The sequence below is a fragment of the Leptopilina heterotoma genome, unplaced genomic scaffold (genome assembly GCF_015476425.1).
Source record: "Leptopilina heterotoma isolate Lh14 unplaced genomic scaffold, ASM1547642v1 Lhet_7, whole genome shotgun sequence".
NCBI lineage: Eukaryota > Metazoa > Arthropoda > Insecta > Hymenoptera > Figitidae > Leptopilina > Leptopilina heterotoma.
This window is the reverse complement of record NW_025111161.1, coordinates 109,814-218,503: the sequence shown is the minus strand read 5'-3', so window position 1 is coordinate 218,503 and position 108,690 is coordinate 109,814. Positions and strand designations below refer to the sequence as shown.

At 22.7% G+C, this 108,690-nt stretch overlaps 4 protein-coding genes across 6 annotated transcripts; 2 read left to right on the top strand and 2 right to left on the bottom strand.

Annotated features, from left to right (window-relative positions):
* Positions 1-1,712: 1,712 nt before the first annotated feature.
* Positions 1,713-11,723, bottom strand: LOC122510511 (dynein axonemal intermediate chain 7-like). 3 transcript variants are annotated; one of them, XM_043625218.1, is made up of 16 exons: positions 11,669-11,723; positions 11,271-11,304; positions 10,889-11,004; positions 10,020-10,206; positions 9,774-9,914; positions 9,565-9,639; positions 9,121-9,320; positions 8,840-9,012; positions 8,465-8,740; positions 7,615-7,776; positions 4,406-4,559; positions 3,852-4,137; positions 3,542-3,637; positions 2,699-2,920; positions 1,973-2,080; positions 1,713-1,892 (listed from the first exon to the last, which is right to left on the bottom strand). In XM_043625218.1, the coding sequence occupies exons 3-16, from the start codon at positions 10,960-10,962 to the stop codon at positions 1,752-1,754; spliced, it is 2,295 nt and encodes a 764-aa protein (XP_043481153.1). In that variant the 5' UTR covers positions 10,963-11,004; positions 11,271-11,304; positions 11,669-11,723; the 3' UTR covers positions 1,713-1,751. The 3 variants fall into 3 exon arrangements, with proteins under 3 accessions (XP_043481153.1, XP_043481152.1, XP_043481151.1); XM_043625217.1 differs by lacking the exons at positions 11,271-11,304; positions 11,669-11,723 and having other exon boundaries at positions 10,889-11,036; XM_043625216.1 differs by lacking the exons at positions 10,889-11,004; positions 11,271-11,304; positions 11,669-11,723 and adding an exon at positions 10,398-10,537.
* Positions 11,724-16,956: 5,233 nt separating this feature from the next.
* LOC122510499 (afadin- and alpha-actinin-binding protein-like) lies at positions 16,957-84,975 on the bottom strand. Its single transcript, XM_043625190.1, has 7 exons — positions 84,783-84,975; positions 83,788-83,927; positions 82,932-83,132; positions 82,637-82,768; positions 82,435-82,546; positions 82,036-82,258; positions 16,957-17,882 (listed from the first exon to the last, which is right to left on the bottom strand). The coding sequence occupies exons 2-7, from the start codon at positions 83,923-83,925 to the stop codon at positions 17,837-17,839; spliced, it is 852 nt and encodes a 283-aa protein (XP_043481125.1). The 5' UTR covers positions 83,926-83,927; positions 84,783-84,975; the 3' UTR covers positions 16,957-17,836.
* On the top strand, positions 18,911-34,617 carry LOC122510498 (putative fatty acyl-CoA reductase CG5065). Its single transcript, XM_043625188.1, has 10 exons — positions 18,911-19,043; positions 19,206-19,418; positions 19,721-19,969; positions 21,018-21,163; positions 21,685-21,794; positions 24,205-24,397; positions 24,627-24,875; positions 24,967-25,143; positions 25,274-25,354; positions 34,203-34,617. Exons 2-10 carry the CDS (start codon positions 19,206-19,208, stop codon positions 34,330-34,332), a joined length of 1,548 nt encoding a protein of 515 aa, XP_043481123.1. The 5' UTR covers positions 18,911-19,043; the 3' UTR covers positions 34,333-34,617.
* Positions 42,453-72,495, top strand: LOC122510497. Its single transcript, XM_043625187.1, has 10 exons — positions 42,453-43,028; positions 56,377-56,462; positions 58,020-58,851; positions 59,163-59,456; positions 62,731-63,623; positions 63,929-64,096; positions 67,763-68,003; positions 68,590-68,716; positions 68,878-69,059; positions 72,017-72,495. Exons 2-10 carry the CDS (start codon positions 56,386-56,388, stop codon positions 72,263-72,265), a joined length of 3,063 nt encoding a protein of 1,020 aa, XP_043481122.1. The 5' UTR covers positions 42,453-43,028; positions 56,377-56,385; the 3' UTR covers positions 72,266-72,495.
* Positions 84,976-108,690: the final 23,715 nt, after the last annotated feature.

The window sequence follows — 108,690 nt, the reverse complement described above, 5'->3', positions numbered from 1 at the left end:
GAAACTTTGAAGATAATTTTTAAAAAATTTTGGAAAGTAAATTAATTTCAGGGAAGAATTTTATTATTTTTGAAAATAATTGGATTTTGCAATGAATTTTATTCAAATTCCTAAAAAGAATTGAATTTCCGAGAAGAATTATGACGTTTATCAAGATAATTGAATTCATTAAAAAAATTGATTTAAAATTTTTGAATTCAAAAATTCGACTAATTTCAACAGAATTGGAGTTAAAATTTAAAAAAAAAATTGTTTTGCAGAATAATTATTAATTAAAAAAATGAAAATTTCAGAATTTCCAAAGATTGTTATTGCGAAAAAATTTATAAATAATTGAATTCCTGTAAAAATTTATTTTATTTATGAAAATAATTGAATGTTTGCATAAAATTTTATCGGGATTTTTTTAATAATGGAATTCTTTTGGAAAATTTGATTGAAACAGTAGATATTAAAAATCATTGAATTTTAGAAAACTTTTGAAAATAATTGAAATTTTGAGAAGAATTTGATTAAAATTTTGTAAAATAATTGAATATCAGAGAAGAATTTTATTGTTTATAAAGAGAATTGGAATTTTGACGAGAATTTTTTTAAATTCTTGAACACAATTGAATTTAGTAACTATGTTACTAAGTTAGTTAGTTAGTTAGTTAGTTTAGTTGTTTCATGATTTTTCTATAAATTGTATAATTTTATATTTTACAAAAACTTGTATTTTCTAAATTTCAAATGAAATTTAATTTATTTCTAGAATTTTAATTAGAGAGAGAGAGAGAGAGAGAGAGAGAGAGAAAATTTATTATTATTTAAAAAATTATATAATTGAAGCATTATTTCTCAAGTGGGCCTCTCCTTTTCTTCATTTTTTAAATCTAAAAACATTTTATAAGACAAAAATTTAAACTTTTTAATACCATGGGGCTTTTTTAAAATATTAATTTCTTTAAACGAAATGTGTATCAAGAAAATGCAAAAAAAAACTCATTTTCAAAATTTTATAAGGCCTCCAACGATCAAATTTGAAATGGAGAAAGGGGATAACCCACTAAATAAGGAATGCCTCAATTTTAGTTTTTATAATTTTAAATTGTTATAAAATTTGAATTATGTACATTTTAAAAATTGTAATTACCTTCAATAAATTATTCTAATTATTTTAAGAAGTTTTATCAAAATTAATTTAATTGCAGGGTTTTTCTAATTTAACTTTGAAATTTTTACTTCAACATTTAAATGAAATATAGTTTTGTTAACTTAGTAAAACCGAATTTTTTCAATCAAAGTAGGTATAATACTACAACTGAAATCATACTCTGATATTTGTTATAAGAAAATTTCATCACTAAAAAATGATTTGAATCAAATAAAGTTAGCTTGTTTATGTTAATCATTAATTTTTGCTTTACATACACTGCAAAAAAGTTCTGGTTGGAATTACCAGAAAATCTGTTTTCAACTAGAATTTCGTGTTAAATATGCTCTTACTAGATTTTTTCGGTAAAGTTAACCAGAATTCTGGTTAATTTAACCTGAATCATGGTTGTTTTAACTAAAATATCGTGTTAAATATACCCTTACCAGAATTTTTTTTCATAGGTTACTTAATCGAAACGGATTTAGTTTTTTGAATTAATTTATTTTTTTAAAATTGTTTCAGAAAAATATTGAATTCTTATTTTCTATTTCAGAGTTAATAAATAAACAAGTAATTTATTATTTGATTCAAATAAATAGTCGATTTTCATGTGTCAAGAAGACATACTAATAACATTAGTCTTTTGTAATAGTTTAGTGACCGTTCTAGCGAGTATGAAAGATGTATTCTTCATTAGAATGCGACTTTTGATTCCAGCATTGTGTAAGGCCATATGATAAAGATCAGAGTAGAACTGAAATTAAATAATTGAGCATTATTGAAATGAGTTCAGTGGAATAATCTTCAGAAATACTAGATGCTTAAATGGTTAACCTTTGCATCATCACCTTCCACTGGCTTATCAGTGAACTCTGGACTGACTTCCGTACATTCAACTGCCACTGTTTGAACTGGAGTTACTAACAAGGTCATATTTGTTTGCTGAAAAAAAAATAATATGCATGTATATCAAATGTAGTCATGAATCTTATAAATGCTCGAGAGTCATTCGGGGCAAGTGTACAGACTTAAGCACTTAAAGACTTTTGTTACACATAAAAATAAAAAATAAAGATTATGAGGAATTAAAGTCTGGTGGCTTTCAGTTGAAACACCCACAAGACAATTCGCGAATTAAATATGTTAAAAAATTCCAAGTAAGCTCATTGCACTGCAAACTTTAATGCGATGCTCGGGAAATGTTTGTATAACTATGAAAATGGGAGTACTTGAGGAATTATGTATCACTGAATTTTAACATAGGTATCTCTTTGTCGAATAAATCGATTTTTTTACAAGCATTTACTTTACGTCCTCGTTTTATAGATTCTAGTCGTAAATGGCTAATTAAAAAATATTAACATCTAAATGCAAAAATATTTAAGAATACGACAACCTAAGATTTAAAGGATCTGTTCCTTAAGGTAGGGAACCAAAAGTGAAACATTGGAAATGTATGTAATTTTTATAATCTTCATAAATCTATTCATAATCCAAATAGAAGATTTTAGACAATAAGGGTCACATGAGGAGGCAGAGGACTACTGATGGATTTGTTACCTGCTTAGCAATACATCCATGTAGTTCCTTGATCTGAATGACAATTTGGCGAGGGACGCGAGTTACGTTCCATCGAGACCATGCGAATGTATATGCGGTACACAATAAACCCATGCATGCTTGCAAATGTTTTTCAGTAACTGGATGTTTTATAGGCAGTCCTTTGACGTAGCTATATGCGTCATCTTCTGGAAAGAGGTCACACCCTCCATCCCGCATTTTCTAGAATAGAACGATTCTTTACTTTATTAATTATAATATTTTAATTACATATATAAATTAGAAACCGCACTTTTTCTAACTACACTGGAGCATCAATCGAGAGCAGAGCTTTGTTCTGTGCTGTTCTCAATTCAAGGGATCTTTATCTCTCAAAAATGTAAACATCCAGGACAGTAAGGATTTAATTGTGAATGGATTTTTAGTGTCCAAGAGATTTTTAGTTTTAAAAAAGTACAATAAAAACAGAGTTGTAAACTGTGCCGACTAGGTCGACAGAAATTCCCTGGTTTATGAAGGACTATACTCCCGATGTTAAAAGCAAATTATCTACCTTCTAGAAATACTACACCACATAGAGAAATGGCATTGATTTGGCAAGCCATTTTACCTAACAGTCACATGATATTAAGGTGCGTAATTAAAGCACTGCGTGCAGTGACTACAGATAGACTCGATCACAAGCTAATGTCATTCAAGTAGCAGTAAGTGGTTCAGAGGCTCGACTGCAATCAGGGCATGTAACCGAGCTTATGGATTGTTAATTTTATGCGCACTGAATAAATTATTTTGTACTTAAATTTAAATTAAATGAAGTACAAAAATTAATAAATAATAACATACTTTTATAAGCAAATGAAGTTTCATGTACTGGTTAACAATATTTTGTAAAGCATTAGTTGTTCCTCCGACCAGAGAGTGTAAGCAAACCAAGTCTTCCTGAAACAGGTGCAATAATTGATTTACCAAAATCATACCTAGCATGAAGCAAAGAATTAAAAGGATTTCAAAAGAAACATGAAACATTAAGATATGTTCGACTATTCATAAAAATTAAATCAATATGCAGTCGTTTGGAAGCTAATTTTCTGAAAAATTAATTATTCTTTATTCCCCGAGTCCTACCGGGTTAATATTAACATGAAACACTAACCCTTACTATGAACTCAGCTTGGATAATAGCTGCAGTAATACTTAAAATTACACCACCCCCTGTACTTCTACCAGATTCAGGTTTCATCTCCCAACTTTGAAATGGTATATTAACATATCGAAAAGCCGCCAGTCCATGAATTCCAAGTCTACCACTTCTAAAAGTTATTATTTGTTTCTCCTCATTATATTTTATATCGTGAACATCATTAGTGGACCAAATTCTTTTTTCCGGAATCCAATGTGCAACTAATGGTGGTTCGAACCAAAGGACTGAATCCGGCAGTCTATAATATATACCATATTATTTCCAAAGTATTCATAATTATTAATTAGGCATTTAAGTATATTACTATAACAAACTTTTTGTAAAAGAAATTCATCTTCCCTTTAAATTAATTATTAAATTCGTCCCTTTAATTCGTCCCTTTGCTTTCAAAAATGTTACATTAATAACAAGTATAGTATTATTTATATAATAAAAGGATGAGTTGACATTAAAAAAATTTGAAGTAAATAAATCCGTAAGTGTGTTAATCCAAGTTGTATACGTACTTTAATGTTACTAGTGCAAGAGCTTCCATCGCTGCTTCCAAAGCTTTCATTTCCGCTTCTATTACTTCCGGAGTTCTTTCCGATTCTGGAGCTGATGGAGGAGCTATATAAGGCTTTGAGAATGGCACAAATCTTAATTTCTTGGGAATTTGCACTGGAGAGGAAATATTAAAAAATTAATTTCAATCATATTCCATAAATTTTCATAAAATAAATATTTTATTAAATGCTTATTTTCTAACGTGTAAATAAAAATTCTAGTTTAGCAAATGTCATATAAAGATATTTGTAGACGTTATAATGAAGATAAATGATGAAATAAAGGATAAAATTATTAAATAATTTTATCTTACATTTCTTCTTTTATTCATCAAATACACAGTAAAACGTGAAGTGTTAAAACAACACCAGAATGGATTAAAATAATCTGCAACAGTTTAGTCCCTCTAGGATTAAATTAACACCAGAAAGGATTAAAATAATCTATTTTGGTGATATTTTTAACTATGAATGAAATTTTACTTTAAATGAAACACCAAAGTCAACGATTTGTAAAAATTCAACGAAGTTAGCTTCTCCAGGGAGAATAGTAAGTTAGTAAGTTAGTTACTAACTTACTAACTAACTTAGTAACATAGTTACTAAATTCAATTGTGTTCAAAAATTTTTAAAAATTCTCGTCAAAATTTCAATTCTCTTTATAAATAATAAAATTCTTCTCTGATATTCAATTATTTTACAAAATTTTAATAAAATTCTTGTCAAAATTTCAATTCTCAAAAGTTTTCTAGAATTCAATGATTTTCAATATCTACTATTTCAATAGTATTCAATTATTTTCAAAAATAATAAAAATTTTTTACAGGAATTCAATTATTTACAAAAATTTTTTTATAAATTTCTTCGCAATAATTCAATTATTTTCATAAATAATAACATTTTTACAATAATTCAATTATTTTTATAAATAATAAAATTCTTTTAGGAATTCAATTATTTTCATAAATAATAAAACTCATTGCAGAATTTCAATTATTTTTAATTCAATTTTAATCCAATTCCTCAAAATTTTGATAAAATTCGACACAAACATTAAATTATTTTCCAAAAAATGAAGATTTCACAAAAATTCAATTATTTAAAAAATAATGTGCAAAATTTTCTTCTAAAAAATCAAATGTTTTAAAATTTGGCATTAAATAAATTTTTCGCAGTAATTCAATTATTTTCAAAAAAATCGAAAAAAAATTTTGGTCAACATATTTCAATTATTTTTAAAAATGAATAACAAAATTAAATTATTTTCAGGACTTTTAATGAAATTCATTGCAACATTCAATTACTTTTATAAATAATATTAATCATCACAAGAATTTAATTTTTTATAAATTAAATAAAATTCATAGCAAAATTTCAATTATTTTTAAGAATTTTAATACAATTCATTGCAAAATTCAATTATTTTCATAAATAATATTGTTCATCACAAAAATTTAAATCTTCACAAACGTAATAAAATTCAATTATTTCAAAAATTTTAATAAAATTCATAGCAAAATTTCAATTATTTTCCAAAATTTTTCTTAATTTAATAATTTGTGGGTATATCTATTATTTTTACAAAATTTTCCAAAACAATTCAATTATTTAAAAACAATTTTGCCAAAATTCTATTCGAATATTCAATTATTTTCTAAAATAATGAAAATTCCACAGGAATTTAATTATTAAAAAATAAAAATAGAATTTGCATGAATTATTTTGAAAAAAAGTCAATTTTTTAAAACTTTTTTTACAATATAAATAATGTATAATTCAATTATTTTTAATGCAATTTTAATCGAATTCCACGAAAAATATGTAATTATTCTTAAAATTTTTATTAAAATTCGTCCAAAAAATTTAATGATTTAAAAAATTTGTTGATAACATTTTTTATGAGAATTTAATTTCAAGAAACATAAAATTAATAAATTATTAATTTTTGTATTTAAATAATTGAATTCTCGTAGAATTTACTAATAAAAATGGGTTTGAAAAATGAATTACAGTTAAAATTTTAGATTATAATTAAATATTAAAAGCATTATAACGTGGATTTTTAGAAATAATTAAATTTTCAAAAAGTTTCAAACTAAAATCATTGAAATTCTTAATTTTTCATATTTTTGACAAAAAATTCTGTAGAATTAATTTTTTTTTTAACGTTTAATAGGATTTTTATTGAAATTACTACAACTTTTTTTCCATTTATATATTTAATTGCAGAATTTCCGAATAATTGAAATTTTGTAAAATTGAATTGTAAACAAATGAATTTGAAAATTCTCATAAAACTCATCGCAGCGTTTCAATTATTTTTCATACATTATAATTCAATTCCTTGAAAAAAGTAATTATGTTCATGCAAGTTTTAATAAAATTCGTCAAAAAAATTCAATTATTTAAAAACTTGTTACTAAAATTTTTTATGAGAATTGAATTTTGAGAAACATTCAATTATTCAATAAATTATTTACTTTTGCATTTAATTAATTAAATGCTTGTAGAATTTTCTAATAAAAATTGATTTTTATTTCATAAAAATGAATTTCAGTTAGAATTTTAGATTATAATTGAATATTAAAAGCAATATAGCGTGAATTTTTAGAAATAATTGAATTTTGCAATTAATTTTTATGTAAAAGTTTAATTGAATTTTCTTTTATATTATTTGATGTTTTTATTTTCTAATATGCATTTAATTAAAGAATTTAGGAAAAATTGAAATTTCGTGAAATTGAATATTGTAAACAAATGGATTTGAAAATTGCCAAAGAACTTTTTCGAAAATGATTAAAAATAATAGGTATAAAGTAAAATTGAAAATTGTAGTTAAAAATTTTTGAAAATAATAGTTGAATTGAAATAATGAAAATAATAATAATGAAATTTTGAAGAAGTATAATATTCTTATAATATTAAATAATGATTTTATTACTTGGTCATCTTTAATTATTATAAAATATAAAGAAATCGATGACTTCTAGTCGAAGACTCGGAGTTATCGATATCTTCATGTTTTATAGTTATAAAAAAATTTAATGAACTAAAATTTCATTAATTGTAAAAAATAATACCAAAATTGATTATTTTAATCTTTTTTGGCGTTAATTTAATCTGCAACACTTTTTAATACCTCACGATTAACTGTGATAAATTAAACTTACAAGTTGTAAGAAACATATCCCGTCTCATGTCTTTTGGTTGTGGTGGTTGATAAATTAAATCAATATGGTATATTCCGCCTAGTATGAGGTATTTTCGAAGATTTATCTGAGTTTTCTCACATCTGGTAAACAAAGCTTGTCGCAATTCTTTCCTATTGTCAACTATTGTCAAAACATAGAAAAATGCACACTGTTTAATTTGAAGAATAAATTTTATTAAGCAAAATAATTATGGATTTTATTCAATTATTAAATTCATACGTCACAATATGCAGACGATCTTCTTTTACACTATAAGGAGAAATCGCGAAAAAGATAAAATGAAGAAAAGTGGAGTTAACATAGTAAAACGGACGATTATAATTGATCCAATGGAAGCAATAAAGAGAGACAAGATAAATTTGGGGAAGGATCTATTTTAGTGTACAAAGTACGAGCTTAACAACAGCAGGTATCGGAAGAGCCAGTGACATATGTACCGGTGATAAGCAACAACATGCCATTACAGTTTACGTGCAACAAGCAATTAATAAGGCTTAAGGAGCATCATGGTCCGAGGACTGTTCATCTCAGCGCCTGAATACTATTCAAGTAAAAATTATCAACTACCCATTTTCAAAATAAAAATTATTTCAGAACAAAATAAAATAATATTTTACGAAAGTATAAAATTCACAAAACATCTTTAGATTTAATTCTTGAAAAGTATGCTCTAAGTCTGAATAGAGAAATTACACATAATTATAAATGGATTGCATACAATCAAACACTGTATCCTAACCATCAGAATCTCCTAAATGGCAACGACATATGAAGTAAATATATAGAAATTATTATTTAATTAAAATACCTTCAGACTGAATTATAATTTCATCAGGAGTTGGTAAGTAGGGTAGAGGTTCTGGATCAGGTTCCGGTTCTTGTTTCTTGTGAGATTTTTGAAAATCCGTCTTCTTTCCAGTTTTGTTCTTTTTCTCCGATTTTACTATTTGCGGTGGTGGTGGTGGATTAGTTAGTTTTTCAAGCAACAGTTTCTTCTCTTCTAATCTCAACTGTCTACCATCTTTCTGCTCTTCTCGAATTTCATTCTTTGTATTAAATTCACATTCACAGTAGGCAAGTAGATCTAGTGTGACAATTTTTCTATTAATGATTTTTACCAATACAAGAAACTAAAAATTGTCATGTAAAAATTTAAAACATTAACAAGAAAAGCAAAAAATACCCATATTCATTTGACACTTTTCAGGAATATTGGGAATTGTGTAAGATATGCCCAAATCAGAATAATGATCATAATTTAACCAAAGTCCTCTAATAGCCATTGAATAGCAATCGATGTCTGGCGGCATTTTTACAGTTAAGTTGATTTCATCAAAATTTACCTCTATTGATTTTCTATACATGGGCAATAAATAAAAAATTAAATAAGCTGGAATAAATTTGTTTACACTAAATACTAAATACATTAAACTTCGATTTCCAGTGAATAATAAAAATTGTCACCTGTCCTTTTCAGCGATTTGTTTAATGCTTATTGGCAAACGAATTAGAGCCCAGATACAGCAGACAAGATGAATTGATTTCTGAATAAATCGAGTATTTCGCAAGTCTACTCTCAACATGTCTTGCTCTATATGTCGCAGAAGTTTGTAAGTAGCTGCGTCAATCCAAAATTGAAGTTTATTTCGAAGTTCTTGACGAATCTAAATTCGTTTACTATCTTTTGTAAATGACCATATTTATGAAAAACTAAATTTACAATATTTTTGGAAAAGCTATTTGTTACTTTAAATTCGATTAAAAATCATTTTTACATTCAATTAAAACAAAAATTATTGAAATTGGAAGTTTTTATTTTAATTATTTATACTATTAATTCATTTTTAATATTTTATTTTCTATTATTATTTATTTAAACTTTTTAATAATGAAATATAGAAAACTTACAGTTTTACAGTCAGCTACATAAATTTCAGGTTTCTCTGTTGAGAATTTTATTTTATCCTCTAGTTTAGACAGAAGCTGTTAAAAAATAGGAAAATGTTTTTTTTTAACAATTTCCAAAACAATCAGATAAATAATTAAAAGTAAATTAAACAGAGCAATTATTCAAAGAAAGAAGATTTATAAAAAGATTGAAAATCGAATGCACTTACATATATAATTATTTCACAGTGCTTGGAAATCGTTTCCATACTCGCATTCTCATCATCCAGTGACCATAAATACAGAAATGTGTTTAATTCAGACAAAATTCCCGGATCAGGTAATCCATCACATGTCATATATTGCTGCCACTTAAATTATTTTGTAAATATTAAAAAAATTAATTTATCAGGAGCAAACGTAAACTGTAAATATCTATTTAATAATCTTAAATATTTTCTCTTTTTGAAACTCACGTTTTCTATGTCTTTTTCTTCCAACACATAATCGTCGAAAGATTTTTTATTTTGAGCAATAAGAAGCAAAGTTTCCTCCAATTGAATCCTTCTAATTGTATTTTGTTTTTCTTCTAATTCAACTTGATTTTCACTGTTTAATTTTTCTAATCGAATTTCTTCGATCATATCCTTTATCATTTGATTCCTAATCAAAAAAATTTATCTTAAAATACTTCCGAAAATTAGGAAATCATTCGAATTGAAAATAATTTACATATTTAAATGAAAGAGAAATAAGTTATGGGTAATTTATAATGAATTAATTTTTGTAGTTAATGAATGACTTTTGTAAAGAAACGAATTTTCAGTTTTTGGTAATAAAATAAGTGAACCAACCGCTCCTCCTGGCGTTTAATTTTTTCCCGATCAGTTTCGGCATAACTTTTAAAAAAAGTTATTTCCTCTAAGGGAAATCCGTTCATGATTGATTTAATGGAAAAATTTAACACTTTTTCTCACGTTCTTTAACGTTCGGGAATAGAAACTGGCTTGTAACTAACCGATCATGAAATTAACACCTCCAAGGTACGTAGTAAGTAGCTTCGTGAGTGGGGAGAAAGTAGGGTAAATAGGGATGAGAACCGTAGGTTAAATAAAACTTTTCAGAAATCGAAGAAAATCAACATGAATCCTTTAATACTAATTGTTCCCCCCTGTGATAATTGTTGTAAATTTAAAAAATATTCAGAATTTGAAAATAAATTTAAAAAAAAAATTTGATCCTTAATACTTGTTTTCTTATATCTAAAGGTACTTTTGAACGTTATTTTCGACCTAAATTAATTTCAACGTAAAAATTGGTGTTTTTTAAAAAAATGGTTAAGTACTTGAGTCTTTCCGCTTCGGCTGCAGGAGATCCCTCTTCTTCCTTTGCTGCTGCTTTCTTTTTTTTCTTTGTCATTTTCGCCTTTTTTTTCTTTTTCTTCGCTGCTCTAAGCGCTGGCTAAATCGATGCAATAAAGAGAACTTTGTATATCTTTTTTTCATTCTCTAAGCGAAAAATCAGTACCTAAGATTGAAAAGCACCGATGATAATTTCTTTCTGCTTTACTTTAGTATAAATAATACATTATTGTGAAATTTGTTAATTAAATTCTTACATTTATTAATTAAATTAATTAAATTAAATTCTTTAAGTTTTGTAAATATTTTAGTTCTTTGATTTTCTGTTAATTATATTAAAATAAAATTTCTAAAATAGTTATTAACCTTTTATTACCTGTATTTCTCTCCATAATTTCAACTGGAAAAAACAAGTAGTTTTTAAAATTGGGTAATAAATTAAAAATTCGTTAAAAATGTTTGTAAAATAAGTTACAAACATACAAATCAATTTTAAATTCTTAGAAACAATTTTTTTTCGGAAAAAATTTCTCACATTTATTGGCACAAAAAAAAGTTCATATTTGGAACACTCTCGAGCAATTTCCGAGGATTATATCGATCTCCTTGCATGAAGGAGAAATTCACGGAAATTGCTTTTGTGTACCGCATGTAGCCAAGAAGTTAAAAATTGCTGTTCTGATGATATCGTAATAGCTCGAGTAATTTTTATGTCATTTAGAACCAGAAATCATAAATATAAACGAAAAGAATTAAAGCTACACTATTTCTGCCATGTGATTTCTATTTTTCATGAAGTCGGTCCATTTTTCAGTCTCTGAATCATCCTCGTATTCATCATAAAGAATTTCTTCTACTTTAGTTACTTCAATCGTCGTATCTTTTAAACTCCCTACTGTAACGTATTTCTTCTTTTTCTTATTTTTTTTCACCCTGAAACTAAAATTCTCAAAAACGTGAATAAAAAAAAATTTCCTCTTTGGAAAAAAATGAAAAAAATGTATAAATAACAACTTTTGGATTTTATTTCTTGATGGCTGATGCTTTAAACTTTCTAGAGTATCAGATTGAGAATCTTCTATCTCTCCAGAAGTGACACTAAGGACATTTAAATTTGATTCTTCTTTCTCTAGATTCTGTTTGACCTCCATCTAATTATTAATGAAATTATTTGATTAAAACTAGTCAACTTTATACACAGTAAAACGTGAGGTGTTCAAATAACACCAGAATGGATTAAAATAATCTGCTACAGTTTAATCCCTCTAGGATTAAATTAACACCAGAAAGGATTAAAATAATCTATTTTGGTGTTATTTTTAACTATGAATGAAATTTTACTTTCAATAAAACACCAAAGTCAACGATTTGTAAACCATTATTAAAAAATATTTAAATAAAATTCTACGCAAACATTCCAATTCTTTTCATAAATAATAACAATTTTTACAAGTAGAATTCAATTATTTACACATTTTTTTTATAAATTTATTAGCAACTAATTAATTATTTTTATAAATAATAAAACTCATTGCAGAATTTCAATTATTTTTAATGCAATTTTAATTAAACTCATCGAAAAATGTAATTATTCTTAAAAATTTTATTAAAATTCGCCCAAAGAATTGAATGATTTAAAAAATTTGTTGATAACATTTTTTATGAAAATTTAGTTTCAAGAAACATGAAATTCATAAATTATTTATTTTTGTATTTAAATAATTGAATTCTCGTAGAATTTACTAATAAAATCATTCAAATTCTTAATTTTTTATATTTTTCACAAAACAAATTTTATAGAATGAATTCTTTTTTAAAGTTTAATCCGATTTTCATTGAAATTATATTTGAAGTTTTTATTTCTCTATATAATATATTTAATTGCACAATTTCCGAATAATTGAAATTTTGTAAAATTAAATTCTAAACGAATGAATTTGATAATTCTCATAAATTCATTTAGTATTTTCATAAAATTTCGAAAAAATTCAATTATTTAAAGAAAATTTATAAAATTCATGCAAAATTCAATTATTTTCATAAACAATAAATTCCCACAGGAATTCAATTAATTCAGAATAGCATTTTCAAAATTTTTTTAAAATTCTCGTCAAAATTTTAATTTTCTTTCTAAATAGTAAAATTCTTCTCTGATATTCAATTATTTTACAAAATTTTAAACAAATTCTTTTCAAAATTTCAATTATTTTCAAAAGTTTTCTAAAATTCAATGATTTTCAATATCTACTGTTTTAATAAAATTTTCCAAAAAAATTTGAATAAAATTCTACGCAAACATTTTATTATTTTCATAAATAATAAAAATTTTTACAGGAATTCAATTATTTACAAATTTTTTATAAATTTCTTCGCAATAATTCAAATATTTTCATAAATAATAACATTTTTACAGGGATTTAATTATTCTTATAAAATAATAAAATTCTTTTAGGAATACAATTAATTATTTTCATAAATAATAAAACTCATTGCAGAATTCCAATTATTTTTAATGCAATTTTAATCGAATTCCTCGAAAAATGCAATTATTCTTAAAAATTTTATTATAATTCGTCCAAAGAATTTAATGATTTAAAAAATTTGTTGATAACATTTCTTATGAGAATTTAATTTCAAGAAACATGAAATTAATAAATTATTTATTTTTGTATTTAAATAGTTAAATTCTCGTAGAATTTACTAATAAAAATAGTTTTGAAAAATTAATTTCAGTTAAAATTTTAGATTATAATTAAATATTTAAAGCATTATAACGATGATTTTTTAGAAATAATTAAATTTTCAAAAAGTTTTAAACTAAAATCATTGAAATTCTTAATTTTTCATATTTTTGACAAAAAATTCTGTAGAATTAATTTTTTTTTTTAAAGTTTAATAGGATTTTTATTGAAATTATTTCAAGTTTTTATTTTTCAATATAATATTTAATTGCAGAATTTCCGAATAATTGAAATTTTGTAAAATTGAATTGTAAACGAATGAATTTGAAAATTCTCATAAAACTCATCGCAGCGTTTCAATTATTTTTCATACATTATAATTGAATTCCTTGAAAAAAGTAATTATGTTCATGCAAGTTTTAACAAAAATTCGACAAAAGAATTCAATTATTTAAAAATTTGTTACTAAAATTCTTTATGAGGATTGAATTTTGAGAAACATTCAATTATTCAATAAATTATTTACTTTTGCATTTAAATAATTAAATTCTTGTAAAATTTTCTAATAAAAATTTATTTTCATTTCTAATATGCATTTAATTAAAGAATTTAGGAATAATTGAAATTTCGTGAAATTGAATATTGTAAAGAAATGGATTTGAAAATTGCCAAAGAACTTTTTTGAAAATTATTAAAAATAATAGATATAAATTAAAATTGTAGGTAGTTAAAAAAATTTTTGAAAATAATAATTGAATTGAAATAATGAAAATAATGTTGAAGAAGTATAATATTCTTATAATATAAAATATTGATTTTATTACTTGGTCAGCTTTAATTATTATAAAATATGAAGAAATCGATGACTCCGAGTCGAAGACTCGGAGTTATCGATATCTTCATGTTTTATACTTATAACAAAATTTAATGAACTAAAATTCTATTCATTGTAAAAAATAACACCAAAATTGATTATTTAAATTTTAAATCTTTTTTGCTGTTAATTTAATCTGTAACACTTTTTAATACCTCACGATTTACTGTGATGTTACAATAGAAATTTTTTTTTTTTTTTAATGTTAAAACAAAGGAAACCAAATAAGAAAACTATTTTATAAATTAAGACATTTCCATAATATTTCAGCTTAATTTTGAAACTTCAACAGGGATTATAGAAGAAATAAATTTAAGATAAAGCACAAATATTTATTGATTTACAGCAGTGACCTAAACTATGCAATGTTTATTACAATTGTATAAATAATTCACAATAATAAGGCTAATAGTAAAAGAAAATTAAATGAGAATTTTATTGAGCATTTTTATTTAACAACTATCCAAGTGGAAAATATTTGTGACACAATTTTCTTTAATTTTTACAATAGAAGAGTTTTTTTTATAGAATATGTTTAAGATTCGTATGTACATCAATGTGTATTTCTAGAAGTTTTGACATATAAAAATATCAAGTTTTCACCTGAGTAAATATTTTCTTTCATTAATCTATCTACATAATTACAAATTATGCAAAAAAAATCTTTGGTGCGTAGTGTACCAGACTTCAATTATTTTACAAAATTTTAAACAAATTCTTTTCAAAATTTCAATTATTTTCAAAAGTTTTCTAAAATTCAATGATTTTCAATATCTACTGTTTTAATAAAATTTTCCAAAAAAATTTGAATAAAATTCTACGCAAACATTTTATTATTTTCATAAATAATAAAAATTTTTACAGGAATTCAATTATTTACAAATTTTTTATAAATTTCTTCGCAATAATTCAAATATTTTCATAAATAATAACATTTTTACAGGGATTTAATTATTCTTATAAAATAATAAAATTCTTTTAGGAATACAATTAATTATTTTCATAAATAATAAAACTCATTGCAGAATTCCAATTATTTTTAATGCAATTTTAATCGAATTCCTCGAAAAATGCAATTATTCTTAAAAATTTTATTATAATTCGTCCAAAGAATTTAATGATTTAAAAAATTTGTTGATAACATTTCTTATGAGAATTTAATTTCAAGAAACATGAAATTAATAAATTATTTATTTTTGTATTTAAATAGTTAAATTCTCGTAGAATTTACTAATAAAAATAGTTTTGAAAAATTAATTTCAGTTAAAATTTTAGATTATAATTAAATATTTAAAGCATTATAACGATGATTTTTTAGAAATAATTAAATTTTCAAAAAGTTTTAAACTAAAATCATTGAAATTCTTAATTTTTCATATTTTTGACAAAAAATTCTGTAGAATTAATTTTTTTTTTTAAAGTTTAATAGGATTTTTATTGAAATTATTTCAAGTTTTTATTTTTCAATATAATATTTAATTGCAGAATTTCCGAATAATTGAAATTTTGTAAAATTGAATTGTAAACGAATGAATTTGAAAATTCTCATAAAACTCATCGCAGCGTTTCAATTATTTTTCATACATTATAATTGAATTCCTTGAAAAAAGTAATTATGTTCATGCAAGTTTTAACAAAAATTCGACAAAAGAATTCAATTATTTAAAAATTTGTTACTAAAATTCTTTATGAGGATTGAATTTTGAGAAACATTCAATTATTCAATAAATTATTTACTTTTGCATTTAAATAATTAAATTCTTGTAAAATTTTCTAATAAAAATTTATTTTCATTTCTAATATGCATTTAATTAAAGAATTTAGGAATAATTGAAATTTCGTGAAATTGAATATTGTAAAGAAATGGATTTGAAAATTGCCAAAGAACTTTTTTGAAAATTATTAAAAATAATAGATATAAATTAAAATTGTAGGTAGTTAAAAAAATTTTTGAAAATAATAATTGAATTGAAATAATGAAAATAATGTTGAAGAAGTATAATATTCTTATAATATAAAATATTGATTTTATTACTTGGTCAGCTTTAATTATTATAAAATATGAAGAAATCGATGACTCCGAGTCGAAGACTCGGAGTTATCGATATCTTCATGTTTTATACTTATAACAAAATTTAATGAACTAAAATTCTATTCATTGTAAAAAATAACACCAAAATTGATTATTTAAATTTTAAATCTTTTTTGCTGTTAATTTAATCTGTAACACTTTTTAATACCTCACGATTTACTGTGATGTTACAATAGAAATTTTTTTTTTTTTTTAATGTTAAAACAAAGGAAACCAAATAAGAAAACTATTTTATAAATTAAGACATTTCCATAATATTTCAGCTTAATTTTGAAACTTCAACAGGGATTATAGAAGAAATAAATTTAAGATAAAGCACAAATATTTATTGATTTACAGCAGTGACCTAAACTATGCAATGTTTATTACAATTGTATAAATAATTCACAATAATAAGGCTAATAGTAAAAGAAAATTAAATGAGAATTTTATTGAGCATTTTTATTTAACAACTATCCAAGTGGAAAATATTTGTGACACAATTTTCTTTAATTTTTACAATAGAAGAGTTTTTTTTATAGAATATGTTTAAGATTCGTATGTACATCAATGTGTATTTCTAGAAGTTTTGACATATAAAAATATCAAGTTTTCACCTGAGTAAATATTTTCTTTCATTAATCTATCTACATAATTACAAATTATGCAAAAAAAATCTTTGGTGCGTAGTGTACCAGACTTATTTATAAATCTACACTTTGAAAAAGAGGAACAAAAATTCTATTATTATTATTATTAAAAACTAATTTTAAGGCACATCTGTTCTTTATGGCTGACAATAAAAATCACGAAATTCAGTCAAATAGAAAAACTACTGTTTTAAACGATATTTTAACTTTTTATAATTAATTTTACCCTTTATCTTTAAAAAAGATTTCACCTTTTATATTTTTTGTTCCAAAACCGATTTCTATAATCAGTTTTACGACTAATTTCTCTGTTGAATATTTTCATAAACAGGTTTCCGAATCAATATTTCAATCATAATTCATATTTAATTTTTAACTAATTTTTGCGTGAAAGATTAAATGAATTTAATTTCAAATTAAATAATATTAATAATTATCTTCATCGTGATGAGGTTGTAAAATAAACGAACAAAATTCAAATATTTTTTCTAATTTGCATGGCAATTAACCACAAAATAAAGAGACTAAATTTTTAGTGTTTCAGCTACTCGAAAATTCGCTAATTGTGAAATTATTCATTTTCGAAAATAAAGCTCGCAAAATTCTAGTTCTTTAAATATTTACCCTTTTTTGGCTTCGATAATAAATAATAACAATCAAATTTCCTTGTTGAAGTGATGACGTTTTTCGGATAATTTTTCACTGCAACAAAAAACAATAGAAAGGGTTAAATATTATGTGCGAAATAAACATTAAAAGTAATATAAAATGTACTTAAATAAAAAAATTTTTAAATTTAAATTTTGTCAATAATTTTTTTTATGTAATTAGATTTTTTTTGTAATTTTAATTTCTATGAAACTTTTTGAAAAATTGTAGAAAGCTTATTTTAAATCATATTTGTACAATTATACGTAAAATTAATTTTCAAAAATATTCCCAAACAAAACAGGAATTGTTATATAATCTGACCTTGTATAATTTTTTAGTGTATTCTGTGATGTAAAAGGAATCATAAGAGTATATATTTGGGAATGATTAAAGGCTTTTTATTAATCGTAACACAAAGCATTTTATCAAGAAACATACTCAAAAAAAGAGTCAACAATTTGTACATTAAATCTGGACCATTAAGAATGACGGACTTCCCAGTAAATGTTGTTATGCAACTGTTACAAAACAATTTCATTTTTTTTAAGGTATATTCGGATTCGGGAGCAAATTTTACATAAAAAATTACTCTGAAATGCCACGGATCAGAAAATTATTTTATTTTTGTAAACTAGTGTAATGATTAATTATATAATTTTTTAAAAACTATTTTTCACATGCAATTATAAAAATATTCAGAAAAAATTTTTATTTAACTTATTTGATGTAATAAATGTCAAATAAATTATCTGTAATTTCTGTTATTGTAAATAAACTAAAAATCACTGATGTTTTTTTTGATTAAAATAGTAAAATAATTATTAAGGTTTAGTACATTTTATATTATAAATAAATTAAAAAAATATGTAGATATGTAAGACCTAGATGTGTAAGTTGTAGATATAAATGTAGATATGTACATAAAGTCGATTCAAATAAAAATTTTTATACATTATTGAAGAATTTTAAATACATAAGGCAATTTACATGTAAATATATATTTATAAATATGGACAAGTTTGGCCGTTAACCTAGAAGCTAATTCTATTTAAATGAAAATCAAACGTCATATCCTGCATTTGAAAAATTAAAAGTTCATTTCATGATGTGCCTTCGTTAAGATCACGTGTGTAGTTTTTAAGTGCAGTGATTTTCTATGTTGTGGATTTAAGTTTTTTTTTTTTGTAAAATATTGTACTCAATTAATACAAGGTAAAGCATTTTATCGTAAAATATTAAATTGATGAGTTTTAAACATAAAAATTGAAAATTTTAAACGATCCGATGGTTACTCGATCCGTATATTGAATTCTCCGTATCGTATGTTGTGGTAAATTACAAGTTGAGAAATAATAAAGATACTTGTTTCAATAGATGAGTGTCGCTACGTTAAAACCCGAAAACTCAATTCCGACGTTCTATGTCGGAAGGAGTATTTTTATTACGGGAGCAACAGGATTTATGGGTAAGGTGCTCATCGAAAAGTTATTAAGATCCTGTCCTGACATAGAAAACATTTTCTTGCTAATGAGACCGAAGAAAGGAATTTCAATTGACGATCGTCTTCGAATAATGCTTTCAATACCTGTAAGAACCTCTTCGATATTAATAAATATAACATTATTTTTAAGAAACTTATATAAGATGAGGCTTCTAATGACTATTAATAATTTTTAAATCAGTTTACGATTTAAAAAAAAAAATTCTAATGATGCACCCAGGAAAAGTAATGTTTTATTAGGAGAAAAAGTCCTCTTCTCTCTCAAAAAAAAAAAAAAGTTTCTCAAGAAGAGTCCTCTGAAAACAAAAGTATTCTACTCTAATGTAAAATATTCCGTTAACTAGTCGAATAAAAACTAATATTTGAATTTATTTAAATTGCCTTTTAGCTTTTTGATAGAATACGAAAGGAAAGGCCAAACTTTGCAGACAAATTAATTCCAATAACAGGAGATGTAGCAGCTGAGTCATTGGGACTTCCTCCTTTGGAAAGAAAAGTTCTTGTCGAAAAAGTGTCAGTTATATTTCATGTCGCTGCAAATGTAAGATTTGATGACAGTCTAAAAAATGCAACCTTTGTAAATACAAGATCAGCCAGAGATGTTTGTATTTTAGGATCTCAAATGAAAAAACTCGTGGTACGTTTCAGCATAAAAATTTTTTAATTTTCTGCATTACTTGCCAATAGAATTTTAATTTTTGTTCCTATAACCGTATAACCACTTTACCAATTAATATTAACATGTTGATCAATAATATAAAAGTAGAGTTAAGTTTCCTTGCAAATGGTTTTAGTCCTTTAATTTCTTTAATGTATTTCACTTTTATTGAAATAACCATATTTAAGTTAATGATAATAAACTAATACAATTCCTTAATGACCTAATTCGAACTAAATTTGTTATAAATAACACTAATTAAACGTAAAAAAGAATATAAATAAATAAATAAATTCTATAAGGAAAAATAAATTCTAATATACTCATGACATCAATTTTCACGTTCTCCACAGTTTGTAGAACAAGTGAACACTGAACAGTAAATAAATATTGCCATATTATTAGGTCAACTGCTCAATTAATAATATATTGGAAGTGTAATTTATGAATTCTCACTTCCAGACATAAAAAGTTGAATACATGTAAAACCTTCTTGCGTAAAAAATATCTGTCTTCAAAGATACTAAATGTACAGAGTGTACCAGAAGTTTAGATGCGAATAAAAATTTCTCTAAAATTTAATGAATCATTATTGAATTCATTAAAATATAAAAATAAAGCTGAATCAACTAGACTTTGATACGATACCAACAACTTTTGTTCTATTAATTTCTCTATCACTTTTATTTCTCTTGATGTTTATCTATGACAGGGCATTTAGTTTTCAAAACATTTTGAGTTCAACGATCACCTCAAACTAATATTCAAATAAATAATTCATATTTCATTGTAATTAGATAAAGTATTAACAAATCATTGTTTACAAGCCATTGACAATAACTGGAAATCGTACTGAAACATGATTCACACATTAATTAAAGCTTTTTTTTCAACTGCAGTGTAATTGTTTGTTTGATGTGGAAATAAATTTTTATTTTCCTCAAAATTTATAGATTGAAAATAATTGATTTTTTGAAAGAAATTTTAAAAAGTATTAAAAGTGTATTAAAAGTGATTTTTATTACAGGCTCTTGTACACGTCAGTACAAGTTACTCGCAAGCAGATAAACCATGTGTGGAAGAGAAAATTTATCCCATTAACGTGGATTGGAAGAAGACAATAAGAATAGCTGAAAATGTTGACGATCATGTGTTACGAACCCTGACACCAAAGTAAATAATTTAATTCAGACAATTTAACATTAAATTAAATTAAACTATTTTTTAAAAGTCACTAAATTAAGTTACTTTAAGAAACGATATTTAATTAGATTAAAATAATTTTTATGCAACTCAGGCGTATTATGGTCACTTTATCTACTTATACAGGCGCATACTAAGTTCCCCCTTATAACCCAGGAGTCAATAAAGTGCCCATTATTGCCCTAGGGCTATAAAGAACCCATTATTACCCTAGGTCATTAAAATGCCCTTTATTGCCCTAGATAAGCACCCATTATTACGCTAGGTCAATAAAGTGCCCATTATTGCCCTAGGGCTATAAAGTACCCATTATTACCCTAGGCCAATAAAGTACCCATTATAACCCTAGGGCACAGGTAGCATAGAGTGGCCATAATACGCCTTTGTTGCATAATATGAAAGGTAACCAAATAATTCAAATACTGTCTGATTTTTGAATAATATTCATTGTCAGGTGACATACTATTTTAACTCTGCAAATACTTATTTAGATACATGGATAGTTTTCCAAATACTTATACTTTTACAAAAAGACTCGCTGAACAAGTGATAAGTGACTATTCGTCAACCATACCATCTGTTATATTTAGACCATCAATAGGTGAGGTTAATTTAATCTTAAATTAATACCTGGTACCTTAATTATTTAATGAATTTTGTTATTCAAATGTTACAAATTACAGGGTTGCCACAAATATTTAATTTTATTTTTCCCTGACTTTTCCCTGATTTTAAGAAAAAAATTTCACTTTTTCCCTGACCCTAAAGAATATTCTGATTCACTCTAAAAATTATTAGATACCCAAAAAAAAATGTTCTATTACATTTATTTACAAACTTCTTTAATTGTAAAATTATTTAAAAATATCAATAACTTCTTTCTTAAATAAATATTTAATCATTATTCTTTTTCTGTAGGGATTAAAATTCTTCAAAATATTCAAATTTAAACCTTTTTGAAATTCAACAACTTATAAGAATATTATTGCAAAACATGAAGAAGACGATCACTCCGAGTCTTCGACTCGGAGTAAATTGAAAAATAAATCAATTAAATTAAAAATAAAAAATAAATTAAATAAAATTAAAAAATTAAATTGACATAAAATTTTAAAAATTAAAAATAAAAAAAAAAAATAAATGAAAAAAAAGTTAAAATAAAATAAATTGACATAAAAATTGACATAAAAATAAAAATTGACATAAAATTGAAAAAAAAAATAAAATTAAAAATTTACATAAAATTAAATAAAAAAATAAATTAAATTGACATAAAATTTTTTAAAATAAGTTAATTATTTACAAAAATCCTTCGCAAGAATTCAATTATTTTTACAAGAAGTACAATTTCACAAAAAAATTCAATTATTTAAAAAAAAATTAATAAAATTCGTTGCAATAATTCAATTATTTTTATAAATAATAATAAATCGATTATTCGTTTATTCATTTTTAAATCAACTTTTTTTTAGAAAATTTTAAAAAAAATTCAATTATTTAAATTAAAAAATAAATAATTTATTGAATATTTGAATGTTTGTTAAAATTGAATTCTCATAAAGAATTTTATCAATAAAATTTTAAATAATTGAATTCGTTTGACAAATTTTAATAAAATTTTTAAAAATAATTACATTTATCGAGGAATTTGATTAAAATATTCTATAAAAAGTAATTCATAAAAATAATAATTAATTAAATAATTAAAATTTTCATAAAATAATTGAATGTCAGAGAAAAATTTTATTATTTATATAAATAATTGAATTCTTACAACGAATTTTATTCAAGTTTATAAAAATAATTGAATTTTGGCGAATAAATTTTATTATTTATAAAAATAATTGAATTCTTAAAAAGAACTATGCTACATTTTTTTTAAATAATTAAATTCTTGCGACGAATTTTATAAAAATATTTTTAAATAATTGATAACTTTCGAAAAATTTTATGAAATTTTTTATTTTAACTAATTGAATTCCTGTGAAAATTTTATTACTTATGAAAATAATGGAATTATTTTGAATTGATTTATTAAAAATTGAATAATTGAATTCCTACGAAATTTTGATAAGAATTTTATTAAAATTCTTAAATATAATTGAATTTCTGCGAAGAATTTTATTATTTATAAAGATAATTGAAATTTTGACGAGGATTTTTTTTTTAATTTTTGAACATAATTGAATTTCTGCGAAGAATTTTATTATTTTGAAAATAATTTAATTCTTCCAACGAATTTTATTCAAGTTTATATAAATAATTGAATTCTTACAACGAATTTTATTCAAGTTTATAAAAGCAATTGAATTTCGGTGAAGAATTTTATTATTTATAAAAATAATTGAATTCATGAAAATATTTTATAAAAATCTTTTTATGAAATTGATATTTTTCGAAAAATTTTATTAAATTTTGTATTTTAAATAATTGAATTCCTGTGAAAATTTTATTACTTATGAAAATAATTGAATTATTTCAAAGAAATTTATTAAATATTGAATAATTGAATTCTTGTGGAATTTTGACAAGAATTTTATTCAAAATTTTTAAAAATAATTGAATTTCGATGATGAATTTTATTATTTATAAAGATAATTGAAATTTTGACGAGAATTTTTTTTTAATTTTCTGAACATAATTGAAATTTTGCGAAGAATTTTTGTAACTTTTGAAAATAATTGAATTTCTGTAATTATTTGTAACTTTTCCAAAATCCAATTTTTTTTTTAGTATTTTTAACTGAAATTCTTCTATCAATCTGGTATTTATGAAAATTATTAATAAAAAATAAATTAATTATTAATTAATTATTAAAATTATTTATAAAATAATTTGTAAGTCATAATTTTATGATAGTTTTTGAAAAATTAAAAAAAATTTTACTTTCCCTGACTTTTCCCTGATTTCCCTGTCTTCCCTGACCTGTGGCAACTCTGAATTATTAACAAGATTCTTTTTAAGTAAAGTAGTTTGTAATACATTAATTGCTCTCTAATTATTACTTTCAGTTATATCATCACTTGTCGAACCTGTCGAAGGGTGGATTGATAATTTTAATGGCCCAGTAGGAATGCTGGTTGGAGGTGGAAAAGGAGTATTAAGAGTTATTCGTTTAGACAGTAAAATTATCTCAGATTTTATTCCTGTTGACGTTGCAATAAAAGCAATGATAATTGCTTCTTGGAAGAGAGGTCTTCAGACGTAAGATTGATTTTTCTATTTTTATATTATTATATCACTAACAATCGAATTTATTATTAAAAACAGATAATAAGTTTCAAGCTGGCCACTAAAATCTTTCTTTTACTAGTGAAAGCCAGAAAAGTAAATTTGTACCAAAAAATTAGTTCTGACCTGAGTAAATTCGTCAGTTAGCTAACTGACTAGGAATTATTATTATTAATATTAATATTAATATTAATTATTTCAGGATAACAAGGGACTCCAGCATCCATGTCTACAATTGTTGTTCAGCTGACGTTAAGGCCGTAAGTACAAGCGAAGTGATTGAAATGGGTCTTAAAGTTAATAAGGAAATACCTCTGGATGGAGTTCTATGGTTTCCTAGTGTCACCATTGTTAAAGATAAAACACTATTTTATCTTATGATGTTAATTTATCATTTATTACCTGCTTATTTTATTGACGGTCTATTAAAAGCAGCAGGAAAGAAGCCTATGTAAGAATTTATTTTTAATCTCTTACGCAGAGTATATTACTTCTCATATTTATCTATATATATGACAATTTTATTAAAATTTCTTTTCCAGGTTGGTGCGAATTCAAAGAAAAGTATATAACGCCATTAGCTCTTTGGAATATTTCCTAATGAATGTGTGGAAATTCAAGAATAAAAATTTTTTGGATCTTTTAGAAAATTTACCACCTAATGATGTAGCTGATTTTGGATATGCATATTTTTCCTTAGACATTAGTGAATACTTTAGGCAAGACAATAAATTATTTAATTTTTCATTCGAAATTGTTTTATCTATAATTTAACTTGGTTAAAACAAAAATTTTAAAATTTTAAAAACAGAAAAATTTGTATTGATTGTAAATATTGAATATTTACAGGAATTGTATAATAGGAGCAAAAAAGTATTTGCTGAAGGAAAAAATGGAAAATTTAAAGGCATCGAAAATTCATTATGAAAGGTGAGGATTTAAAATTACTTATAAACTTCTGACTAATAAGCATTAATTTCAGCTTTTTGATAATTCCCTCATTCCATTTACTTAACGAACACTTTTCCAATAAATTATTAAATTGGTATTTAAGCTAAAATTCTGATCTTTAATTTAAAACCAAAAAAAGTTAAAAAATCTTATTCGGTTCGGGAGATATTATAAACGTCCGAGCATTTTTAGTCACAAACCGTGCAAAATTGAATAATTCAGTGCAATTGTCCAAAATCTGATTACCGATTTCAAAATTGGTCGTTAGATAATAAAAAATATTTTTTCAAATATTTTTTCAAATATTTTATAGATAATGCACTTAATTATATTGATATTGGACTATAATTTTCCATATTAATGTTAATGTGTATGCGATTATTAAATAGAAGATAACATTGCCATTTCCTTAATAAAAATCTGATTGCTCATACTTTGTAAGCAAAACGGAATTTCCCTTTTGACTGTAAACTTAATAATATTGCTACACTTTAAAGATTTCTTAAATAAAAAGAGTCTTTAAACACAACAATAAAGTAAAAAATTAAAATTTTTTTAAACCTATGACTGATGAACTCAATAAAGTTGTCCTCAATGCTAAACATCAAACATTCCGGTAATGCGAAAAAAATCAAATCTTTTTCAAAGTGTAAAGTATTAGTCCACATATTATTTCTATAAAAAGCATTATTTATACTTATTTATAAAAAAATAAATTATCTTTAATTGCATTTTTTACAATATTATTCTAATATTGAATACATGCTTTGAGAAGAAAGCTTAAGTCAACATCAAAACGTAAAAGAATAAAATTTGTAATAACATTTTATTAATTTACTTTTTTATTGATTGCTTTTCAAAAATTAATTCGCTATTAATTATTTTTTTACCACTCTGTAAGAAAATGATAAATTTTTAAATTAAAAAAAAGTTGGTGAAAAATAATTAAAATCTTAGTAATTTATTTTACTAGCGCATGATCTAATTTTTCTTTTCATCACTCACTTTTTGAAATTTCTTTATTTCGTGGTCGATAAACGATTCTTAATCGCTTATCGAAGTTCATTTGAATCGAGACACTAATCAACGAAAAAAAGTGCGCGCTAATCGAATTTCTTATGATTTAAACAAGATGCCATGCATTACTGAATACGTCTTAGAAGAAAGACAATGACAATGCGGTGTTCAAAATTTGTCCGCAAGTCTTGTTTGATCGATGGTAAACTCGTTAGTGATAAACTGGGTCACATAACTTTAAAGAACTTAAGAGTCTTTGCCAATCAAAAATTAAAAGCAACCATAGAATCACTACCGTCGTTGATAACTCAGTCACCATTTATCTACCACTAAAATTCACTTCTTTTCCAAATTTAATAAAATGTAACAAAACTTATAATAATTAGTATTATTAATTATCAAATATTACTTATTATTAATTAACTATTTAAATTTTATGAAACAATTTTTTAAACAATTTTATTTAGTAAATTACTCTAATTACTATAATTTAGAATTTACATATTTATATAATATGAAAAAATTGTTAAAAACGGATAAAATGCAAAAAAGAACAAAATTATTTTTGAAAAAAAATATTTGTAACATGTTTTATACATAGGAAAGGCATAGTCACAAGATTGTGTATAAATTGGTATAAATAATTATAAACAAGAACTTTATATGTGAATACGTGACAGAAACGTAAAGTGTGATTAAATTGTGGCCTCGATCATTATGTGGGATCCCCAGGCACTGGAGAATAATTCATATGAATTTCTATGCGGGCATAGTAGCATCAGATATTTTAGAAGAACGCGTCATGCATTTTTCAAACTTTTATTTCATAAAGGGTTTTAACTTTTTTCAATACTTTCAAATTATTTAAAAGCGCGTTATAAAAATGTAAACAATATATTTTTTTTTTTTTAAGTAAAAATACCCCATAAATAATATTTTTGAGAAAAAAGTAACACTATATAGTATATACATTAGATATATATAGAGTTGAGTCTCTGAAATGATAAGTTTTAGAAAGTTTTTTTTAGAAATAGACCACTTTAGAAAAACAAACTTTTTCAATTAACTAGAAATTAGACGTTATTTTCATTTAGAACGTTATTTAAAATTAGTTTATTTTAGTACCTGCCAACTTTTGTCTTTAAAGTTTATATTGATTGAAACTTGTTTAAAATTGATAAAATTTATAAATGATTTATAAATTTATACATACAGATATTTTAAATATTAATATTTTGAAATATTATTTCCAATATGTGCCATGTGATAATAATCAATCAAACATCTAAAAAATAGTTTAAAAATATAATTTTCAATTTTCTACTCCAGAGGTAAAAAAAAAATACATAGCGTCCTCAATATTGGTTCCGCTATCTTAAATTTTTTAAAAGTGATTTCATATTCACTATTTCAATAAAATTTTCCAAAAGAATTTCATTATTGAACAAAATTGAAATAAAATTCTACGCAAACATTCAATTATTTTCAAAAATAACAAAATTTTTTACAGGAATTCAATTATTTACAAATTTTTTCATAAATTTCTTTGCAATAATTCAATTATTTTTCACAAATTTTAAAACATTCTCGTCAAAATTTCAATTCTCTTTATAAATAATAAAATTTTTCTCTGATATTCGCAATTATTTTACAAAATTTTAATCAAATTCTTGTCAAAATTTCAATTATTTTCAGAAGTTTTCTAAAATTCAATGATTTTCAATATCTACTATTTTAATAAAATTCTCCAAAAGAATTCCGTAATTAAGAAAAATTTGAATAAAATTCTACACAAATATTTAATTATTATTTTCATAAATAATACAAATTTTTACAGGAATTCAATTATTTACAAATTTTTTTATAAATTTCTTCGCAATAATTCAATTATCTATATTAATAAAATCAGACTTCTGTCTGTACATTGCTCCAAGCTTGAGAATTTTTATATATTTTTTCGTTTTGAGACATTAGAATTCGAGAAATGTAAAGAAAAAAAAATTTCTGTCTGTCTGTCTGTTTGCAAAACTTTGTTCGCGCATCAATCGAAAACGGTTTAACCAATTAAAGTTAAACTTGGCAGTCTATTAGGTATTAACGTAACTTAAAATCATAGCCTTATCCGATTAAAAAATATTAACTTGAACGAAAGTTATGACATTTTTCCAAAAAAATTCGAAAAATAAAAAAAATGCAAATTTTTTATTTTTTGTAAAATGAATGCAAAACTGTCCTTAGCTAACTTTTTCAGATAAATACAACCCATTTCTACAATAAAATTTTTAAAAAGACGTATTTTGAAATTTTTTTTCATTTTTTTAGATCAACTTTTTTCTAAAAAAATAGTGATTTTTAATCTTTAAGCAAGCTGTTCAGGAAAAGTTATTAAAGTTTTTTATTTAAAGATCAGTATGTAAAGTAAGAAATTTTTTACATTAGACAAAAATAATGAAGCTAAATGCCATAAAAGAGAAGAAAAAATGTCAAATTTTAAGAAATTCGGTTTTTCGAAATTTTGACAATTTTTGATAATTTTTGATTTTTTACCAAAGGGTGGAGACTAATAACTAAGTAAAGTATTTTTGAAGAGCACAAAAATAGTGAAGCTAAATGCCATAAAAGAGAAGAAAAAATGTTGAATTTTAAAATATTCGGTTTTTCGAAATTTTGATAATTTTGGATAATTTTTTATTTTTTACCAAAGGGTGGAGACTAATAACTAAGTAAAGTACTTTTAAAGAGCACAAAAATAGTGAAGCTAAATGCCATAAAAGAGAAGAAAAAATGTTGAATTTTAAGAAATTCGGTTTTTCGAAATTTTGACAATTTTTGATCATTTTTAATTTTTTACCAAAGGGTGGAGACTAATAACTAAGTAAAGTATTTTTGAAGAGCACAAAAATAGTGAAGCTAAATGCCATAAAAGAGAAGAAAAAATGTTGAATTTTAAAATATTCGGTTTTTCGAAATTTTGATAATTTTGGATAATTTTTTATTTTTTACCAAAGGGTGGAGACTAATAACTAAGTAAAGTACTTTTAAAGAGCACAAAAATAGTGAAGCTAAATGCCATAAAAGAGAAGAAAAAATGTTGAATTTTAAGAAATTCGGTTTTTCGAAATTTTGACAATTTTTGATAAAAGAAGTGCCTTCGACACATTTTTTATACAAATATATTTAAGAGTATAACTTTTATTTGTATGATAAAAAGAAACTCTACCGTGAGTTGCATCGTTTTACATTTTTTATTAATTCTTTTTAAAAGTTTAATATGATTTTTATTGAAATTATTTTAAGTTTTTAGTTTTCAATATAATATTTAATTGCAGAATTCCCGAATAATTGAAATTTTGTAAAATTGAATTGTAAACGAATGAATTTGAAAATTCTCATAAAACTCGTCGCAGCGTTTCAATTATTTTTCATACAATTATAATTGAATTCCTTGAAAAAAGTAATTATGTTCATGCAAGTTTTAATAAAATTCGACAAAAGAATTCAAGTATTTAAAATACTAAAATTTTTCATGAAAATTGAATTTTGAAAAATATTCAATTATTCAATAAATTATTTACTTTTGCATTTAAATAATTAATTTCTTGTAGAATATCTTATGTTTTATAGTTATAAAAAAAATTTAAAGAACCAAAATTTCATTCATTGTAAAAAATAACAATTGATTTTTTGAATCTTTTTTGGTGTTAATTTAATCTGCAACACTTTTTAATACCTCACGATTAACCAATAACTTTGTGTTTTGAAAAAGCTCTTCTTTAATAAAGAAAGCTCAAAATTGATGAAAACGCCTAAATTTTTGAATTTAGAAAAATTCATAAACCTTCCTTAGGTCAATACCTAATTCTCTTCCAAATTTGACTGAAATCTGTTAACTTGTTTTTATGTGATTTGAGTAAAGTTTTACAACAGACATAAATTTATGCATAATTGCATACATGAAATTTTCTATCGTCACTTTTAGAATCTTTAATGTTCATAACTACTATTTATGTTAGGATTTCGAAGATTTAAACAATTGAGAGACAGAAGTGCGTTATTTTATTTATATGGATATTTTCTGAAATTGTAGTATAATAAAGCATTTTCAATTATCTAAATAAAAATTTACATTGTTTCAACAATAACTTTTCCTTGTGATAAGAGAATTTGCAAACTGCTTGGTAAAGCTTCCAATAACAAAGAAGAGAACAAAATTGTAGGATTTATTTTATTACAGTCAAGATGAAGTGCAAATCGTTTATGCAAAAATGTATATACTGAGGTTAATTTACCAACTTACTTGACGACTTTCGTCAAGATTGCAAATGTCACGTGTATAATAATTTAGAAAAGAAAAGAATTGTTTATATAAAATCAAGGTTTTAAAATCATATCTGATGACATTATATGACGTCTTTAAAAAAATAAAAACGCAGGCAAAATAAATTAAACAGTTACAAATTTAGATATTTTTTAGGATATCCTTGTTGATAAATACAATTTATATTTGGAAAAGATTAAATTGTAATCACCCCCACGAGATAAGTTTAATTTATTCTCAGCTTTTGCAGCTGTAAACAATTTTTTTTTATTCAAGTTTTGCAGTCAGGTCCATATAAAGTAAAGGAAATTTTTTTTATTCATTCTTATAAAAACATAATATTTTTTTTTAATTTTCAATGCACTGGAGAAACATCGAAAAACAATTTTTACATCTGACTCGAATGTCGGGAGGTGAATGACTTTACATGTTCTGTTTAGATTAGAGGATTAAAAGTCTTTGCTTTTGCTTGATGATAATTTTACTATGTAATACCTGAATTGGAACGATAGTGTACAAACACAGTCTCGTTATAAATAAATCGTCATTGCAGGATTTATGAAATAATAAAAATGATTTTTAAATGACATCATTGGATGCACTGAATGGCAACGACCTTCTCTTACTCCATTCACTTAAATTGTAACGTAATATTTTACGAGACTTGTAAATAGTAGAGAAAAAAATTAATCCTCTTTATTTGACTAAGTTCCAATTAGAATGCTAACAATTTTTTTTTCTAAATATTCTATAAAATACTTAACATATAATTAGTGACCGCTTCAGTGACGTAATGGGAAAAACTGTTTGTCACCACTATCTTTACTATACTTTCTTAATAAATAATTATCAACGTCTAGTTTCCTGCTTTAAAAATAGAATTCCTAATCTACCTCAACATTTTTTTTATGTTTTGAATAACAATAATATTTATCCTTATGTAATGTTTATTCTTTTATAAATATAATTACTAATTTACACATTATTTGGTTTTTATGTTTTTATTATATTTAAAAATGATAGACTTATTTATTTCTCAATCTTTATTTTTTTCAAATGCGTTCACGTAACTTTTACTCAAATAATTTTTACCTTCAAATACACCCAAAAAATTTTTAATTTCATCAAAGAAATTTTCACTTTTAAATGATTCTTAATTTCAATTTTGCCAACGAATTTTTATTTTCAAATTTCACCCAAAAAATTTTCACTTTCAATTTCATCAAAGAAATTTTCACTTTCACGCAAAAATTTCTACTTTCACTCAGAAAATTTTTACTTTAAAGCAAAAAATTTTTACATCCACTCAAAAATTCTCATTATCAATCAAAACGTTTTCAATTTCCCCCAATAAAATATTTCCACTTTCACCAAAAAAAATTTCCACTTTTACTTTCAATTAAAAAAATTCTCTTTCAATTTCACCCAAAATACTTTCACTTTCTGTGAAAAAATTTCCATTTAGAATTTCACCCAAAGAATTTTCACTTAGATTCTTAATTTGATTTTTGCCAACAAATTTTCAATTTCACCCAAAATATATTCACTTTCAATTTCATCAAAGAAATTTTCAATTTCAAGCAAAAATTTCAGTTTAATGCAAAAAATATTCACCTCCACTCAAAAAATTCTTACTTTTAATCAAAACATTTTCAATTTCACCCAAAAAAATATTTTCACATTCACCAAAAAATTTTCACTTTTATTGTCAATTAAAAAATTTTCAATTTCACCCAAAAAACTTTCACTTTCTGTGAAAAAATTTCCACTCAGAATTTCACCCAAAGAATTTTCAGTTTTAAAAGATTTTTTATTTCAATTTTGTCAACAAATTTTCATTTTCAATTTCACTTATACTGGTTTTGACTTTCAATTTCATCAAAGAAATTTTCACTTTCACGCAAAAATTTTCACCTTGAATTTAATGAAAAATATTTTCGCCTTAACTAAAAATTTTTTAACTTTCACTTTCTATAAAAACAATTCCACTTGCAATTTCACACGAAAATTTTTTTATTGAAAGTGAAATGTTTTTTGGCGAAATTGTAGGTGAGAATTTTTTTTTTTTTTTTTGAGTGGAAGTGAAAATTTTTTGTGTGAAAGTGAAAATATTTTAGATGTAATTTAAAGTGAAAGTTTTTTGCATGAAAGTGAACATTTTTTTTTGTGAAATTAAAAGTAAAAATTTTTTTTGGTTAAATTGAGAGTAAAAATTTTTTGAATGAAATTGAAAGCGAAAATTTTTTGAGTGAAAGTGAATGTTTTTACATTGAATGTCATTCAAATGATTTTTACTTTTACTCAAAATATTCTCACTTTGACTTTAACTGAAAAATGTACACCTTCAATTTCACCCAAAAAATTTTCACTTTCACACAAAAATTTTTCATATTCACTAAAAAAATTCTCATTTTCATTGAAAAAATTTTAACTTTCTTTATTAAAAAATTTTTCACTTACACTCAAAGAATTCTCATTTTCACTCATAAGAGTTTCACTCTTAATTTCACCTGAAAAGTTTTCACTTTCACTAAAAATAAATTGTCACTTTTATTTTCATTAAAAAAATTTTTTAATTTCACCTAAAGAATTCTTTGGGTGAAATTAAAAATGAAAATTCTTTGAATTAAAGTGAAAGTGAAGTTTACTTTTTAATTCACTTTTTGAATGAAAGAGAGAAAAGTGTAAAATTAAAAGTAAGAAGTTTTTGGACGAGATTTAAAAATTTTTGAAGTGTAAGTGAAAGTGAAAATTTTTTGAGTGAAAGTGAACATTTTTGGGTGAAATTGAAACTTGTGAAGGCAGTGAAAGTGAAAATTTTTTGTGTGAAAGTGAAAATTGCATAAGTGAAATTAAAAGTGAAGATTTTTTGAAAAGTAAAAGTTAGTATTTTTTCAGTGAATGTGAAAATTTTACGAGTGAATGAAAAAATTTTTTTTTGTTTAAATTAAAAATCTGTTGAGTGAAAGAAAAAAGTTTTAGTGTGAAATTGAAAGTGAGAATTTTTCGGTCAAAGTTGAACCTTTTTTAAGTGTAAATGAAAGTGAGAATTGTTTGAGTGAAAGTTAACATTTATAGATGAAAGTGAAATTTGTAAAGGCAGTGAAAGTGAGAATTTTTTCAGTGAAAGTGAAAATGTTTTAGGTGAAATTAAAAGTAAAGATTTTTTGAAAAGTAAAAGTTAGCATTTTTTCAGTGAATGTGAAAATTTGATGAGTGAAGGTAAAAATTATTTGTCTTTAAATTGAAAATTTTTTGAGTGAATGAAACATTTTTAGTGTGAAATTGAAAGTGAGAATTCTTTGGTCGAAATTGAAAATTTTTGAAGTGTAAGTGAAAGTGAAAAATTTTTTGTGCGAAAGTGGACAATTTTTGTTAAAATTGAAATTTTTTCGAGAGAATGAAAAAATTTTAGTTTGAAATTGAAAGTGTTTTTCTTTAGTTTCCTACATCTAATAAAAATTAAATATTTTCTACTATTTTTAATTTCAGAATGCGATGGGTTGCAAGAATTTTCAGAGGATGGTCTATAATTTTTATATCGTGGCTGCTTTTCAAGATAGGAGTCGTCAATTATTTCTTCAGAACAGTTCAAGACATAGTAGATATATTTCAAGCTTAACGACAAGAATTCATAATTTTTTAAATAGTTATTCAAACTAACGATCAGAAAGTTAAACATTGTATTCAATAGAATCAAGTTCTGATTCCTAAAAAAAGATTATAATATTTCATACATTATCCTATTCCATGAAATTTAAATTGAAAAATCACACTGTTCAGGAATGAAACAAATTGTACAAACGAAATTTTTTCACATCTGAATTGTATCCATTGAAAACTCATAAAAATTTCAAATTATAAATATTATAGATTTGTTTTAAGGTCTTATAAATAATAAATAATAATCCACTTTTATAAACAAATGCCTTATCTATTCCTAATTAAACTATTATCTTTCAGTTGATTTTTGCAATAGAAATGATAAATTATCTTTTTCTCTTTATTTAAATTGATCAACATTATTTTATTAAATTTTTCTATCAATTAAAATATTTTTTTTTAATATTTAAAATTTTTTTCAAAATATTAAATCAAAGAATCAAAAATTAATTAATTCTTTTTAAAAATTTTTCAAATGTAAAATTAATAACATAGTTTTTTATCATTTTTAATGTGAATAGTACAGAAATAAAGTATATGATTGTTATTAACAGTATTGTAAGCCTAGAATTTATATTACTTCGAAATACTGTTTCTCAGTATAAATCTATAAAATGAAAAAAATTAAAAATTTTCTTATTTATATTATAACTGTGTTAATGTTTCTTAAGAATTATTAAACAATTCTTTTGAACTTTAATTATTATCTCTTGAAAATTAACTTTCATTGTATTTATTCATGTATAAACAAAGTACTTAATTATCAGTACATGGAAACTGTTCCAGAAACCAGTATTCATTTGTCAAGATGAAGACTTATCTTATGAACATTCAGGTGATAATTTACATACCTGATAGACAAAAGAATTAATAAATTTTTAAAAAAAGTTCTTAAGATGTTTTACAAAATTTTAAATCTAATAAATTTTATTATTTTTATTAAAATTACAATTGTTACGAACGATTAAAATACCAATTGTTTTACTATTATTTAATATTTCGAATTTGTATATCAATTTCTATTTTATTTATTTTACTTTTTATTAACAAACTATAATGAAATAATAAAATGTAAAGTAAAAATAAAAATAGAAAAAAAATAAAAAATAAAAAATAAATAAAAATAAAAAAATAAATAAAAATAAAAGAACAAAAATTAAACTTTTTTAAAAGTTACTCTTGAATCATTTCTTATAGCCTTCGACATATTTTTTATACAAATATATTTAAGAGTATAACTTTTATTTGTATGATAAAAAGAAACTCTACCGTGAGTTGCATCGTTTTACATTTTTTATTAATTCTATGACGTGTTTAGTATATGCAAAAATAAAAAAAAATTCTCCGGACTAAACACACCTGACGAACAGAAAACTCGTTTTCTAATTCTAGAAACCGTATATAGTTTTAATTCGTCTTTCGTCTGAGTGTTTTAAAATAATAAAGTTTAAAAAATTGACGTACAATATTATAAAATCGTTAATAAAATTACATAACTCATGAGATTAGAATTTTTATAAATATCTTTTTCAGTGCGAAATAACAATAGAAATTAATTTCATAATATTTTTAAAGTCAAGAAAAACTGGTGCTAACAAATATAATTATAAATAAATTAATAAAAAACAGTATAATACATAAATAAATATATTTATGTACTGTTTTTTATTAATTAATTATTATAATAATAAAAAATAGAAAGAAAGACAAACATTAATTAAAAAAAAAAAATAAAAAAAATTGTTTAATTTAAAAAGTAATAAAGTCAAAAAGGAAAAACAGTTTAAGACAGAATTAAATCATTAATTTTTTAAATAAATCATCGGATGAGCAATAATGAAACTAATAAAATTAAGTAATAAAATACGATCAATATTTACATAAATTAAAGAAAGAAGAAAAATTGTAAAAGTAAAAATAAATCTCACATAATCTTATTGATAAAAAATGATATCTGAAAAATTTGAAGACGAATGATTTTTATAATTACGTTGTAACTTTAGATAATTATTAATTAAGAAATGTCATTGAAACGCAAGGTCATTAAAAAGCGTCATTTTATATTAGCGCGTGTTTAATTATTTCTTTTTTTTTTTTTTTTGAAAAAAAGGATAATAAATATCAATGCTCACGTGAAGCCGGCATGTAGAACAGATGTATTTACCACTTTAAATAATTATTTATTATTGTTTAATAGTGTAAAAATAGTTGCATGAAATTTTAATTTTTGTTTTACGTACGAAATCAGAAATTCATATAGGTAGGATTGGTAATTAAGAAATTGTGCGTCATCAGATGAAAAGTGTCTTCATAAATTTCTGCATTTCCTGGTGTGGTACAATTGTATTAAGATTATGGAAACTATTACACGACGATTTTATTGTTTGAGAAAAATAAACTACAAATCAGTTTGTAAACAATTACAAAATCTAAAAATAAATAAAATTGAAAAAAAATGATAAAAGTTAAATCAATCTGCAAATAAGTATAAAAAAGTCTATTAGAAATTTTAGTTTTCCTTATATACTTCGCAAGAGTGAAAATAGGATTTTCCAACAAATATATCACTTAAACTTGAGGATTTTTAAAACTGCGTAAAAAAAAATTTGACCCCCTTTGGAAGAAAGGAATTTTCTTTTGTAGAATTGTTTAGAGAAAACATAAATAAAAAAAAAAAAACCTGTGGAATTTTCAATTACAAATCATTAAAAACTCACTTGAGATGAAAATAAATGAAAATACTGAAAATAAACTACAATCACGAAAAATAAATAATAATTTCTATAGTAATATAAGTTTATAAGCTGGAATTTGACCCACTCTAAAAATGCGATAAGAAATTGTAAAAAATCTTCTTTTGCATCAGACATAAAGAAAGCATTTTCTGTTCTCATATGCCCCGTGCTTCACGTGATGCAGATTATCAATGCTGAAAAAATTGCAAAATATTGTTGTTTCATGTATGCTTCTCGATTAATGAGACACTTGTTGTCAGACGAATTTAATCTACTATTCAAACATAATAATTTTCATAAACTTTTTGTCTGTTATATCACCTTTGATAAGTTAAAAATTTTATTGAATAATCAGGTGTATTTGTGAAGAGAAAGATAAGTGTACATTAATTTAGCAAAACAAAAAAGGCAATTACTTTTCTTTTCAACATGCAATTAGTAAATTTGATAATTATTTATTAATTATATATATTAAAGAAAAAGAATTTATTTTATTTGATTATTATTCTTTTTCTATCTAATTTACATTGACACCTGGACTCCGGACCTTTTACTTTGGTGTTATTTTTTACAATGAATGAAATTTTAGTTATATATATATATATTATTTTCACTATTTCAATTCAATTATTATGAATTGAATTAAATTATCAATTAAATTATCAATTATTATGTCTATTATTTTTAATAATTTTCTCGAAAAAGTTCTTTGGCAATTTTCAAATCCATTTGTTTACAATATTCAATTTCACAAAATTTCAATTATTCCCAAATTCTTTAATTAAATGCATATTAGAAAATAAAAACTTCAAATAATATAAAAGAAAATTCAATTAAACTTTTTCAAAAAAATTAATTTCAAAATTCAATTATTTCTAAATATTCACGCTATATTGCTTTTTATATTCAATTATAATCTAAAATTTTAACTGAAATTCATTTTTATGAAACGAAAATCAATTTTTATTATAAAATTCTACAAGAATTTAATTATTTAATAGCAAAAGTAAATAATTTATTGAATAATTGAATGTTTCTCAAAATTCAATTCTCATAAAGAATTTTAGTAACAAATTTTTAAATAATTGAATTCTTTTGTGGAATTTTATTAAAACTTGCAAGAACATAATTACTTTTTTCAAGGAATTCAATTTTAATTGTATAAAAAATAATTGAAACCCTGCGATGAGTTTTATGAGAATTTTCAAATTCATTCGTTTACAATTCAATTTTACAAAATTTCAAATTATTCGGAAATTTTGCAATTAAATATATATTGAAAAATAAAAACTTAAAAAAATTTCAATAAAAATCCTATTAAACTTTTAAAAAGAATTAATTCGACAGAATTTTTTGTCAAAAATATGAAAAATTAAGAATATTTTAAAAATTTTGGTTTGAAACTTTTTCGAAATTTAATTATTTTTAAAAATCCACGTTATAATGCTTTTAATATTTAATTATAATCTAAAATTTTAACTGAAATTCATTTTTAAAACCATTTTTATTAGTAAATTCTACGATAAATTCTTTTATTTAAATACAAAAATAAATAATTTATTAATTTCTTGTTTCTTGAAATTAAATTCTCATTAAAAATGTTATCAACAAAATTTTTAAATCATTAAATTCTATGGGCGAGTTTTAAAAAAAAATTGTAAGAATTTTGCAAAGAATTTTATTAAAATGCATTAAAATAATTGAATTTTCAGGAATAATGTTTTATTTATCGACATAATTGAATTCTTTCACAAAATTTTATTAAAATCTAAAAGAATAATTAATTTATTTCAAAAAAAATTTAGTTTATATTGCATATAATTTAATCTATTTATTTTGATCAATTTTGTTATAATATTTGAAAATAATTAAATTTCTGTGCAAAATTCTAATATTTTTATAAATAACTGAACTCTTCTAAAAAATTTTAAATAACAATTTTTTTTAAATAATTGATTTTTCGAGGAATTGAAATTAAATTTTTAAGAATAATTACATTATTTAAGCAATTCTTGTAAAATTTGATTTAAAATATTTGAAATAGGTACTGTGAGGAATTTTATTATTTATGAAAATAATTAAATAGCTGCAAAGAATATAATTAAAATTTTCAAAAATAATTGAAATTCTGGGATGAATCTTTATTTTATAAAAATAATTGAATTATTGCGAAAAATTTTATTAAAATGTTTAAAAAGAATTGAATTTCTGTGAAAAATTTTGTTATTTTTGAAAATAATTGAATTCTTCCAAAGAATTTAAAAAAAATTTAGTAAATAATTAATTTTTTCGATGAATTGAATTTTTAACAATAATTACAATTTTTGAACAAATCCTGTAAAATTTTATTAAAAAAAATTGAAATCCTGCGATGAATTTTATTATTTATGAAAATAATTGAATTATTGCAAAAAATTTTATTAAAATGTTTAAAAAGAATTGAATTTCCGTTAAAGTTTTTATTATTTCTTGAAAATAATTGAATTATTGGAAAATTTTAATAAAAAGTTTACAAAGAATTTAATTTCTGTGAAAATTTGTTCCTGTTTTTGTAAATAAATGAATTTTTCCAGAATTAAAAAAAAAATTTTTTATTATTGATTTCTTTGAGGAATTCGATAAAAATTGCATTAAAAATAATTAAAATTTTGCAATGAGTTTTATTATTTATGAAAATAATTGAATTATTGCGAAGAAATTTATGAAAAAAATTTGTAAATAATTGAATTCCTGTAAAAATTTTTATTACTTTTGAAAATAATTGAATGTTTGCGTTTGCGTAGAATTTTATTCATATTTTTTTTAATAATGGAATTTTTTTGAAAAATTTTATTGAAATAGTAGATATTGAAAATCATTGAACTTTAGAAAACTTTTGAAAATAATTGAAATTTTGACAAGAATTTGATTAAAATTTTGTAAAATAATTGAATATCAGAGCAGAATTTTATTATTTATAAATTGAGAATTTAAATTTTTACGAGAATTTAAAAAAATTTTCGTTGAATTTTTACAAATCGTTGACTTTTTTTTTTATTTTTAATTTTAAAGTAAAATTTCATTCATAGTTAAAAATAACACCAAAATAGATTATTTTAATCCTTTCTGGTGGTTATTTAATCCTAGAGGGATTAAATTGTTGCAGATTATTTTACTCCATTCTGGTGTTATTTTAACACTTCATGTTTTACTGTGTAAACATTACTTAAAAGACATAAAACGTTTTAGGAACGTTTCTGGAATGTGAATAATTTTACGATTTATTAATAAAAAATTGTTCGAAACATTTGATAAAAAATATAGTAAACAGTTTATTATGTAAGCCTAATGATATTTGCATCTAAAAGATCGTAATATTTTATAGATTTTTTAAAAAACATTTGTTTAGAATTATAGATAATGTCTGATGAAATCCTAACATCTTAAGTCGCACTAGACACTCAATGTCTGAGATTATTTTCACCATGTGCATGTGTTTTATTATTTTATAATCATAATTACATGTCATTCCGGAAATTCCAAATGATTTTCCACTTTATATTATCAAAAAAAAATAATCAATTAATGTTTTATATTTTGAAAACATGACCTTGTATGTTATTAAAATCAAGGTCGACAATCAAGTATAGCTAATATTATTTATTATCACCAAACATTACTAACAATTTCTCTAAGAATAATTTCTAAAGAAATAAGAAGAATTTTAAAGTAAGCATTTGCAATGTGTCTCACCAAGGAACTGCAAGCGCTTACAAGGAGACTAGGTAAGATTGGCTGCCTGGTGTAAGAAAAATCATTTAACAATTAATGTTAATAAAAGTTATGTAGTTCCATACTCTAAAGGTATTGTGAAACTAAATTAATGATAAACTTTTCATGAAAGTCGAACACGCACTCTTTTTTGTTTGTATCATTAGTTTAAATTCGAGATTTCATTAAAATTAGCGTTAAATTTTTCTATTTTTTTAGTACACCTTTCCGATACAATTAATATTTTCGTTTTTTGCCTCCTCGGCGATACAAATGCAACAGAACAGCGATATACACTCGCTTTTAAGTTCTGTGCGCAACGCGTGCACAATTGCACGAAAAGTTTAAAAATTATTTTCATTTATCAATCTTATCAAGTCCACTCCAAATCCTTTAGCAAACTTTTCTTATTATTACAAGGTGTAGAAATAAGAAAAAAAATTAAAAACGACGCAAACATAACAAATTTAATTGGTTTATGAAAAACTGTTTTTGAATCAAAATTCATCAGAGTTTTTCTTATATTACAAATTACAATTATGTGTTTCAACTTTTGTCATGGTTTATTTTTTATTTTTAAACTTATGAAATGTATTATTTTATTTTAACAACGTTTCGATATACATAAGTATTCTCTTCAAGTCAAATATTGTCGGATATAATTTGTAGAAAATTGCGTTATTAAAAAATTTATTATTCGATGTACAAAAATTGTCTTCAAACCATGTCAAGAATTCACTGAAAAATTAGAATCACCCATTTCGTACCCTCGATGAACCCAGCGACTGGATTTTGTTGAAACTTGTTACTCAGGGGTCGCTGATTACAAATCTTAAGTCAGATTTTCAATATTTTGAAAATTCAAAATGGCGGATCCAATATGGCGGTCATTTTTTTCAAAATTACTCAAATTTACATAAAACTTGTTACTCGGGGGTTTTCGGGGTCGCTGATTACGAATCTGAAGTCAGATTTAAAAAATTCAAAATGGTGACCTCAAAAAACCCTTAATATAAATGAAATAAGAAGTATTTTATTTGTATTGTTATTTTTACTATTATTGCTACTGATCCTGTAAAATTTAAAGATTTCAAGAAGAGTATTAAAAAGGTGTTTAAAAATTGTTAAACAGTTATAATATTATTAGTCATAGATTAACATTTAATTAATGAACTAACAGTGATATTAGACCAACAAAATAATAAAATACGAAATGTTCCATAACATATATTTATTTTCTTTGAATTTAAAAATCCCTTAATGATACTCGTTGCAGAAAGGTCACTTATATTAACGTCATTCGAATGGAAACAAAACCTGTTTTCTCAGGTGGAATATAAAAATTCTTCCAGCGATGCCGCTCCATGCCGGTCTCCGCGTGTGTACAACCCATGCCGGCTTCTCACACTTGCATACGAAAATAATAAACGAAAACGATGGATGCATCGAATGCCACTCAATGCTGGAAATCACAGTGACGTCAGAACGATGTATGACGCATGCGTACTGGCATCAGGCGCGAAGGTGGCATATCACTTCAATTTCAATTCACTGGACTGACGAGTTTATTCTTCAAGTTTTGCAGTCGGTAAGGAGTTCATCGGACTAGTTCTCGTGTTGAAAGAGTCCGCGAAACATCAATACAAAAAACTTCGCTTCACAATTATCTCCGCAGTAATCTATTTTTTTTTCTTTTGCGCCAACAGTAAAGAAAACAAGTTCGCAATAGTGACAGTGCTTTCCCTAATCTGACACTTTATCTCGATTAATAACTATCGATTCCTCTATTGATTTGGGAATCCCACTAACAATTACCTTTAGAATCATTTATCGCAGGTAGTAGATAAAGATTTAAAAGTGTTAAATTTGAAAAACTGGTGATTAAAAGTTCGGATATTATCCTGAAAATGGAAAAATAATTTCCATTTTTTGGAAAAAAATAAACAAATTGAACTTTAAAAAAAAGTCAATGAAGTGCGTTGCTATTTATATTGACGTGACGTTAACAAGAAAAGTGTTTTCTTCCCAATTCAAAGACTGACAGCTTATCTGCAATCGAAACGAAACGCATGCAAACAAGTGAACATTGGAAGAATAATCGAAACTATGTTTAATTTATGATGACCTCCGTATTGGAATACCATCGAAACTTTGACAAAGTTGGCTCAAGGTAAACTAGCATTTGCTTTTTTTAAACTCACTAAATCGAATCTCCACCGATGCCAGATGTTAAGTTATGTAAATTATATTTTTAAAGTTGAATTTCACTTCATTCGGCTGAATCGCTTCGAAACTTTTTTACAATTTACAATTTTTTTTTTTTTTTTTGAATCACTCGGCTAAATGAATTATTTTAATTACTGTTCATTTTCCACTGGAAAAAATTTTAAATTAACATTTATTTCAAAAATTAACATTTTTATAATTCTGATTAAAATCATTATTTTGAAAATTAATGTACAATGAGAATTTTCGAGGCCAGAAAATAAATATTCTATAAACCTACACGTGACACTTGTTTAAAAAAACATGAAGCTCGCTTTAGGCCAGGGGTCAAAGTTCAAATGGTCTACAACGCATTTGAGCAATTTCAACTCACTTGAGATTGAAAAGATGGGAATCTTTTGTTTGAGTCACAAACGAAAATCAGTACAAATTTTTTTTTTTTTAATTACATAATAAGTCAATTCTGAGAATTGAGAGATGGAGCAAAAATTACTTTTAATGAAGAAAAATGTATTTTTATGACGCAAGATTTATTCTCAAGATTAGTTCAATGAATATACTGATTGACAAGAGTAATTAATTTATCATTTAATGAATTCACTTTTTTCTGATTATTATTAATCGCATAACCAAATAATAAATAAACTTCTAGTTAATAAACTAAGATAGAGTAAAAGTGCCGCTACTTTTTTTTAAAAAAAAAGAGAAATTAAAGGAATTAAAATGTTTATAAATGTTTACTCTGAATAAGTAATGGCATTAAGTGCCAATAAATAAAGCCAGTAAATTCTTTGTATATTAAAGGGAAAAAATATCGAAAAATCTTTTTCTATAAAAAAGTACTCTAGAGTGTGAAAAAATAATAATTAATTATAAAACATTTTTGAAATACTAAATTAGAATCCAAATGATGCTCCTGATTGACAAACATATTTTATTCAAGTAACCGATCACTTGTCTATTATCAAATAAATATTTACTTAAATCTAATAATTTTTATTGAAATCCAATAAATGATGTTTATTTATTTTATAATGTTTCTTTATCAACGAGCTCAAGGTCCTTTAGTACAACTAACAAAAATTATAATTATCAAGCTAAACAACAAATAAATACACAATGATACAAAGGAATTAAAATATCACTGAGGAGTCTTAGTGATATTCGAAGCCATAGAACAATTACTAAAAAGAACTCTTTACAGCATCAATCGTCAAAGCCAAAATGACATTTTAATTTTAAAAATACAAAAAACCGCTGCCAAGTTGTACATTTTTATAATTTTAATGTTCATTTCATGAACACTTTGCTTCCTCATAGAAATAATAATAATTGAAATATAAGAATTAATTTTTATAAAAAAGTTAAAAATCATTAAATCTTGGTCCAAAAAATATGTTTTATATATTCTATAAGATGGTTATAATAGTTTAATAATTTCTCAACATTCTTGTTCATTAACTTATTTTTAATTACACATAAGTGAATAAACAAGAATGTTGACAAAATTATATTTTCCACAATTTTTGATTTTTTAAATACCAATAATTTGATAATTTTTGACCGAATCAGGTTCAAAAATAGGTCAATCGAAGCCTTTTTTAATGCTCTACAAGTTAGTAATGAAAGTTTTAAAGTTTCTTTTATATTTTTCAACAAAATTTTCAAAAAAGTGTTATTTTCGAAAAATTTAAAATTTTAAAACTTTAATATCTCTGGCTAATATAGACGAAAAATGTTCAATGAAGGCTCAAAAGATGCGTCTGAAAAAATTCTACAAAACTAAAGAAAAACATTTATAGGTGCCCTAACATTTTTTTAAGTTATGGCCAAAAAAAAATTTTTTTACAAAATGAAAAATGCAAAAATAATATAGTTAAACTTTATGAATCGGGCTGAAAATACTCTCATTTTATGTCCCCCGGGGAGACCTACAATTTAAAAAAAATTGAGGCCTTTAGCTCTTTCTCGTTCTGAGATATTGAGGTAAATGTAATGTTAGTACACACACACACATCGGGACAAATGTTTAAAATCCGTTTTTTGGACTTCGGAGGTCAAAAAACGTCGAAATTTTTTTTTATTTATTTAGAACATTTATACGGACAGTGCCCGTTCGTACATAAAGTACTAAAAGATTAGGTATAATGAAAAAAAATTTATAAATATGTCAAAAAATCACAATCGAAAATTTTGCTAAATACAATCCTTCCTCTATGAGGAAGCAATAATTTTTTTCATACTCCAGGGGTTTTTGGGGTCACTGATTACGAATCTAAAGCCAGATTTTCAATATTTTGAAAATTCAAAATGGCGGATCCAATATGGCGGACATTTTTTTTTTCAAAATTGATCAAATTAACATAAAACTTGTTACTCGGGGGTTTTCGGGGTCGCTGATTACGAATCTGAAGTCAGATTTAAAAAATTCAAAATGGTGACCTCGAAAACCCCCAAATAATAAGTTGCAAGTGAATTTGAGTATGAGCCAGCTATGTTGTACTGTTCTAGGGTTAATATAGACCAAACAGTATAAAATAATCAATGTTTTTTCGATCTTTACAATTGTCAAATCCCATAAGGCGAAAATCAGTCTCGAGACATAAAAAAACATATTTACAAATGTAAATATTATTGTTTACAAGTTTATGACAGAAATAGGATTATAAATATACATAACAACATACTAAATAATAATAAACTGGTACTTTAACTTACATTTTACAAAAAGTAATCACTTAGATATTGACTAAGTACCTTCAACATAACTGTCATAATAAAACCAGAAAAATAAACCTTATGACGTAGCAACAAAAGTGCAAGGAAAATTTTTTTTTTCCACAGAACGGATAATAACAATAATAATAATAACAATAATAATAAAAATAAAAATAATAATAATAATAATAATAATAATAAAAATAATAATAATGAAAATAATAATAATAATAATTTAATAAAAATACAATTATAATAATAAAAATAATAATAATAATAATATTAATGATAATAATAACAATAATAATGATAACAATAGCAATAAAAATACAGTAATATAATTTGATGATTGCAATTTGATTACAGAGTTTTTTTCCTCTGAAAGATTTATCTGCATTCATTTGTTTGTTTTGAAAATTAACTTTTTTGGATTGTCATTTTTTTATTTTTTTTATACATAATATATGTTAATGATTATATCAAATTTATATGAAATTATTTATTTTTTTTTTTTGTTTTTAGGTTATGTTTATAATTTTTTTAATTGAAATAAACAAAGGCAATCAACTCTCTCAATATAAAGAGCCGATGTTTAAACCCTCATTGCTTCGAAAATTATTAATAAAAACTGATTTCAGTTCTCCACAATTAAACGAAAACTTTTTAACAATGTAAAAATAACACAATCATAACCTTGAACGATTTTCTTTTTTCTTTTTTAAATTTCTCTCGGGAGGACTTTTAAGACAAAATGCATCATTTAGCTCCAACCTTCCCAAAAAAACCCTTGTAACAAGTTTCAAGTGAATTTCGATCAATTTTAAAAAATTTGTCCTCCATATTGGAACCACCATTTTGAATTTTGAAAATCTGATTTCATATTCGTTATCGGCGACCCTAAAAAACCCCAAGTAACAAGTAACATTTAATTCTACGAGAAATCAATTATTTAAATAGAAAAATGAATAATATTGAATGTTTCTTAAAATTTAATTTTTACGAAGAATTGTATTAACAACTTTTGAAAATACTTAATTTCTTTTCAGGAATTTAATTCAAATTTTAATAAAATTTATTATATTAAAGAATTTTTATAAAAATTTTTGAAAATAATTGAAAACTTTTTGAAAAATTTTATTAAATTTTTAAAAATAATTGAATTCCTGAGAAGAGTTTAAATAATAATTTTTGAAAACAATTTCAAATTAAAGAATTTTATTAAAATTTTTGGAAATAATTGACTTCTTGAGAAGAATTTTAAACAAATTGTTAACAATAATTAAATTCTTGAGAAGAATTTCCCTATCTATTTATAAAGATAATTTAATTCTTGACGAGAATTTTTCAAAAATTTTGAAAATAATTTAAATTCTGCAAAATATTTTATTACTTTTCAAAAGAATTGAATTTTTGTGATGAATTTTGATGTTTATCAAAATAATTGAATTTTGGAAAAGAATTTTATTAAAATTCCTTGGAATAATTGATTTTATGGGAAGAATTTATGCGATTTTGTCAATTATCAAGATAATTGAATTCTTTTGCAAAATTAATTAAAAATTTTTGAAAATAATTGATTTTCTGCGTCGAATTAAATGTTATTTATGAATATATTGGAATTATTGTAACGAATTTCATTGTTTTATTCAATAATTGAATGTTTCTTAAAATTAAATTCTTTCCTCAAGTTTTAATAAAATTTTTAATAATAATTGCATTTTTCAAGGAATTTATTTAAAATTTTATTAAAAATATTTGAAATTCTGCGATGAAAATAATTGAATTCGTAAATGAAATTTTATTATTTATGAAAATAATTGAATCTTTTCTTTGAATTGTATCAACAAGTTTTTTCTATAATTAAACCTGTTGATAAAATTTATGAAACTAGTAAATATTTAAAAACATTGAATTGCGAAAAACTTTTTAAAATAATTCAAATTTTGCAAAGAATTTTATTTAAATTTTTGAAAATAATTGAATTTGTGGCAAAAAATTTTGCTATTTATAAAAATAATTGAATTCTTGACGAGATTTTCATTAAAATTTATAAAAATAATATTTTATTAAATTTGGTTTAAAGAATTGAAATTTTGCCAAGAATTTAATTAAAATTTTTGACAATAATTGAATTCTTGAAAATAATTTTGATATTTATCAAAATAATTGAATTTTGGAAAAGAATTTCATAAAAAATCTTTAAAATAATAATTGATTTTATGGAGAGAATTTTGTTGGTTATCAAGATAATTGAATTCTTTTGCAGAATTAGGTACTTAAAAATTATTGAAAATAATTGATTTCGTGCGTCGAAAAAAATAGGGTAAATTTTGAAAATAGGGTACGTTTAGGGGCCAAAATTAAAAAAAGGGGACTTTTAGGGAAATAGGGGACAGACTGTGAAGCTTGCCAATAATTTTACTTGTATAATAATAATTTAGAGATCGTAGAATGACATTTTTATTCTAATTTATTAATTCAATAATTAATTATTTAGATTGTACTACCAAAAAACATATTTTAGTCTACAAAATGTTAAATTTTAATTAAAATTATTACCATTCACATTGTGGGTATACATTTTGGACGAAATTTATATGTTTTAACTTTTTATTCATTGATGACTCAGAGAAGATATAAATAAACTTCATTCGCCCAAAAAGCTTATTTAAATAGAGTTTTAAATTCTAAATATTCAATAAATTCATTAATTTCCAAAACATTCGCTTAGATTTGATATTATTAATATTTTTACTTTATATTATTATTTATGTTTTTACATTTTTTGTTCTTAATATTTATTGCCAATATATTTCCATGATTATCGATTTGCAAATGATTTCCTAATCGATAACAAGAATGATATTAAGTGATAATAAAGCAATGTAATGATGCAAGTCTGGATAAAATTTAAATGCAAAAAAGTTGAAAAAAATATTCTTTCTTACTTTCATCGAAACAAATTCTTTTAATAAAAATATAAAATAAGAAAAAAATTATAAAAACTTAAGCAATTTTTATGTTTTTACTTATTTTAAAAAGTATCATATTTTAATATTGCACCAAAGTTGATAGACGCAGTGATCTCTTATCAAAATAATCTACCGGCATATTTGGTGCGATAATTTTCAGTTCATTTGTTTCGTTTTTATAAAAAAAATGGCCTCTTCATTTGCAATTAGCATAAACGTCTCATGTGGAAACACATTTTGTACTTTATCTATAATTCAAGACTGTAATAATGACAACTAATGAGGCAGAAAAAAAGACACCAGAAAACAAACTTAGATAACATTAAAATGTTTCCAACAACTGTATAATAGAGCTATTTGAATGACAACAAGCTGTTTTCAAATAAATTATTAAACAGATAAAGTACACTTGATATTTAAAAAAAAATACTTTATTTCTAAAACTGTCAATCTATTTTCTTTATTGTTCTATATTTTCACTTTATATAAAAAATATTTTTTATAATCAAATTTATATATCGAACCAGATGTGTTAACTCCAAAGGAATGTTTTCACGAGATTTCTGTTAGCATTCGAAATCCTATAATTAGCAAAATTGGACACAAGTGTGTGCAAGTTGACAGAAACAGTCGGAACACAAAAAAAACAGAAAGCAAGTTTTACAGGTTTTAAAATAATGATTGGACATACAAGAGGAGTCGAAATGGAAACCTTTTCTCTTAATCAGAAGCTCGAACCTCAATTAACGTTCTTATGGTTTTTTTCAGCTTTTTTTTATATATTTTTTCAGTCTTATTTATTTAGATTAATATAAATATTCATCAATTAAGTATTTAAAATCTTTTTTTCGATGTATAATAAACTGTCCTCTTATTTATCAATTAATAAACAATTCAAAGATTTTCAAAGAAAATTATTTGTTTCTTATAATCTTTTCTACAAATTTTTTTGTTCATTTCAAAAAACTTTTATCTGAAAATAAATGTTTGATTTCTTTTAATTAATTTTTGTAATATATTTAGATATGTAATTTTTATATATAATATCAATGTAGATAAAACTGTCGTGTAACTCTTTTAAAAGAAAAATTTATTCTGAAATAAATTATGAATATTGGAGCATAACGAACTGTGGAAATTTTTTATGTATTTATAACTAACTGATTTTATATATAATACATTTTAGAAATATTTTCAAAATTAAACTAATTTACTAGCAAATGTAACGCGCGCGGAACGTGATTTCTCCCATTTATTATTATTATGCAAATTAAAAAATTTTTTATTATCAAATATGAATTTTTGAATAATTTCAGATTCAAACTTTAAAAAAATTCAATTATTAACTAATTTACAAATTAATTATTCTTGTCTATTAATTTCAAAAATTTTAATAAAATTCTTCACTAGAATTCCAATTATTTTCATAGATTATAACATTCGTAGTAGGAAATAAAAATTATTTTTATAAATAAGTAAATTTTTTTGCAAAAATTCAATTATTTTTGAACAAAATTTTAATAAAATTTCACGAACGAATACAATTATTTTCTAAAATTTTAATAAATCTCTTGAAACAATTCAAATATTTTCATAAATAATAACATTCTTTCTAAGAATTCAATTATTTTTATAAATAGTAAAATTTTTTGTACAAAAATTCAAATATTTTTAAACAAAATTTTAATAAAATTTCACAAACGAATACAATTATTTTCTAAAATTTTAATAAGTCCTTGCAAACAATTCAATTATTTTCATAAATAGTAAAATCTTTGCAAAAATTCAATTATTTTCAAAAATGTTTCACTAAAGAATTCAATTTTTTTCTTAATTTGTTATAAAATCTTTGCAAAAATTCAATTATTTTCAAAAAAAATTTCACGAAAGAATTCAATTTTTTTTTAATTCGTTAAAAAAAATTTCAAAAAAATTCAATTATTTTCTAAAGTTTTTAAAAATCCTTCGAAACAATTTAATTTTATTACTAAATAGTAAAATTCTTTGCAAAAAATTCAATTATTTTTAATACAATTTTCATAACATTTCATTAAAGAATTCAATTTTTTTAAAAATTTTAATAATTTTTTTCGAGAAAAAATTAATTTATTTTCTAAAATTTCAATAAATCCTATAAATAATTCAATTATATTTATAAATTGTAAAATTCTTATAAAAACTTCAAATATATTCCAAACGATTTCACAAAAAAATTCAATTTTTTTCTTAATTCGTAAAAAAATATTTCAAAAAAATTCAATTATTTTCTAAAATCTTCATAAATCCTTCAAAAAATTCAATTATTTTTAATCCAATTTTAATAAAATTACATCAAATAATTCAAGTTTTTTTAAAAAAATTTTTAATAATATTTTTCGAGAAAAAAATCAATTATTTTCTAAAATTTTGATAAATCCTTTGAATAATTCATTTATATTTATAAATAGTAAAATTCTTATCAAAAATTCAAATATTATATTCAAAACAATATAACTAAAGAATTCAATTTTTTAAAAATTATTAATATCATTTTTAGAGAAAAAATTAAATTATTTTCTAAAATTTTAATAAATCCTTGGAAACAATTTAATTATTGTTTTAAATAGTAAAATTTTTGCAAAAATTAATTTATTTCCAAAAAAAATATCACAAAAGAATTCCATTTTTTTAAAACTATTAATAACATTTTTTGAAAAGATTCAATTATTTTCTAAAATTTTAATAAATCCTTTAAAACAATTTAATTGATTTTAAAAATAGTAAAATTCTTTGAAAAAATTCAATTATTTTCAAAAATTTTAATTAAATTCATTAAAGAAACTCCATTATTTAAAAAACATTCAAAGAAATTCTTCAAAAAGAATTTAATTAGGATCATTAGTATTTTCAAAAATTTTAACAAAATTCTTCGCGAGAATTCAATTTTTTCCTAAATAATAAAATTCTTTGAAGGAATTCCAATATTTATCAAATTTTCTGATAAAAATATTTGCAACAATTCGATGATTTTCAACACATTATTTTTAAAATTGAAAATATTTAAAAAGAAAAATTATTAAAAAAAGTTAAGAAACAAAAATATATCAATTATTATAGAAGATTTCTGACAGTTTATAATTTTTTATATTGATTGCTAATTAATTAAAACAGTTAATTTCTTATTTTTAATTAATAGTCTGATAGATCTAAATTTTTATTACTGATTAATGTTGAGAAAACCTTTTAATTATTATTTGAAAATTTAATTATTGTTGCATTTTTTAGAATATGAGAAATTTAAACCCTATTTAAAAAATGCTATTATAAAGTAATTATTTTATAATAAAGTGAATTATAAACTTGACAAAATTTGGATTCTCTTTCTAAAAATACATATTTACATATTAGGTTTTTGATAAACATTATTATTATTATTTGATAAATAAACAAAATTGTCATTATTCCAATTTCCGAACGATACAATTTCTTGGTCCTTCTAAAATTTAGAAAATTAATGCACTTTTCTAACCTAATAAAAGTCCAGAAAAATTTGTTTTACTTATTTGAAAAAAAATTTAAATTTAAATTTTTTAATTCAGTAAAAATGGCAATTAATTTTCTTTACAACTTAATATAGAAATTTTTTAAAAAACATTTATTTTATTTTCGCGCGAATTTCTGTCTAGCTTAATTTCAATGTCATTCCTTTAAGTTCTCATACATAATTAGGTGATTATATTTCTTTTAAATGCAAGTTGCCTATTTGTCTTACAAGGTTTCTTTTTAAACGATATGTATATACGTTTGTTTGTTAAATGTGTGTGGATTTGATAGCCTTCACAAAATATTCGAACCACACTTTCATTTGAAGAAAAAGAAGTAAAAAAAAAATGTTAAACAAACAACAGATTGTGCCAATGAACTCATCGCTTCTTGTTCACGTAAAAATTATTTTTTTTTCAAAAAGTAAAGAAAATATAAAGAAATGTTTGAAAAGCAATGATGTCAATTGGTTTACCAGATGTACCTTTAAAATCAATAAATAACATTTAATAAGTAATAATAAAAAAAAAAATTAAACTGCGTTATAATTTCAATAATTAATATAATTACTATAATTTTAATAATTAATATAATTACTTGTAATAAATAAGCAAAAATCATAAAGAATTAATTAGGTTTGAAAAAATTAAAAATATAAATCATTAACTAAATAAGAAAATAATAATTATGAAAAATGTTTAAGAATCCGTTACCTTGACAGTAAATAAATAAAGAAAGAGGTACATTAATATGAATAAAATAAATATTACAATAATTAAACATTTAATTAAACATTCAAATCTGTAAAAGATAATTAAATCAACATTTATGTAAATTATAATAAAAAAAAAAAAATTTTTTTTACAGTGATTAATATTTCAATACTATAGAGTAATTAAAAATCGATTGTTAATATTGCTTATTGCAAAAAGATTTTAGAAAAGTTTAACATTATCTCTTGTTCATTAAAAAATTCTTATCTCAATCGAAAAGAAATGAATTTTTGATCCAAAAATAGAGAAACATATACTCTCATGATTTTAAAAATTTCTGCGCATTTTTCCAAATGAAGGTCATGTTTAATCTCACTTTTAAGCAGAACACGCATTTTTTTCACATTTTAATGAAATTCAAGGACTTGAATCATAAAATCTTATATACTGGTGAAAGGAAATGACTTAATAATATATTATACTTGCATAAAAATAAATATAAATTTTATTTTGTCAAGCGATAAGAAAAATATAATAAAATGTATTAGCGACAATTTTTATCACACATAAAAGTAAAAAATTAATTAACATTGATTTATGTAAAAGCATAAATGAAAAAAAAAATTAAAACAGAAATAAAATTTATTAATACGATACCAAAAATGATAATAATTTTTATTATTAATAATAGACAGATAGTGGCAATAAAATAAATAGTAATAACACTGATAGTAGTAAAAATATTTTTTTTATGAAATTCCAGTGAAATATTCCCATAATCAAGTAAAAATTTCCTTCGTTTTGCAAATTGGTCCAGAAAATATAGTTAAAAGAATGAATTTTTATCAAATTCGTCACTCACGACACAGGAGATTTTGGTGTGTCTGATTGCAAATTTGATTTAATTAAAAAAAAACAAAATGGCGGTTCCAAAATGGCGGACATAAAAACAAAATGAATTTTCAACTAAAATTCTTCTTTAAGTCAATTTCTTAAAAATGATTTTTGAAAAAGTTCTTTGTGAATTATCAAATTAATTTGTTTACAATTTCATTTTACAAAATTTCGATTATTCTAAAATTCTTCAATTAAATATATTAGAAATTAAAAACTTTAAATAATTAAAAAAAATTCCATTAAACTTATTAAGAAAAATGAATTCTATAGAATTCTTAATTAAAAGTATGAAAAGTTCAAAGATTTAAAGAAATTCATTTTTAAATCAATATTTATTAGAAAATTCTACGAGAATTCAATTATTTAACTAATAAAAATAAATATTTTATTAAATAATTGAATGTTTCTTAAAATTAAATTTTCATAAAGAATTTTATCAACAAATTTTTAAATAATTGAATTCTCATGACAAATTTTAATAAAATTTTAATTTTAAGAATAATTTCATCTTTCGAAAAATTCGATTAAAATTGTATTAAAAATAGTTGAAATTCTGTGATGAGTTTTATTATTTGTGAAAATAATTGAATTTTTGGGGAAAAATTTTATTATTTATAAAGGTAATTGAAATTTCGACGAGAATTTTTGTAAATTTTTTAACATAATAATTGAAAATAATTCTTTTTTTTTCAATATTAATAAAATTCCTGAAATAATTGAATTTTGCTAAAAGTTTTATTAAAATTCATAAAAATAATTGATTATGCAATAAATTTTAATAAAATTCCTGAAAGTAATTGAATTTTTGCAATTTTCGTATAATTTATTAATTTCTATAAATAATTAAATTTTGCGAAGAGTTTTATTGAAAATTCATGAAAATAATTGGATTTTGCAAAGAATATTATTAAAAGTCCTGAAAATAATTGAAATTCTGACAAGAATTGTATTAAAATTTTTGAAAATAATTGAATTTCGGAGAAAAATTTTTCAAGATAATTGAAATTTTGACGAGAATTTTTGTAAATTTTTGAACATAATAATTGAAAATAATTGTTTTTTTTGCAATATTAATCAAATTCCTTAAGGAATTGAATTTTACAAAAAGTTTTATTTAAAATTCATAAGAATAATTGAATTATGCAATGAATTTTAATAAGGTTCCTGAAAGTAATTGAATTTCTGCAATTTTAGTATAATTCCTTAAAATAATTGAATTTTGCTAAGAGTTTTATTGAAAATTCATGAAAATCATTGAATTTTGCAATGAATTTTAATACAATTGCTAAAAATAGTATTAAAAATCCTGAAAATAATTGAATTTTGTGAAGAGGCTTATTAAAATTGATGAAAATAATTGAATTTTGCAAAGAATTTTATTAAAAGTCCTGAAAATAATTGAAATTCTGCCAAGAATTATATATTAAAATTTTTGGAAAATAATTGAATTTCGGAGAAACATTTTATTATTTGTGAAGACAATTGAAATTTTGTAAATTTTTGAACATAATTGAATTTCTGCGAAGAATTATATAATTTTTGAAAATAATTAAATTCTTGAGACAAATTTAATAAAAATTTCTTTTTAAATAATTAAATTCTTTTGTAAAATTTTTGTTGAAATAGCAGACATTGAAAATAATTGTATTCTTTAAAGAAATTTAATTAAAAATATATTTATAATAATACTTAAATTCTAATAAATAAATTGTAGCAAAGGTTATTAAAATAATTAAATTTCTTTTGATAAATTTTAATAAAATTTTTAAGAATATGTAACTTTTTTCGAGGAATTCCATAAAAATTGTATTAAAAATAATTGAAATTCATCATTTAGTTTTATTATTTATTTAAATAATTGAATCCTTGTAAAAAATGTTATTATTTATAAAAATAATTGAATAATATACGAAAATAATTTGTAAATAATTGAATTTCTGTGAAATTTTTAGTATTTATGAAAATAATTAAATGTTTGCGTAGAAATTTTATTAAAATTATTGTTAACTAATTGAATTCTTTTAGGAATTTTTATTAAAGTAATAGATATTAAAAATCATTGAATTAAAGGAAAGTTTTTTAAAATAATTGAAATTTTGACAAGAATTTTATTAAAATTTTTGAAAATAATTGAATTTCTGATAAGAATTTTACTATTTTTTAAAATAATTGAATTTCTGTAATCATTTAGAATTGCTTCAAATTTCAATTTGATTTAGTGTTCGGTTTAAATATTCTGAATATATACTCTTAATGGAATATTTCAGGAATTTAAGTGGAATACTCCCCGCTGTTAGGAAAAGAAATGTATTTATAAATTTTTAAAAAACATTCAAAGTTGTTATTTTGCATAAACATTGGTAACATTTTCTGCCTGAATTACGTGAAAACAATAAAAGTGTACATCATATATTTATGGATTGTTTGCATGAAAGTGAAATATAGTTTATACGTCTTCTGTTTTCTGTAGGTTTTCAGAATGCGCCAGGCCACAACGGAACAACTTTGGAATTTGGACAATGCTTCATTAAAAGGCATCGACTACTCACTTAAAAGGTAACTTTTCATAATTATCAAAAATTAGAAAAAATTTATGCATATAATTCATTACCGTCACCAACAATTGGCTAAACACCCTAACACAGAAAAAATGGTAATCTAATTTTAAGAAGCTCCTACTTTAATAGGAGCCAAGAATATTCTCCACTTAAATTAAGTGCCCAACTTAAATTAAGTGGGGCACTTAATTTAAGTAGGGAATAACTTAAAGTAAGTGGCCTCACTTAAATTACAAAATTCTTACAATAAGATTGATATTTTTATTGTAAGAATAATGCGCCAATGCAGATAGCGTTGAGTGACCATAACACGTCAGCTTTGTATAAATGATTTTAAAATTGTGTTAACAAAATGACACAAAGCAAAAATTAATTTTTGAACATAACAAATTTTTTCTTAACTAAAGTTCTTCTAGTAGACTTCTAGTAGACTTTCTTCAAATTAATTTTCATGGGAAAATGTTCTTTTCTCAAATTTTTTCTTGTAATTAACGGCTAATAAACAGACTTTGTTTTGTAACGACCAACCCACGTCATTTTCTTTGAAAATAAAAATTAGAAGAGGGAAAACATAAAAGTAAACGATAAATATTACAAATGTGATTCAATTACAATAATAAAGGTGACTGATAAAAATTGCTTATCACTTTGTATGGCTGTTTAACCGCTTCACTTAATTTCGATTTCATTTTCTTTTTTTTTTTTTTTTTGCCAAATAAAATTCTCTGAGTCAAGTAATTCGACTTCTGTATGAAAAAAAGAAATCAATTCTTTCTTTATTGAACAAAATTTTTGGTGCACAAGAGAAATATGTAACATTTGCAAAAATCTAACAGATCGACTTCTTTGTCGTTAAATGCCGCCAGAGGCATTAATTTCAAAAACAAGGGAAATGCTTGTCTGATTTTGCATTTTATTTTACAAACAAAATGTTTGCAATTTGTATGTATTATTAAATTTTTAAAACCCTGTTTTAGTTCTTTAACAATTTTTGTAATTGAGTTTTCAGTTTAAATTTGAATTTAAATGTAATTTGCAGTCGTCATCGTTTTCTTATCAATTATGATACTCTTATCGTTTTATGTCACTTTATAAAATTTAAGACTTTGTTCACCTTGGTTTATATTTACATTTTAAACTTTTTATGTTGTTTATAAATTGTAAAGTTTAAAAAAATTCATCCTTAAATTTTAAAGCTTTTAATTTTAGTTACACTTACCATGTTTTGTCATGTTAATTCATCATGACAAAACTTTTTTTATTCTTTAAGTCAAAAAGTTCAAAAGTGCGTCTCAACACTGAAAAAAAAAAATTCTTAATTTAAGAATATATGCTAAAAAAAGATGTCCCACTTAAATTAAGTGGGAAATATTCTTACCATAAGAATATATTCTCATTGTAAGAATATTTCCACTTAATTTAAGTGGGACATCTTTTTTTAGCATATATTCTTAAATTAAGAATATTTTTTTTTTCAGTGAAAATTTAAAATGCCAAGTATTCAGAAAAAGGAACAAGTAAATTCTAATTAAAGAAAAATAAATTTTCTTTCTAGAATATCGCAGGAGAGTCAAATTAAGGAAATCATGGCAAGAGTAAAATTCCCTTATGACGAGATCGCTGAATCATATTCAGAAGCTGAGAATACCAAGTCAAAGGCAAATTCTGAAAAGCCAAAAATAGTTCTTTGTAAGAATAACTCTATTGATTCTGATGCATCAACTAACGATTCAACGAGTGATGATACACCAGAATCATCACATTACTGTCCACCACCAACCTATTCGAATAGTTTCGGCGATATTATTGAGCAAATAAAAAAGTTGAGATTCATTCGATCCTGCAGTAAAGTTGAAAAGAAATTATCAAATTCAAGGGAGAAGTCAAATTCAACGGAGTCGATGGATAATAATTCAAAAGACACTGAGCTAACAAATGATGATGATGATGCTCTCAACTCAAATTATTGTAAACAATATTATCAAGTAAACATGTACAACGATAAAAAAGATAAAGACGACGAAGAGAGTTTGAATACAACCGATCTGGATAATCAATCAGATGATGAAGGTGACGACGATGGGAACCTCATTGAGCGAGGACCTGTCAGGCCACAATTGAATGCAATTCGAAGTAAACCCTACGACACATTGGATTGGCTACTACAATCTGATAACTATCCACCCCACGAATGTACCGATAGACAACAAAGTGAAACTTCTGATTATGAAACAAGTATCCAACAATTATTAACTGATACGGATTATCGAGAGAGACTTGATTCTTGTCTGGACCAATTGTCAGATTCTAATAAAAAATCTCCACTGTTCAATGAAAATTTGGATCCAAACCAACGACAAAAGTTTTCCAATGTCCAGCAATCAATGGTGAGCTTCTTGGATGATTGTTACTTTTAATGATTGAATTTTATTTCTAACCATTTTGATGAATGTTTTAATTATTAAGTTCATCATTGAATTGAAAACAAGACCTAATTTTTAACACGTAATTTTCTTTATTCAACACGTAAATACAGTTGTGGAATTTGAAATCAGACTTAACTAATTTTTTTATTTAACACGTAAATACAGTTGTGGAATTTAATTAATTTAATTTTCAACTGTATTTACGTGTTGAATAAAGAAAATTTTAGTCAAAAAAAAGTTAATTACTCGAACAATTCTATTAATTACTGTAGACGTACTCTTCGACGAAAACTCCTCCTGCAATTTTTGTGAATAATCCAGAGGGGACTTCACTTTTGGATATTTTGGCTCGAGGAGGATTTCAAGCAGCTCAAGTTTTCTCCGATTGTGGAACTACAAATGGTTCATCGCCAGGAATGAATTCAGAAGCTTGGCCTGATTCGCCTGCTAGTAGTTATAATGTTATTTCTTCAAGACCAAACAGTCGTGCTTCGAGTAGAGCACAATCACCAGGTTCTGCTGTGATGCCCATTAATATTGCAAGCAGTCCTGCTGGTTCATCTCAGGTACAATTTTCATCAAAGTTTCATTTTTTTTTTTTTTAACAATTAATTGTCTGAATACATTCAAACTCGATACAATTTCAGACTTCGCACTCGATAATTAATTTTCAAAAAGTAGCAAAATGTAGCTTTCAAACTGAAAAATAGTAGTAAAAAAGTAGCCGTACAAAAATTAAACTTAACGACCAAAAAAACTCGTTTTAGACACTTTACAAAAGTGACAAAAATTCCATTCTTTTTTTTTTAGTTTCCTGACTTTTATTCCTAATTTTCATCAAAAATATTCATTTCTTCTTTATCCGGCTAATAAATTGAATTCATGAAAACAAATTTTATTATTCATGAAAGAATTTAAATATTTATAAAAATAAATTAATTCTTGTGAAGAATTTTATAAAAAATTTTAAAATAATTGATTTCTTTCGACTAATTTTATGCAAATTCTAATTTAAATAATTGAATTTCTGAGAAATTAATATTATTCATGTAAAGAATTAAATTCTTAGAAAGATTTTTACAAAATATTTTTTAAATAATTGAAGTTTGTTTGGAAATTTTAGAAAAATAGTGGATATTGAAATTCATTGAATAGCGAAAAGTTTTTAAAAATAATTAAATTTTACAAAGAATTCTATTACAATTTTTGAGAATAATTGAATGTCTGTGTGGTATTTTATTAATTTTTTTTGGAAATAATTGAATTCCTAAAAAGTATTTTATTATTTATGAAAATAATTGAATTCTAGCGAACGATTTTATTAGAATTTTGTAAAATAATTGAATTTCCAAGAAAAAATGTATTAATTTTAAAAATAATTAAATTATTGTCATAAATATTGTTATTTATGAAAATAATTTAATTTAGCAAAGAATTTTATTAAAATGCATCAAAATAATTGAATTTTCGGGAATAATTTCTTATTTATCGACACAATTGAATTCTTTGGAAGAATTATTTATGAAAAAACTTTTCAAAAAATTTTGTGAAATAATTCATTTTTTCGATGAATTGAATTTTTAAGAATAATTACATTTTTTGAACAATTCCTGTAATATTTTATTAAAAATAATTGAAATCTTGCGATGAATTTTATTATTTATGAAAATAATTTAATTATTGTTAAATTTTAATAAAATGTTTACAAAAAATTTAATTTCTGTGAAAAATTTTTGCTTTTTTTGTAAATAATTGAATTCTTCCAAAGAATTAAAAAAAAAATTTTTTTGAATAATTTTTTTTTTTTGAGAAATTAAAATTAAATTTTTAAGAATCGTTACATTTTTTTAGCAATTCCTGTCAAATTTTATTAAAAATAATTGAAATCTAGCGATGAATTTCATTGTTTATGAAAATAATTGAATTATTGCGAAAATTTCGTTAAAAAACGTTTGAAAAGAATTGAATTTATGTTAAATATTGTTGTTATTTTTGAAAATAATTGAATTCTTCATAAGAATTTTTTAAAAATTGTTATTGTTATTAATTAATTTTTTTGAAACATAATAAATATTATGAAAATTTAATTTTAAATAATTGAATTCTTGTGAAAAACTTTATTTGTGAAAATAATTGAATTTTTCGATTAATTGATTTAAAATTTTAAAATAGTATTAAAAATAATTGAAATTCTTCGATGAGTTTTATTATTTATGAAAATAATTGAATTCTTGCTTAGAATTTGATACAAATTTTTTTTTTTAAATTGATTTTTCATGACAAATTTTATTATTAGTGAAAGTAATTGAATTATTGCGAAGAATTATATAAAAATTATGTTAAATAATTCATTTTTTCGAAATTTTTTTAAAAATTCTGTTCGAAATTAATTTTATTCTTGTGAAAATTTTATTATTTATGAAAATATATTAGGTTTGGATGAATTTTATCAATTTTTTCTTTAAATAATTGAATTCTTTTGCGAAATTTCATGAAAATACTTGATTGAATATAATTGAATTTCGAATATTTTTTCAAAATAATTGAATCTTTTTAAAGAATTTGATTATAATTTTTGAGAATAGTGTTTTGATTTCTAGCCATAACGAATTTAAAGTAGTGGAAATTCTTAAAAAAAAAAACATAAATATTAGCTTTTAGTATCTGAAATCTAAAAAAAGTACTCAAATAGTAGCATAAGGTAAAAAAAGTATTAAGTAGTAGGTTTTACTAGATGAGTGCGAAGTTTGTAATTTTAAATTTTTCTATTAGAGGTCCTGATTTTACCTTTAATTTTTAACTACAAATGTATAACTTAAATCTTTGAAACTTGATCCACTGTTATTGGTAAAAGTGGATCAAAATGGATCAAAAGTGGATGTAAAATGGTTATTACATGTATTTTGAATTTTTAAGAAATGTTTCAATGAGTATTATACTTGAATGTTATTATAGTTTTAGGAACTGAAAAAATACTAGACAATAATTTTTTTCTTGATACTTTAACATAATCTTGTAAATGTTTAAATTTAATAACATTATTTTAAAGTAATACTTGTTGTTCTACTTAAAATTAAAACAGAATATAGTTTTAATTTTTAAGTTTCTAACTAAATAAATGAATATTTATTGTTTTCAATTATTTGACTATTTCTAACAAGAACTTTAACTTAATTCAAGCTTCGTAAGTATATGTCAAATAAAAAAAAAGTCCCATTATGTAAAACATATAATTAAAACAACTTGACGAAGAAATTTTATCAAGCATAAGTTGTAAAACATGTAAAGGCAATACTGATATGTATATATAAAGATACAAGAGAATAACAATCAACTATTAGATTACATTTGAAAATAGGGGAAGCCCTCGATTTTCCGCGAAAACAGCAATAAAAGTGAAAAACTAAAAATTTTTCCATTTGAAACATTTGGCACCTGGCAAAATGAAACGAAATTCTAAAATATCCCCGAGGCATATTTTTTTAACTGAAAAAATAATAAATATAATGCTTCTGTTTGTTTTTAAAACGGTTTGTGGACTCTCTCGATGTTTTCCTTATTTGTATTTATTTTCGCTCTTGTCATATATTCTTTACTTTTGTGGTAGTTTTACAAGTAAGCTAATACTTCAATACCTCGTAAAACAATTGTTAAATAACTGCAATTAAAAACCGTTATTTATTTATAAATAAAACTTTGTACTGTTTAGACTAAAGGAGTCACAAATGTTATATGTTGACCAATAAATTTTACAAAGACAATGAGTAAAATCTTATTAGTGTGATAGATTCTTTAACCGAACGTCATGTGTTATAAATAAAAATCTTTCTTTAATTGCAGATTTCTTTAAGTTTTCGATCACCTCACGGATTTTCTTCATCGTCCTCATCTAATCAATCCTACTGTGAAACGCCAAGTCCAGCGAATTATCATTCACCGTTGGATAGTCGATCTGAAGATCATCTTGACGAGAGATTTAATAGATTTGTCTCCTGGCAGGAGAGTAATGAATCTTCGGGAACAATTGTCAATACAGCGGAATTAATCGACGCGATAGACAGCAATGAACTTCAGTTAGTTGAGGAAGTTGTTTTAAAGGAATTAAGCAGAAAAGGCTGTAATTTGGAAGAAATGCAGGTAGTTCCTAATTCACAACTTGCCTTCAGAAAGTTCGAGTCTCCCGGATCTGTACAAAGTCCAAGGGATAAAGAATCACGATCTTCATTGGATTCTGATCACAGAGCCGCAACTGAGATAAAGAATGAGAGAGCAGACATGAACTTCTTCAGTGATTCCTTGAACTTTGGAAGCACGGGCAGTATCATCAATGAAGCTCAACAGAGTTTAGTGTATCCAAAAAGTGGCGATGGCTTTGATTTGGTTTATTCGGAAAATCAGTCGCCCGTTGGTAGTTTTAGGGAAAAAATGTCACCAGCTAACAATTATGTTGGTAATTCATCACCGAACAATAGGTACATTGACAAGTCATCTCCAGTGAGTTTGGAAATTGATGCAACAATTGAAAACATTATTGCCAATTATTCCAAAACGAATAATGGAGAAAGCACAAATGACACTATGAACTTTGACATGAATTTGTTTGAATGTGCCAAAAGTACTTGTCCTACATACAATGTTTCATCAACCGTCCAAAATCACCAACATAATTTTATTTCACAGCCACCATCCACGTCTACATTTAACGAGTTCCAAGTGCCTGAAGTTTTAAGAAAGTAAGACATTCTTTGCAAATTGTTTCGAATTTTTTAATTTTAGAAATTTGACAATAGATTTTCATAACTGTTTTAAAAAAACGAAAAAGAACTTAACCCTTAACTTAACTAAACCCTTAACAGCGATGACAAAGATTTGACGGACAAAATTTTGTCATCAGCAGTTAAGGGGTCATCATTGCAAAGCGTTGCAAAGAAACGTTTTCTGAAAAGTTGTACTATACGAAAAAAACATTCTTTTTGGTTTAATAATTTTCCCAACTATTGAGCTACAAAAAATTAAAGAAACAATATATTTAATGCAGACATTCGAGACGTCATGTGGCGCCTTGGTCTTCTCTGAATCTTCCTTCGACAAAAGCGTGTGATAAATTAATTGAGGAATTGAACCCCAAGGATGTGGAAAGGGCCATGGCCAGTCTATTAAAGAAAACGTCAGAGGAATTGGCGAAACCTGATAAAGACGGCGATACGTGAGTTAATTTGTCACTATTGATCGCTTTAAAAATTGTTCCACATTTAATCACTAAATGATTTATAGAGAATAAAAACTTATTTAAAAAAAGACTTTAATAAAAGTTATTGATTAAAATATACTGAATAAGACGCTAATAATAACTTTAAACAAATATGAATTTAATGTTACTAAGAGCAATTTATTTATCAAAGAAAAGTACATAACTTTCAATTGAAAATTTCAAATATAATTTGAATAAAAATAAAACAAAGACTATAAAAAGAATTAATATATAAATGTTTGAAATAAAATTAATATAAGAAATAAAAATATCAATTAAACTACTACAACACCTGTTTACACAATATTAACAAAAAAAAAAGTTATAAAAAATATGGGGAAAAAATGTTATAAGAAATAAAATTAACACATTGGAGAAAAAGGAAATTAACAGTTTATGTAGAATCAAGTGATCCTGTTTTACAAACAGGAACAAGTTTTTAATTTATATGACAAATCATAATTATTACCCTAAAATTGATAAATTATTAAGTCAAGTTTATATACTTCAAAATTTTTATATTAGAAAATGAAACTAAAAAAAAGTAGCAATTGAAAAATTAAACTTGATGACCAAAAAACTCGTTTTAGACATACTTCTCCAAAGTCCAAACTGACAAAAATTCTATTCTATATTATATTTTCCTGACTTTTTCCCAATTTTCATAAAAAATATTTACTTCTTTCTTATCCTGCTAATAAATTCAATTCCTGCAACGAATTTTATTATTCATGCGAAAGAATTTAAATATTTATCAAAAAAATTTAATTCTTGCAACGAATTTTATAAAAATTTTTAAATAATCAATTTCTTTTGACTAATTTTATGCAATTTCTAATTTAAATAATTGAATTCCTGACAAATTTTTATTATTCATGAAAAAAATTGAATTTTTACGAAAATTTTTGCAAAAATTTTTTAAATAATTGAATTATCTGTTTGGAAATTTAATGAAAATAGTAGATATTGAAAATCATTGAATTGCGAAATGTTTTTTTAAAATAATTCAATTTTACAAAGAATTTTATTAAAATTTTTGACAATAATTGAATGTCTGTGTGGTATTTTATTAAATTTTTTTAAAAATAATTGAATTCCTAAAAAGCAATTTAATATTTATAAAAATAATTGAATTCTTTCAAACGATTATATTAGAATTTTTTTAAATAATTGAATTTCCAAAAAATAATTGAATTTTTGGACATAATTTTGTTATTTTTCAAAATAATTGAATTCCTTCAAAGAATTATCCATGTAAATAATTTAAATCTTGAAAAGAATTTCAATAAAATCTAAAAGAATAATTAAAGCATTTCAAAAAATTTTTATTAAAATTGTATATAAAATAAATAAATAATTGATTTCTTTCGATCAATTTTACTAAAATATTTGAAAATAATTGAATTCCTGTGAAAAACTCTAATATTTTTGTAAATGAATTAAATCTTCCAAAGAATTTAAAAAAACATTTTTTTAAATAATTGATTTTTTCGAGGAATTGAAATTAAATTTTTAAGAATAATTACATTTTTTGAGTAATTCCTGTAAAATTTTATTAAAATGTTTAAAACGAATTGAATTTTTCTAAAAATTTTGTTATTTATGAAAATAATTGAATTATTGAAAAATTTTAATAAAATATTTACAAAGAATTTAATTTCTGTGAAAATTTTTTGCAATATTTGTAAATAATTGAATTCTTCCAGAGAATTAAAAAAAAATTTTAAATAATTGATTTTTTCGAGGAATTGAAATTAATTTTTTTCGAATAATTACATTTTTTGAGCAATTTCTGTAAAATTTTGTTAAAAAAAATTGAAATTCTGGGATGACTTTTATTATTTATGAAAATAATTGAATTGTTGTGATAAAATTTATTAAAATGTTTTAAAAGAATTGAATTTCTGTGAAATTTTCTTTTTTTTAAATAATTGAATTCTTGAGAAGAATTTTACAAAAATTGGTATTTATTAATTAATTTTTACGAAATATAATAAATATTAGAAATTGTTATTTTAAAATAATTGAATTCTTGTGGAAAACTTTATTTGTAAAAATAATTGAATTCTTCCAAAGAATTAAAAAAAATTTTTAAATAATTGATTTTTTCGAGAAATTGAAATTAATTTTTCTCGAATAATTACATTTTTTTGAGCAATTTCTGTAAAATTTTGTTAAAAAAAAATTGAAATTCTGCGATGACTTTTATTATTTATGAAAATAATTGAATTGTTGCGAAAAATTTTGTTAAAACGTTTGAAAAGAATTGAATTTATGTGAAATTTTTTTTTTTTTCTTTAAATAATTGAATTCTTCAGAAGAATTTTATAAAAATTGGTTTTTATTAATTAATTTTTTCAAAATATAATAAATATTAGAAAATTTTATTTTAAAGTAATTGAATTCTTGTGGAAAACTTTATTTGTAAAAATTATTGAATTTTTCGATTAATTAATTTAAAATAGTATTAAAAATAATTGAAATTCTTCGATGAGTTTTATTATTTATGAAAGTAATTGAATTATTGTGAAGAATTGTATAAAAATTTTATAATAATTGATTTTTTCGAATTTTTTTTAAAAGACTATTCTGAATTAATTGAATTACTGTAGAAATTTTATTATTTATGAAAATAATTGAATTTTGGATGAATTTTATCAATTTTATTTTTGAATAATTGAATTCTTTTGAAATTTTAATTGAATTTTTGCGGAAATTTTATTATTTATGAAAATAATTTAATTTCAGATGAATTTTATCTTTTTTTTTTTGAATAATTGAATTCTTTTGAAATTTTAATTGAATTCCTATGGAAATATTATTATTTATGAAAATAATTGAATTTTGAATGAATTTTATCAATTTTTGTTTGTTTGAATAATTGAATTATTTTGCGAAATTTTATGAAAATACTTTATATTGAAAATAATTGAATTTCGAATATTTTTTTTTTTAAATAATTGAATCGTTTCAAATAATTTGATTATAATTTTTGAAAATAGTTTTTTGCTTTCTACTATTAGTTAGAAAAATCTATTTTTTTGTTTATTTTTAAACTATGGACAAATATGTCAAAGCAGGGAAAAAAAATTTTCCGCATAGTTTGAAAATATAAAAAAAATAGTCTTTCTTTTTCTTACAGTTCAACATACTTTGCCCATGGTTCAAAAATTTAAAAATTGAAAGATTTTGTATGTACTCCAGTTGATTTGATGAAAAATTAATTTTTCTTGTGGACATTTTTTAGCCATATTTGCTCATTAGCAATTATTTAATTATTTAAAAAAAAACTAATAAAATTGATTAATTATAATACACATTGATTCAAATACACATAATAGTTTAATTAAATTCTATTCATCCTAAAATGACATGTGATCTCGTTTACCATATGAAAATCGATAATTACATTTCATCTAAAGAGACATTTATGAATTACACGTCAGTTTTACCGTTACTAGCAAATTCCATTATTATCAATAACTTTTGATATATATTTCAATTTATAATGTAATAGAAAATTTCGTTACTTATTTTTTAATCCCATCTATATATTAAACCGATTTATTTGGTAAAGTAAGAAAATAAAAATGTTAAAATATTTGATTTATTTTCGAGTAGGATGCTGATGTGCCTAGCAGGTAATCCAGATGAATTAATGAAAAAGAAAGCTTATTTGCTACCATTGGTGGAAAGACTAAGTACCGTTCAAAGCGCATTATCTGTGATGAACAATCGTGGAGAGGATGCTTTATACTTGATGGCAATAAATTGTCCACAAATGGCGTATGTTACGGGTTACTTGGCAGCTACAATGCTTCAAAAGGGAATTCACGTTGGACAGAAATTATATCAACCTGGAGTAAGCATATGATAATAATCCAAAATTAAATTTCCCCCTCATTTACATTTGTATAACATGTATGACATTTCGGCCCTTTACATTTTTTGACTAAACCCTAGTTTATAAAATTATTCTGAAAACCTTCTTTTTGAAATATGAATTTAAATTTGAAATCAAATTACACTGTAAAAAGAAAACTACTAATTTAGTACCAAAATTGGTACTAAATCGTAATTTGGTTCTATTTTAGTACCGAAATCTGCTCTAATTTAGAACCTTTTTCTTTATAGTGTAAAATTAAAAATTAACTATTTTTTAAAATATTAACAAAGTAATAAATACTTTGACGCAATTAATAATGTATCAATGTCTCCTAATCTTGCGACTTAAATTCTATGAATATTAAAAGTCAAGTTATCTTTTGAGAATAATGAAGTGTGATAAATATTCTCAGTTTACGATGAATGGACATAAGGACAATTCAATTTCTCAACGTACTGATTAAAACCTTTCTATAGTTAAAATTCCACTAATCTTTTGTTTACATTTTATCATTAATGATAAATGTACCATTTTTAAGTATTACTTTTATCTGATTGTTCAGGGTGAAACATTGATTCACGTTGTCGCGGCAAAAGGTGATTCGCATGAAGCTGTCCTCGCTGAACTTCTTTCGCTTAAAACAATTCGTGGAAATGCCGTTTTTAATGTCTTGGCTCGAAACTACGAAGGTAATAAATAAACTTTCGGATATTTTCAAAATTTTATATAATCTAGAGATAATATATATTATATTATCAAGAAACTAAATTTTCAGAATTTGGTTTTAACTTTTAATTTTCATTAAGTAAAAAAGTGTTATTAAATTTTAATGTATAATTTTACTATATAGGAAAAACGGCTCTTCACTTGGCAGTGGAGTCTCATGACCCTATAGGTAGAGGCGTAAATTCAATTTCAACGGTGCGATTGCTTTTGAAAAATGGAGCAGATCTTTTGATTAAAGAAGCAGTCCGAGGAGATACCGCCTTGCACTCTGCAGTATTTTCAAATTGCGATCCCATTCTAATTAAGGTGAGTTTAATTAGAATAAATTCAATATCTAGTTAAAGGGATTTTAAATCTTTTCTTTATTCTTAATTATTTTCTATTCTTCTCAATTAATTTTATTTTTCACTAATACTTGGAAAGATCTCCTAATAAATGTTACAGAAAGTCCATCTAAGTTCAATTCAATTTCCGATGACAATTACAGATTTCGCACTCGATAATTAATTTTAAAAAAGTAGGAAAAAGTATCTTTCAAACTAAAAGAAAGTAGTAAAAAAGTAGCTATCGAAAAATTAAACTTGACGAAAAAAAACTTGTTTTAGACACTTTACAAAAGTGACAAAAATTCCATTTTATATTCTATTTTCCTGACTTTTTTCCTAATTTTCATTAAAAATATTTACTTCTTTCTTATTCTGATAGTAAATTGAATTCCTGCAACGAATTTTATTGTTCTTCAAAGAATTTAAATATTTATAACAATAATTTAATTCTTGCGAAGAAATTTTATAAAAATTTTTAATAAACAGATTTCTTTCGACTAATTTTATGCTAATTCTGATTTAAATAATTGAATTCCTGAGAAATTTCTATTATTCATGAAAAGAATAGAATTCTTACGAAGATTTTTATAAAAATTTTTTTAAATAATTCTGTTTGAAAATTTTATGAAAATAGTAGATATTGAAAATTATTGAATTGCGAAAAGTTTTTAAAAATAATTAAATTTTACAAAGAATTCTATTCAACTTTTTGAGAATAATTGAATGTCTGTGTGGCATTTTATTAAATTTTCTTTAAAAATAATTGAATTCCCAAGAAAAAATGTAATACTTTTAAAAATAATTGAACTCTTGTGATGAATATTTTTTTTATGAAAATAATTGAATTTTGCAAAGAATTTTATTAAAATGCCTCAAAATAATTAAATTTTTGGAAATAATTTTGTTATTTATTAAAATAATTGAATTCTTTCGAAGAATTATTTATGTAAATAATTCAATTTGGGAGGAATTTTATTAAAATCTAAAAAAATAATAATTGAATTATTTCAAAAAACTTTAATTATAATTGTATATAAAATAATTGATTTCTTTCGATCAATTTTATTAAAATATTTGAAAATAATTGAATTCCTGCGAAAAATTCTAATATTTTTGTAAATAATTGAATTCTTCTGAAGAATTGAAAAAAATTTTTTTAAGTAATTAATTTATTCGAGGAATTGAAATTAAATTTTTAAGAATAATTACATTTTTTTAGTAATTTCTGTAAAATTGAATTTTTTTGAAAATAATTAAATTCCTAAAATGCATTTTATTATTTATGAAAATAATTTAATTCTTGCCAACGATTTTAATAGAATTTTATAAAATAATTGAACTTCCAAAAAGAAATATATTACTTTTAAAAATAATTTAATTCTTGTGATGAATATTGTTATTTATGAAAATAGTTAATTTTTGCAAAGAATTTTATTCGAAAATAATTGAAAATTCAAAATACTTGAATTTTCGGGAATAATTTTGTTATTTATCGACATAATTGAATGCTTTCGAATGATTATTTATATAAAAAATTGAATACTTGGGAAGAATTTTATTAAAATCTATAAGAATAATTCATTTATTTCAATAAAAATTTTATTAAAATTGCATTTAAAATAATTGATTTCTTTCGAACAATTTTATTAAAATATTTGAAAATAATTGAATTCCTGGGAAAAATTCTAATATTTTTGTAAATAATTGAATTCCTCAAAAGAATATTTAAAAAAAACAATTTTTTAAATAATTGATTTTTTCGAGGAATTGAAATTAAATTTTTAAAAATAATTAAATTTTTTTAACCAATTCCTGTAAAATTGTATTAAAAATATTTGAAATTCTGCAATGAATTTTATTATTTATGAAAATAATTGAATAGTTGCAAAGAAATTCATTAAAATTTTCAAAAATAATTGAATTTCTGAGAAGAATTTTATTATTTATGAAAATAATTGAATTATTGTGATAAAATTTATTAAAATGTTTTAAAAGAATTGAATTTCTGTGGAAAATTTTGTTATTTTTGAAAATAATTGAATTCTTTATAAGAATTTTATAAACATTATTTTAAATAATTAATTTTTTTGAAATATAATAAATATTATGAAAATTTTATTTTAAATAATTGAATTCTTGTGAAACATTTTATTTGTGAAAATAATTGAATTTTTCGATTAATTGATTTAAAATAGTATTAAAAATAATTGAAATTTTTTGATGAGTTTTATTATTTATGAAAATAATTGAATTCTTGCTTAGAATTTTATCAAAAAGTTTTTTAAAAAAATTGAATTTCCATGAAAAATGTTATTATTAGTAAAAGTAATTGAATTATTGTTAAGAATTGTATAAAAATTTTGTTAAATAATTGAATTTTTCGAATTTTTTTTAAATACTATTCTAAATTAACTGGATTCCTGTAGAAATTTTATTATTTATAAAAATAATTGAATTTTTGATGAAGTTTATCAATTTTTTTTTGTAAATAATTGAATTTTGGATAATTTTATCAATTTTTCTTTAAATAATTGAATTCTTTTGCGAAATTTTAAGAAAATATTAGATATTGAAAATAATTGAATTTTGATTTTTTTTGAAAATAATTGAATCGTTTTAAAGAATTTAAAGAATCGTTTGTTTAGATTTTTGAGAATGATTTTTTGATTTTTAGTATTAGCGAATTTAAAGTAGTGGGAATTCTCAAAAAGAAACAGAAATAATAGCTCTTTTAGTGGCTAAAATTTAAAAAAAGTATCAAAATAGTAGCATCACGTAAAAAAAGTAGTAAATAGTAGGTTTTAGTAGATGAATGCGAAACCTGTAATTATTATAAAAATTATAATAGAATCTCCAGTATATTTTTCCAATTGTAATTTTAATTGTTTGACTTATAACATCTGTTAATATTTTTTTTTTCAAATTTCTGTTTATTAGGCACTGTTGGAAAGAAATAGCCATAAAGACAATTTATATATGGGAAACTACAGTGAAAATTCATCAATGCTCATGTCGTCAATGTGCAATGGAGTTAAATTGGAGAGAAATATAGAAGTCTGTAAACTCTTTTTGGAAAATGGTCCAAAACCAACAATTTCAAATGGACACGCTCCTATGGAATATTTACCCCCCGATAGAAAAAATTCTATTAAACCTGTATTCCACTGTCGAAGTAAAATACACTAGAAATGTCAAGATCTCAAGGAAAACAAAACAAAAATTTTCTTAATTAAGGTTGTGAATGTTTGTTTTTTTATACGCATATAGTATATATATGTATACTGCACTTGGCTCGAATAATATTTCTACTTCTATTTAAACTATTTTTTTAATGATCAAACGACGGCCGCTAGTATATGATATGTATGATGTTCATTAATTTAAAAAAAAAGGTTTTTCATTCTACATTGTTTTTCTGCTTTTATAAAATAAGTTTTTCAATTGTACAAAGCATTCAAAGTAAAGAACTTTTTAAAATTAATTTTAATGGATTTTGTTAACTTTAATTAATATTAATAGTTATATAATTGATAATTGATTACCATTACTTTATTCACTTATTAATTAGTAATAATTCTTCTAATAATTAATAATTTAATTGTTAATTTGGAAAAGATTGATTTTGGTAATTAATTATGTGTATCACTCATTTTGTAAATTAATTTTTTTGAAATTTCTTTTCGTCGCCTAAAATTACTGACATCTTTGTACATATAAATAATTTTTTTAAAAGTATTTTAAAACTTTATTATTATTTAATTTATCATTTATAATAGAGTAAGTTTATTATTAATAAACCACCAAATGTTGTTTTCTAAATAACTCAAAATTATAATACGATTTTCTGCAATATTATTCGTAATTTTTTTGCAACAAATAACTTTAAATTATTCCTTTAAAAACAGTAAAGTTGACATTTTTTTTATCTTACATTTGACATGTTTATTTCAAACCAAAAAATTGTTCATGGAACGAAAATTTATTTTTCGCCTCAATTAAAAATTTCATTTAAAGTATTTATAATTTAAAAAAATTAAATTTAATCAATTTTCAGGAAATATTTGAAAACTAAAAGAAGGAATTAAGAAATATTCAAATTAAGTGTTAATTAGATTATATAGTTTATATAAATGAATTTAATTAAACACAAGAATGGAACAATAATAAATTATGCGTATAACTTATAAACTTCTTTTCAAATATGAAAGAATTAAAAAAAAATTTAATATATTTAATTTTTAAAAATAATTTTATAAAATAATTAAGGATCCGGATCAAGTAAATCGACCGAACGTCGATTGAGTTATTTCATTCGGATCCTCAATTGAAACAAGTCGTACATATAGAAAATCCTTGAATATATGGCTTTAAAGTACAAGTCAATTGATAAGCAAACAAAAATATGATTTTGTGATTTTTACATATTTTATGAAACTGCGTTTTAAATATTCTGTATTATAATTTTAGTTATTCATGGACTTTTTTTTTAAACTATAAATATAATTATTTCTTTTTCACATGAATTTAACATTAGTTGAACTGTTAAGGCGACTATAGAATCACATTCGTGCATAATAATATCATATTACAAATGTTAAATTGTAATAGCGCCAATCATTTTCTGTTCTATTTTCATTAATAAATCATGTTTCGAAACACAATGTACAGAATAACAATATACTGTAAACACATCACAATGTATATACGAAAATAAAATGTCTTTTTACAAAAACTTTATAATTAAAAAAAATCTCAAAAATTACCAGATTCAATTTGGTGTAAATAAGTTCAATTTTAATAAAATTGCTTCATTATTTTTAAGCTCTTCAAAAATACTTTAAACCCTTCTTAAACTTCACCCTTTGGTAAAAAAAAAACTACTCTGACCACTAGGACCAAAAATCGAAAATTCTTAAAATTCAACATTTGTCTTTAATTTTAAGGCAAATTGCTTTAATATTTTTGGGCTCTTTAAAAATATTTTACTCGTCATTTAAACTTCACCCTTTGGTCAAAAAAACTACTCTGGGCACTAGCACAAAAAATCGAAAATTCTTAAGATTCAACATTTTCTTTTTATTTTATGGAAAATTGCTTCGTTTATTTTAAGCTCTTTAAAAATATTTGACTCGTCTTTTACTTCACCCTTTGGTCAAATTGAACTTTGGGGAAGAATTTTGTTATTTATAAAGATAATTAGGATTTTGACGATATTTACAGGGTTGCCACAGGTCAGGGAATTCAGGGAAAAGTCAGGTAAAGTAAAATTGGTCAGAGAAGTCAGGGAAAAGTCAGGGATTTTTAGTAAAAGTACTGGAAAAAATTGAATTTTAAAAATTCATGAAAAAACTCTGAATTTTAATGTTTTTTTTTATTGCCTCGTAAACTATGAAATTAGCGCGAATTTTAATACAAAACCTTAAATTTTTTCTATTTCAGACAATAATTTCTTTTTAAATAACTTAATTTTACAAGAACCATCATAAAATTATGACTTAGAAATTATTTAATGAATAATTTTTACAATTTTCATAAATACTAGATTGATAAAACAATTTTAGTTAAAAATACTAAAAAAAAAAAATGAATTTTGGAAAAGTTACAAATAATTCCAGAAATTCAATTATTTTCAAAAGTAATAAAATTTTTCGCAGAAGTTCAATTATATTCAAAAATTTAAAAAAAAATTCTGGTCATTTCAATTATATCTTTAAAAATAATAAAATTCTTCTCCAAAATTCAATTATGTTCAAAAATTAAAAAAAAATTCTTGTCCAAATTTCAATTATCTTTATAAATAATAAAATTCTTTAATATTCAATTATTTAAAAAATTTTTTTTTAAATTCTCGTCAAAATTTCAATTATTGTTATAAATAATAAAATTCTTTTTCAAAATTCAATTATTTTAAAAACTTGAATAAAATTTTTGTCAAAATTCCACAGGAATTCAATTATTCAATATTTAATAAATTTCTTTGAAATAATTCAATTATTTTCATAAATAATAAAATTTTCACATGAGTTCAATTATTTAATATACAAAATTTCATAAAATTTTTCGAAAAATATCAATTATTTAAAAAGATTTTTATAAAGTTAAATTAAATTTATACAAAAATTTTATTAAAAGTCATGAAAATAATTGAATGTTGCAATGAATTTTAATAAAATTCCTGAAAATTGAATTTAGACAAAAATTTGATTAAAATTTCTGAAAATAATTAAATTTTGGACAGAGTTTTATTAAAATTCATGAAAATAATTGAATTTTTCAATAAATTTTTTTAACAATTTTTTTAACATTCATTCCTGAAAATTAAATTTAGACAAAAATTTTATTAAAATTCATAAAAATTGAATTTAGACAAAAATTATGTTAAAATTCCTGAAAATAATTGAATTTTGCAATAAATTTTTTAAAAATTCCTGAAAATTGGATTTAGACAAAAATTTTATTAAAATTCATGAAAATAATTGAATTTTGCTTCAAATTTTCATGAAATTCCTAAAAATTGAATTTAGACAAAAATTTTATGAAAATTTCTGAAAATAATTGAATTCAATTATTTTTAAAAATAGTAAAATTCTTCACCGAAATTCAATTATTTTTATAAACTTGAATAAAATTCGTTGGAAGAATTAAATTATTTTCAAAAGTAATAGAATTCTTCGCAGAAATTCAATTATGTTCAAAAATTAAAAAAAAATTCTTGTCCAAATTTCAATTATCTAATAAATAATAAAATTCTTTAATATTCAATTATTGAAAAATTTTTTTTTTAAATTCTCGTCAAAATTTCAATTATTGTTATAAATAATAAAATTCTTTTTCAAAATTCAATTATTTTTAAAAACTTGAATAAAATTCTTGTTAAAATTTCACAGGAATTTAATAATTTATAAAATTTTTAATAAATTTCTTTGAAATAATTCAATTATTTTCATAAATAATAAAATTTTCACATGAATTCAATTATTTAATATACAAAATTTCATAAAATTTTTCGAAAAATATCAATTATTTAAAAAGATTTTTATAAAATTCGTCGCATGAATTCAATTATTTAAAATATTTTAACAAAGTTCTGTTCAAGAATTCAATTATTTTTAGAAATATAATAAAATTCTTCACCGAAATTCAATTATTTTAGAAAAATTTTAATAACATTTTTGAGAAAATTTTTAATTATTTTCATAAATAATAAAACTCATTGCAGGATTTATTTTTCAATTTAAATAATTGAATTCTTCTAGAATTTTCTAATAAAAATTGATTAAAAAATGAATTAACGAATAATCGATTTATTATTTATGAATATAATTAAATTATTGCAACGAATTTTATTACAATTTTTTAAAATAATTGAATTCTTGCGAAGGATTTTATTAGGATTTTTGTAAATAATACAATTTTTTTTTGAATAATTTCATGGTAATTTAAATTATAACAAAACATGAAGAAGGCGATCACTCCGAGTCGAAGACTCGGAGTGACCGTCTTCTTTATGTTTTGTAATAATATTCTTATAAATTGTTGAATTTCAAAAAGGTTTGAATTTGAATTTATTGAAGAATTTTAATTCCTACAAAAAAATAATAATGATTAAATATTTATTTAAAAAAGAAATTATTGATGTTTCTGAATAATTTTACAATTAATTAAATTTGTAAATAAATGTAATAGAACATTTTTTTTGAATTTCTAATAATTTTTAGAGTGAATCAGAATATTTTTTAGGGTCAGGGCAAAAGTGAAAATCAGTCAGGAAAAAGTCTGGAAATCAGGGAAAAGTCAGGGAAAAATGAAATTAAATATTTGCGGAAACTCTGATTTAAAAAAAATTTAATTGAATTTTATAAGAAGAATTTTATCGCTTTTGAAAATAATTGAATTTCTGCAATTATTTATGTAATTTTTCCAAATTTGTATTTGTTTAGTGATTTCATCAAAAATTTGAATTACAAATTTTTAAATTCTATTATTTTTAAAATTGCTAATTTCATCCTAAAAAGTTAGTCGCGCGCTTTAGCGTCCGAATTGTTGCTACGATTAATTAAAGCATGTTTGAAATATTTATTCAATTATCATATTTTTTTACTAGTTGTAATTTTGTAGTAATTAAAAAAAAGTGTCTTCTATTTAATTCATGAAATAAATCTTCTTTACAAGCAATTTAATTATTGATCAGAGTGTTGACTAAGAGTCGAAATTTGACTGTAATAAAAAGATCACTCGACACGTCACTCTCCATAAAATGTGGGGCTTGAAAGGACTGTCCATCACAATTTGAAGTACAACCAATTTGCTAGACATCGAAACATTTATCCTTTATCAACAAACAGTTAACAATATCCTCTCTCTCGAGAAGAATCACTTCAGTGCTTTTGATAGAAAATCAACAAAGAGATAAATAAAAGTTTCCATTTAATTCGATTTATCTTAAAATTGAATTTGTTGCGGAAAAGTGAATAACCGTATACGAAACGACTGAAAGTTCAAAAAAAGAAGAAACTTTTCTATAAAAGAAGGAGGAAAATTGTTTTTCATTGAACAATGTAGTACAAAACTCATTTCTGCAGCTGGCGAAATGATCAGAGTGTCAAAGTTTTGTGTAAACTCGTTAAGGGAACTTTCTTCAAGAACCTAAGCAAATAAACTAACAAACTTTAATAAAGTCTTCCAGTTTTAGTTTACGTTAAAACAGGTTGATTTCATCCAGTGTTTGAGACAGTATCAAAAATTCGATACTTCTTTATTTTAAAAAGTTAATTTTAATTTTTAAATAAAGAAAATTAAGTATTCAAGTAGTCAAGAGTTTCAGGAATAATTTTTTAATAATTAATTAACATAAAAGTTTCCTAAATTTTAACTGAATAAATCACTTTATTGTGTGCTTTATAGTTCAATAAATTTCGACGAGGAAGAGGAAATAAGTTTTCATTTCTTTAAACGGCAAATGAGGAAACTATGTTAATGAATATTTGTCAAATAGAGGATTACGAATTGTAAAAGATTAAAATAAGGAAAAGAAGAATGTCTAGGAACCTAGTTCTTCTATTTTCATGGATCTTATCCTTATCATCGACCGAATTTATTAGCGACCAATGTAAAGTTTATAATGAAACTAGAATTACGTGCACGTGTCTAGAAAACGAAGTAGGTAACTTGTTAAAATTTTTTCTAATTTGATTTTTCTCTTCTCTCCTCAACAATGAATCACAATTTTATTTTGTCAAAATTAAGGCCCCTTTTAATTTTTCAAATCACTTGTCATATTTTTTCAACTCTAAATTAATAAATTAATTAATTAAATAAATTAATAAATCATATCACTATAAAATTATGATTTCAGAAACTTCAGTTACCTGATAATTATAATTATGAAAATGTAACCAGTCTTTTCATCTCAGCTTGTGGATCCGCAACTCTTCATTCTACGAGTCTTATGCAGGCGAAAAGACTTCAAAATTTAGTGATACATAACATCACTGATAGTTTAATTTTTGAATCACTTTTAACAACAAAAAACCTTGAGAGCTTAGAATTAATCCACATTCGAAGAATACCATCACTAACTCACAACATTTTCAAAAATATTCGTCACATTAATCTTATCCAAATTCAAGAAACTTTAATCGAAAATTTCGAGGAACAATTCACAGACATTGTTGTCACGAATTTCATAATGAAAAGTGTAATAATCCAAAGAATGAATGGATTAAATTTTTCAGGAAGAGGAAAAACTTTAGAAATAAAAAACACTGATTTTCGATGTATCACAAATCACTTGAATTTCGCCTATTTTTCGAAAGTGGAAATATTTCGTTCAACATTTAAATTACAAGTACCTGGTCTTCTATTATTAGAAGGGTGTACTGTATTTGTGGAAAATAGCATTTTTACTAATGTAACTATGAACTTAGTGGCCTCTGAAAAAATTAGAATGAACGCCACTTGTGGAGATGGAAAAAGTTCCTTGAGACTATTCGCCAGTAGAATAGAAAGCTCTGGGAATAAATTGCCTACTGAAATTATTTACACGAAGAGTAAGAGAAATAATGACTCGGAACTTTTTTTGGTGAAAAATAATACCGTCTGCATTGCTGGGAATTGCAAATGTCTAATGACAAATGGTCACAAGTCGATTCATGAATTAAAAAACTTTTTCTTTTTCACGATAATTATAATAAGTATCGTCACATATGATACTTATTTAAGTATCATTTAAGAAATAACAAACTCGAAATTTCAACAAACTTATGCGCTAAAAATTTACATCACTCAAATAAATTTTCTGATTATCCTTTGCTTAATATTATACATTTTCCGAAATTTATAGAAATATAATTTCAAAAGTTGTATTTACTAAGAATCGTAATTTTGATGTTTTAAATTGTCGAGTGGTGATTTAGAAATAGCTGTCATAAATATGTTTTATTAGATCACATATCCTTTTAGGATTAAGGCCATTAATCAAGGATAACAATAACTCGTCGTTGTATAATTTCTCTTAGATACACTCAAGTCTTGTGAATTTTCAACATTCATGAAAATAATTTAATTTTGCAACGAATTTTAATAAAATTCCTAAAAAATGATTTTAGACAAAAATTTTATTAAAATTCCTGAAAATAATTGAATTTTGCAATAAATTTTTTAAAAATTCCTGAAAATTGGATTTAAACAAAAATTTTATTACAATTCATGAAATTAATTGAATTTTGCAACGAATTTTAATAAAATTCCTGAAAATTGAATTTAGACAAAAATTTTATTAAAATTCCTGAAAATAATTGAATTTTGCAATAAATTTTTTAAAAATTCCTGAAAATTGGATTTAAACAAAAATTTTATTACAATTCATGAAATTAATTGAATTTTGCAACGAATTTTAATAAAATTCCTGAAAATTGAATTTAAACAAAAACAATTGAATTTTGCAAAGAGTTTTTATTAAAATTCATAAAAATAATTTAATTTTTCAATAAATTTTGTTAAAAGTTCCTCAAAATTAAATTTAGACAAAAATTTGATTAAAATTTCTGAAAATAATTGAATTTTGTAACGAATTTTAATAAAATTCCTAAAAATTGAATTTAGACAAAGAGTTTTATTAAAATTCATGAAAATAATTGAATTTTTCAATAAATTTTTTAAAAATTCCTGAAAATTAAATTTATACAAAAATTTTATTAAAATTCATGAAAATAATTGAATTTTACAACGAATTTTAATACAATTCCTGAAAATTGAATTTAGACAAAAATTTTATGAAAATTTCTGCAAATAATTGAATTTTGCAAAGAGTTTTATTAAAATTCATGAAAATAATTGAATATTTCAATAAATTTTTTTAAAATTCCTGAAAATTAAATTTATACAAAAATTTTATTAAAATTCATGAAAATAATTGAATGTTGCAATGAATTTTAATAAAATTCCTGAAAATTGAATTTAGACAAAAATTTTATTAAAATTTCTGAAAATAATTGAATTTTGCACAGAGTTTTATTAAAATTCATGAAAATAATTGAATTTTTCAATAAATTTTTTTAACATTCATTCCTGAAAATTAAATTTAGACAAAAATTTTATTAAAATTCATAAAAATTGAATTTAGACAAAAATTATGTTAAAATTCCTGAAAATAATTGAATTTTGCAATAAATTTTTTAAAAATTCCTGAAAATTGGATTTAGACAAAAATTTTATTAAAATCTATGAAAATAATTGAATTTTTTTTTCAAATTTTCATGAAATTCCTAAAAATTGAATTTAGACAAAAATTTTATTAAAATTTCTGAAAATAATTGAATTTTGCAAAGAGTTTAATTTATTAAAATTATAGGTAGATGAATTAGAATTTTAATAAAATTGCAGAAAAAAATTGAATTTTACAAAGAGTTTTATTGAAATTCAAGAAAATAATTGAATTTTACAACGAATTTTAATACAATTCCTGAAAATGGAATTTAGACAAAAATGTTATGAAAATTCATGAAAATAATTGAATTTTGCAACGATTTTTAATCAAATTCCCTAAAATAATTTAATTTTGCAAAAAAATTTTTTAAGCTAATAAATAATTGAGTTTTTAAAAAATATATAAAAAATAATCAAATTTTTGATGAATTTTAATTATAAATAATTTCTCAAAAATTCTAAAATAGTAAATTTTAAAAAATTTTTAAATTTCTTTGTCAGAGAATTATTTTTTTCAAAACTATTTTAATATTTTCATTTTTTATTGAATTTACCCTTGTAGATTATTCATTAAAATTTTTAAAAATTCAATTATTTCCAAAATTTTCAAGAAAAATTCTATAATAGTTCATTTTCAAAAATTATAATAAAATACTTGAAAAAAAGGATTTATTTTCAATTAATTTTACTAAATTTCAATTATTCAAAATCTTTTTAATTGTATATTTCAAAAATTTAATTAGAAAAAATTTTCAAAAATAATTTTCGAAAGATTTACATATCTACAGCTATTTTTTATACTGCGCGTGAAAATAAAAAAAAATTTGCAACATTTTATACTAAAAATATGGTATTTTGTCGCAAAATTTGGAAGAAAAGTTGAAAAAGTCGCAATTTTTTAATATAAGTCGATAAAAATCGCATTATTTGAAAGTAGTCGAAAAAAGTCGAAAAAATCATAATATCTGAGGCCTGATATTAGAGTGAATACATTTGAATCACTTAAAGTGGAATAAATTTGTGATCTATCTAATTCCTTGTAAATCAAATGCTTATTGGTGGACAACAACATTTGTAAAGTTGACATTGTTTAAAAATATAGTTGTAACTAGAGTGAATTTCTCTAATTGTGTTTTTACTCTTATATTCCCTTTCTAATAATTAACAAAGCAATTAAATTAAATTAAAATAAATGTGTGGAATTAACAATAATTCTGGATTTTAATTGAATTTACAAAATAACGACTTACCGGTATTTTTCCTTAGCATCATCTTCCTGACGGACCTTCGAACTTTTAGCCTGAAGAATCTGATGGGCCTGTAGATCCAAAGCATCTTTTAGATAAGCGATTTCTTGCAGCATCAGCAAATTATTTTTCTCTAAGTGGCAAATTGTTTCTTGATGTATTGACATCTGCTTTTCATGCTCCGCTTGCAGATTTTGTAAAGCTTTATCTCGTGGCACGTAAGTTCCTAGATGAAAATGAAAATTTCGTTTTTTAACTCTGGACAGAAGAATATAAACTTTAAATTTTTTTAATGATAATTCATTCGCAATAATTAGATGCTCATGAAATTAAAATTCTTTTACAAAATATTATAGCAGATTAAAAGTAAAAATTGAATAGAATCAAGTTCTGAAAATTCACCAATAGTTTTTTGTAGTTGCTCTTTAAGTTTATTTCCGGTTAGTTGAATTCTTCTTAATTCGTGCGCATGTTGACTGTCCTTCGATTGTAACTGTTTCTTCAGTTTAAGAACCTGAAAATAAAAAAAAATGTAATTGTACTGTATAGGTATTATAAAAAATATTAATTTGTAAATAAAATCAAATTAATAAAATTAACAAACCTCATCTCGTTCACGCTTAAGATCACGAGAAAAATTTTCACATTTAACTTTCAGTCTTCTCTCTCGTTCCTGAACTTCACTCATAGAATAATCTTTCTTCTCAATATCCTCCTTCAATCGTTTAATTTGATTCTGCAAGAAAATAAATTACTTAAACATTAAAAATATAAATGTGCTTCATTACTCTGTTGGATTGTAATATTGTTTTGTAAATTACCACTGAAATTCCTATGGCAGCAGTAAACAATATGAGTTATAATTTTCTTTGCTTCGCAAATGGATTTTTATTACTTACCCCTAAATTATTATTGTCAACTGATACTTTGTGGTAAACATCGTTTTGTTTTTCATGAATCCTTTCAATCATTCTGTGTTGTTGAACCAGATTCCAAGAAGCATTAATTAATTGAACAAGTGTGGATGTTAAAGTTTCTAGGGAATTTAGTCCTTCGTAGTTTATAATTGACACAGGTGCCTGAACTAGGACATCTAATTCCTGTAAATTAAATGTTTTCCGATTATTATCTTTCCGTTCAAAGTTCTTTTTTTTACAAAAAATGTAATATACTAATAGAAACTGGACAATTTATTTTTTATTATTTATCAATGTTTATTTTTAACTCTTTGCGGCATACATTATATTACAACAATAATTTTTAAAAAATGCTTATAGAAGTTTCTGGGGTCGCTGATTACGAATCCGAAGTCTTTTTCCAAAACTCAAAATGTCGGATCCAATATGGCGGACGAATTTTTAAGAATTAACCGAAATCGCTTGAAAGTCATTACTCGAGGGGTTTTCGAAGTCGCTGATTACGAATCTGAAGTCTTTTTTTCCAAAATAACAGAAATATAACCACTCCGAGTAAAATAAGAGAAAATTTTATTATTTATGAAAAATAATTTAATTTTTGCGATGAATTTTACTATTTGTAAAAACAATTGAATTGTTTCAAAGGATTTATTAAAATTATAGAAAATAATTGAATTCTTTCGGAAAATATGATTTTTTTTTTAAAATTGAATTTTTTTATGAAATGCTATTAAAGTTGTATTAAAAATAATTTAATTTTTGCAAAGAATTTTAATACTTTTGAAAATAATTAAATTTTTGCAATTATTGTTCTAAAGAATAAAACATAAATACAAACCTCCGCTAAAGTTGTTAATGATTCTGGAATATTATCTAAAGTACAAAATGCATTTTCAGCATTTTCGCTAATTCTTTGTACTGCGAATATATTACGCAAGTTTCGAATTTGATAATCAATTGTAGAATTACCAGCCATTTCTGTAATTAAACATTATTTCTTGAAATTTATGTCATAAAATTTATTTATTTAAAAAATATTGTATTTGTAAATATACAAAATATAAAAATAAAAAATATAAAAATTTTTATAAAAATAAAACATAAATATTTGCTACTATTAAAAATAATTAATTCATCAGTTTGCATATATAAAAGTATAAGATATGCCATAAAAATATTATTATATTTTTAATAAGTGTACTTTATTTTCATTAAATTTTTAATACCAGTTTTTTCTTTAATAATTCATAATATTTTCATCGCATATTTTATTTATCAGAAAAATTCTAATTTATTATTTAACAATTACAGCATGCATAGGTGTATACACATTGTATGTATATAACTCTTCTCTAATTGGTCAAGATCAGCTGATTTTAAAGTTTTATCAATATTCCCGCCATATAGATATTTATAATAAAATGAAAAAAAAAATATTTTTTTATCATAAAACAAACTTTTTGAATATTATTTTAAACATAAAAATTTACATTCACTTAATTAAAAATATTCCCCTTCGTTTTTATTTTTATCTGCATTCACTTTTAGTTCCATTTTATCAGAATTTTAGTTCACATCTTCAAAACTATAAATAAAATAGCTATTTTGTACGCGATATTTATTATAGTTTACTTATAATTTTCATTAGTACAAATTATTTCTTTCTTTTAAAACTTATTTTTTGTTACCCCTTTTTATACAATTTTTGATAGTACTTTATTATATTGAAGTTAAACAATAGAATTGTATTCACAACAATAAACAAATTTTGAGGTATAAATACGAAATTAACCTTACTTTTATGTATGTGTATAATATTTAGATTATATTTACCTTAAAATGATGTTTCTTTCAATATAGATAATTATTAACTGCACACAATTTCACTAATTACGGGTTTAATATTGGTGTTTTAAATACTATTGTTATTAATAAAAAAAATAATTTAAAAAATAAGAAAAAATTTCACCAACTGTATTATGTCCGCATGAAAATAGAATCATGCTTGTCTGATTCGGTTGCTCCAACAGGAATCTTGCATGGATATTCATTGGGGTCAACATGAAGTAGAGAGTTCAGTGTTTCATTGTCAGATGTCACTTATATGTTAATTCATGTCCTTCTAAAATCTTTACAAAAAAAAAATTGATTTCCTTTACTTTTCATGTCATGTTCTTAAAAAATTTTGCAAAACTTATTATATTATATAAAATGATGAAATCTGTCACTTTAATTATAAAAATAAATATTTTTCATTCATCGAAAGTGATTTTTATCACAAAAAAAAATTATTGTTCTATTCTTCTATTTTTTTATGTGATAAAAATCACTTTCGTTGCTCATATTGCCTTCGATGATTTCGATAATTGATATTGAACTTAATTTAAAAATATTCGCTTTGAATTTTGCACTAAAATCTTAATATTAAAATTATTTTTAAAATTAAATTAAAAATTTTTCAAAACTTTGATTATTTTTTTAATATTTATCAAAGATTTTAAAAAATTTAATTATTTGGAGATTTTTCAATTGTACATTACTTCTCAAAATTTAATTCTTATAAAGAATTTTAGTAACAAATAAAATAATTGAATTTTTTTGTCGAATTTTATTAAAACTTGCATAAACATAATTACATTTTTCAAGGAATTCAATTATAATTGTATATGAAAAATAATTGAAACGCTGCGATGAGTTTTATGAGAATTTTTAAATTCATTCGTTTACAATTCAATTTTACAGAATTTCAATTATTCGGAAATTCTGCAATTAAATGTATATTGAAAAATAAAAACTTGAAATAATTTCAATAAAAATCCTATTAAACTTTTAAAAAGAATTAATTCTGAAGAATTTTTTTGTCAAAAATATGAAAAATTACGAATTTTAATGATTTTAGTTTGAAACTTTTTCAAAATTTAATTATTTCTAAAAATCCACGTTATAATGCTTTTAATATTTAATTATAATCTAAAACTTTAACTGAAATTCATTTTTAAAACCATTTTTATTAGTAAATTCAACCAGAATTTAATTATTTAAATACAAAAATAAAGAATTTATTAATTTCATGTTTCTTGAAATTAAATTCTCATAAAAAATGTTATCAATAAATTTGCTAAATCGTTAAAATCTTTAGACGAATTTTAATAAAATTTTTAAGAATAATTACATTTTTAGAGAATTCGATTAAAATTGCATTAAAAATATTTGAATTAACATTATTTTTATCATAATTTTTTAAATAATTGAATTCATTCGGCAAATTTTAATAAAATTTTAAATAATAATTAAATTTTTCGAGGATTTCAATTAAAATTATATTAAAAATAATTGAAATTCTACTTTGAGTTTTATTATTTATGAAAATAATTGAATTATTTCGAAGAATATTTTAAAAAATGTTTCAAACAAACCCTTGACTTATTTTCAAAAAAATTCATGCAAATTCTATTTTTAATAATTAAATTCCTGTGGAATTTTCATTATTTTAGAAAATAATTGAATATTCTAGTAGAATTTTGTCAAAATTGTTTTTAAATAATTGAACTGTTTTGGAAAATTTTGTAAAAATAATAGATATACCCACAAATTATTAAATTAAGAAAAATTGTGGAAAATAATTGAAATTTTGCTAGGAATTTTATTAGAATTTTTGAAATAATTGAATTTTATTACGTTTGTAAAGATTTAAATTTTTGTGATGAACAATATTTTTTATGAAAATAATTGAATTTTGCAATGAATTTTATTGAAATTCTTAAAAATAATTGAAATTTTACCATGAATTTTATTTAATTTATAAAGAATTAAATTCTTGTGATGAATTATATTATTTATAAAAGTAATTGAATTTTGCAATGAATTTCATTAAAAGTCCTGAAAATAATTGAATTTTGTTATTTTATTTATAAAGATAATTGAAATGTTGACCAAAATTTTTTTTCGATTTTTTTTGAAAATAATTGAATTACTGCGAAAAATTTATTTAATGCCAAATTTTAAAACATTTGATTTTTTGGAAAAAAATTTTGTACATTCTTTTTTAAATAATTGAATTTCTGTGAAATTTTCATTTTTTTTTTGTTGGAAAATAATTTAATGTTTGTGTCGAATTTTATCAAAATTTCGAGGAATTCAATGAAAATTGCATTAAAAATAATTGAAATTCTGCAATGTGTTTTATTATTTATGAAAATAATTGAATTCCTAAAAGAATTTTATTATTTATAAAAATAATTGAATCCCTGTAAAAATGTTATTATTTATGAAAATAATTGAATTATTGCGAAGAAATTTATAAAAAAAATTTGTAAATAATAGAATGCCTGTAAAAATTTTTATTATTTATCAAAATAATTGAATGTTTGCGTAGAATTTTATTCGAATTTTTTTTTAATAATGGAATTCTTTTGGAAAATTTTATTGAAAATCATTGAATATTAGAAAACTTTTGAAAATAATTGCAATTTTGACAAGAATTTCATTAAAAAGTGAGAAATTTTTTAATAGAAGCGAAAATTTTTTAAGTTAAAAGAAATCTAAAATTAAGAAAATAAGAACTAAAAATTGTGTTACGGAAAAAATGGAAGATTATAAAAGTTTACAGGCAATAATAAAAGTTAAGATAAAAAAAGATGTACATATTTTCTGAAGTAATTGCACTTTTAACATTCCACTGTTTCGCCATAAACCACAAAATCTCCTAATAAAAAAGGCGTCAACCTTTTTGGTGACTACATTTGTGAAATATATAAAGTGTATATAAGAAATACGAAAAAGAAGTAGATAAATTAAAAAAAGCTTTCTTTATATATATATAAATAGAAATTGATAAACATTTTTTTTTGTCGCATAGATCGTTCTTTGATTTTCATTGTGATAAATAAAACTTCTGTCAGTGTACATCAGTCACGGTTAAGACATTTTAATATACTCATCCTTTGAGGTTTCGCTACTCCACAGCATATTCGTTTCTTACATTAGTTACATTAGTACACCCACGAGGAAATTAATTTTATCTCTTTTCTCCTCATTTCCCTTTCTCTTCTGCTACCTTCGCTAAGTGCTCATATTTTTTCATTTAAATGCTTTCATTCTACTTATAATACAACATTTAAATTTGGTTCAAAATTTTAAGTTCTCAAATAGCATATATAAATATTATTTAGTTAAACTGTACACTATTCGTAGTTTATGGATTATTAGTAGATGTAAGTGACAATTTTTTTTTCTTAATGTTTCAACTATGGATCTTACCCTCTTGCAAGTTGCAGCCCCAAAGTCAAATAACTACGACTAAATGATAAAAAATTTGTCTGAAAGATTAAAAATACCCTAGCCTAATTCGATCAGTTTAAAAAAATTTGCCGCAATAACGTTATCCAAATAAGAATTTAAATTGTCCATATAGATTATGATATTAGAAAAGTCGATCTTAATTCTTTGATGTTTATTTGTTCATGTCACTTGTAAGTGAAAATCAGAAGAGCAAAGACAGAAATTTATGAGAATTAAAAGACGTTTAAGAAGAGGAGAAATGTTGTCCCTTGAAAGCAACTAATCCACAGTACGTGATCTTAAAGATCTCTTTGGATTAGATGGATAAATATACCGAGTAAAAGGACCCCACATGAGACGCTTATGCTTTAAAACTTGAAACAAATTAAGCCCATCGTATCTCAAATGATATAAAGCTAAAAACTGAAAATTATAAAAAACATAAAAAAATAGTAAAATTAAATGTTTATTCCCATCCTTGTTAATCTCTGCTACCTGTATTTTTTTTACTAATTTTTTTTTCACTATTTATTTAGTTTGTTTTTTACAACCTCATAAAATAAAATATCTGACAGGTTGAAGAATTTATTAAAAAAAATGTTCAATGTAATATTTGTACAACTTTTTTTTGAAACTGCCACGCATGTGTTTTATACTGCAGCTCTGTAATAATTTAAAATCCTTCTCATTTATACATTTTTTAAAAAAGAATAATAATTTGCGCTCTTTCATAACTTTTTTTTTTGATAAGCGTAAATTCAAACAGTGTATAGGATTTCTCAATGTACTTCATATAGGGGCTCCCCTATGTGGGTCGTAACATTTACATATAAATTATATGCATCTGCTGGCTTGCAAAAATATACATGTATTCCACGATTATATAGAGAAAGCTTTACTTTGTAAACTTGCGTACTATTTAGAAATTTCGAATTTCCGCTCAAGATAAACATATGTAAGTTTAGTTTACATAAATGCAATAATCTGTTGTTTAAAAAGAAACAATTTCCTTTAAAAATACCAATTAATAGACAACCACCGCTAATCATATTCTTTAAAACTATTCAATTATTTGCAAAAAATATTCGAAATTCTATTTTCAATATCTAGTACCTATTTTCAAAAAAATTTCGCAAAACAATTCAATTATTAAAAAAAAAAAATTTATAAAATTTATCCAAAATACAATTATTTTCATAAATAATAAAATTTCCACCAGGAATATAATTAGATTGGGGTACAAAAGTTCCAAATCGAAAGTTCCAATCGATTTTTAAAAAAATCAAACATTTAACAAAATGTTTATACATGTCTTCGAAATAATTCAATTACTTTCACTAATAATAACATTTTTCATGGAAATTCAATTATTTAAAAAAAAATTTTGATAAAATTCTAAGCAAGAATTCAAGTATTTTCAAAAATAAAATTTTCCACACGAATTCAATTATTTAAAATAAAATTTCCATAAAATTTATTGTATTTCAACAAAATGATTTATTTTTAAAACAATGTTTTTCTTATGAAGAATTCAATTATTTTCAAAAATAACAAATTTTTTCACAGAAATTCAATTCTTTTTAAACATTTTAATAAATTTTTTCGTAATTGTAATTCAATTATTTTCGAAAATAATAAAATTCTTCTCAGAAATTCAATTATTTTTAAAAATTTTAATAAAATTCTTAGCAACTATTCAATTATTTTTAATACAATTTTACAGGATTTGCTCAAAAAATGAAATTATTCTTAAAAACTTAATTTAATTTACTCGAAAAAATCAATTATTTAAAATTTTTTTTTATTCTTTGAAAGAATTCAATTATTTTACAAAAATATTAGAATTTTTTACAGAAATTCAATTATTTTCATAAATAATAAAATGCTTTTTAGGTATTCAATTATTTTCTTAAATAATAAAATTCATAACAGAATTTCAATTATTTTTAATAATAATAATGATAATAACAATAATAATAATAATAATAATAATAATAATAATAATAATAATAATAATAATAATAATAATAATAATAATAATAATAATAATAATTTTTAATACTATTTTATATTAATTAATCCAAAAATTTAATTATTATCTCTAATAAAGATTTTCACAAGAATTCAATTATTTAAAATAAAAATTTGCATAACATTTATTATATTTCAAAAAAATTAATTATTTTAACCAACGTTTATATTCTTATGAAGAATTCAAGTATTTTCAAAAATATCAAATTTTTTCACAGAAATTCAATTTTTTTAAAATATTTTAATAACATTTTTCGCAATAATTCAATTATTTTCATAAATAATAAAATTTTTCTCAGAAATTCAATTATTTTTGTAATTTTAAAAAAAATTAGCAACTATTCAATTATTTTCATAAATAATAAAATTAATTGCAGGATATTAAATTATATTTTTCATACAATTTTTCAGGAATTGCTCAAAACATGTAATTATTCTTAAAAATTTAATTTCAATTCCTCAAAAAATCAATTATTTAAAAAAATGTTTTTTAAAATTCTTTGGAAGAATTCAATTATTTACAAAAATATTAGAATTTTTTACAGGAATTACAATTATTTTCAAATAATTGAAATAATTGAATTATTCTCTTAGATTTTAATAAAATTTTTCCCAAGATTTCAATTATTTACATAAATAATTCTTCGAAAGAATTCAATTATTAAAGATAAATAATAAAATTATTCCCGAAAATTCAATTATTTTGAGGCATTTTAATAAAATTCTTTGTAAAATTCAATGATTTTCATAAATAACAATATTCATTACAAGAATTCAATTATTTTTAAAAGTAATAATTTTTTTTTCTTGGAAATTCAATTATTTAAAAAAATTCTAATAAATTCATTCTCAAGAATTCAATTATGTTCATAACTAATAAAATGCTTTTTAGAAATTCAATTATTTTCAAAAAAATTTAATTTCAATTTTAATATCTACTATTTTTGATAAAATTTCCAAACAGAATTCAATTATTTAAAAATTTTTTGTAAAAATATTCGTAAGAATTCAATTTTTTTCATGAATAATAAAAATTTTTCAGGAATTCAATTATTTAAATTAGAATTTGCATAAAATTAGTCAAAAGAAATGAATTACTTAAAATTGTATTATAAAATTCTTTACAAGAATTCAATTATTTACAAAAATATTAGAATTTTTCACAGGAATTACAATTATTTTCAAATAATTGAAGTAATTCAATTATTCTTTTAGATTTTAATATAGAATTTGCTTAAAATTAGACGAAAGAAATTAATTACTTAAAATTTTATTATAAAATTCTTTACAAGAATTCAATTATTTTTACAAATAATTGAATTCTTTCATGAATAATATTTAAATTCGTTGCAGGAATTCAATTTATTAGCAGGAAAAGAAAGAAGTAAATATTTTTGATGAAAATTTGGAAAAAGTCAGAAAAATAGTTTCTCCGAATAAAGTTTTTCGAATAATAATTGAGGAGCAATAAGAAATTTATATAATAGATTTTGAAAATTAAAAAAGAGAATTTATGAAAATAAAATTTATTTACCAACAATTATTTATGAAATTTCTATCAATTTTAAAGTAATTTTTCATTTATATCCTATTTATATGCTGAATATTAATTGAATTAATCATTTGCATTAAAGTTTTTGCAAAAAAAGATTATAAAACTTCAATCCAGAGTTACGTCGAGATGAGCAAGTAGAACAAAAGCAGTTAAACTTATATACATTTCCATTCTAATGTCACATTTTCGCAATTTCGTTAAACGGTAATTTAGAATTTCAAGTAAAATTGTTACTGGGTTTAACGCTATTTCCGAGAAAGAAGGTACAATTTATTAACACTCCAGTGAATAAATTACAATTATATATCTATATGTTCTAAAATTTTGCACTTATTACAATTTAAAATTTTTATCAATGACAAATTTATAATGTTAATTAGAATAATATTACAAATTATTTCCCTATACAAGAGTGTATTATTTTTAATTAATTCAGGATGAAATTTTGAATAATTTGCATGATATTAATTTTATTAAAATTTAATATATATATAATTTTATATACAACGTGAATATTGCTTCAAAATTTATAAATGTCACAAATACTGACAAACAATTTGAAACTCAATAGGTTTGTACAGATTGCTTCAACTATGTTATATTTTGAATTTCACGATTAATCCGTTCCAACCACTGACAGTTAGGTAATTAAAATTCCTTCGATATTCTTGGCTTGATTAATTACACCAAACCTCCAATCAATTTTCATAATTTCTTCCCGTAAATCTCGATTTTCCAATGATTTCACTATAGGCATTCGCAATAATTAATTTAAATTATAATTTTTTATATTTTCGGATATCAATTTCAATAATTATCGACAAATTAAAATCAGTGAAAAATAAAGTTAATTTGGAATATAATGATGAAATGTGTCAATTCGTAAACATTTTATTAAAATTAAAATTTTTGATATATAATGTATATAAATTTATTTAAATAATAGAAATGATGTAAATTAATAATAAGTACACTTCAAATGCAAGTAAAAATAATAAAAAAAAAGGAAAATGTTATACTTAATTTAGTTTATATACTTTGAAATATTTTTCTTATAAAATTATATGAGTTTTTATGTGGTTCTTTTTTTAACAACACGTAGTAAACTACGAGGTGTTAAAAAGCGTTACAGCTTAAATTTACACCGAAAAAGATTAAAATAATCCATTTTTAAATTAACTTTTTCTATGACAAAAATGTGTCTTTAAATAAAAATCAAAAAAAGTAACCCCTCGAGCATTAAGCGCTGCAGATTATTTTAATTTAATTTTCGTTCGTTATTATAACGAAATTATATATATTCTAATTATAGTTATTCTCCAAAATTTTATGTGATTATGTAATTTCACCCCACTTTCACTTTTACTCAAATATTAATTTCCTTACACTTTCAATTCACTTTCACTCCAAATTTATTTTCACTCTACTTTCACTTCCCTTTTACTGAAATTTTATTTTTACACCACTTTCACTTTCCCTCACAATTTATTATTACTCCACTTTCACTCAAATTTATTTTTCACTCTACTTTCACTTTTACTCGCATTTCACTCCACATTCACTTTTACTTCATTTTCCTTCTAACTTTATTTTCACTTCACTTTCACTTCACTTTCATTCAAAATTTATTTTCACTTTACTTTCACATCACTTTCATTCAAAATTTATTTTTACCTTACTTCCACTTCACATTCACTTTTACTTCATCTTCCTTCTCACTTTATTTTCAATCCACTTTCACTCAAATATTATTTTCCTTACACTTCCACTTTCACTTTTACTCAAATTTTATTTTCCTTCCACTTTCACTTAAAATTTATTTTCACTTTACTTTCCCTTTTACTCAAATATTTTCACTCCACTTCCACTTTCCTTCAAAATTTCTTATCACTCCACTTTTAATCTACTTTCACTTAAATTTTATTTTCACTCCACTTTCACTCAAATATTATTTTTCTTCCACTTTTACTCAAATTTAATTTTCCTTCCACTTTCACTCAAAATTTATTTTTACTCCACTTTCACTCAAATATTATTTTTCATCCACTTTCACTTTCACTTTAACTGAAATTTAATTTTCCTTACACTTTCACTCAAATTTTAGTTTCACTCCACTTCCACTTTCCCTCAAAATTTATTATCACTCCACTTTCAATCTTCTTTCACTTTCACTCAAATTTTATTTTCACTCCACTTTTACTAAAATTTTATTTTCATTCCAATTCCTCTTTTACTACTTACACTTTCACTCAAAAGTTATATTCCATTGGCATTTAATAAAATTATAACTATTATTGAATTTATTGAAAAATAAAATTTCAGTAAAAATAAAATTTAAATGAAATAAAGTGAAAGTGGAGTGAAAATAAAATTTGAGTGAATGTTAAAGTGGAGTGAAAGTGGAAATAAATTTTGGGAGAAAGTGAAACAAGGAAGGAAAATGAAATTTGACAGTGAAAGTGGAGTGAAAGTGAAGTGGAAGTGTAAGAAAAATGAAATTTGAGTGTAAGTGGATTGAAAGTGGAGTAAAAATAACCTTTAGATTAATGTAAAAGTGTAAATAGAGTGATAATAAATTTTGAATGAAAGTGAAGTGGAAGTAAAAGGAAAATAAAATTCGAGTGTAAGTGGATTGAAAGTGGTGTGAAAATAAATATTGAGTGAAAGTAACGTGGAAGAAAAATAAAATTTGACTGAAAGTGATAGTGGAGTGAAAATAAAATTTGAATGAAAGTGAAGTGAAAGTGGAGTGATAATAAATTTTGAGAGAAAGTAAATTCGAAGTAGGAGGAAAATGAAATTTGAGAGTAAGCGGATTGAAAGTAGAGTGAAAAAAAATTTTCCATTAAAGTGAAGTATAAGTGGAAGGAAAATAAAATTTGAGTGAAAGTGATAGCGAAGTGATAATAAAATTTGAATGAAAGTTTAAGGAAAATGAAATTTGAGTAAAAGTGAAGGTGGAATAAAAATAAAATTTGAATGAAAGTAAGAATAGAGTTAAAATACAATTTGAATGAAAGTCAAGGAAAAGTGAAGTGAAAATAAATTTTGAGTAAATGTGAAAGTGAAATGACTTTACTTCACTTTCACAAAAAGAAAAAAAATTTGAGTGAAAGTGAATTGAATGTGAAAATAAATTTTAAGTGTAAGTGAAGTAAAAGAAAAAGAAAATTTCAGTGAAAGTGATGGTGAAGTGATAATAAAATTTGAAGGAAAGTGGAAGGAAAATGAAATTTGAGTAAAAGTTAAAGTGGATTGAAATGGAATGAAAGTGGAAGTGGAAGGAAAATAAGATTTGAGTGAAAGTTGAGTGATAATAAAAATTGTGAGGGAAAGTGGAAGTGAAGTGAAAATAAATTTTTTGTGAAAGTGAAGTGTAAGTGGAGTTGAAATAAATTTTGAGTGAATGTGACAGTGGAGCGAAGTGGGAGTGAAAGTGGAAGAAAAATAAAATTTAATTGAAAGTGATAGTGGTCTAAAAATAAAATTTGAATGAAAGTGAAGTGAAAGTGAAGTAAAAATAAATTTTGATTGGAAGTGGGAGGAAAATAAAATTTAATTTTAAGTAAATTGAAAGTGGAGTGAGAATAAATTTTGCCTGAAAGTAAAGTGGAAAATTTGGAAGGTAAATAAAGTTAAATTCAACAAAAATAAAATGAAAGTGAAGTGTAGTCAGAGTGAAATAAAAGTGAAGTTAGAGTGAAGTGAATGTGAAGTGAGAGTGAAGTGAGACGAAATGATGTTAAATTTCGTCCGACATATTGCATCAACCATTTTGAAGTTTAAAAATCTGACACTGGACTAGTAATCAAAAACTCCTAAAAATAGCAGAGTAATAAGTTTAAAGCTTTTATTTCTAAATAATCAAATTGAGTTTAATTTGATTCTCTTATTGTTTATTACCAAAAAATGCTTTTCAGTATACATTCGAGAATTAAGACATATAGGTACAGATGCTGCAGCTCAGTTTATTGATATAATCTCTGGAGTTTATAGATGCATGTTTGTCGCGAAGGGGTTGGTTGTGCATAGTAAGGTTTGCACTTGAATTGATTCAGAATATACAGACCAGAGAGAGAGAGAGAGAGAGTGAGTCCCACTTTCGAAATGAAATCCTAACGATATCTATATCCAATATGTCTATGTCCTGTTCGCATCAGATTTGCATTTAATCGATTTTCAATTCCTTTGACTTTGGAATTCTTCTCAGAGGATAGACGAATAGAGACTGCTGTTGAATTCGAATCGAAAAAAGGAAAAATAGAAGAAAAAAAAAGCAGGACGAAGGATACGCGAAGCAGTTGAAAAGACCTTCACTGCAAAAGTACTTTGAACTCGATTGCAGAAAACTCCTTGAAAGTGCCAATCGGAACGTGAATCTATGTTCCGTGAACGTCAGCCAATAACGTCGCTTGATCCTTTTTAGAATCAGTAAATCTTGATATATTGTACTTTCAATTTTTTTTTTCTTTTTGAGGCATTATTCATTGAAAAATGCGAAAATTTACTTTACAAAATAAACATAATGATAATGAGTTCTTCATTCATATTATAGAATCGAAACGAAAAATATTTCAATAAAAAATGAAATTTATAAAACGATTATAAATTTAGATTTAATAAGACCTTTTAATTAAACGGTAAAACGAGTCGAGTATTAAATATTTTATCACGTTTATTCGGTGAAATAGTTGTATTAAATGGAGGGTAGCAGTATTATCATTATTATTTAATGTGTATAAATAAAGTGAAATATTTAATTAGCATTTAAATAGGAGACTAAATTTTCACTATAGTTTATTTTCACCACAAAATGAATCGCATACAAGAGCAACTTTACAGCTCACTGCTTCGTAAAGCTGAAGCTTCAATGGCAATATCACCGTAAAGACAACGTTAATTAAATCTAGCGACAAAATCACATAGAAAATTTAAAAGTCATTTACTAATTATTAAACTTACTTTCATCTTTTTCATTCACGATTTCACGAATTATATTTTTATAAAGTGATTAATCTTTCTTTTAAATTTTCTTATTTAAAATAAATAAAGGAAGCAAGTGACGCTTGACATGAATAATTTTATTTCCGAAACAGTTAATCATATTAGAGATCGCAGGGTCAAAGATATATAGAACTCATAGAATATAATTAATAACTCTTTTATGAATTTGAATTTGAACAAATTATTCTTTCGTCGTCAAAAATATTAATTTTTTCTCTGAATTGGGAATAAATGAAAATTTGTCATTTGCTACGAATTTTTCTGATGTGAAAGGTAATAAATTATATTGTATTTATAAAATTTTTTTCTCTTTTAATAAACAATATTTTTTCGGCATATGACCGAAAACGAAAAAAATACATCAAAATATCTATATCGATAGAAAAGAAGGTTCTCACACATTGTCTTCCTTTTCACGATGAGAGATATCATCAAATGTGAATATTGCATTTCGTATTGCATCTTTAGATGCAGTAACATCTTCATGCTCACTGAATCGTAAAAAATCAATTCCATCAACGTTACTTACCAAACTTGTTCTAAGAATTTATACTTTGGTTGTTGTGGTGATTTTGAGTAAAAAAAAATTTTATCAAATTGAAAACTATTGGGATATAAAATTAGAGAAAATAGTACATTTGGATTTCCACAAAAAATTGCTAGAATCGTAAAACAAAATATTATATATCGATTGAATTTCTTCTCTTACATATAAGAATTTTTCCAAATTCTCAGAAATTTTTTTGAACGTTTCTAAATTTTTAGGAAGTTTTCGATAATTTTTTAGAAAAATTCTAAAAATATTTTTAAAAAACTAAGTTACATAGTTTTTGAATTTTGAAAAAGAAAAACGAAAGATACAAAGAATTAAATAGGATGAAAGACAGCTTTTGTATTTTAAAAAACTTTCGAAATTTTTTATCAAAGTGAGTATATAAGTAATATCAAGAAAAATGCTTACTCTAGGGTAACTGACAGTATAGTATCAAATCAAAATTTCTACCTGATGTGAAGAAAGCTCTTTAAATGTAGCATTATTGTTAAAAAGATATGAAACCTATTCATCTCTCTAGAGAGCAAGGAAGTATTTAGATAAAGAGGATACCAAGATGATAAGGGAACACAAGGATAGCATATAGAGAGGAGAGGGGTAAAAAATAAAATACTGTTAAGATAAAAAATTTATAGGCAGAGTTCTATATATGAAAATAAGTACCTAGAGACATTGAAAGCTCAAAAGAGATTTAAGGTTTAAGGAAGGAAATACAAAGTTTAAAGAGCTGGCTAGAGTATAGAAGATAAATGGATGAGCTAAAATTTGGTCCAAGTTAGAAATATGAAGGAGGTCCATAAAGAAATATCAATAATTCTAAAACAAAGTAATATAAAAAAAAATTGTTTTGTTTTATTATTAACAACCAAAGAATAAAAATATAAATACATTCAAGTGGAATACTTTTGTTTTGAGAGGAAAAACTGAGAGGATTTTTTCTCCAAATATGAGATTACTTTCCTTAGAGTTAGACAGAATATTTAAATTCACATAGTAAAACGCGAAGTGTTAAAATAGCATCAGAATGGATTAAAATAATCTGCAACAGTTTAATCCCTCTCTAGGATTAAATTAACACCAGAAAGGATTAAAATAATCTATTTTGGTGTTATTTTTAAATATGAATGAAATTTTACTTTAAATAAAACACCAAAGTCAACGATTTGGAAAAATTCAAGGAATTTAGCTTCTCCAGGGAGAATAGTAAGTTAGTAAGTTACTTACTAACTTACTAACTAACTTAGTAACATAGTTACTAAATTCAATTGTGTTCAAAAATTTTTGTAAATTCTTGTCAAAATTTCAATTCTCTTTATAAATAATAAAATTCTTCTCTGATATTCAATTATTTTACAAAATTCTAATCAAATTCTTGTCAAAATTTCAATTATTTTCAAAAGTTGTCTAAAATTCAATGTTTTTCAATATCTACTATTTCAATAAAATTTTCCAAAAGAATTCCATTATTAAAAAAAAATTTGAATTCGATACAAACATTAAATTATTTTCCAAAAAAAAAAAGATGAAAATTTCCCAGAAATTAAATTATTTAAAAAAAATGTGCAAAATTTTTTTCGAAAAAATCAAATGTTTTAAAATTTGGCATTAAATACATTTTTTCGCAGTAATTCAATTATTTTCAAAAAAAATCTAAAAAAAATTTTGGTCAACATTTCAATTATCTTTATAAATGAATAAAAAAAATAAAAATAATTTTCAGGACTTTTAATGAAATTCATTGCAAAATTCAATTACTTTTATAAATAATCTTAATCATCACAAGAATTTAATTCTTTATAAATTAAATAAAATTCATAGCAAAATTTCAATTATTTTTAAGAATTTTAATAAAATTCATTACAAAATTCAATTATTTTCTAAAATACTAAAACTTTTCACAAAAATTCAATTCTTTTTAAACATTTTAATAAAATTTCTCGCAATAATTCAAATATTTTCGTAAGTAATAGAACTTATCACAGAAATTCAATTCTATAAAAACATTTTAATAAAATTTCTCGCAATAATTCAATTATTTTTATAAATAATAAAATTCATCGCAGGATTTCAAATACTATTAATAAAATTTTACAGGAATTGCTCAAAAAATGTAATTATTCGTAAAAAATTAATTTCAATTCCTCGAAAAAATCAATTATTTAAAAAATTTTTTTTTTAATTCTTTGGAAGAATTCAATTATTTTAAAAAATAACAACATTTTTCACAAAAATTCAATTCTTTTTAAATATTTTAATAAAATTTTTCGCAATAATTCAATTAAATTCTTTGGAAGAGTTCAATTATTTACAAAAATATTAGAATTTTTCACAGAAATACAATTGTTTTTAAATATTTTAATAAAATTGATCGAAATAAATAAATTATATTATATACAATTTAAATTAATTTTTTTTAAATAAATCAATTATTCTTTTAGATTTTAAAAAAATTCTTCCCAAGAATTCAAATATTTACATAAAATAATTCTTTAAAAGAATTCAATATTATGTCAATAAATAAAAAATTATTTCCGAAAATTCAATTATTTTGAGGCATTTTAATAAAATTCTTTGCAAAATTCAATTATTTTCATAAATTATAACAATATTCATCACAATAATTCAATTATTCTCAAAAATTTTAATAGAATTCTTTGTAAAATTTGTGGATAAAATGGTGTATTATTCAATTACTTTAATGAAATTTTAATCAAATTCCTCGAAAAATGTAATTATTCTTAAAAATTTTATTAAAATTCGTCTAAAGATTTTAACGATTTAGCAAATTTATTGATAACATTTTTTATGAGAATTTAATTTCAAGAAACATGAAATTATTAAATTATTTATTTTTGTTTTTAAATAATTGAATTCTCGTAGAATTTATTAATAAAAATGGTTTTAAAAATGAATTTTAGTTACAATATTAAATTATAATTAAATATTAAAAGCATTATAACGTGGATTTTTAGAAATAATTAAATTTTAAAAAAGTTTCAAATTAAAATCATTGAAATTCTTAATTTTTCATATTTTAGACAAACAATTCTGTAGAATTAATTCTTTTGAAAAGTTTAATAGGATTTTTATTGAAATTATTTCAAGTTTTTATTTTTTCAATATAATATTTAATTGCAGAATTACCGAATAATTGAAATTTTGTAAAATAGATTTGTAAACGAATGAATTTGAAAATTCTCATAAAACTCATCGCAGCGTTTCAATTATTTTTCATACAATTATAATTGACTTCCTTGAAAAAAGTAATTATGTTCATGCAAGTTTTAATAAAATTCGACAAAACAATTCAATTCTTTAAAAATTTGTTACTAAAATTCTTTATGAGAATTGAATTTTCAGAAATATTCAATTATTCAATAAATTATTTACTTTTGCATTTAAATAATTAAATTCTTGTAGAATTTTCCAATAAAAATTGATTTTCATTTCATAAAAATGAATTTCAGTTAAAATTTTAGATTATAATTGAATATTAAAAGCAATATAGCCGGAATTTTAGAAATAATTGAATTTTGAAATTAATTTTTTTGAAAAAGTTGAATTGAGTTTTCTTTTACATTATTTGAAGTTTTTATTTTCTAAAATGCATTTAATTAAAGAATTTAGGAATAATTGAAATTTCGTGAAATTGAATATTGTATAAACAAATGGATTTGAAAATTGCCATAGAACTTTTTCGAAAATTATTAAAAATAATTGATATAAAGTAAAATTGTAGTTAAAATTTTTTGAAAATGATAATTGAATTGAAATAATGAAAATAATTTCGAAGAACTATAATATTCTTATAATATAAAATAATGATTTTATTACTCGGTCATCTTTAATTATTATAAAATATGAAGATACCGATTACTCCGAGTCTTTTACTCAGAGTTATCGATATCTTCATGTTTTATAGTTATAAAAAAATTTAATGAACTAAAATTTCATTCATTGTAAAAAATAACACTAAAATTGATTATTTTAATCTTTTTTGATGTTAATTTAATCTGCAACACTTTTTAATACTTTACGATTTACTGTGTTTGCTTTATAGATATAATTTGAATAAAAGTTATAATAACAAATATAAATAACAATAATAATGTTACTAGATAAAGTGTAGTATTCTTTTGAAGAAATGATGCTTTTATAGCCTAGTCATAAAGCAGTGTTTCTGTGTTATTTCAAAATAAGCTTTTCTATATATGTATATAGAAGTTAACGTGTGAAATATGTCTACACAGAGATAAATACTGACAAAAGTCCACTGGACACCTCCTCGTATTCTTTTTAAAAAATTCGAGCATCTGGAATGTACCGTTCTATAGTGACCCCAGAGCTGAGAGCAATAAGTCCGGCAGCTCTAAAACAGAAGTTTTATGTGTATGTGAACATGAAAAAAGAAAGAGGGTGAGAATCTTTGAAATCGGATATCGACATGAGAAAATAGTTCATTTGTCTCAAGACATCCCTATATTTTTTACAAGGTGCATCGAAAATCCAGAGGAAGTTGTATACTTGCAGTTTTCCCGCACCCAATAAACATGATAGATCTCAAGTAATTTTTTTTCTTTTTTCTTTCCATATAAGAGAAAAAAAAGTGAAAAGTAAATTTTAATCGAAATTTTCAAAATATATGGTTTTTCTTTTATTAAATTAATGAGAGGGAATGGAGGGATTGAAAGGTAGTAAAAATATACTAAAGTTTCGAAAGAAAGTAGTTAACAACCTAAAATTTTTAAATTGCTATGGTTTTAGGAAAAGCATCGAGTTTAAACTTTAAAGATCCCTTGCCAAAAAGTGTCTGTGTTTACAAACTTTCACGGCTGGGCGCTTTCTGGTCAACATTTTTAAAGTACTACCAGATGTTCAGCAACATGTCCTTAAACTACCATAAAATCTTGCATATATCAAAAATTTGTGTGACTTCTTGCAATGGTACTTATGAAGTAGAAAAACACATATTTTTTAAAACACATGAAATTAAACAGCATGTGACTGTTAAATCTCCAATGCTAATTTTTCGACTATTTTTCTTTTAACTATAAATTCCAAATTTTACATTTATCATCACTTTCACTAATTTTAATTTTTTCATTTCTATTTTTACGCTTTATGTCCATGTTCACTTATTTTTAATTTTAATTTCACTTTTATTCATTTTCAATTTTAATTTCGCTATACTTTACCAGTTTCACTAATTTTTACTTCAACTTCAACTATATACAAGTTTCATTAATTTCTAATTTGATTGAAAGTAAAATTTCATTCATAGTAAAAAATAACACCAAAATGGATTATTTTAATCCTGTCTGGTGTTATTTTAGCATCTCACGATTTACCGTAAATCTAGATTATTTCAAATTTTTCGTCGAAAATTGAAAATTTTGAGAAAAGTGATTTATTTTTGGCTTATTGATATTAAATTGTCATCTAAGTTTTTAAATTTTGTATATATCCATCAGTAGATGCTTCGAAGACAAATTGAGTGATCTATTTTTAGATCTAAAATTCTAGACCTATAATTAAGAATAAGTGTTTGACATTTTAAGTGTTCGCGCAATATTTCAAAAATTTTTCCAAATATATATAATATGATGTTCAGCAATAATTTAATTTTTAATATTATTATTATTTATATTATTATTTTTATCTTTCTAAATTTAAATTTAAAAAGTTCTAAACTAATAATTTAAAAATAATATTAAATATTTATTAATTTAATAATATTTTATAAAAAGTTTTTCTTTTATTTTATAAGAAAACTATAGAGTGAAATTTTTCTAAAAAAAAAATTATTATTATTATTATTTTTAAAAAACAAGTTTAAGATAATAATAATTTGACGAACGCTCCAAAAATCAAAGTCACACACAGGAAGTTAAAATGCGACATAGGATTATAACGGAAGTTCTTCTAAGCACTAAAAAACATGAAAATTACTTGTGTATTCAAACAAGGGGGCAATCTATTAAATGTCAAAAGCATTTACACTAAAGTTCTAAACTTTATTTCGGCACGTTTTCTAAACATCGTCGATCTTTTTAAAGTCACGTCGAATGCATCTGCGCCCATCAGTTTGAGAGGCTTTAATATCGGTAGAAAAATTTTTAATCTCCCCTGGGGAATCTTCAAGTTCTCTTTTCCATATTGACTTCTAATAAAATATACTAGAAATGTATGTTTAAATGTGATGGCACACGTCGCACTATATAGACTGAATTCTCTCCCCCCCCAAAAAAAAAATAATAATAAAAAAAGTAGTAAATAAAAATAAGAGGGAGGATATACATTTTAGTTGTTGAAACTTGAAAGTATATATAAGTGGCCTATTCTTGATTGCCTTAAAACGGAAGTGCTTACGCGTGGATAAACTATGAGAAGACACGAGCCCTCAACAAATTAGTATCAATTCCCTGTTTCTATGATTTTTTTTAAAGACATAACTCCTTTTTTTATCACTTCTTACATTTATTTTACTGTCAATGTTTTTTTCAAAAGTCATTTCCATTCTTAATGTTTTTTTGTCTATTGAATAAATTATATGTAAAAAGAAATCTTTTTGTTTTTCTCTTTAAGGTTATTCCAAAAAGACATTTTAATTGTAACATAAAAAATTAATTAAGGCAAAATTATGGCAAAGTATGAACAATGGCTAGACTCAATTTTTCTGAAATATTTTGCTTTACTATTAATTTTATTAATTTTCGAAAATATAGGAAGAGTTTGTCAAATTATGAATTATGAATTAACAAGGCTCGAAAATCCAGTAAAGGTCCGTAAATTTGTTTAAAATCCGTAAAAATCATATTTTTTTTTTTGAAAAAAAGGTCCCTAAAGTCCTTAATTTTATTGAAAAAGCAAGAAAAGTTCGTAAGAATATAATTTGGAGAATTTTTGATAATAAATTTATACAAATGATTGTAAAAATTCAATTATTTTCAAAAGTAATAAAATTCTTTGCAGAAATTTAATTATGTTAAAAATTTTTTTTAAATTCTTATCAAAATTTCAATTATCTTTATAAAAATTAAAATTCTTCTTCAAAATTCAATTATTTTCATAAAATTTTAATAAAATTCTTGAAAAAATTCACAATTATTCAGAAAAATAACAAAATTCTTCAAAGGTATTCAATTACTTTTAATACAATTTCAATAAAATTTTATTAAAGAATTTAATTTAAAAAAAAATATTAACAACATTTTTCTAAAGAATTTAATTATTTTCTAAAATTTTTATAAATCCTTCGAAACAATTCATTTATTTAATAAATAAGTAGTAAAATTCATCGAAAAAATTAAATTATTTTTCATAAATAATAAAATTCTTCTCAGAAATTTAATTATTTTTAATAAAATTTGTAGCTTTTATTGTATTCAATAAATTAAAGAAATTTCACAAAACAATTTAACTATTTTCTACAAATTTTAACAAAAATTCAAGAAAAAATAATGTTTATTTTCAATTTTTAAGGAACACGATTATTGCAAAAACTTGAAAGAAATTCTGTATATAAAATTCAATTACTTTGAAAATTTTCAATTAAAATTATTAAAAGAAACTTTATTATTTTAAAAAGAATTCACAGAAGTTTTACAAAAGAATTTAATTAAGATAATCAAAAGTTTTAATAAAATTCTTCCCAAAAATTCAATTATTTTCATAAATAATAAAATTGTTCAAAGAAATTCAATTATTGTCTAATTTTTTATAAAATTGTTGGCAAGAATTTAATGAGAAAACATTTTTTCGCAACAATTCAATTATTTTCATAATTAATATAAAATTTTTACAGGGATTCAATTATTTTCGTAAATATTAAAATTCTTTTTATGAATTCAATTTTTTGCATAAATAATAAAATTTTTACTGGAATTTAATTATTTACAAACACAATCAATTATTTATTTTAAAACGATTTTTATAAAATTCTTCGCTAGAATTAAATTATTTTAAAAAATTAATAAAGTTCTTCATAAAAATTCAATTATTTTTGAAAATTTTTAAAAAAAATTCGTTGAAGAATTCAATTATTTTTATAAATCTTAATAGAATTTTTTGCATCAATTTAATTATTTAAAAAAATTTTTGATAAAATTCACGGAAAAATTTTAATTATTTTCAAAAATTTTCATCGATTCAATGATTTTTCAAATCTATTTTAACAAAACTTTCCATCAGAATTCAAATATTAATTAAAAAAAATTTTAGTAACATTCTATATGCAAACATTCAATTATTTTCATAATCGAATTTCTCGAAAAATAATATGTAATTATTCTCAAAAATGTTATTAAAATTCGTCGAAAGAATTCAATTTATTTAAAAATTTGTTGATAGACAAATTATTAATTAAGTCAATTATTCAATAAATCATTTATTTTTGTATTTAAAATAATTGAATTCTCGTAGAATTTTCTAATAAAAATTTATTCAAATCTTTGAAAATCTGATTTTTCACACTTTTAACTAACATCCCAATGGGAAATGCCAGTGTAGTGCCGATGTTCACCACTGGCTTAGTACTCAGACGATTGTTCGGCGTAGTCTAGCCGAGCCTCGACAATTAGTGCTGGCGCAGTACAGAATTTTTGTTTCGCCAAAGCTTGGACAAGGCTCGGCGGCAAGTGCTGGCTGAGTATAGAAAAATTGTTCACAACGCTCTTTGCCAACATTGCTTTTTTGACATAAACTTGAAAAAAATTATAAAAAAGTTTATGAATGTTTATAAATATAAATTTATTGAAAAAAATTAATATTTTACTTTTCAGTTGTTCATTTTTTATTCTTATTAAATTTAATAATAACAATTTAACACAATTGTCTAATTTTGTAAATAATAAATTATTTAAACAAATTAAAATTATAAACAAAATTTAAACTTTAATCTCAATAATAATTTGGTTCCTATTAAAATACTATTATACTTAATTACCACGTAATTTAAGAATTACGTAAAATGTTAAATGCAATAAGTAAAGTAATTTAATTTTTAAAAATTTAATTTAATTTATTTTATTTCAATTTATTATTTCTAACGTATCCCTATTTTTTTCTCATCTTTGACTCAATAATTGTATGTCTGAATGATACTGAGATATTAAAATTTTACTGCACACACGTGTCGTTAGCATAGTGGTTAGAGCGTTAGTCTGTTAGTCCGTAGGTCGTAGGTTCGATTCCCCTCGTCAGCAATTTTGTTTATTTTCATAGGTTTGCGATATTTCTAGATTCCAATCGTCAGGTACTAAAATATGAAAATCTAATGCACACTTACTGTAATTGTTTATTATTTAATTTTTAAATGTTATAAACAATTTTTTTCTACTTCATTTACTATATCCATTGTTAGTCTCCATCTTTAATACAATTTCTTTAAGAAGAGAAATATTTTATGAATAATAACTATTTATTAATATTATTTACCATTTTGTTGTTAAATTATTTATAATTATGAATTTACGACTAATTAATAGCAATACGGCATTTATTGCGGCAATATTCTCAGCCAGCACTGGTCTAGTGCTGCGCCAGCGCTGTCTGGCAGCACTGACAGACAGTACTTCGGCAGCGCCAGACGGCGTTATCATCCCAGTGCCATGCCAGTGCTGGCTCTCAGCCTTGCCGCCAGTGCTGCCAGTGCTGGCGCAGTACTACGCCAGTTGTAAATTTCCCATTGGGATAATTCTACAGAATTATTCTTTTTTTTTGAAATATTTTAATTTCAATTCTGTTAAAATTAGTTGAATTTTTTTAAAATTATATTTAATTATTACAAAAGTTTTAACGCAATTCTTCCAAAGCATTCAATTATCTTGATTGATAACAAAATTCTTCCTATAAATTCAATTATTTTTTGAAATTTTAATGAAATTCTTTGTAAAATTCAATTATTTTTTGCAATTTTAATAAAAATTGTTTATAAAATTCAATTATTTTTTGCAATTTTAATAAAAATTGGTTGTAAAATTCAATTACTTTTTGAAATTTTAATAAAAAGCTTTGTAAAATTCAATTATTTTCAAAAATAACAATATTCACCATAAAAATTCAATTATTTTCAAAATTATCAAAATTTTTTTTTAAATAATCGAAATTTTACGAAAAATAGAATTTTATCCGTAATTTTTTATTTTTTGTGCATAAAGTCCGTATTTTTAAATACTTTCACTGGTTCGAGCCGCATGAATCAATATTTTCGAGAAGTTTTTTACCTCTTCTATTAAAACGAGCTAAAGCTGGAATCAATTTTTGGTAAATTTTTTACTTTATTATTCAATTTTACTAATTTTCCAAAATATGGGAAGAGTTTGGCAAATTATGGGCAATGGCTAGAATCATTTTTTAAGAATTTTTTATAACAAAATATGGGCCAAGGCTGGAATTAATTTTTGTTAAATTTTTTACTTTTCTATTCAAATTTAGTTTATATTAATTTTTCGAAATAATATTGATATAATAAGTAACTGAAAATTATAAAAAAAATTATGACTTGGAATATTTAAAATTTTTATTTTGAAGCAAAATAAAATTTTGTAACATTGGGATTAAATAGAAATTTTCTTTAACGTAAACACATTTTCAAAAGAACGAGTATAACGTTTGAATAAAAAAAGCGTCTGTTTTCTGGTAGATATTCAGTGGAATGTTGATGTGAATACAATAAGTTGGCATTCAGAGATTTCCATTGCAACCGGAAAATGTTAAAAGCATATATAGTATATATATACGTCGGACCGTGAAATTTCCTAAAAAGCAGAAACATCAGGCAGCTTTTCTCTTGGTCGAGAGTGCACTTCAACAAACCGTATTTCAAGCTACTTGAAATATATAGGAAAACGAAACGGAAACTGGTGTGTGCCTTCTGCAAGCAACACATCTGCTAAATTCAATCTAGTTTTCAGTAAATTCTTTTTTCCTTATCCGCACTGCATTGTTTTTTTCATCCAAAAAACGGAAGGAAAACTAACCCGCGTGACAATCTTTACTCCATTTTTAGAATTTTTGGGGTTGTTCCCTTAATTTTTATACTATTTTGCATGGAAAAATAATTAAGGTTTAAATATTATTCTCCTTCTGAGAATTATTGTTTATTTTAATTCAAAAATACTATATATGTTATTTTTTATGTATATTTTTTACAAATAGAATTAATTTTTTAATTATTTTTCCACAGGAATTAAAATTTTCAAAAATTTCAAATTCAAACCTTTTTTGAAATTAAACAACTTATAAAAGTATAATCATCAATTTATAATTATTAAGAATATTGTTACTGTAACTTCATCAAAATTATTTTCATCATTTGA

What these genes read in the sequence shown, in the direction of transcription:
- LOC122510498 (XM_043625188.1), top strand. Translation starts at nt 19,206, where the DNA reads ATGAGTGTCGCTACGTTAAAACCCGAAAACTCAATTCCGACGTTCTAT. An exon ending in GAATAATGCTTTCAATACCT is followed by an intron (nt 19,419 to 19,720) that starts GTAAGAACCTCT and finishes ATTGCCTTTTAG; the next exon opens with CTTTTTGATAGAATACGAAA. An exon ending in GACATTAGTGAATACTTTAG is followed by an intron (nt 25,144 to 25,273) that starts GCAAGACAATAA and finishes GAATATTTACAG; the next exon opens with GAATTGTATAATAGGAGCAA.
- LOC122510499 (XM_043625190.1), bottom strand. Translation starts at nt 83,925, where the DNA reads ATGGCTGGTAATTCTACAATTGATTATCAAATTCGAAACTTGCGTAAT. An exon ending in TTGACAATAATAATTTAGGG is followed by an intron (nt 82,769 to 82,931) that starts GTAAGTAATAAA and finishes ATTTTCTTGCAG; the next exon opens with AATCAAATTAAACGATTGAA. An exon ending in GATGCTAAGGAAAAATACCG is followed by an intron (nt 17,883 to 82,035) that starts GTAAGTCGTTAT and finishes TTTTTGTTGCAG; the next exon opens with TGAAAAATTATCCGAAAAAC.
- LOC122510497 (XM_043625187.1), top strand. Translation starts at nt 56,386, where the DNA reads ATGCGCCAGGCCACAACGGAACAACTTTGGAATTTGGACAATGCTTCA. An exon ending in GTGCCTGAAGTTTTAAGAAA is followed by an intron (nt 63,624 to 63,928) that starts GTAAGACATTCT and finishes TATTTAATGCAG; the next exon opens with ACATTCGAGACGTCATGTGG. An exon ending in GCGATCCCATTCTAATTAAG is followed by an intron (nt 69,060 to 72,016) that starts GTGAGTTTAATT and finishes TCTGTTTATTAG; the next exon opens with GCACTGTTGGAAAGAAATAG.
- LOC122510511 (XM_043625216.1), bottom strand. Translation starts at nt 10,483, where the DNA reads ATGAACGGATTTCCCTTAGAGGAAATAACTTTTTTTAAAAGTTATGCC. An exon ending in ATTAAACGCCAGGAGGAGCG is followed by an intron (nt 10,207 to 10,397) that starts GTTGGTTCACTT and finishes TTTTTTGATTAG; the next exon opens with GAATCAAATGATAAAGGATA. An exon ending in GGATATGTTTCTTACAACTT is followed by an intron (nt 4,560 to 7,614) that starts GTAAGTTTAATT and finishes TTTCCTCTCCAG; the next exon opens with TGCAAATTCCCAAGAAATTA.